Source organism: Falco cherrug, chromosome 15 (genome assembly GCF_023634085.1).
Source record: "Falco cherrug isolate bFalChe1 chromosome 15, bFalChe1.pri, whole genome shotgun sequence".
Classification (NCBI taxonomy): Eukaryota; Metazoa; Chordata; class Aves; order Falconiformes; family Falconidae; genus Falco; species Falco cherrug.
This window is the reverse complement of record NC_073711.1, coordinates 23628890-23770444: the sequence shown is the minus strand read 5'-3', so window position 1 is coordinate 23770444 and position 141555 is coordinate 23628890. Positions and strand designations below refer to the sequence as shown.

At 49.3% G+C, this 141555-nt stretch overlaps 3 protein-coding genes across 6 annotated transcripts in view; 2 read left to right on the top strand and 1 right to left on the bottom strand.

The window, feature by feature from the left end:
• The window catches only part of AR (androgen receptor), a 60537-nt gene extending 16733 nt beyond the window's left edge, over positions 1-43804 (top strand). The window contains exons 2-8 of the mRNA XM_055727831.1: positions 10778-10929; positions 19897-20013; positions 26713-27000; positions 34354-34498; positions 35334-35464; positions 35992-36149; positions 37132-43804. Of these exons, the coding sequence (XP_055583806.1) occupies positions 10778-10929; positions 19897-20013; positions 26713-27000; positions 34354-34498; positions 35334-35464; positions 35992-36149; positions 37132-37287 (1147 nt within the window). The 3' untranslated portion in view covers positions 37288-43804. The remainder of the gene's footprint in view (positions 1-10777; positions 10930-19896; positions 20014-26712; positions 27001-34353; positions 34499-35333; positions 35465-35991; positions 36150-37131) is intronic.
• Positions 43805-50436: 6632 nt separating this feature from the next.
• On the bottom strand, positions 50437-118579 carry OPHN1 (oligophrenin 1). Of its 3 annotated transcripts, none has more exons than XM_055727827.1 (24): positions 118280-118579; positions 97789-97884; positions 92584-92645; positions 89844-89915; positions 80944-81045; positions 79834-79944; positions 78993-79097; positions 77871-78000; positions 76436-76536; positions 74237-74328; positions 74032-74110; positions 72709-72742; positions 70899-70961; positions 69839-69913; positions 67695-67779; positions 67269-67327; positions 65654-65759; positions 63733-63892; positions 59692-59839; positions 58122-58427; positions 55650-55815; positions 54412-54462; positions 53577-53627; positions 50437-53149 (listed from the first exon to the last, which is right to left on the bottom strand). In XM_055727827.1, exons 1-23 carry the CDS (start codon positions 118431-118433, stop codon positions 53585-53587), a joined length of 2400 nt encoding a protein of 799 aa, XP_055583802.1. In that variant the 5' UTR covers positions 118434-118579; the 3' UTR covers positions 50437-53149; positions 53577-53584. The 3 variants fall into 3 exon arrangements, with proteins under 3 accessions (XP_055583802.1, XP_055583803.1, XP_055583805.1); XM_055727828.1 differs by having other exon boundaries at positions 58122-58424; XM_055727830.1 differs by lacking the exon at positions 54412-54462.
• Positions 118580-118822: 243 nt separating this feature from the next.
• On the top strand, positions 118823-127043 carry YIPF6 (Yip1 domain family member 6). Of its 2 annotated transcripts, none has more exons than XM_055727832.1 (7): positions 118823-119210; positions 120033-120161; positions 120705-120783; positions 121162-121204; positions 122214-122339; positions 122456-122613; positions 123198-127043. In XM_055727832.1, the coding sequence occupies exons 1-7, from the start codon at positions 118971-118973 to the stop codon at positions 123314-123316; spliced, it is 894 nt and encodes a 297-aa protein (XP_055583807.1). In that variant the 5' UTR covers positions 118823-118970; the 3' UTR covers positions 123317-127043. The 2 variants fall into 2 exon arrangements, with proteins under 2 accessions (XP_055583807.1, XP_055583808.1); XM_055727833.1 differs by having other exon boundaries at positions 119112-119210; positions 120033-120184.
• The last annotated feature ends 14512 nt before the right edge of the window (positions 127044-141555 follow it).

The following is a 141555-nucleotide window of genomic DNA, read 5'->3' as shown; positions in this document are numbered from 1 at the left end:
GAGGCCTAAAATCAGATGTAGCATCTGTGTTTTGGTTTGCAGGCGGGCTTAAAAGAGAACGATTCCTGGCTGCTTTTATTCTTGGCCTGCTTGGAGGAGCGAGGCAGAGGCAAGGCAGACAGGGTGCTGGGCTCGCCCATGATTGCAAAAAAAGCACCTCTGCTCACTCTGGACATCGCTGCCTGGCAAGGCCAGCATGTCTGCAGATCAGTGTCTGTGGTTATGGGGGTACCTCCCATGTGTGCAGGTCCCCTGGGATCAGCCGGTGGCTGCTGCTGCCTCTGCAGGGCTCTGCCCGCTATATTTCCCACGAAATGCTTTCAGCCCCCAGGATGACAGGCCGGGCTGTCCATGCCTTTTGTCACTACAGAGCATATGGGCATCAGGGCACTGCTTCGGGCTGGGTTGTGCTGAGCGTGCAGCCGGTTCATGCCAGCCCAGCTCACTGCTCACCGCTGGCAGCCCGGCCCCGCGGAGGTGCTGCAGTCCTGCTGCAGCTGGCACGGGTGGTGAGCTGTGGGCACGCCTGGCCTCACCGCAGCACCGGGAAGGCAATGCCATGGAGCAGGAGGACCTGGATGGACACTAGCTGGTTGCTGTATGGTGCTGATGTATTTGCTTCTGTGTTGCCTCTGTTTGATGAGATTGAGGCTGAGAGTGCCAAGAAGACCATAGTTATGTGAAACCTTCATTATAATTCACGTTTACTGTTTATGAAATGACTCAAAGCATGATCTGCTTTGAGGGCATGGCGAGAGGACATTGTTGCTTAAGTTGTGAAATCTCCTTTAGAAAACCAATGGTTTGCCAGCACAGCTGAAGAGAAATTTTACAGATACAGCTTTTACCCATTTCTAGACATAATAATGAGAATCATTTTTATTCCCCTGCAGCTGTGTCTTTGCAAAGGTTTGGTTTTGGTATAAACATGCCTAAAAATAAACCAATGCTGCCAGTAAGTTATGGGCCCAGCTGAAGTTCCTACCTAGGCCAGCCCGGCCCCCCACCCCACCCCTGGCCCCGGCAGGCTCTGGGCAGCTGCCCGCAGCTGTGCCGGGAGCTGGCACGGCTGGCAATGCACAGCCACTGCGGGCGATGCACCACCACGGGTGATGTACAGCCACCGCGGCGAGCCCCAGCATCTCGCGACGGCGAGAGGGGATCTGCGGGGCCAGGGGTGGGAGCCGGGGGTCGCTCCCTCAGCTGGCTGTTTCTCTTCCTTCCTCCCTTCCTCATCCGTCCCCAGGGTTGCTGTGCTTTGCTGGGAGGAGGAGGAAGGCTGCTGGCCAGAGGTGGGAGCGACCGAGGCTGCAGACCTGTGAAAGGTGGTGATGCCGCCTTTTGCTTTGCTGCCTGTGCTAGCAGGTCTGGCTGGTGCAGTGTGCCTCCTCGGTTGGGTGCCTCCAATCTAAGTGGTATTTGTGGTCTTCTCATTTTTCCATGCTGGATTCCTCCGTTGGCTGCCATCTGCCTGTTTTCAACTCATGCTTCATCCGATAGGGAAATAAAAATGCCTGATTTGTGGCACTGGTTTCCTTAGCAATAATTCCACTGCCAAATGAAGTGGGGAAGATACTATGTGTTTTAAATATCTGAGTCTGGAAATGATTCTTGATGTCCCCCAGCAGTCCAGCTGGGAGCCTTCCCGCTATGGAAGCTGTACAGCTGCTCTGAGCTCCGAGCGTGGCAGGGAGGGCTCCGGTCTGCTACCCCTCTGGGCACTGACATGTTCTTTGGTGGAGTAACTGGGGAGTGGGATTATCAGATGGGTTTCCAGGGGTTTCCACAGGAACCGAGGCAGATGCTGTCTCTGGCTGCAGAGTTGATGGGGCAGTTCATCACCTCTGAGAGGGATGCTGTTAAGGGCATGTTGCAAGTGAGGCAAAGCCTGGAGCCGCTTTCTCCTCACGGGAGGATGCGGAGGCCTGTGTTTACTGGGCTCTGAGACTCACAGGTGGCCAGTAAGGCATGGTGCTGGGTGGTTCATGGGTTTTTTTGGTGTCTCAGGGATTGGGCTCCCAGCAGAAATCAGCACCTCAGAACCAGGTATTCGCTGCGTTGCTAAACCAGCTCTGGAAAGTAGAGAAAATGCAGTGCATTCCACCAGCTGAGTTCTAGGGCTAGTCATTCAAAACTGAGAGCTACTTGGAGTTGAAAAAGCCAGGAAATGTGGGAGGTTTTCTTCCAGCCTGTATCGAGAACGAGGCATGGGATAGTGATACCCGACGGCTATTAAATCTTGGAGATCCCATAGGAAAGGGCCAGTCAGCAGTTTGCAGCTCAGAAATAAGCTCGGCTTCGCCTTAGTAGTTAATTGAATTGAAGTACAGTCTGCTTTGATAAATTTAGTTCTCATTTACCAGAAAAGCATTTTAAAAGGTTCACATATCTATTGAATTTATGGATCCATTTGAATGCAACTTGATACGTACCACAAATAAAATATTAATTCAGAATCTAATAAATAAGAAATGTGTCATACACCATTTTCTAAGTTATAGAATGCAAAAGTCACAACAAACTATCTAATTGCTTAAAAAAAATAAAAGTGTATTTGCTAAACAGGAGAAGGCTCTTGCTAATGAGAACTGTCACGTCCTCTGCAGAGGCATCAATGTGGCCATATTTAAAATTAACACATTCTGCACATTGCGAAGAGAAAATGTGAAAGTAGGAAACATTACGGAATGCATTCTTTAGGGGAAATCACTGCAAAAGACAGATGTAGAAGAGGTAAAAACTACTTATTTAAGTAGAGGGGTCCTTGCTGCCAAATTAAATTCTGATTACATTTGCAGTTCTGTATGATGTTGATTTAGATCAGTTCGCCTTGGTTTTATTTCTGCAGCACCCTACACGTCCTGTGGAGTTAGCTGAAGGTCCCGGGGAGGACCAGGAGGGAAGCCCCATTCAGCAGGCATCCTCCTCCTGGGCGCAGGTGATGGCGAGCCCCTCCAGTCCCTGCTAGAGGACAGCTGGGGGGTCAGCCCTAGGCTTGGAAAGAGACAGCGTGACTGGGGGTGACCCCCGGTGTGGGGCTTGAGGTGCTCGTGGTGCTCGAGGGCTGGCTGGTGGTTCTGTTCTGCTGGCAGCACCCAGAGGGACGTGGACCCCGAGGTTTCCCTGTCCATATTAGAAAGGCAGCGCCGGTGAGTGAGGCTGGCGGTGCTGGTCCCGCTGCGGGGGGGCAACTCCTTGCCGAGCGCAGTAAGCAGGCTGTGGGCATGCAGCACTGTCATGAGTCCCCCCACCCTGTCAGCACCATGTGCACCGGGGATACCTCAGGGGCCAGGCGGCCGGTTCACACGAGGTGCTTTGGCTGCGCCCCATCGCCAGGCACAGGTCTGTGCAGGCTGGCCACCCGGCCTTGGCAAGCTGCCCTGCGAGCGAGAAGAGAGGTCTTGGAGCAGGTATTGTCCTACAGAGGTTTTGTGAGCAGGAGCAGAGACTGCTTGTCGAGCTTATAAATGCAGTATGGGCATTAAGATCCACACGCCACAGAAACAAAAGCACCATTAACCTGCACGCGAAGGCATATACAGAGGGTGGCTGTGGTCTTCTGCCCCGCCGCCGATGGCCATGGTTGCGTGAGCCTGGCCAGCCCTGGGAGGGGACGGGCTCTCCGGCACTGTGAGCGCTGTGCCGGGCTGTTGAGGCGCGAGGAGCCGTGCTGCCAGCACACGTGGGCGGCCAGGGGTGGCCCAGGCCGGGGGCATTGGAGCTGGCTCAGGTGGGGAGACCTTCTGTTACATCTGGAGATCTGCACTTCAAATGACTTGTGAAAAGCCACCAGGGAACTTGCACATCTCTTCCTAAGTTTTTAGTAAGTACCGCTGTGCTTAGTTTTCAAAGAGGGAAAGCTAAATGTCTTCCTATATGAGCAGACTGTTAGTATGTCTTACTACAAGCCTGCGGTACCCTGCCAAGTACAGTAACAGCCAGGATGCTTTCTAGGGAACTGTACTCCCTCTCTGGCACAATGGCAGTGTCTCTCAGAGCATGGAATGTATAGATCAAGAATATCTCATTGTTTGTGATTTTCTTTATAGGTACATTTTGTCAGCAGAGGAGATCGATTCGAGAATGGAAGATTACAGTGTGGGTTAAACTAACTTAGAAAAATATTAGTCAGGACAGACTGTTTCCTCGGGAAATAAGCAGGGCTCTCAGTGCACCAAGGACACCAAGGTCTTGTCCTTGGAGACTCCAGGTGACTCACCAGGATGATACAGTGTACAGCACTGATGACCTCGGGGATGCTCGTCAGGGCTGCAGCCTGCTTCCATTGCTCCTGGTTTGCTTCTTGCCCTCTTGTGCCTCATAATCGGGTGGGTTCTCTCCTTAAGTAACCTTGGAATATGTGTAGGCTGTCTCTTTTTGTAGATACCTTCTCTGTCTGGGGAAATCAAGTGTTTCATCTTCTCTGAGCTGATGTGTTTAAGCTGCTCCCTGAGCTGGCTGACTGGAGGTCGGGTTTTGAGGCAGATGTTTTGGTCCCAGCACTGCGCCCAGGATAGGCAGCAGCCTGCCGCGGGGGCCACCTGCGTGATGCAGAGGCTGCAGGGTGGCTCTGCCCAGGCTTTGCATTTCAGGTAGAGCACACCTGCCTCATTTCACTCTTCTAACCTTGGTTTCTGCCTTGTTCTTAGGGATGACTGGAAGGTGGGAGCCAATGATGACCATTAAAATCAGGTGACACCCCAGTGGTCTGGGTTATTGACGGTGACCTCTGCCATCCGTCCTGGTAACGGACGGTGCAGTGGCTTGGCTGGCCAGGGAGGCTGTGGGGCTGTTCTGCGAGTGCTGGGGTGACGACACCCCCACGGGGTAACCGACGGCCAGGTTCCTGCAGCTCCAGGCTGGAGCAGCCTAATTGTGCAGCAGAGGAGAGCACAAGGAAAGAAAGCTGTGGGCTTGCCCCAGCCTCGGCTGGGAGAGGTGGGCTTCAGATGTGGCTGGGACCCAACGTGTGAAAAATAAACTGTGAAAGTAAGTAAATGGAGCATTTGAAAACAAAAAAGATAATTTAATTTGAGAGATTTGGGAATGGATTTGCGCAGCTGTGCTTGTTGAAGTTGTTTGTGCCCCTTGGGCTGGGAGGCAGCCTCTGAGCTGCTGCCCCCTCTGCTGCCTGCTGCTGTTTCTTGCTGCCTGCTGCTGTATCTGCTGGAGAGCCCCACGCTGCTGCTCCTGGGAGCTGTTGGTGGGAGAACCTTCTCCTGAGGGTGTGCTAGTTCTGCCTGCCCTCACTGCCAGGGATGTTTAGAAGACCCATTGTCATCTGCTAATGTTTATTTAAATCCAGTGCAAATCAAGTTCCCATATGGGTTTATCACAGGCATGTCCTAGTTGTTCACACCATGCACCGCACTCTGCTTTCGGAGCTGCTATCTTGTCTGTCTCCAGCCGTTACACATGAAAACAAGGCATGGTGGGTTTAGAAATTCAAGGCTATTTAGAAAAAAGGAAATAAATTCAGTGTACAAGGCTGCATGTTTATAGATTAAACTGCTTGAAGCATTTTAACAGATGGGGTGCTTTAAAGTTTCTCTGCAGGCCTTTTTGTCCGAATCAGCACAGCTTAGTGACTGTGGACTGAGGATTCGGTTCAGCTCTGGCTGAAGCCAGTGGCTGTGCAGGAGGACATGAGAGTTCTGACTGAAATGAACAGTCATGCTCATAGCTAAACATGGGTCTTGCACCTCAGTGTGAGTCACAGACCTTTGTCCAGGCACAAGCCCACACAGCTCCATTGATGGGAAGCCAGTTATTTTCAGTATTGTGTTTGAAAACATCAGGTACAGACGATGCCATTTTAAGGGCAACATTTACTGCTGATAACATCACGGTATCTCAGAAATGACAGTACTTGAAATGACTGGACAGGGTTCTGTGTCATCCAAGTTTGTGTGCAGATACTTATTCAGTTCATGGCTCAGCATCTTCTTGAGCACGATGGCCAGACAAGTTTTTAGATGCAGTGTTGTGAAGGTGCAAAACCACCAGCCACTTTCCCCAAAGGGCAAATGCACATGTATTTTGGTATGTGACCAAAAGCGCTCTGCTCCAGGATTCCAGCGGATGGCTGCATGGGACAAGGTGAGCTGGAGTGCATTGCAGCTGCTGTGGGTGGGCAGGCAAATCCCAGTCAGGGATTCTCCAAAGGCTGGTCCAGCTGAGTCCCCATGTTTGCAAACCCACCTCACTGTGCTCTAGCAGACATGTTTCTAGACAAGGCAACTAAATCGTGGAGCAGGTTCCAAGCCCGCTGGTGCAGACGCTGGCGGTGAGCAGTTCATGCAGGGAGCTGGTGCCACGAGGGGGTTGTGCTGTCAGGGCACAGGCACATCGAGAACAGTGCTGCAATGCTTCACTCCGGTCGGGTGGGTTCTGCTGCAACTGCTGGACTCATTTTAACATGGAAAATGTAGTCAAATTTAAGAGTGTGGGAGGTGGAAATTGTGTTCGTTCAGTTATGTCAGACTGATGGGAAACAGAGGGAATGTAAGGAATACGCATCGTGTTGTGTTAGGATGGTGAATTGCTTAACAAATGGATCCTCTAATGAGCAGGTAGGCATGGACTGCAGAAGCTATGCAGATAAAGCAGCAAACACACTTTTTTGTAGGCTGTTTTAGGAGTGGCAAGTTCTGCCTGGGGTCGGGTGGGGAGCTGTTGTGCCTTGGCTCCGTTTGGGTAGCGTGTGCTGTCTTTTGCTGAGATGGAAACTTTCTTTGTGGGCTGTGAGAAGTGGTTGACTTTTCTCTTAACCGAAATTGCCCTTGGTTTTCTGGGTGTGTTGTGAAATCTGAGCTGTTTGGTGAAATTAACTGTTGGCAAACAAGTGCTTGCATTGCAAAATTATATAGTTCCTGCTCTACAGAAATAAAGAAATGTGGCAGGAGCTCAGCATCCATTTCCTTAAAGAACCCTTCTGAAACGACAGTAGAATTCTTCCTATAGCTATAAGGGAGATACTGAGGTTGTTTTTTCTCCCCCCCTGAAAAGTGCCGTGCTCTTTTGTCAGCAGCCCTGACCTTGGCCTTCAAGCTGTGTGCCGGGGCTGGAATCTCTGCCCGACGTCAGTGCTGCAGCAGTTGTGTCTGCCCGCACCGCGCTATCTCCCTGCTTTGGGTATCTGAGCCAGGGTGGCACTTCCATGTACTGTGCAAACTGCGGCTGGGTATTCAGGAGCCCTCTGCTGTGTGCTTGGCCGTGTCAGACCTTGGTGTCCCCGTGGCTCGGTGAGGTGGGTGCAGTCAGTGGGTACCCACAGAGTGAGACCTCCCTCTGGGAGGGAAGCGCTGGAGCAGCGTTGTGAGCTGCTGCCAGGCCACCTGCCCAGCCCCTTGCATGGGGCACAGGAGCTGCAAGCGCTGCCGGTGGCTGGGACCCCTGTGCAGGTGGGCAGCTGGGGCTCTGCCCAGGAAGCTGCCAGTCCACGTGCCCCTGCAGCCTCTATGAGCCATTTTTTTGGCTTATTGCAGTGTTATTACCTATGTATTTTGAGAATGCCCTTAGAAGGTCTCTTGGAAACTGGAAAATAGATCGCTAAAGGTACCATTATCCCAGCTCACTCCGAGTTGCCCGTGTTTTAAGTGACATTTTTCTTACGGTTTTCCCTCTAAAAAGAAAAAAAGAAAAGGTAAATTGGCATCTTTTTAAAGTCAAGGAGCATAATCCTGAGCAAATCCTTCTGCTCTGTGGACAGTGGCTGCCAGTAGCGAAGGTGCAGGAGTGAGCTGGGAATGCTGTGGGTGCCACAGGGTGGGTGCCCCAGCTGCCGAGGCATCCATCTCCCAGCCTGACAGAGGGATGCTGGGGCTGGGTGCTTCCTGGTGCAAGCACCCGGGAGGAGCCTGCCTCACAGCCGGGATTAAGCTTCGGTGTCTGCCAGCTCCCTCTTGGTTTCCATCCATAAATGGGTGGCTGATGGGGGAGGTTGGCCGAGCACACAGGGAAAGCCTGAGCACCTCTGGGACGCTGTGCTCAGTATCCCGTGTAGGCAGGTGCACAGCTATAGGCACACTGCATACACCCCGGCACGGAGGTGTATTTGTACTTGCACAACTCCACTCATGCAGAAGCAACTATATAAAAAGCTGTTTAAAAAGCCACACAAGCCTTAATTGCTAACCTGTTTTGCAGCTTTAAATAATTAAGCCTCAAAAATACTCCCAAGGTCTTCTAGGGGTCCTGCTTCTGTCATTGCAACAGCTGCTACCATGAGAGTCACTTCTGCTCTTTTCATATCTGAAGTACATAGTGCAAAGCGTAGGGAAAGCACAGTGTGGAAGGCCTTATGGAAGAAGATAAATTAGCCCTTTTCAGATTTCTGATTGCACAGAGAGGAGAACAAAGGTAATGGGTTGACAAGGAGAGGTCTGGTCCTGCTGGAATCTAAAACATTGCTGGATACATCCAAAAAGCTTTTGTATCTTGTATGTGCTGCAGGTTATTTCTTAGTAGTGTCAGCTCTGCAGTAGCCCCTCACACTGAGTGCCAGGGCTCTGCAGCGTAAGGCGCTTGTGCAGCCGTGGCACGGGGGAGGCAGGGGTGTCCTGGGCCCTGCTGGGGACGGAACAGTGAGATCGTGCTGGGAGGATGGGCGGTATGCTGGGGAGGGTGAGACAGGGAGGTGTTTGTTGTATCAGGACTTAACTATGGCAGATACGTTGCAGCCGACTCCATCTCCTTCATTTAATCAGTAATTCAAGAAAAGCCTTGGAGATTGCCCAGCGAAGCTGCGGATGCCCCATCCCTGGGGGTGCTCAAGGCCAGGCTGGACGGGGCTGGGGGCAACCTGGGCTGGTGGGAGGTGTCCCTGCCCCTGGCAGGGGGTGGAGGTAGGTGATCTTTGGGGTCCCTTGCAACCCAAAGTGTTCTGTGATTCTACGATTCTGTGAAATTGAGATTGTTAGGGAAGGAGAGCTGAGCAGCATCTACAGATGAGTCGCTGATTATGATTGCTGCTGCTAAAAAGGTGTGAAATTACTCAAAATGTTTCTTGCCTTAAGAACAGAGGATAAAACTGCTGCTCCAGTTATTAACCTACAATTTAGGTAGGATCTGCATAGCTCTCATGAGGAATAGAAGATAGCAGCATTCTTGAAGGACAGAACTGACAGCAAGATTGGAATAGAGGGGAGAGCCTGGGGTTTGATCTCTTTTGCTGCATTTCATGCTTTACTCTCTAGGCGTGAGGGGCTTAGGAAAGACAGCCGTTCTTCAGCAAGGAGCCCTGGCCTGTCTGAAAGGCAAACGGCACCAGTGCTTTGGTAACAGAATTAGTCTTTGGCTGAAATTAAGCATCCCAGACAGTTGTTCATATAACAACAGCAACAGTGCCTTAAGTCCTGTCTGCACCAGAAAGTACTTTTCACCTAGGGTATGATTTAAATCAGTCAAGTTTTGATGGTTCCTCATCTGTTCTTGAGGAAACACTTTTTCTCATTTCAAACCTCTCTTTCCTCAGTTTAATTTTTGTCTCTTGGGAAGCAGAACAAAAGGGAATGGATAGTCTGGACTAAAGAAGCTACTCTTCCTACCAGAATTAAAATATCTGAGCAAAAGATGATAACCAGGCAGCTGCCCTTGTGATCCCTGTGCAGGATCTCCCTGTGTTTTGGGAAACAAGTAGTGAAGCAATTCAGGGAGAGGAGGTGAGAGAGGGGTGGGAGGGGTGGGGGGGAAATGGGGGACCGCGTGGGACTGGTGCCCCGGTGCCTGCTGCAGTCTCAGCCCGGCAAGCGCAGGGCAGCGGTGCTGTGCATTATAACTTACCCAAGAGATGGAAACCCCTATGGAAAAGCTGGTGATGAGCACAGACATCATGCGTATCTCTCCTTAAATAAACTTCTGTGCTGCCAGCTGCATCCATTTCGGTGTGTGAGATGTCCCCTTGCTTGTGTTGTACCCAGATGGGCAGAGCTGCCTGCGGACCTGCCACAGGCAGCAGTTTGGGGCAGAGGCACTGAGAAGCCAGATACAGTTCCCTTGGCCTGCGGTCTGTGTTGGTGTTTGACCCCTTTTACTACAAGGTGCAAGATTTCAGAAGATCACGTTATGGATTCTGGCTGCCAGGCTCTCCCAGAGCTGTTTTCTGTTTCAGTGGATTTTGGGTTTGTTCATACTGTGGGCCCAAATGGGGCTTTTCTGAGTGTGAAATTTTTTTCCAAGAAGTCCTGGCATCGTCACATTTACTTTTAATGTAATTTGATTTCTAAAAGCTCACTTGCAAGCATTCAAACAATACCAGAAACCCAAAGCAGGTCTAATTTTGACCAAAAAGTTGCGGTGACCTAGTGACTGTTAGAAGCTAATTGCTTCATCTGGTGTTCTGACAAAAAGCAAGTTCTAGCAAATAACTTAAAATGCTATTGCTCCCCCCACTGCCTAGGCATGCGTTGACTTGTGATTCTGATAAGCTCCTCTCCTGCTGCCATGCCTCTTGACAGAGCAGCTTCGCCATCGATCTGATCAACCCGGTGTGTGGGAAGGTGGGGCAGGAGGGAGGTGGCAGGATAGAGTACTGGCCAAGAGGAAAGGGTTTGGGCACATGGATGGAGGAAAGCATAAGGAATATGTGGTCAGAGAGTGGGGCTGGCTCTCGGGAGTGTCTCGGTGCTGTGGTTGATGTGGCTGGTTGGCACTACGCCAGCCCGATGCCCATGGGCAGTGCGGCACTGGTGGGTGACACCCTCCCCCGGGGTCCCGGCTCGTCCTAACCTCATATGCTGACCCTTTCCCCTTGTTCTCCTTCTGTTTCACGCTGCAGGTTGGAGACTGGCCGTGAACATGTCTTGCCCATTGACTATTACTTCCCACCTCAAAAGACTTGCCTGATCTGTGGAGATGAAGCATCTGGGTGCCATTATGGAGCCCTCACTTGTGGGAGCTGCAAAGTCTTCTTCAAACGGGCGGCTGAAGGTAATGTGTACAGAGAGGGAGGGAGTCACTCCCACTTCCCACGTGTTGGCTTTCGCTACCAAAGTAGCCTGAGAGGCAAATGCTCCTGACACAACTTCTCTCATCAGCAGAGTCATTAAATCCAAGTGCGGGAGGCTTTCGCAGTGGCACGGTGTGTTTCACTCCTGTGGAAAGGTTCGGCAGCCTTGCCCTGGGGAGCCTGCCCAGCCAAGGGGACTGAGGCAAGAGCAGTGGGGACACAGTGTGGTGGGTTTCTAAGGTCTTTGAAACTAGTGAAGGAGAAAAGTCAAGGATAAATTGATTTCTTTTTCCTGTGTTTGTCATTCCACATTACTGAATGCCCTCAAAAAGTAGCCAAACCAGGTTGCCAGAACACAATCCTTTTCAATGCTGGTTATCTTAGTGACCTAGTGAGACCCCACAGCAGTCAGTTCCTGCTTCTCCTGTGGACTCTCAAGGGTGCTTTAAGTTCCTATCAGCCCTCCTGCGATCTCAGACCCACAACTCCAAATTTAGGGATGGTTTTCCTCTCTTGCACCTCTTTCAAAGGATCACTTCTCTCAATACTTGCAAAACTGCAGAACCATCGTGTCCATCAGGAGCTGTGCTCTGACCTGGGTATCCTTGATGCTTCTCCCCAACCCCTGAGAAGGCATCTTCTCCTTCATGTCGAGCTCTGTAGTGCCAGGCTCTCCAGAGATAAGTGTGAGCCTAGATGTTCCCTCTCAACAGCAAGGTCTTTGCACCATCTTTCCTTGGTCATTAGCATGTAGAAGGACGTAGCCATGCCAGGAGTGAACTTGCCAGTACTGGTTCAGGGAAGAATCAGGGCTGTGCTGTAGAGGACAACAGTGCCCTGTAGCCATAATAGGCCAGTCAAATAATATAAATAGATAGTAAGTTGGGCATATTTTTCCCCAGTAAATATACAGGTATGTCTATTTGCTACACAGCAATTCTGTAAAGCCAGATGGATTGGCTTGTGCAGCCAGAGTAAATACCAGATGCTTGTTTAAGTCAGCAAGTTATTGTTGATTTATAGTGAATGGAGCTTTGGCGCTCTGTCAGATAAAGTGCTGATGAAATACCCTGTGTCAGCTGGTGAGCCCTGGGCGTCGCTTCTCCTCGCACACCTGGGTGGGCTCCATCCTGCCTGGCGGTGGGTGTGTGGACGGGGCTGTGAGATGCTCCCTGAGAGAGGGGAGGCAGCCTGGCTGCCTGCGCCGCTCTTGGTCATATGCTGTGGTGGTGGTCCCTCTCCTGATTGTGTTATGTCATTAATTTAAATGGTATGTTATGCCTCTTCTTAGTTTTTAAGCCTCCAGATATGGCAGAGGGTTAGAAGTGTTTGGCTGTGTTAGGATTGGGCAGGAGCAGCTCTTTGCCTTTCCCCTGGCCGAGCCCAAGGAGCGCAGTGGGTCTGCAGCGAGGAGCGGCAGCGTGTGGGGGGACCTGCTGCAGCGTGAGACTTTGTCTTATATTACCCTGAGGTACGTGGAGGTACATGGACAGAGTCTTTTCTTTGGGGAAGAAACAGTAAGTCAGACTCCTTAATAAACACTGAATGCAGGGTAGCGGTAGGTGAGGATTTCTGTCCTAACTCTTGGTGATTTTCCAGCCAGGCCTTTCCTTCTTAAAGTTGAGGAGTGATATTGAAAGCTGATATTTCAGTGTGTTCTCATGTTTTAAAGTCCACAAAGTACATCTCTGAAAACCTTAGGTCACCTTTGGAGACTTTTTACAACAAGTGATCAGAAATCTTCCCCAATGAGAAAAGGAACCTTTTCTTCTGCCTCTGTTACCTTCCCATTACTGGTGTAAACCAGCCGCCTCTGACGGGCAGGAGAAGGGATGCGCAGGGACCTGGAGAGCACCCACACCCATCACCTGGGAGGGAGTGGAGAGCAGCTAGACACATAGTTTTTCTTTTATCATATTCTTTGCCTAATATAATACTGAACTTATTTGGCAGTAATTCAGGGGTGTTTAAGAAGGTTTTATAGACATATGCTGCCTTCTAAGGGATTAGAAAGGGAAAAGTTTTTTTTTTTAAAAGTTATTACATTGATTCCTCTTCCCTTTTGAAACACACTGAGGGGTTCATGTGGTTTGCAGTAGAGCAGATCACTCCTGCTTTGATAAAATGTTTGACAGATTTGAGTTTTTTTGCAAGCTGAGGTCCAACCAGTTCATCCAGAAAGATGCTGGAAGAGTTAACAGAAAAGACAGAATATTTTCCTGCTCTCTTTCTGTCAGCTCTCTTGATTTGTAGACTCTCTCAAGATGTCCAGGTTATGTATAGGCCAGCTCTAAAATACACTCTGCAGATTCTTCTGCTCTGACATGGACTTCCTCACTTGCAAGACAGCCAGCCTCATTTTTCTAATCACACCTGGCATTTGTCTCCCTTTGTGTCACCCCACTCTGGTGTCCAAGTGCTGGGCTGGGGCTCACTGCCCCAGCGAGAAGTGCTGCTGTTCCTCTGCTGCCAGACACGCTCACAGCCTGTGAAGGAGGACTACTCCTCCTTCTAATTCCTCTTTCTCCTATGATAACAAAGATTTGGTAAACAAAAATTGCATCCACCTCAGCACGGGTTTTGTTTTTTCTTGACACAAGTAGGCACGGTGTCACTTCGCATCGTTAGGGTGGCTTGGATGAGTCAAAGACATTAGGGTTTGGTCCTCGTGGTGCCACACATCCCTGAAAAACAAAAATGCTTTAAACACGACATGCTTCCAAATCAATTGCCGGTCCAGGGGCTCCTGTTGTTCCATCCCATCCAGGAAGGGAGTAATTTTTGCATCATCTACATCCATCCCTGAAAAAATGGTAGCTCTTCCTTGTCCCTCCAGGACTGCATGAGATCCGATGGGCGCCCCGGGCCGTTCAGAGCTGCCTCTGTGTGCTGCACCACCTTAGGCTGTGCTCCTGATGGAACTGCCTTTAAATAACAGAGAGCTAAGCGAAAAAAATAACACAGTATTTGGCAAATTCCCCAGCGGTCTAACAGCTCTAACTGCAGTGCAAGTCTGTTCTGATTCCCTGTCAGTCACTACTGACGGGTCATTGTTCTATGCCCTGGCCTGCTGAAGATTAGCCTTGCATCCGCAAAATGTCTCCAGGCCAACTCAACAGTTTCTTGCCAGTTTTCAAGATGACAACTGGCTAAAAGTGAACTGTTTTCAAAGACCATCACCATGTCTTGAAATGCTTCCTTCTGCTTCTTGTGGCTGATCTAACAGTGTGCAAAAGAGTCGGGTCTGCAAAAGGCTTCTTGCGGTGTTGCAGCTCTGTGATGCAGCTCTCCCAGCCCTGCACCACAGTGCTTCTCTGTGGGGGACACGGGACATCGGTGCCTGCTTTGCTGGGTGCCCTGAGGGGTGGCAGTGCTCTGCGATGTGCCAGTAATTGCCAGCTGCTGGCTGCTTCAGCCTGCACTGGAGCCAGCTATCAGTCAGCGCATCGTCAGACATGCCATCGTTGGAGTCTGAAGCAGGCGACTTCAAACAGGCTCGGGAGTTAAAACATGATGGGTTTGTCTTGTTGCCAGAGTGCTGAGCAATTAAAACATTCTTGCTGGATTTAAGCATCTTTAAAATAAGGCCTTTTCAATTTGCACAGTCCTATAGCTGTTTGTTTTTAAGCTCATCGTTTAGCCTTGGCTTGCTCCAGGCTTCTTCTTGTATGGAGCTGTTACCTGCCTATGCTGTTAGTTCGCCATCTGTAGCTTCCGCACTTGTGTTTCTCTGCCTAGCTAATGTTTAAACTTGCAGACCATCATTTCTGATTCCCTGGAGAGCTTCCCCCTTGCTCTTCCCACAAAGCCAGCCAGCCTTCCCAGCAGTGCTGAAGCCTGTGCTGTGTCACGGCGGCTGGATGCTTTCCTTTTTTTTTTCCTTCAGTCTTCCAGTGAATACAGGTGACTATTAAGAAAGCACCTTTCCAAAGATAGTGTATTGCTAGTTGGCTCAGTGTTGGTTCCTGGGAGCTTCACAGCTGTGGCCTCTTTATTTCTAATTGGGGCATAGAGTGGGAGCTTCAGAGCGGAACCAGTGCCAAACCCGCAGGCTCAGCTCTCACCATAGCCCGGCTGGTGACAGCGATGGGGAGAAGAGTTTTTACAGAAGAGCACTAGAGACCCTGTGGTTCCATGAGACCCTGGGGGATTCGCTTTCTCAGAGAGCTTGGCCTTATCCCCCAGCTGTTAGAATTCGCTTTACGCCCTGAAATACAAGGATGTATTTCACAGGAGAAGAGAGAAGGATATCTCTCTTCCAAAAGGCATTTAATGGGTTTTCACATTCACAACTGTAAATCTTACTCCAGACTTTTGCATGGATTACTTTGCTTTCTGGAAGAGAAAGTGGCCACAGGATTTCGATTCAAGAACTTCTCTGGTTTGAGCAACTGATCTTTCTCCATAGATCTTGATTTTGAGTTTAGATTGGAGAACTGCTCTTCCCTCTGCTCCTGATGTTCACTGCAGTCCAGGTGATGAGCAGGAGGACCTGGTGATGGCAGAAGCATCTTTCTGCCTGGCGTGTAGTGGCACAGGAGAGAGCCCTAGCCAGCAGGGCTGTTCCCAGCAAGGGGGGAGGTGGCAAAGCAGCGTATTCCCAGTGTGCGGTGAAGGGACTTGCAGCCTGCAAGAGCCTCTGTTGCACAGACTGATCTCCTAGGGTTCCTGTGCTGGTCTGGCACAGCAGGGGGGTGCTGAGGACCTTCGTAACTTTGCTTCTCACCTATGTACGTGTCAAACAGTGTCTGGATCAGCAGGGAAGGAGCCGGGTCTTCCCTAGGCATACATCTGTGGTGTCATCAGCTGGCTAGTTACCCCTGAGGCTGACACCTTGCGAACGTCCCCACTGTGAAGGCATTTTGGGTGATGGGCTTTGCAAAGAGCAGGACCACCGGGTAAGGTAGGAGGGTATGTTTAAAGTTTAGACCTGTACTTACAGGTTTTCAAAGCAAGAGCCTCTGCTTTGGAGTAATATGAGAAAGCATCTCTATTGTTTGCAGGAAGGAAGAAGGAAAAGAATCATTTCAGTATTAATAAAGGAAGAACTAGTGCATTTATCTTTAAATAACGAAGAGCTGATTGCAAATGTCTCAGCTTGTTCTTAAATGAAGATAGTAGATTATCCTGACATTAAAACCAAGTTTCCATTTATGAGAAGTTCCTTAAGACAGATAGAACCTGTCTGTATCCCAGCCACCCTTACTCGTTCCCTGGTTTTTTACAGCCAGAGGTGTCATCTCCTCCGTGTGCCCATGATGTGCTTAGGTGACACAGCCATTCGTGTCCCTGGCAGGTGGTGCACGCTCCCAGCTGGGAGAGGAGGGGTGGTGAATGCTGCTGCGGACAGAGCAGAGGAGCTGCCGTTGCTGGTGTATCCACCAGGGATGCCTGATTCGGTGGTGTGTCGGTCTGTGCCAGAGGCAATGTGTATCCTGGCCGTCCTGGTTCTCCGTGGTCAGTGGAACCAGTGGAGGTGGTTCAGGGTGGTGGCCTTCGCTGGGGCAGTGGTATGGTGTGGCCCCTCTCCCAGGTGCTGGGTTGGTTTCACAAACCATATCCACAGCTGGGATACCTGTGATGAGGGTGCTGAGTTTCTCCAGTAATTAAAAGAGGAATCTCTGCATCCCTAGGAATTCAGACAAGATGGGCAAGCAGCTTATTTGCGTGCTGAGCAGAAGCAGACTCAGGAATAGCCATTGCGTGACTGTGTGTTTCCCTTTTTGTTAATGACTAACAGCTTAAAATAAACAGTACTAGACTGCATGTACAGTTAACAGAAAATTGGTTCCTGCCCCAAAGAGTTTATTTTGTGAACCAGGAAGCAGGCCTTGCTATTTCACCAAAACCACTGTAGCGTGTCAGTGGGGTGAGTTGTTGACTGCTGCTTAAAAGCTCGCATCCATCCGAGCCCATCGGCAGGGAGGTAAAGTTGTTGTAGACACTCTTCTAACGTGCCCGTTCTGTGCAGGTGGTCCGGGAGGGCTGGCACGTGCCGAGGCACCCTGCCCAGGCCCGGCTGGTGGGAGGGAGGTCAGTCCCTCTCTGTCCCTTCCCAGCAGAGCCAGAGGTGGAGGATGCTGCTGAAGAGTTGATGGGAAACGGCTGCCTCATGCAGCAAGGCTTGAACCCAGTTCCCAAATCTCACCTGTCTCCCTGCTCCCATCCTGCGGGTGCCCATGGGTGCCTGGGGGCATGGAGCAGGGTGGGGGGTGAGCCAGCGTGTTGGGACACTGCATGGAGCTCAGGGGAGAGGAGGGGGCTGGGCGGTGTTCCTCCTCTTGGCAGGGGAATTTAGATAGAGCCGTGCCTGACCCTGGAGCGTCCTTGTGGGGCTCGGGCAGCGACTGTGCTGCCTTCCCTTCCTAAAGTCATTCATGGGAAAGGCTTGACCTTTTAAAGGATTTTGAGCTATTGTTGTTGCAAAAATGCTGTAGTTTAGACTAGGGAGGCGAGATAGGGAAGGAGCAGGAGCCAAGGGGCGAGCCAGAGGGTTGTATGGATGCTCCTAGGGCAGCACTGCTTGTGGGCAGCCCGACAGCCTCAGCCAGGGACCAGTTTGGCTCTGTGGTCTGGGCTGGAGTGTTCCTGATAGTCCCAACCCCAGACATTTTATACTCGTGGTAGTTTCAATAGGCTCTGGAGCATCCCAGTGTCAGACATTGTCACAAGTCAGGAATCCTGCTGTGCAACTGGAGGGGAAGGAGAGCCAAGTCACCTTACAGCTCTCTGTGCCCATGCCCGAGAAAGGAGGGCGTCCATTCTTGTTTGATGTATGCACGTAAAGAGGTCAAGCGGAGAGAGTATGGCCTCAGCACTTGTTTCCCATAGCACAGAAATAGCTTCAAGTAACCCGGTTTCAGCTGAAGTAGTTTATTACTCATCCTCCTCAATGAACCATTGAAAGGGAAGGTGGTGCTTGTGTCCTCTGGGATTCGGTGTAACTGCTGCTCCTGAGGCTTGTGTAAGTGTCCTTAAGCTGGTAATGAGCAAGCGGCGGGAGGTGAGAAGAGGTCCTGATGAGAACAGTGTTAAAAGGATTTAGCAAGGTATCACATGCTGCAGGTAATGCACTCTTGCTCCATTATGTCTCCAGCCTTAACAGCAAAGGCATGGGGCTGGTGTAATGATCAGCTTTTAATGGGGATGGTTATAAGTTCACATATGGGGTATTTTTGCAGCCCTTTGGCATGGCCCTGTGCACGTGCAGAATGAGGAGGAGCTGATTATAAGCTGAGCCTTGTAATGGCTTTCCTGCGACCCCGTGGTGAGGGGCTGCAGGTGGGGTTTCACCGGGGTAGCAGTGGGACCTTTGGGGGCTCCTTCTTCCCAAGGGTGCGGGAGACAAAGCGGCTCTGCGGAGCTGGGAGGGTGGTGGGTAAGCAGCAGACAGTGCCAGCGAGGCCTGTGATACTGGGATACTAAACGTTTGCTGCTGTTCCTGATCCTGGTATCTTCAGAAGTTGTGGGGGGAGGGTGGGGCGGGCGGGGAGCCATTGTATCAATGCACCAAAATCGGTGCATCTCTTGTCAAAACTGGTACATTAAGAGTTAAGATTCAACCTTGTCCTATTAATGGATCTCTGGTGACTCCAAAGGGCTGTTCCTATAAGAATACAGGAAGCAAGGGCAGGTTGATGAATACAAGGTTAAGCTGGGTATAGGCTGTTTTCCCATGTAAGCTACTTAATGCAAAGTTTGTGAGGTGCCCAGCTCTGTTATTGACTGAGACTGGTTTAGCTTGGAATGGTATGAAGAACATCAGATAAATCCTTATCCAGTAAACGTGTTTAGACTTGACAAGAAAACAAGTGATGAGTCAGGAAGGAAAGCTACTTTTTGGCATGTCTAGAAAATGAGGCAGGAACACCACACCCCCCCCCCCCCCCCAAAAAAAAAAAAAAGAGCAGAAATCTGGGGCTCTAAGGGCTGTGCTCAAAATGAGCAGAAAGGTGAGTCTAATATGCCAGGTAACCTGACAGTAACTCACTCCTGAATTTTCTGCAAGCCCCTCTAGTCCCGCTGCTGCTCAAGGGCTGCCTCACTGGGAATCACTGGCTGGTCCCAGTTTCCTCCTGGCTGGCTGGGAGTGCAGCCTGGGGACAGGTGACTGGTGCGACCCTGGCACGGGACCAGGGCAGCAGAGCCTGTGGGCCAACAGCCCCCATGCAGGCAGCTCCCCAGCCCTGTCTGTAGCCTGCAGGCAGCAAACCCAGTTAGAGTTAATAGGTGGTACCAAAAATAATTCAGCCCCAAAAAATGCTGTAAAGAAAAGCACGGTTGTAGAGGGAAGGCCACTGTCTGGGGACTATATTTAGCAAACTGTAGGTGAATGCCGTGGCAGGAGAAGCAAACTGTATTTTGAAGGGGTTCTGGGAGAAAAACTGTTCTTCACAGCAAAAGGCAAGCAATAGATGTGTGACATTTAAAAAATGAGACCCAAACTATCCATACTTCGTTATTTAATTGCTGTTTATTGACTACCTCTGCTGTGCTGCAGGGTGCAGAGCGATGTTTCTCCTGGGAGATCGTGATGTAAAAGCCTGTGATGTGTGGGTGGAGAGGAGCAGCGCTGCCGGCGGGGAGGGCAGGTGGGGAAGGGGTGCCGAAGTATGGCAAAGCAGCAGTGCCCACGGCTGCCTTTCGGTAGCCAGCCCTCGTACAAAGCCTGTGTATCTGGCAATGAACCTCTCCTGTGGCAGCAGAGGAAGAGCGGTGCTGTTTTCCCAACAGATACCAACTTCCAACATAAATCTTCTTCTGGAGGGTGAACTGGGAAACCAGCACTGATATAGTTCTCTCTTCTCTTATTCTGCTCCTTTCTTCTCCTCCAGCGACGCTGGTGACCCTGGTGATACTGAGAAAGAAAATAACAAGTCCGTTTCTCCTTGTAGACCCAGTGTGATTGGTACCCACCACCCATCTGCCGTTTCCTCTGTTATTTGTAGGTAAACAGAAATACCTCTGTGCCAGCCGGAACGACTGCACCATCGACAAGTTCAGAAGGAAAAACTGCCCGTCATGCCGCCTGCGAAAGTGCTACGAGGCTGGGATGACACTCGGAGGTACTGCCTGAGCAGCGGGCTGCGCAGCCCGGCTGCTGCTGCAGATAACGAATGTACTCAGCATATTCATAACAGTTGGTAAATGGCTGAAAGAGTGAGGCTGATGGAGTGTAATGAGCTTCAGGAAACACTTGCAGGTTTCTAATACCAAAACTAATTTTCATTAAAGTTCTGTTTGACTTTCAGGAAACATTGTTTTTCCTTAGTTTAAAACCTTGTTAATCTGAAAAGATGTAAATGGCTGGGTAAAGTGGATTCTCGCTCACGCGGAAGCCTCTTTGAAGAGAGCACTCCCATCTTAGGATGATTTTTCCCAGGCAGAAAGGGGCATTTTTCTTCAAAAAACTGGAGGCCCCCCAGTATTTTCCTTTGCTGAACAGCAGTTGCTCCTGTCTCACTGGTAAAAGATCCTTGTTACAGTTTGTTTCAAAACCTGTAGCACTGCCAAAACCTGACAGAGCACCTGTATCCAAAATCTGATGTTTTCTGCTCAAAATCTAGACGCTACAAGGTGGATCACTGGGTGGCTCATCTTTGAGTTCATTTGATGTGAGGGTGAGGAAGAAAAATGGGGCTGATGGACCTGACTCATGATGAAAATGGGAGCCAGAGGTGATAGAGAAAGGAAAGCCTCAGGCACAGGGCAGAGGGAAGGGGGGAGCCCTGGCTAGTTATGATGTGCTGACATTTTAGTTTAAATATTTCTACCACTGCTGGGATGTGCAGTGCCTCCTGGAGCTGCTGGGCTGCAGGAACCTTGTCTTGAAGAACTTGCTACTGAAACGGTTCTGGTTGATTGCTTATCGAGGAGCAGTGGTTTTAATTTTATTTTTCTCCTGGATGGTTCTTAAAGCTCGGGTACCAACAGCTGGCAGGGCAGGAGCCTGCCTCTCCCCTCTGCTTCTGCAGCAGTGAGTGGTAAATCTGAGTGCAGGGGGTGGGGGGGAGTGATGCAAACGATGCTCAGCTCACTCCTTTCCTCCTGGTAGCAAGCAGAAAAACCAAATGTCCCAAAAGGTAATGCAATCCTAAAACCTCGTGATGTCAGCCCCCTGGGCTGGTTCTGATGGTGCTTCACTTACCCTGCCACCCTCAGGCGAACCGTCAGCAGACGGCAGGGTGCTGCCGCTGCAGTGCCTTGGGAGCAACGTGCATGGGCACGTGCCATGGCGCACCCCAGTTCGGGAGTGCCAGGGAGGTGCCAGAGCCACCTGATGCCACCAGGCAGGCAGTTTGCTTGCTGAGTTATCAGGCAGCTATCTCTGTCTCGGTTCCCTGGTATCTCCTTCACCCGTTCTACTCCCAACCTGGTCATCCAGCCCAGCTGGGAGGGAGCAAGGGCAGAGGAACCTGTCCCAGAGCCATGCCTGCCCAATGCCTGCTTGCAGGAGTCCCTGATGACAGTCATTTTTGTGGCCACTGGTAGCCATGGCTTCCCAGGGAAGCAGGGAGGCTCCTCCTTGTCTGCCTGGGACATCAGAACCGGGGTGCTGCCTGTGGTGTTGCTGGGCTCCTGAGCCAGGGAACCAGGACGAGGAGCCAGACCCAGCTCCCTGGTCCACAGCCAGCAGAAGGGCTTTGTAATACCATCCAAAACAAGCACGCTCTTATTCTTAAGCGCTTTTTTTCTGGTGAGGTTTCCTTAAGTAAGAGAAGAAATACATCAGTGTAACCTTCTTCTGCAGGACACACTGACAAAATTAATGCTAATACTGATAGCCACCCTCCTCCCTTTTATTTTTCTCAAGCTCTTTGGGTCACCCTGACCTGTTCTGCCTGGTCTGTTTTGCATTTGTTTTGAATGTCGGTTTAAAAGCAATTGTTGAAAAAACATGCACGCTATGAGTTTGTCCACAGTTATTTCTCCCACAGCAGAGAAGCAGAGCATTTGAAAACACTTCCAAGCTCCAAACAGTTGTTTTTAACTGCTTGTTAATTACCAGTCACTTTGAGGGTACAACAGAGCTGCCTGTCACCAGCAGACCTGCAGCTCTCAGTAGGTTTAATGGGAGGAGGAGGTGACACATTGAATACCTTATTTAGGGCTCTCTGCTTTGGCACAGAATGGCAATATGTCAAAGCACTTTGTTACTGATTGAGATCACTCTGACCTGCAAGCTGAAATCCATTAAACAGAATCTTCTCTCCCGATCAACACTGTAAAACCCAAGAGAAGAAAAAGGGAAGAAAAAAAAGTTATAATGCTGGTTTCATGTGCTCAGTTCTGCTGGTCCACTGTCCTGCCTCTCCCGCAGCACCAGTTCCTAGTGCAAGCGCAGGTGCCTGCAGGGCTGCACGGACTGTGCCAGCCCCTGTGCATGGGGAATGTGCTGCTGCACGGACTGTGCCAGCCCTCGTGCACACACGGGCACCCAGACCCCTCTGCCTTGCTCCTGCCTGGACCCTGCCCACCGCTCAGCCAGTGCAACTGCTGCTGCACTACAGAGCTCTGCATTTAGGGTGCCTCCCGGTTGTTTGCTGCCAGTGTGTTTTACATATATGTTTATATATGTTTTATATATATTTTATGTGCTTGTATATATATTTTTATTAAAATAATATGTATTATTTATATAATGGCATGCAAGGTGCCGTAGGCTGTTACCATTGTGAGAATCAAGCACCTGTGCCCTCGGCCGGGGCTGGCAGCCCGCCTGCGCTGCAGGAGGTCTCAACCAGCAGCTGTGCCGTACACCTTTAGCCTAACTGCTGAGTGTGGGTCCTGTCTTGGGGCAAAACCTCCCAAACATGTCAAATCCAGTTTGTTTCATTGATGACAGCGCTAGAAGACTACTGTAGTAACTGCTGATACCTTGTAAAAGCCCAAGGCATGAGGCATACCTGTATTTAGTCCTAATTCAGGTCCAGTTGCTGTGGTTGAAATAGAGTAAATATCCTATAAAAGCATTTGATACCGATGTAAGCATTTCCAGCGGTGGAGAATCTAATGTGTTTTTTTCCATGCAGTTGCAGTAGTTAATTATGTTCAGTGTTGTGATAGATGTACCTTATTTTTCATCTTGTCTGTCCTTGATTTCCAGCAACTGGATCTTTATTACAGCGTTGCTTGCTAGATTGAAAAACCTATCTTTATTGAATTTCTGTCCCCGCAGTGGGTATTTGTTGGCTGTGATTTAATAACCCTATGCCTTCTGCATAGTCATCTAGGTAAAATTCTTTATTTCCTTGCTCCAAGGTGTGTTGTCTGGTCCTTACTGTTCTTATGGCTGCTGCAGTTTGCCAACACCTGCGTCACATGGTGAGCATCTAATTGCAGTTTCCCAGTGTCAGCAGCATCAGTTCTTAAAGGCGGTGGCAAGATGCTCGCCAGGCTGGTGTTTCCCGTCCTTCACGTGGCACAGGATCCTGCTAGTCCTGTGGCCACCAAACCACGCGGCCAGCTCAGGGCTCTGTGTTCGTCTGTCAGCTTTGGGCCTGAGTTCAGGCTGCCGAGGAGTTCGACAGCCACTGAGCATCAGGCTCACTTGCTCAGTTGCTCCATATCTGCTTACAGAGATGGGCTTTGCTGTGGTAGATGGAGCTTATCAGCAGGCCTCAATTGCTCTGTTTGGTGATCATTCCTTAATGCTCGTTACTGTTCTCCCACCTCTGCATTGTCATACAGACTCTTTTAGTAGAAATGGTTAATTTTCTTTTTGGACTGAATGTAAACGTTCACTAGCAAAGGGCCGTGAACAACCCTCACAAGAAACGAACCTGTCTGATGTTTCAACATTTATAATTACTTTTGAGATATATCATCTCGGTGATTTAAGATCCTTCAGCTGTACTGCCTGATTTTATATTGTTTGAGTCTTTTTAATTCATGTGGGCCAGACTGACTCAGATCTCTTATTAAACATGTCTGCTATACCAGTACTATTATAATTATTAACTAAAATTATCATGCCAGAGAGGGTTGATAGCTTGACAGGGTCTGGTTTTGACAAGCCACAGGTTGATATTAATAAAAAAATTGAAGACAGGATATAAGTCAGTCCTGTTTCAGCTTCTCTGACATTCCGCCTGTAGCTGAAATGAGCGTGCGGTGCCCGGGGCTGGCAGGAGTTCTCTGTCACTGCAGTGCAAGAGCACTTTTCTTCCAGGTTCCCAGAACTTTCCTGAGTCCCAGCACTCGTGAAAAATCCCTGCTGGAGCCCAGAGCTCCTCGACCGGGTATGCCTGGCAGGAGGGTGGGTAGGTGTAAGTTGCTTAGAATATGTGTCACCTTGATAGTGGCTCTATGGCATGCTCCCTAGGGATTCTTGCACCGGTGAATATTGTATCATGATACCATATAATTGCGTCCTTTAAGCTTTTTTCCTGGTACATGGGATGTCTTCTCAGTTAGCCCCAAGCTGGACAGCAGAGGTGCTGCAGGTGGGATGCGGGGACGGTGCCACATTGGTGGAGGCTGCCGAGTGCTCTTGTCCCTGCCGAGAGCTGAGCTGGGCCACCACCTGTTCTCATCCCACCTGCTGGGCTTCATCCCACCTCGGTTTGGAGAAATACAGCATAGACTTCTGCCTAGCTTAGCTCCTCCTAGAATAAAATACAACAAGTGTCTTTAATTTGTATTTTTTTATTTCTGTTTTTGTTCCCAGTAACTGCTGAGTAGGATCTACCACCAAAAAAGGTTTTTGCCCAGATGACTGAGTATAAGCTCGTCGTTACCTCTGAAGCTTTTCTCCATCTAGTAACACCAGTATTTCAGTGATCTGTGGAACAACTGCTCCTGTAAAGCACAAATATAAGGCTCCTCTGATAAGAGCAGTTATCACCTGCCTTCACTGCTCTGACATGGAGGAGCATGGTTTACGCCTGCAGTCTCAGAGCCAATGTAGCTGGTTGCTTGCTCTCTTACTTCACTGAATATTTTTTAGTACTAGATAATTCAATTTTAAGAAAAATATTTAACGTTTAAGCCAAACTACACGCGTATTTTATACAGCGAGGGTTTGGCTCCACTCACGCATGGGACCTGATGGGCACGGGTTACTCATCTTTGGAAGATACAGTTCAGGTTTTAGTTCTTCTTTTAAGCCGGGGAGCTTTGCTTTCCCAGCAGCTCTCCCATCTCTAAAGGCCGAGAGCCCAGCGCAACCGTGAGACGTGGCTCCTGCCTCAGGCGGGGTCAGCCCCGCTGCCCCTGCCCCAGTTAACACCAGGGTGTTTGGAAATGGGGGTCAGCGCTGGGCGCTCCCCTCCCTGCCTGCTGGAAGCAAAAACCCCAGCGGCTGCCAGGGAGAGCGGTGCTAACGGGGTCAGAGAGGAGAGTGGTGGGTCCCTGCTGGGTCCTGGTGCTGCCTGTGACTTCTGGAGGGGTGGGAGAGGGGGCTGGGTGCCCTGGCTGCCCGCCGCCCCGGCAGGTGATGGCTGGGGTGTCGCACTGCGCTGCAGCCGTTTTCCTGTTGCGCTCTTTTGTTTTTATTGCTCTTTCCTCCTCCTTTTTTGCAGAGCAGCCCATCTTAATTGCTTGTATAGTATATCACCCAAAGTACATTACTTAAAGATCAGTGTTCTGAATTGATTTACAAAGCTGTACTTTAACTTGACATTTTTATGTTTTGCTGCTTATTTTTCTAATTACAGCTGAAAGGAAATTTGAGATAAGTATCATGTAATGAAGGAGCCAAAACCCCAAGGACAATCGGTTTGATGTTACTTTCTCTGCTTGAATTAAGCAACTGGCTTTTTTTCTCTCTAATTAAATAGGGGGGTTGGAGTCAGTGAGGGGTGAAAGCTGTTCCTGTCTGCAGTAGCCTGCCAACCTGTGTTGTGCTGAACATGTCATGCAGATATCAAATTAGGTGAACACTGACTCCCCAAGAATTCTGATCTCACGCATCTGAAGCTCCTGGTGTATCTTTCTAGCAGACGAGTGTCTGTAATTATGAGCCAGATGCACAGGAGAAGCACTTTGTCATGGTGACAGGGCACAAGGTGCTGCCTCCTTGCAGTCCCACCCCACAGGCTCACTTGGCTGAGGTTGCCCTTGAGGCTAGCTAGCAGACCGAGGCCACCCCTGCTCAGCCTTCTCCTTGTTGGTGGGCTAGCTGGGGAAACTCCAGGGAAACAGCCATGGAACTGCCTGCTAGCTCTTAAAATGTATTTTCCATTAATATGTTTGTAAGGCAGTGACCTGGCTGGGAGAGCTTGTTTATGCAAGTGTTGCAGGAGCCCCGGGCAGGGAGAAGGTTTTTATCTTGGTTACATCCCACTTCCACTCTGGCCCAGGATGGAACAGCCCCGCTTGAGCCTCCAAGTGCAATGGCTTTTTTCCCTGGAACCTGACCATCTACTGAGTTTGTGTGCTTGCCTTTTTAATTGTGTGTGAGTAGCTGTTTGGGTCGAGTCACCTCTTCTCTCTTTTCTCCGGTTCTTCCTCTGCGTTTCTCACTGGGAGTTAATGTGAGACTGGTCACAGCTGAGGATGTAAATGGTGCTTGTTCTTTTCCACGTAAGATTAATGAGCAAATGGATTTCCTTGTGCAGCATGTGCTTCCTTTCGTCCATACATGAGGTCTGTGATGCCGGTGCACTCTTTGGGCGGCATGCACTGAAGGAGTAGCTGCTGCTGGTCATTGTTTTTCCTTTCCTCGTAAATCTAAGTGGAGGCCAAGAAACCTTGAGGGTTTTTTTGTTTTTTTGTTTTTTTGTTTTTTTTAAGTCTCACACTAAAATGTGTCATTTCCACAGCCCGCAAGCTGAAGAAGCTGGGTAACCTGAAGACACAAGATGACATGGAGGCAGCCAGCTCATCCAGCCCCACAGAGGAGCAGGCTCCTGAGATGGTGATGACACGCATTGATGGGTATGAGTGCCAGCCCATCTTCCTCAACGTCCTGGAGGCCATTGAGCCTGGTGTGGTGTGTGCTGGCCATGACAACAGCCAGCCAGACTCCTTCTCCAACCTGCTGACCAGCCTGAATGAGCTCGGGGAGAGGCAGCTGGTCTACGTGGTCAAATGGGCAAAGGCCTTGCCAGGTGAGGAAGGAAACAAACAAAGCCCGTCCCTTCCTTGGCACGTTCCTACAGCACCCTTGTTTGCATCGCCGGGGGTGGGTTTGAAGGAGGTGGTCTGCAGCCCATGTCCCACCATCACACAGTTGCTTGGGGGAGCATCTTCCGGGGCACCTGTCTGTGTAATACCTTTGTAAAGCAGGCTGCGGCAGCATCAGGTTTTGCCTCCTTTGGGCAGCTGGTTGATGGGAGAGGTGACTAGGGGGTGACAAGGTACATCAAAACTTAAGGTTTGGGTTATGATAACACCTGGCACATGCTACCGTGTGGGCATGTGGCTGCTCCCACGCCGGAAGGGTGCAGGTTTGGGGTTCAGGGTCTTGCTCTCTTCCCACTCTCCCTGTGAGGATTCTGTTCCAATTCCAGGGCTGTGTCCGCCAGACCTGCAGAAGTCTTCTCTAAGGAAATATTAGCCCCGTCCCATAAGCTGCATGAAGTGGTGAAAAGGGTAAATTGCCCAGGTGAACCAGAAGTGTGCCACTTTGTGATGTGAAAGCGAGAGGGGGGAAACTGCTGAAAGGAGCTGAGGCTTGCGAGATGGGAGAAATCCTTCCTCCCCACTTCTATATTTCACAAGCCAATTAATTGTAAAATAGCAAAAGAGACATACAAAATCCCAAAGGGCTTTTTCCTGGCAGTCAGATTGCTCGTGTGACAGGCTGGTGGAATATATTTATGATGCATTCAGACTTGTGATATGGGAGTACATTAGGGTCAGGAAGTTTCCAAATGGTAATAATTAGCAGGTGCTGTAAATGAGAACATCCCGGTGATACATCGAATACACTCCTTGGTTCTGACCATAGAGGTTACCAGTCTGTAACGTGCTGCCTGTTGCATGTTGTAATCCTGCCAATGGAATGAATGAAATTACAGAAGACTGAGATCACCCTGGGTGCAGCGGGATGCAGTGCACCTCCGGCATCCCTGATGCTGGGGCACGGAGATGATGCCAAGCTGCCTGCCTCATCCTGGCCTTGTTCCACAGGAAATGCCACAGAAAAGAGGGATCCTACTCTTTGTGTGGGGTGTTATGACCAGAGGCAAAATAAGCTTGCTACTTGTCCTGGTTTTGGCTGGGATGGAGTTAATTTTCTTCCAAGTAGCTGGTGCAGTGCTGTGGTTTGGATTTAGTATGAGAATAATGTTGATAACACACTGATGTTTCAGTTGGTGCTAAATCATGCTTCCCCCAGGCCAAGGACTTTTCAGTTTCCTGTGCTCTGCCAGTGAGGAGGTGCACAGTGAGCCGGGAGGAAGCGGAGCCAGGACAGCTGGCCCGAACTAGCCAAAGGCATATTCCATACCATAGGACATCATGCTCGGTATATAAACTGGGGGGAGCTGGCTGGCTGCTGCCGATCACTGCTGGGGGACTGGTCAGTGCGGGGTGAGCAACTGTATTGTGCATCACTTGGGGTTTTTGCCTTGGGTTTTATTCCTCCATCTCCTTATCCTCTTCGTAACAATTACTGTTGATATTACTATTATTACTACCACTACTACTGCTACTACTTTATTTAAATTATTAAACTATTCTTATCTCAGCCCAGAGGTTTTACCTTTTTCCGATTCTCCTCCCCATCCCACCGCGGGGCAGGGGGGCAGTGGCTGTGTGGTGCTTAGTTGCTGGCTGGGGTTGAACCACGACACCACTATATACCAAAACCTGGTGATGAACTGCAGCCAGATGTTTGATGTTCCCAGAAATAGAGCAGTCCCCTGGAAGTAGATTGACTGGTGGCCCAGGAGGGCTGTTGGTCTGCATATGCTTAAATGCACAGTAGTCCATTCTGTTTCTTATATTCTCGAGTCAGAAAAGGTTCATCTAGCTTGTGAAACCAGGAACAAGTCCTGCTTACTCTTCCAGCTTATCTACATCAGACATCAAGATTTCTTTAGAAGAGTACAAGGAGACACCATCAAACCCGACCGGCAGTCCGGGGGCTGAGGTTGTAAAACTGCGGTAGGGCTAATGGAAAGGGAGAGTGCTTTGAAAAACATTTTTCATCGTAACCACCCCCTTATCAAAGGCTTTTACTCTCCTCTACTGCACCTGATCTCCGACCCCAGGCTGCATGGCAGCATGGCTTATGACAGCTGCTGCACCACTGCCTCCTGGTGCCGGTGCCCGCTGGGCCAGCATCTGGGCAAAATTAATTCTCATCTTACATCTGAGCGGTCATGGCTCTGGGCACTCACAATATAACCGCAACCCCCTCCACAGGCCAGGGCTCCCAGTGGGCACACTGTGGTGGGATGCTGCCTGGCTGCCCTCCCTGTCCTGCTGGTGCTGGCTGACCGTTAGCATCATTGTGCCCTGGGAGAGAGGCAAGGCCAGGGTTTTTTTTTCCCAGCTTTCTCCAGAAGTTCCCTGACATGTGCCAGTGCTGGAGGGCTCAACAGTAATAATCACAAATTTGCCACTCAGTCATTCTCCTGATGTTTTCCAGGGAAGGGATGAATAACTGCCGAACTGGTGCTGTTCTGGTGCTGCGGGCAGTGGCTGTGCTGCGGCAGGCACTGCTTTCCCTGCCTGCACCGTGGGCACTGCGCTTTTTGAGTAAACTTGCAGAATCCTACTCCATAGCCAGAGGTGATTTGCTATCTAGAATTTGTTTGAATTGTATTTTGGTGTTTTCAGTTCCCAGGTCTGTAGGTTGGCTTGGCAGCTTGGCACTGGGCAGGCTTCTGAGAGGGGTGAATATGTGCAGGGGTAGAAGTAATGGCAACAGAAGCCAGCAATTTAAAACAGTGGGATGCAGTTGTTTTCATCAAAACGGAAAGACCTTCATGTGGTCTGTTGGGAGGCTGTTTAATGAACGCTGTTGCTGGCGAGGTGCAACAGCAGACTGGAGGGCTTGATGGTCTGCTGCTGCATGGCAGCACAGCCTGCCTCAGCCGTGAGGAGGAGGAGGACTGCCCGTGGCTGAAGCCAGAGTGGCACACCTCATCAGGCACTCCTGGTACTGATCAGGCAAACCTGGCTCTGTCCCCTGCCCAGCCAGGCAGCCCAGCAGTGGGTGTCAGCTGCCTTATGGAAAGGCTGTGTGGTCCTCAGTAGATCCACGGGAAGGGTGGGAATGTTATCCCTGCTTCCTCTTTCTCCATTATAGAAGCTCATCTGGCACAAGCGTCAGCTTAACTAAGCATATGCAGCTCTGCAGGTCAGTTATGATAGCTATTGATGCAAAGATGCAAAGGTTTCCCTTTCCAGTGACAGCTGCCAGTGGGAGGAGGGGGAGCTTGCACCTGCAGCAGAGGTACCCCCTGTCTGATAATAGTGACAATAGATTAATATTGGTTAACAGGTGATTATTGACCTTGCATCCGGCACTGAACATCACCTGTATACCAAGCGTGGTCAATACGCAGTGAGCTGATGCTGCGCTTCTTCCCACCAGGATTCAGTGATACCCTGGGAGCCAGACTGCACCGGGCGGGAGCGTTTTGGCATCCTGCTTGCCTGCAGCGGCAACATCAGCCGCTGTCTAGTGGAGAAAATGTAATGTATGGCCCTTTGGGCCCTATGCAATTGAAATTCTGCATAGGAGAAGGTGGAATCAAACTGGTTTCCCTGGAAAGATAAAATATTCACAGCTTGCCAAAAGAGCTGCTGAAACACAGAATTAAAAAATCTAGTTAAATCCGTAAAATCATTCCACTTCAAGGTAAGTGGAAGGAGTTTGTATTTTCCCTTTTCCACATACATCAATTCAGTAAAGATTTAATTTAAAGCAGCACTGAGACGCATTAGTTTAAAGATCATTTTAACTGTCGGTACATGAACATCTTCAGCTCATTCCCGAAGCTGTTGGGACATCGGTCTGTGACAGCCCTGGTCTGTGGGTGCCGGGAAGGGCTGTGCGTAGCGCAGCAGTGGAAGGGCACGGGCAGCAGAAGGCTGTGGCCGGGCGGGCAGGTGAACACCCTTCGTGTTTTCTGCAGCTTGGTGCACGTGTGATGAGGTGAAATACTCCACCTGGTATTGTGGGAGGTGGAGGCATTTATTAGAGCTGTTGCAAAATCTGGGTGTACTTGCCATTAGTTGGGGCTTTATGGGTGTTCAGGCCACTGCTTGATTGTTTTTCCTGTTTCAAATACAGTGCCTTACAATGTAATTAAATCAACATATCTGTATAACTCACCCTTTAACTATAAAGGTGCAATGAATTGTGCATCTTTTTCCATTCTCTGGACAATAACATTTCCAGCTGTAAAACGAGTATTTCTTTATGTTAGGAATGTTACTTACAGTGACTTGTGAGGTGTTCAGCTGCTGATCTATTAGGAAGGTATCATTCTGGCATTGAGAGACAATATACAGAACTTACCTCCAAACTATGCTGCTTTACAATTATTCACAAGAAAAAGGTTATGCACTGACCTTTTTCAAGTCATCGGTAAATTTAATTTTACTTTTGCTATGATTTCTTTCTGTAGAAGGTGTCTTCATTTGGGTCTCTTCAAAATATGCCGGTACTAAAAATTCAACAATATATTGTAGTGTTAGGCTTGTATTAATTTTCTTCTACAGGTATTTTGGCCATACATCATCTAAGATGCCTGGAGCAGGGAGGCTTCAGGAAACGATAGGTATCTGGTTTCTGAAAATCAGGGTTGTTTCAAGGCATTTCAGCTCCGAAATGGGAAGCAGGGATTCCTTTTAGAGGTCAGGCACGGTGTTTCTAGAACTTGTTTTTGTGGACAAGCAGAAAGCAAACTTGAAGTCCTGTAACAACAAAACTGTTGTGTTCAAATGCCTTTCCTTAAACACTGATAAAGCTTGTGCAAATATTTTTTCTTTTAGTGAACATAATTACAAGGTAATGAACAACTGCAGCAAAGTCCCTCTTGCAGCAGAGATTGGGAGACACAGATCTTTCCCCAGACGGCTGGACAGCTGACCCTGGCTGTGCCGGGCTGGCAGCCCTGGGCGGGTGCTCAGAGGCTTCGGGGCTGGGTGCGCAGGCACGGGCAGTGCTTGGAGCATCACTGCAGGCAGGTGAGATGGGGAGGTGCTGCCAGGGACGCTGCTGGTGGCGCTGGCGCTTCCAGCGGCTTCAGCCTGTTGATGCTGAACCCAGCAAAAGAGGGAGGGACCGTTTGTGTGAATTAGGGTTAAATTTCACAGTTTGCTGTTCACTGGTATGTTTTCCATCTCCAAGTCACTTACAGAGTACAGGGTTCCTCTTCGGTGTGGGGATTTTAGGGGCCTTGCTCCCAGAATGGAGGCATGAGGGAAGCCAAATATCAGAGACCTCTGGTTTGCCCTCTTCCTCCCCCACCTCATCCTCCCCATCACGCCTTGGCTCACAGTTCATGTCTGGCCCTACAGCACCTCTTGGGCCCAGCTTCTCATTGGGAAGTTTCTGCACCTTTTCTGAAGACAGAGCACTGACTGTCATAGATACATTTGCATTCATAGGGTTTTCTTGCCTGCGTGGTTAAGAGCATCTTTCCTGGGAAGCTGCTCCGCCCTAGCAGTGGGTGTGTGTACTCGCCTCCCTGTGCCAGGCCTGCACTGAACCTTTTCCAGAGCTTCCTTCAAACTATGGAAGGAGTTTTGGCCATCAGTCTTCAGTTTGATTTGCTCTTTCCTTATCACTCTGTTTTTTAGTAGAGTGTTGTCTGCTAATTCCCTCAGAGGACAAGATACATTTTTCTAAAAAGAAAGGTTTTTTGTGGTGTGCAGTACTGTAATTAAATATGAAAATCTTAGACATGTCCTAGAGATGAGTATGGCTGATTGTATGAAGTCCTTGAGGTGCCCAGGTGCCTGGTTTGTGCTCGTGCGCTGTTCGGGGGTCCCGCTCTGGCTGCCAGAAGGTGGGTGTCCAGCCAGCGGTTGGGGTTTGGTGGGGCACTGCTCGTGTGCAGGCTTCAGTTCTTTGATCCGGTGACATGCAGGCTGAAAAAGGAGAATGTACAGATGTGCAGCAGGTTCAGTCAGCAATAAAACACCGTTTGTGCTCATTTGCAGTTGACAGCTTCCCAAGCAAAAGACAGATGCTTGCCTCAATGAGTTGTAATAATGCATAACTGCAGATGTTAGAATTGCTCTAATATTTGATTGAAGTAACATATGATTTTCTTGAAACCAGATTACATTTGACTACTTAACAAGTATCTGGAAAAACATACTGTGTTGGAGGTGATGTTCATGCATGTGTTGTAAACATGCCTCGGATTTGACTGTGAACCACCATCTGAGAATACTAATTTGAATTTAGTTGATACTTTGTTTAGCTTGAGATTCGGCAGAGGTTTTCATATTCATTTTCATAGTCATTGGGTGAATAAATACGTTGTGTGTTTGACAGAGAAACTAAAGCAGCCTGTGAACCATGCTATGAGGCGTCAGGGTTACTTGCTGGCTCTGAGCGTTATATGTTAAAATCCATTTACTTAAACTTGGTGAAGTCCTAACGGGTTGAAAATAATGGAAGTTTTTTGGCTTATGTCCTTGGGTGCCAGAATTGCACCAAAGGAGGTAATTGGTTTGGTGAGGGCTTGTTTCTGCCTCGGTGCCTGGAGAAGGCGAGCTGGTAGCTTTGTAAGTGCTGGGGCTCTGGCTGCGCTTCAGCTGGTCAGCGCAGAGCAGAGCGAGCGGAGCCGCCTCGACTCCGGGGGTCACTTACCTGTGACATTACTGTTGCGGATGGTGGCTGTGAATGGTTCACAGTGGAGGCTTCGGGGTGATGCAGTGGCTGCAGAGCAGATGCAGGGTGGGTCTTGGCATCTAATTAGTGCCAGAAATGAGGGCGGTGGCAGGGTGAGCCTGGTGCTGGGGAGTGGGACCTGCTCATCGCCTCCATTTGAATGTATGTGCTCAGGCACCGTAGGAGCTCACTGTCCCACCCTGCTGTGCCTTTTTTGTCCAGTCTGTTGCAGAATGATGCTTGTTCACCTCACGGGGTCTTGCAAAGCCTTCAAATACAATTTATGAAGATCTTTGAGACTCTTAGGGGGAAGACATCATTTATTACTGCTTGTCATTGCCTTCCTTTAAAATGGTTTTCTTCTTGTGTTTGTCACCTGGTCCTTATCCCCTCCTTGTGTCTGGGGATCCCCTTTCTCCCCTCCCAGTTGCAGTTTTGTGCTTCAGCTGTTTCTGATGGCCCAGCAGGGTGTGAACCCCTGGCTGCTGGCATCCCAGCTGCGTGCCTGCATCCTGGGGTGAGCTGAGGTTGGGCTGTGGACCGCTGTGTCCTAACAGGAGCGTGGCAGGAGAGCTGGAGTCTGCATGAAAACAGTCCTGGTAACTGCAGGAACCCAGTATTAATTTGTAACATCCCCCTCTCATTTTTTCAATAGGATTTCGCAACCTGCATGTGGATGACCAGATGTCAATAATACAGTACTCTTGGATGGGCCTTATGGTTTTTGCTATGGGTTGGAGATCTTTCACCAATGTCAATTCCAGGATGCTTTACTTCGCTCCAGATTTGGTCTTCAATGAGTAAGTGCAAAATAACAAGAACCTAATATTGTGCTTTTTCTGGGTCAGACTGTGAGAAATGAGAACCAGACAAGGAATTCGCTTGCATCATGAAATGGACAGCTTGAGTCATCATGCTTTCAGAGCTGACCAACAAAACATTGGAGGGCCCGGCTTTTCCTCTCTTAATTGCTCTGTGGTGATCTCCAGGAGCAGTAGGGACAGATGCAATGTCTCTCCTGGTCCTTCTTCTCTTTCCCTCAGCCTTGCCTTGGGTTTGACTTCCATCAGGGCACCAGCAGATGCTGGCTGTGAAGGGCTGGTCTGTACAGACCTGCCTTTTTTCTAAGGGAGAGTTCCCGTTTTCAGCTTCGTTGGTCAGCTGGAGTGAGCAAAACCAGAAACTTTTATTGTAGGTTCCTGATGAGTTCTCACTGATACACCATCAGCTTAGTGTTGGGGAGGGTCTGTTGATGCTGAGGTAGAAGAGCTTAAAAGCAAATAACTGAGCACAGCAGCAGGCAAAACCCAACCTCCTCTCCGAGCTCATGTTGTGCCCGTCATGGATAGCTACACGTGGTGAACCATTGCAGTTGTTTTCCAGGAAGGCAGAGGGTCGAACGAACCCTGCAGATCCCGGGTAGTCATCCCTTTCCAGATGAGAAGGGTTACACACGGGCATTTTGGAGAACATTCCCCTCCTGCATGCGGGCCTGTTGCTGCCAGCATCCCCCGAGACAGAGCTGGGGTTGTGGGCGCAGGGCTGTGCCTGGCTGGTTGGGCAGCGTGTCCTCCCACACGCACCGCGGGCAGCACTTTGGTGTCGGTGCCGTGCTCACGCGTCATGCCCTGGCAGGTACCGGATGCACAAATCCCGCATGTACAGCCAGTGTGTCAGGATGCGGCACCTCTCTCAGGAGTTCGGGTGGCTTCAGATCACACCCCAGGAGTTTCTCTGTATGAAGGCTCTACTCTTCTTCAGCATCAGTAAGTACTCACACCCTTTCCTCAACAGATCTCCTGTTGCTGTATCGCCCCAGAGATGTCTGGTGCTTTCCCTGGGCGTGTGCATGTAGTACCCAAGGGATGGTCTCCTCTCTGCTTCAACCTGAGCGGCGCAGAGGCAACGAGCTGCCAAGCATAAGGGTATCCCCACCCAGCCCCCCTGCAGCTAGCCCACCCCACCTCTGCACAGGGCAGCGTTTCTCCCGTGCAGCTCTCGCAGGAGGTTGCTCCCAGCCTAACTGCTGTCCTCATGGGGACCTCCGAGCATCAGCTGCTGAGCAGGACAGTACCGCTGCAGTTTGTTACATCAGCACTCTTTTTTTAACGAGTGCTAAACAAGGATCCTGGGGTTAGCAGGAGTCCAACAAGCCAGTCAGAGTGAGGGCTGTTGCAGAAGCAGACCTTTCCTCTTAGGTCTGCATTGACCACTTCTTCAGCCTTCCTCTTGATTTTTTATTCTCTGCACTCTCTGGGCTACTCCTACTGTTTCCTTCTCATCTTCCATCCAGTTCCAGTGGATGGTCTGAAGAACCAGAAGCTCTTTGATGAACTTCGAATGAATTACATTAAGGAACTCGACCGTATCATCGCTTGCAAGAGGAAGAACCCTACCTCCTGCTCTCGGCGATTTTACCAGCTCACCAAGGTCCTGGACTCCGTGCATCCTGTAAGAAAGGACAATGAAATGTCTTATTTATACACATATGAAATGATATAAGAAACTTTTTACAGTGAGAATGAGAACCTGCCCAGGGTCGTGGTAGTCCCCATCTCTGGAGGTTTTCCAGATATGATTGGACATGGCGCTAGGTGGCCTCGTTCAGGCTCCCTTTGCCAGGGAAGGTTGGACCGGGTGGCCTTTTGGGGTCCCTTCCAACCTGGGCTGTCTGATGATTCTGTGATTCTTTGTGCTTTGTTTTTTTAACTCTTGGCACACCTTTGCAGGGACACTGTTACAGTGTGCTCCCAGAATAAGTGAAAGAGAAAAGACTCTGCTGGGGGAGTGCAAATTATCTGTGTCTGTTGCTCCCTGCATTGACTACTCATGCTTGGGTTTATGGGCTTCTTTTAGCAATGAAAAGCTCTTTGTAGATGATATTTTTCCATCATCAGCCTAGCAGGACCGCTCAAAATCTCAGTTCCCCCAGTGAATCTTCTCCGATGACAGCAGTCAAGACAAGTTCTCTGTTTGTGACTTAACGTTGTACTGGTGAGACGTGAGCTAGACCATTCCTCTTGCCTGGGGCTCAGCTCCATGCCCATACAGTTATGTGTCTACAAGCAAAAAGTAATTCTTTGTAAGTGAAGTCAGCAGCATCTGTGCACAGTAAGATGTGTTTCTGTAGGAGTAAGAAAGTGCTTTTTTCGTACATCCCCATTTTTGTGGGACTCAGTAATGTCTGAGTGCAAAGGACCATGGCAAAAGACGCTATGTGCTCCCAGGCTGGGCAGTTCCTTTGCTCACCCTCGGGATGCAGACCCCCCATCTGATAGCTGCTAGCACAGCAGGGATGGCCAGAGAGCAGAGCAGATCCCAGTGCAGCAGGGTCCAGCCCTGACCTGCTGTGCCTGCTAACATCTGCTCGGTATCTTCCCAGAGAAATTGCTGACCAAGGACTTATGTGTAACAAACTTCCTTCCTTTCCCAGATTGCCAAGGATCTGCATCAGTTTACATTTGACCTTTTAATTAAGGCACATATGGTGAGCGTGGACTACCCTGAAATGATGGCCGAGATCATCTCTGTGCAGGTTCCCAAGATCCTGTCTGGAAAAGTGAAGCCTATCTACTTCCACGCACAGTGATCTGCTGGAGGGACCTCCCAGTCCTGCCGCCCCCATGCCAGCTGTCTCCTGCCCACTATTTCTGCACTTCTGTACTGCAGTGCCTTGGGGAATCCCCTACACAGAGGTGATGTGCCAAGAAGATGCACAGTAACAAGCGACTACCTGCTGGGATTCCTGAGATTTCTATTTTTCCTGAGGTACCTCTGAACTGAGCTGCCTGCTGTGGCTCCTGCCTGGATCTGGCTGGCTGTGCTGGGACAGGGGACTGTGGCACGGCGGCAGCAGCACCATGTCTACACTTTCTCATTTGTGTGTTTTCCACAGTGACTTTTAGTGGCCTGGGGCAATGGGAGATTGGGAGAAATGCCAGCAGTTGTTGGGTTTGGAGTTTTTTTTAAGAGAAGCAGATTGAACCTGTAAGTTTGGGTGTGGCTTACTTCACTAGCCTCCTTCATGACTTGGTTTGCATTTATGGTGCTGGGAAGCAGAGGGGCTAAAATATTGCAGTAGAGAAACAGAGAAGACCTGGGGGGATGAGATGAATTGGCAGAGCCTGATGAATTCCCAGGACTGCTGCAGGGTCAGAAGGGTGCCGTGCGCGCTGGCTCGCTGCGGACAGCACGCGGCTGTCATCTGTGGCACCACAGACCCGCCTGCCCAGCAGCATGGGTGAGTGTTCATACCAGCTGATGGGGTGGTTAGGGGTTGTCAGCAAAAGGGCTGGAGAGGATGACCCTCGGAAATCCCCAGAGATGGTGGATGGCTGCTGTTTTCCACCTGGGATGTTTTTCCTACGAATGGTCAAGCTGGATCTCGGTCTGCCCCACAGCCACCTGGGTGCTCAGCGATCACATTCCCATCCCGCAAGTGCCTGACGTCCTCAGACCACACGCTCTCCCTTCCTCCTGTGAAACCCCCTGCCCAGCCCCTCACCAGCTCTGCAGACCCTGGGTTTCCAGCTACACTACTTATTTTCCGTTTTTCCGAACTCTTCTTTCCAATGCCAGCAGATGAGCATCCCAGGAGCAAAGCAGTGGGGCTGGGCTCTGTGGGACCTGCAAGGCCACAGGACACCTGCGGTTAATCCTGTCCTTCGGGAGGTGGCTGTAGTAGCTGGCCGGTGCTGCCATGGCGCTTTGGGGGGCTGTAGGGGCAATGCCGAAGAGACCTTCTGCCCTTCTGAGCAGTGTATATGCTCCTGCTAATTGCTGTGGTTGATTAAAGCCCAGGGGGACGCTGTCCCCCGTGCACCAGCCCGTATGTGCCATCCCAGGCGCACCATCCCATGTGTGCCATCCTGTGTGCATTGTCCCACACGTGCCACCTGTCCCCAGCAGCTCTACGTGACATGATGGTGGCCAGGGCTGCAGCTCTGCCGTGAGGATGGATAAATGTGCCCTGGATAACAGGGGCACTCGGCCCACAGCCGGCAAACAGCAAAGGGTGATCGGTCTGCAGCTGCTGGTGACTCCCAGAAGCCAGGAACATCTGAGAGAAGCAGCTTGGTTTGTCAGGCGTAAGCGCACCTGACACCCGTATTTAGATTTCCTTGGTGGGTTCTGCTTCTCACAAAGTGGCCGAGCCTGCGTTCCCTGTGGTGTTTGGGTTCCCCCCCCTCCCGCACAGCTGTGAGTCCCCCAAAACTGCCCAGTCAGACCTGGCCGGGGGTGTCGGCAAGTGCAGCATGTACAGGCTCTGGCCAGGGTAACGCTTCCCATCGTGGGCTGCAATGCGGTCTGGCTTTACCGACACAGACATCTACAAGGGTTCCTCGTGCTGGCACAGGCAAAGAGTAAACCCTTGCCTTGCTGCACAGGGTTCGTTGGCAGGTGGCGGTTTTGCTGTTGTGGTACAGAGTGGAGCTTGTGGCAGAGCCACACCGGCAGCACTTTGGCCCTCCGGCACAGAGACACCACAGGCAAAAGCAAATGCTGGAGTCTGGAGAGATGAACTTAATCAGACACGTGCATCACATCGCGCTGTGATCCCCATGTGTAATACCAGCTGCTTGTGTTTTTCAGATGTCCTTAAAAGTAAGGGAATGAGGTTTAGGCCAATTGATCGCCCTGTACGTGTTGTGCAGAAAACAGTGCTAATGCTGCTGCTGCTTGCACCATTCACAAGCTGAGCATCACCGTCGGCTCTTCAGGCAAATGCCCTCATGGTACCTCTGGGTTCCTTGCAAATGCTCAGTAAAGCAAACAATTTTTCTGATACTTTTCAATCATGCAGTGGGATTTTCATTAAGGGAAGGGGCAGGGATAAAACCCAAAACTATTGAAAAGGAGGATTTTTCTTTACAGTTGTTTGTAATGGGTCTTCTTCCCTTGCTAGATATGGCACTGATCATGCTCTTCCTCCTGAAATCCCTTCATGTAGGTGGCAACAGAATCCATAGATAACCTTCCTGAATGCCAGCCAGCAGGGTGGTTTTCTCAGTAGCTTTTCTATTTCAGAGGGCTGCAAGCATTTTAGATGTTGCCATGATCTACTAATATTTGCAAATGAACCAGTAAAAGTACCCTGTTCATGCATTCCTCTCTTGAACATTTTCTGACTATTAGCCGAAGAGTACAGTGAACAGCCGGGTGGGCAATGCCCTGGTTGCTGTCATCAACAGGAGGATGTTTATGAGCAATCTGAATGGCTCCTTTGGAGAGCTTTGTATTTTGCACAAGCTTATGTTGGTAGAGTTTTCATTAGTTAATGAGAGTGGAGGTATCCTGCTGGGTACTTTTCTGCTGGTAGATTGGGAAGAAATCAAACTTAAAAGGGATTTGCATACACTGATTTGCTGGTGGAAGCATAGTGTGAATGAAAGATGGTTGAGAAGGGGATACCACTGTGTATCACCTGCCAGATGCATGCGGCTCAGGTGTGGGCAGCCTCTCTGGCCAGGTGAGCCTTTGGGAGGGAGCAGGAGCTCACGTGAAGTATCCCGTGCCGGTGGGCAGGGGGGCGGTGGGGCTGCCCTCCTCCACCAGTACCCCAGACCTCCTCTGTGCTCCAGTGGGGCACTGGAGTTATGTTCTCTGTCTCTTCAGCATCAGAGTAAACATCTGCAACTTTTTTTTATTCAAAAATTGAATTTTTGTGATATTACTAGAGGGGTGAGTGGAGAATGTGGGGAACCAGAATCAGTAGCACCTGTATGTGTATTTGCGGGGGGTGGGGGGTGGGCCTTTAACACTGTTTCCTTGATTATTTTCATGGGCTGCTGCAAGAACTGGGGAAAAAAGAGGCTTAAGAAATACCAAAGTCCACATCCTGCCATATATCTTTGCACTTTGTGTTTTCTTCTGCATTTTCTTGTCTGCTTTTGCTTTAAAAAAGTGGAGAATTTCACCATCTTCATGATCATGTAGAAGCTGTCCCTGTGGCTCATATCCCTCAGGGCAGCTGAGTCTAGGCAAAGGGACCCCTGTGGCATTGCTGGGTGGGGGGGACCCCCGTGGCATTGCTAGCAAGCGCAGCCAGGAAGCAGACCATGTCCGACTCCCCTTGGGTTTCACTGGCTCTGCTCCAGATTACCCGGGCAGCGTGGGGGCTTTTGTGCTGGCTCACTCTGGGTCACGGCTCAGGCCATCGGCTCCCACTGAAGGCCGCAGGTGGAAGATAAGGAATACGCAGATTGGTGTCAGCGTGGGAGCAGCATGGAAGGGTACCTCACGAGATAAAGGGTGTGAGGTGAGGTTGCCTTTAGTTAGTGCAGGAGAAACTCTTTCTCCATCCTGTGTAATGCCAGAAGTGAGCCAGAGGATGCAGTGCAGCTGCACACCTGGGCAGGCAGCGTTCCTGGACCGGTGACCACAGACCTTCACCCACCTTCACCCGGCAGTGCCTTGCCACCACCATCTGCAGCCAGCAGGGAGCAAAAGGAAGAGCTAGAGCAGCGGCTCTCTGCTCAGAGAGGGGGTGTGAATGTTTCTGGAGAGCCTGGCAGCATCTGAACACTGCTCCGGTAGAAGTCAAAAGGCCCTTTGTGTTGGAGGTGCGAAGGAGGTAAGCCACGAGCCTCGCACAGCGTGCCCGGCAAGGTAAACGGCAAGTGAGTCACCCTGCGGAGGGAAGGCGGGACCCCTCCGCCGCCTTTTGCACTTGTTGCTCTGGCCTGTGCGGTGCCGATGGGGTCATTGCCATGGTTCGTAGGGATGCTGAGGTGGTACCCGAGGTGTCGCTGCCTCCCAGAGAGCTGGCCTCCCTTGCGGAGTCACCTGCCGGCACAGGCTGCCTCCGCAGCTTCCTGCTATGTGCAGCTGTTGCTCCACTTACTGATCTCTCCCTAGGTTATTTCAGTGATATAATATATGTTAAACATATATATTTATAAAAAAAAAAAAAAAAAGGCATGCCCCATTTTATATTGCTGACGGTATCTATTTAATGTAATGCTCTAAGAGAGTTTCTTTTCTGATGGCACAGTGATTGCAACTATTCTTCAGGAGATGAGTCGGTATGTGCCAATATTAATGGAAGTTTTAATTTAATAATTTGTGGTGGTTAGGTACTGCCCAGTTTCCAATGGTCCAGCCATTCATCGCATGAATGGAGCATGTGCTGGCATAGTCTGGTGTCAGTATCTGCCACTCCAGCTTTCTTGTAGCTGATTCTGGTTAGACGGGGATGGTATTTGCACTTGGGGGACAATGGAGTGTCTTTTATTTCTGCCCTCTTTGGCTGCACAAAGTGTCCTTGCACTTTTGGGCAGAATCCTGGAATTACAGAGAGAAACCAGCTACCAAACTGTTTCAGAGTAGACTTTCAACAACCGGCTGAGTCGCGCTGTGCACTGTCACATCCTGGTGCCCGCCATGGAATGGCAGGTGACCCGCACACCAGCAGCTGTGCGAGATGCCAGGGGACTGGTGCCACACAGCTGGGGCCACATGCGTGGCCCTGGGCCAGTGACTGGCTGCTGGCTCTGGGCATAGCGGGGCAGCCCAGCTGCAGAGGGTGCTCCAGCCTGGCTGCAGTGGGACGTGTGGGGCTGGGGGAGCCGGTGCAGCCTGCCTGCACCCACCTATGCTCGCTCAGCTGCCCGCAGCAGCATGGAGGGGCTTCTGCTCGTTCCCCTTTAAAACAGCAGGGGAGCCTGCACTTGTGATTCAAAAAGTAAATATCTGCACCACATGTAAAACCACAGCAAATTTATGATAAGCTGCTCTCTGTGCCAGGTATTTTGTGTTCTGTGGCAATTTTATGCTGGTTTTATTTGTTAACATGTCTCTGTAATAAAAAGAGTTCTTTATATCGATATATTTTATTTTCTTGTAATAAGCCAAAAAGCTCATTGCTGGTGCCTTTTTGCCTGGGGAGTACTCCAGCCCACAGCTATAGTCATGGAAGTAGCAAAGCAGCATAATGTCTCTGCAATTGCTCGTTTCACCATAGCTAAGTCCCAAAGCAAACACTGCAGCGTTGCCAAAAGGAAAAGAACAAGTTGTCTGCAGAATGGGCAAAAAGACCTTCAGGTACAGTAACGTGGTGATGTCCCTAGGCCTGGTCCCAAGGTGAGGGCTAAGCTTCCAGCTCCCTGCATGTGACAGAAAAAGCCTTGTCCTGCCTCGGTGGGACTTCACTGCTGTGTTGCAAACCTTTATCCTATGCAAGATGTGCAGTGAGGTCAAAGCATACATGTATCATTTTATTACAGTTGCAATTCTATTATGGTTGCAATGCTGTAGTTTGTTTCAGTCACCTTTAAGAAATGGCAGTGTCACCCGTGTTAACAACACCTGAGGCCAGATTCTGTTTCTAGAGAAGGATGTTAGTTGGATTGTTGCCACTGCTGGGGTTTGGGTTGAGGTTTTTTTTAATGGGAACTGGATACATTGAATGAGGAGAATAGAGACCTACAATATTATGTCATCAAAACTGGAGAGCAGTAACATCTGCTGCCTTGGCCAGCGAGATGTGGTGGAGGATGCCCAGGAGATGACCGTGACTCAGAAGTCACCATACAGATCTGAAGGACTTTTATTTTCGTAACCAAAAAGAGGAGCCCATCTGGCATCTAGGAGAAAGACAAAACCAGCTACACTATGCTAGGGGAAATTAAAATACTCACTTTTGGACTGTTTCAGTCTGTACTTGGGTCCCATGCAAGCCCTCAACCTGTGCTGTGTCACAGGGCAGACCTTGACGCTTGGTGTTCAGCTCTTTTTGCAATCCTAAAATCTGTTGTTCTAAGTATATTAAAGGCAGAATCTTGTTTGTTGGAACACAGCTCTGTGTGTGTGTATTTGGCTTTTGTTTCAGTTATGTGCATGAAAAATGTTATCTGGTGTGATGAATATTAGCTCTTGAAGATGCCAGGAATAAGTGGGTCATTTTTCAGTGGACAAGGCTGTGTGGGGTCGTTCATAGGCTATTTTTCAGTCAGATATTGCTGTTAATCACATCTGAACTGTTAATTCATTGGCACATCAATTGACTAATCTTTTCATGTATGCCTCTTTGGGTCTTTTAAATTGAATTTCATTTGATTAATGTATTTCTCAAAGCAAGGAGCTAATAAAGGCCAGTGTCCTCCTCCTCTTGTTGTTCTGAGTATCTTTATGAGCAGTTGTAAATCCATTCTGCTGGAACTTCTTTATAAAATTGACCTATGCTCTCCAGGTAATAAAAAAAGACTGTTTATCAGCCCACTTTTTAGTTCAAGGCACAGATGTGAATACTGCACAGGGTCAAGATTTTATTCACTGTGAGAGAAACAAAAAAGCTTGGAAAAAAAGATAATACTCATCAGTCTACAAATAGCTGGCAATGTCTAGTGTATAATTGCACAGCAGCTGTACATGTACCAGTACCCTGCGAGCTGAAAGCACAGGATACTTAGCAATACAAAAAGCCTTGCCCATGTGGAATAGTGTCATGTTCTGTCATCTACAGAGAATCTTGTCCTGTCCCTCTATTTGAGTCACAGTTAAAAACGTGTTATTTTCAAAATTCACTCTTGGTCAACACTGAGAAATCCACCACCCTTCATGGGCTGTGGTGTGGTCTCAGACACCTGCCAGCCTCTTAGCCCCAGTGTCACCTGTCAAATTTTACTTGGCCACCAATGTCCCTAGGGACATCCCGGAGCTGCTGGTCCAACACAACATGGGGTGACAGACCCAGTCCTTCATGTGGCTGTGCAGCTCCCGGTCTTGCACTGCCCTCAGGCCTCTTAAACAGGCTGCAGCCCTGCGGCTCACGCAGCTCTTACCTGCACGGGAGTGGTATGGGAATCCGTCTGTGTGTCTGCGAGGGGCTGGGGCTGCCCAAAAGGGCAAATCCATTTCATCTGAATGAGTTTTGCTGTTACGCTCCAGCCACTTCTGCTGCACATTGTGCATCCATCCACCACAATGTTCACTGTGACTTACAAATCACAGACACCCCTGCCCCTCTCTAGCAGCACACGACCCCAGTGCCAGCTGGGCGCTGCTGCCATGCTGGAGCGGTGCTGGTGCTCATGCAGAGCTGCCTTGGAGTGCTCCAGAGCGGCCCTTGGAAAAGCCTCTGCTCTCCAGCTGAGCAGCACCAAGGTCAACAAAAGTCCACTTACCGTGGGAAAGAAGAAGGTGATCATGATGTGCAAGTCCAGGATAGGTTCGGCCAACATCTTACTTCGTATGTCCTTGCTCTCTGCCAAAAGCCAAGAGCACCTGGGTAAGACACGATCGGTGAATGCCTGGCAAGGACAGCTTCTGATAAGAACAACCATCTAATTAGTCAGCTCTCTGCCTCTGCTCTGAATTCAGAGCACAAGGTCTCCAGATTAAAGCTGCCAGTGTCACTTTGGTCTCTTCTGGGAAGCCCTTGTCCTTGCTCACAGACATACAAAACAAGGGCTCCAGGGCTCATTTGCCCCCTAACCGGGTCACAGAGCTGCCTGTGCCGCGCCGATTGCTGCCCCGTCGGCTCCGGTGGGCATTCACCATTCCCCAGGCAGAGGAAGAAGGCTGGGCCAGGGAGATGGGGTGGTGCAGGTGTGGGAGGGTGAGCGGAGAGCCCAGGGAACCAGGGCAGGCACTGCCTTGGCAGGGGATGTCTCAGGGTGACATAGAACCATTTAGGTTGGAAAAGACCTTTAAGATCAGACATGTTTCTACACAAACAGGTAGACACACAAGAACTTCTATGAAATCTCATGAACATGATGCAAAACCAGACACTCTTCCCCTCCTTGCTTACCACAGCACAGCCCCGTTCCCATCAGGCTGGCAGGGAGGTATGTGGCCAGTTGCACTGTCCTTGGCAAAGGTCTTGCTCTGGAGCAGAAACCCACCAACTTGAATTTCAAGAACGCAACACTTCCCAGCAGGGAGGAGGACTTGCTGGGAGGTCTGAGCGCTGCAGATCTCTACTTGACACTACCAGGTACATTTTTCTGTAGGTCTCTGTAGATTCCTGGCCCTAACCCTCCTGGCCCAGTGAGCAAACAGCCCCTGTCCCAGGCAGGCTGCTGGGTGCCCTTTCTGGACTTTCGTGATAACAAATGCAGTTTGGGACCTTTCCCTGAAAGTCTCCATCAGCCAAGTGAGCGGGGCAGCTCGGGGACATGGCAGCACATGGGGTGCAGCAGGCTGTGCCTGGCAGGGGGCCTGCTGGCTGCATGATGACCTCAAACAGCAAAAACCAAGTGAGGAATCAATTTTTTTTTTCTTTTTGGTTTTTTCCTCCTGACAACATCCTATGTCAAGCAGCCCTAAAATGGCTCCATGCTTTAAAGCAGTTTGCTTGCCTCTGTCCTTAGAATAGCCAGTGGGAAATTTTTAAAACAGAAAAATTGTTCCATTTCCTAAGACGATAATGAGCTGCTTTAAAGACAGATTTTGGCAGTGGTTTACCTCTCCAGGGGCCCTGGGAGCGCTGCGCGCTGACTTAGCTGCACCAGCTAACCCTTTCCCTGTATGCCTTCCAGCTGTGTCGGGGTCTGGGCTGCACTGGAATGGGCCGGCCGAGGGGGATGCTCTGCACCACATTATTTCAGGAGATGTGGTTGGACCCCAGCCAGCAGCACAGCCCAACCCCCTTCCAGCGGTGGGGACAACCCCATGCACTGCTTGGCCAGCATCCCCATAGGAGACCTGCCTACTGCCAAAGTGCCATGTCAGCGAGGGCTCCCTGCTCCTCCTCCAGATGTGGCCATGGTCTCCTGTCCCCGATGGCCCCCTGTCCCTGTTGGCCTGGGCAGCTCCTCTATCCCCCTCACCAAGCCAGGCTCAGCCCTGCAGCGGGCAAGCAATGTGGGTGCTGAGCCATGCTGGCAGGCAGCCTGGTGCCTGTGCACGCAGCCTGGGCCACACGCATGTCCTGCCTCTGCATTGCACTGCGGGTTCAGAATCTGGTCCTCCAACTGCCCGGTGACCGACAAGGTGTCTCACCCAGTCATAGAACAAAAACAGGACCAGAAGCCACCAGTACACAGCTTTCCATGGGTCCCAAACTGCCTGAGGACTATTTAAACAAAGCAATTACAGACAGTGGCCCAAGACTGCTGTCTGTGTAAACCCCGGTGGCAAGGGACCCCCAGCTGTGAGGAGCCCAGTGGGATGGCATGCCCGAGGCCACAGGGCCTGGCAATGAGCAAATTAATTGCTTACTATGAAGTCCTTTAAATCTAATTTAGTTTCACCAATTTGCATAACAAGTTTTTGCAGCTCCCTTCAGGACAGACTAATTAAAACTCCAGGCTTCACCTGGAGCCCATGCTCGCTGTCCCCATGCTGGTACCCGCAGCCCCAGGGCAGCCCCCGGCGAAGGTGGCGATGGGCTCTTGCCCAGCACAGCAGTTTGCCAGCCCAGGTCCCTGTGGGAGCACTGCTAAGGGGTTTAAGTGCAGGTTTTAACCGGAGAGCAGCTGACAGCTGGCAGGGGAGCAGGAGTGCAGCAGTAATAGCTGTCCATGCCAAGCCTTTGGTACAAGGCTTTGGTGGTGCTTTGGGGGTTTTTTTCACCATGTGCATACACACCAGTGTCACACCAAAATCATCCTTACCATCAGGAAAAGCGTAGCAATGCATAACAAGGCTGGCAGCACGTATCATCAGCACGCGTTGCTGAGCTGGGGCAAAGTCATCAAGTTTGCCCATGTAGCCATCCCTCTGACACGGAGATATGTCACATGCCTCACCCAGTTGCAGCAGCCTTCAGGCTGGCTGCTCTGGGGGGGACGCCTGTCCCCCAGCCCCCAGCCCCACCTTTATACCTGCCCTTTCTGCAGGGCAGCTCCTGACTGCCCCTGCAGCTCACCCATCCCTGCTCGGGGGGCAGCACGGAAGGAGCAGGGGATGCTTACATGTGACGTTAGGCCTCAGGAGATTCCTGCTGCAGCACCCATACGTGATGCACCGGGTGAGGAGCATCCAGTGCAGAGAAGGCGTTGCTGCTTCACTGGAGGGATGCTAGAGCCACCAGAACCTCGGATGTTCAGCGATGGGGGTTGCCTGTTTCTTGCCACTGCTGAAGTTTGCGTCTCGGCACATTTGGCACCTCCTGCCTCCCGCCTGACGAGCCAGCAGCAGCGTGCCCAGCTGGGAGAGGCGCCGGGAGCTGCTCTGCCCTCTGCCCGCGCCGGGCTCTGGCAGCTTGTGCAGCAGCCGCAGACCTCAGCGGGGTCATGGCGACTCATGTGCTCTTGACATGAGGAACATCAGCCAGCTCTGGGGTTTGCTCCTTACCCAAAATTGCTGCCACCTCCCACCACCACCAGTGGGTAGACGCCAAGGAGTGGGTGAGCAGGGCCCTGTGTGCCCCATGCCCTGTCCCTGCTGGAGCAGAGCGACCGCAGGGGCACAGTGCCGTGGCACAGAGCCAGCCAAGCCCACGGCTCCAGGGAGGAGGCAGGGTGCGCAGGATGCAGAGCCAAGGGTGACGGACCTGCAGCAGGAGGGCCGTCCTGGGGGGTGACACAATGTGGGGATGAAGGGAGGTGTTTCTCTAAGCCTCCATGGGAATGGCAACATTTTATGCACAATTTCAAGAATCTTCAGAATTTCTGCCATTTAGGAGCTTTCACAGACTCTGATTAGAGGCTGTGAAAGCACTTCTTTCATCAGCTTCTGAAAACCTAAGGAAAATAAAAAACATAGCAGCTTTTACAGAGTTCAGAGCCTCTCCTGATTTTTAAAGCAAATTGCAGGATTATTTTTTTTGTGAACCCACTCTCGATTTATGGATGTATAGGCTGAGTAATGCTGCTGACAGTTCCCAAGAAAACGTCTAGTGTAGAAAGCCGGTCCTAAATCAGAGCATTCATCTGGTTAATTGTGCAGCAAGTAGGGCCAGAGAGAATTATGGAGCTTAAAACTTAAGACTCTGATCTCGCAAGAAGGCCTGCGTGGGTGGATTCCTGTGCCTTTATGGGTCTGTGCGGCACATAAATTTAAGATGTCAGTGCTCCACTAAGTACATTTCAATTCAAAATTCAACATAGATGTGTCTACTGAAGTGTGCCTTTAACCTCTACAAATTCTTCCTTTGGAAAACCTTCACTGAGGCCCAACCTCAAGCTTTGAAATGCCTTGTTTTAGTATCTTTTCTCTGTATCAAAACCTACAAGGTTTTACTTACACTGGGAAATACTTTTCTTGCTCAGATTAAATAAAAACATCTTCCATAAGAAAGCAAACCACACACCTGTGGGTTGGGACACCAGAACTGACGGGATAGTGCCTCGGTGCTCATTCCAATTTGTAATCACCTAATACAAGGGCTAATGGGAAAACAGTTTCTTTCCCTGAAATGCTATTGTTTTGAAGGCACCCATCCCTGGAAAAATTACAGCCCCGAAAGGACCCATTTCAAAGAAACAAGGCACCCAGGAAAAAAACCCCCCAAAAAAGCCCTCAAGCTGCTGCTTCAGCTTGTGCTAGCTGGACATGGCAGCCCTGTGTCCATCCCAGGAGGGGATGCTCCTGGGCACAGGAGCTGGGTGGGACATGCCCCCAGTTGGTGCTTGGCATGGGATGGCATCTGTGGGGCTGTGCCCGCTGCACTGCAACGCTGCCGTTTGTTTTTTCCAGCTTTATCAAGGGTATTCTGATAGTTCAGGGTTTGAAGTATTTTGTGCTTAACGAGCAAGCCCGGAGACCGAGTGACTCTGGGTGAACCACGCAGTCAGATTTTCTGCCAGCCCCATGGTACACACGTGACAGCTGCAGCTGCAGCCCAATCCTTTGGGCGCAGGTTGGCACTGCAGCAGCAGTGAGACCTGGACAAGTTGCTCATGTGGTGATGGAAGGGCAGATGGGGACTGCTCCCAAGCCCTCTACCCCTGCACACTTTATCTAGCTTTTCCTTGCATCCCACACCACTCCCAGCCCCGCTCTTCACCTCCTGCTCCTGGCTGCAGCAGCGCCCTGAGCCTGCAGTCCTGGGAAGCAGTTCATAAAAACTCGCTGTCACCATTTCCCTCTCCAAATTCTTGCTGACAAACCTTCACCCCATCCTTCAGTACACCAAAGGTAACTTGGCAATAACAGCTCCAAATACTCCTGGGATGAAAATCAGGAGGTTTCTAATCTAGCAAATGCTAGTGCACAACGTCACGATGTCTGAGTTGAGAGACACAGGAAAACAGATGTAAGGAGGGCAAAAAGATGCTGGGTAGATGGAAAAAAGCCAGTGCTGTGTTTGCTGTAATCATAAATAAGTAGAAAGGTGTTTGTGCAGAAAGAGGCAGCTGAACAAGAATCAGGCAGTCGAAGTTAAAACCGAGAAAACATGTAAAAACCACATGCCACCAAAGGCGCCTCTGTGCCAGCCCGAACAAGGGGTGTGCGCAAACCCCCGCCCCGCGGTTGCACTGCCTGGCCAGGCGCAGGGAGGGTCGGCAGGAGCCGGTCACAGCAACCCTGCGGTCGCAGTGTCCCCATGGGGCAGGACACCATCCCCAGCACCGCAGCAGCCACAGCGGGGGAATGCACAGGAACATCTGACCTCGGCAGGACAGCTGCTCCCATCAGAAAAAGTAGAAACCTGGTTTTTGGGACTCCAAAACCAAGCTGGGGATGTGGTAGCAGACACCTCTGCATCCCATGGACACACAGCCATGCCATGCTGCATCCCTGGGGTGCTGGCTGGGCTCCTGCGCTGCCCGCGGGCCCCACGCAGCGGAGGATGGCTGCAGCCTGTGCCACACTTGGGCATCGTTTAAACAAGAAAAAACCAGCAGACTTTGACTCTTCTTTTCTTTTACTTCATGGAAACTTTACAAACATTTGAAATAATCTACACTTTTACATGACAAAACTGCTCCGATGGCTGATGTCTGGGGGCCCTGCCGCACTGCATGGGGCAAATCCCGTGCTCCCAGCAGTGTTGCTCCTGTGGCACTGGTAGCAGGGACTATGCCCCGCAGCCCTCCACCAGCATGACCAAACAACCTACTGCTGCCCCACCGCTGGTCCCCAGCATTCAGCTGCACTCATGGAAGGAGGAAAAATCAGCACAGACACACATATGACAAATGACTTTAAAAGGACACAATGAAATAAGTTTCTAATAAGCTGCTTCCCTCCATTGTTCACAATGTCAGACTTCAAACCAAACTCCCTCGGATTTCTTTCTTCCCATGGACCCCAGCCCTGTCCCATGGGCTCTGCGCCAGGCAGTGAACAAAAGGCTGACTGCACATGAGCAGAGTGGGGGACGCAACAGCCACCGTTTCCAACAGGATGGGTACTGTGGGTGTCAGTGCCATGCAGCGCCCACTTGCAGCGTGGGGGGTGCCACCACCAGAGCCACCTATGCCTGTGGTAGCCTGGGTGCTTCCCAAACCGACAGCTTCGAGGGGTCCTCAAAGCACAGCCCCGAGAGGGGAAAGCAGTTTTGGAAATGTTGGCCTTCTGTGGAGGAACCACTGGCCTGAAGCCTCTGGGACAGCCACCCCAAGTGACAAAGCCACCAAAGGGCAGGCTTGGGCACCAGTGCCTGCCTGCAGCAGAAGTCTGGGGGCTGACCATGCTGTAGGCAGGCAGCTCCACTGCTGGGCTGCTGGAGAGGCTTCCCCAGCAGCCACAGCCACTCTGGGCTGGTCAGAGCCCCTCTCACCTGCCTGCAGACTCGCTGGCTCACAGCTCTGTCTTACCTGCTCTCCTAGATACCTGATTATAAAAACACAATGCTCTCTGTTTCGGTGCTGCTCACACCTCCTGGCTGCTCACGAGAGGGTGCAGCAGAAAGGGCTCACTGTAGCTTTGAAAAGCCCTGAGATGCTGGTGTGTGTTATACAGTCTAGGAGTAGATATCACCGTTCTGTTTTTTCTGTTTTTAAAGTCACTTTATGTGCCACTGTTCAAAGCAGGAGTACAGGAACGAGCAGTTGGGGCACCACCAAAGCCCAAGGGAGCGGAAGCACCATTGATGTGACACGTCTGTGTCCAGCAAATGCAAAAATTACATTCAGCAATAAAGCAGACAGACACTAGGTGCACACATAAGGCAAGCGTCAGGAGACAGCACACGAAGGACCATGGCACATCCTGCCAGCAAACCTGCACCAGGCAGGACACAAAGTGCGCTCGAGAGGACAGAGCACCTGGGAAGCAGCTTATGGGGATGTTTGGCCACTGGTTTGGGAATGTTCCCAGCACCCAAAGAAAATAATTAAAAACAGGGAAGCCACCTTTGGGCTGGGAAGAGGAAGCAGGGAGGCCGTTCACTGCCTATTTACAAGTAAATGCTCCAGCTGAGGAGCTGAGCCTTGGTGTCAGCTGGAACCACCAATATGCCTCTACTGTTAAGAGGGGTACTAGGGGCAGTCCTGGCTGGGAGAAACCTTCCAGACCAAAGGGCATCATCTACACGGTCACTGCTGAGGAAAAAAGACTGGACATCTCTTGGACTGGAAATTAATATAACAAGCAAACAAGAAACGGAGTGTCTCTTAGAAAAATGGTGGGCTCTGACCCATACTGAGTGAGTTTCAGTTCCTTGCCACCTCTGGGCTGGCCCACCAGAATAACTCCAGGACAGAGACTTCTTGGTGGGCCTGTGGGAACTGGATCTGGTGGGAGAGGCTTACGTGGGAGGAGGAGGAGGAGGGCGAAGAAGAGCACCTGCCACCTCCTTCTCCCAGCTGTGCTCTCAGAGGCTGCTGACCTGGCCAGCACCCCCTGGAAAGCCAACCTGGAGGCAGGGGATGCAGCCCCACGCAGGCAAAGCCCCCTGGCACAGCCACGTCTGCCAGCACGGTTTCCCAAGACAGGGGCATGCTGACACCGGGGAGATGAAGAGATGTCCTGCAGAGCTAAGCATCATGGTCCCCCTGAATCCAGTCCTGCCTGCCTTAGCACATGCAGCATTTCCAGTAACACACTGCTCTCCTCCGCACTGAAAAAACACACTATAGCTTACTGAGTGAGGAAATTTAACATAAAGGAAGGAGCTTCTCATGGCAAGGGGGGCCAACCCAAACTTCAGTTGCTCTGCCCTTGCATCCAAGTATGGGAAGTCAGTCCCCTGCATTTTGACTCCAATGTCTGTCCAATGACCCCTGCCAAAGCGTATTTCCCAAAAAAATGAGCAGCTAAACAGCCACTCTTGTCTCCTGCTGTCCCTTCCACAGCCCGTCAGTGCTCACCCAGCCCTGCAAACACTGCCAGTCACCTGCAAGGGCACACACAAGCATCCTTCACAGTCTGTGCAGAGAGGAGTGGTGGAAGGGCTGGGAACAGTTCAACACACGTGGATAGGGTCTTCTCTCCATCGTTATCTCCCTCTCTTTCAATTTCTTGAGCCACTTACGACAGCATGCTCTGAAATTATCGTCCAGTAAGATAGCTGCTCTCCAGGGGCACTGGAACTGGAAAAGTCTTAGCTGTGACACATCTGTTTCACAAGCACAGAAAATCTCCTGGGTCTAGCTGGGCTGAGGTGCTTACAAAGTCTGGAAGAAGAAAACAAGCATGCTTTATGCAGCAATGTAAATGTATCAGCAATGGCAAAACCACAGCCAGAGCAAGCACTCTGTTTTTTTTAACATATGTTTACCCTGAGCACTGCAGCAAGGAGGCTCAGGAAGTGCAGAGCAGGCTGATTTACTACACCCTGCCATACTACACCCCCAACAAAAAGCACGGAGCAGGCTGATTTACTACACCCTGCCATACTACACCCCCAACAAAAAGCACGGACCACCTCCAGTTATTATCTTTCCTTTTGTGCAAGGGTCTCCTGCAGGAAGGACATTTGTCCTGATCTTTCTTTTGAGATTCCCATTGCCTCCACTGGACTCCCACCACTCTATAAATACTGAATTTGCATTATGTATTTGCTTTTGGTTTATTATTTGATTTATTGTTATGAACACATACCTTTAGCCTCAGCTCTCGTCACCTGGTATCCTGCCTTGTGGTGATGAAGAACTGTATATAAGGAAGTAGAAGAACACAGAAAAAAAATAATTGATGCGGTAAGGGAGCTCAGCCTCAGATCCATAAACCTAAATAGAGGGCTGAGTAAGAGTCAGGTCAGGGATACATTTTTTCAATGTAACAAGTGAACTTGCTGTCAGCACTAGCACACAACATTTACCAGACTTACATGCAAACCTGCTCACACTTTTGGCAGAGGTTGGTAATTTTTAAAAGCAGGAAGCTGAAGCTTATTAGAGCAGATATCACAAATGAAATCTGCTGCCACAAAGCACAATGCTTGCCATTCCAGCCTAGCCCGAAGGCTTCGATGCCCAATCCATCACACCGTACCTCTCTGTGGTGGAGCTATGCCTGCACATACATTGTGTGTAGGACCATCCACTCTCTCATCTTGCATCTCTGATCAGCTGCTGCGTTCTAACCTCAACTCTCCCATGATCTTATCTGTGCTCTTCGCAAAGGCTGGGAAGTAAGTACAACATGTACTACACTGCTTAGATCCACACATGATAAAAGGAATCCATAGGTATGCTTATTACCTAGTAGGATTTACATTTAACTTATTGAGTCTGTATCTGGATTCACATTTTACAATTTGTGCTTTTTGTTTAGTTCCAGTGTTCTAGCTGAGACCCATCTTCTGCCCACAAGTAGGAGGCAAGAAAGGTCAGGGCTGGGGATTCCTGAGCTGACTTGCTCTGCCTCAGAGGGAAGCACCCTGTGCAGCAAGGCTGCTTTTATTTACATGCCAGCTTCTCAGTGCCAGGCTTACTTGCTAGTTCTTCGGGAAGCTGTCTCAAAGAACTTTGTCCTAGAGGCCACCCTGCAAAGAGAACAAGAGAGGTCACTCCAGTTAACTGATAAAGCAATTTGCTAATGAGGTCACATCTGTTCCAGGGAAAAGAGCAGTAGCATTAGCAGACACCAAAGATGATAATATTTAATTGATGTCTTTTTTGCTGAGGCAGCAGCTGTGCTTCTCCTGCTGCCAGCTCCGTTCGCCTCTGCCTTCATACCACCCTGGCCAGGCAGCCCTTGATGGCTTTTGGCTAGACTGCTTATTTTCATGCTCTTGCTTATGATCCTACGTGCTGATTTATAAACCCACGTCTATCACTTTTTAGGGCCTCTCCTTCAGTTTTTGTGTGCCTCATAGCCAGCTTCAAACTGTCTTCTTAGAAAGAACAGTTCTAACAAGTGGTTCAGAAGAGCAAAGGCAAGGCCTGTTCCTGCCCTGCAGGTGCGGAGCTGAGCCTCACAACACCTTTCCCAGACTAAGAAGTGAACGTGCTGGACTTGGATCAGCCATGCAGCACAGCTTTATTGGGCGCTCTCTGTAGAAAGCAGGTGCAAAACTCGGGAGCTGCACCCAACCCACAGCAGGCGCTTTCCCAAGGAGTGCTGCCACCTTTTTTCATTTAATTCCCATTGAAGCCAACAGGGTGTCTGTCTCTTTAAAAGCTGAAAGAAATCTGATGATGAAACTGAACTCTATGCAATTTCCTTAAGAGAGGTCCAAGCTGGATCTTGTCCCTCCCTGAGAAGCATCTCATTAGAGAGGTGTGCTGACAGCCAGGCAGGGAAGGGCTCTCAAGCTCCGCTGACATGAGAAACAGCAGAGAAGGTGACGGGACAAAGCTCAGCCCCAGGGCTGCTCTTGAGAAGGGTCAGAGCTTTGATTTCCCTGTGTGTTTGCCTTTGCTGCAGCCATGCTCCCCCCCAGGCTGAGCCCTCTGCACAGGTTTACAATGCAATATTCAAACCCACGCTCGCACCAAAGTCAAAGGGGACATCCATGGGCTCCAGCCATTGTATGCCACTGGTGCTGGAAACCAACACAGTAATCCCCCTCTTCCTCTTCCAAAATTCCTGGTAGGTGACACCAGCTCCTACTCTGCCTCCCGGGCTGACCTCATCTCCCCGAACACTCCCCAAGCCCCAGGTGGCAGCTCCCTCAGGCTGAGCTGCCCACCCTGGGTACCGTGTGTCCGCCAAGGGCTGCTGACTTACATGGATGAAGGCGTCTCTTCTGCTGTTCCTGATATCAGATCTGGCCTCTGCTCCAGCCTCAGAGGGACAGGAGCCCTGCATGGTGGGTCTGGAGGTCTCATGGGGGGACGTGCTATCACGGGCTTATCGCCATGGGATCGTGGCTTAGGGACACCATCACACTCGCCTGCAACGATGAAGATTACAAAGACTGAGTACGAAGCTTTGGTAGAGGGCTAGATATTTATGCAAAGACATGAAACAAGTTAGCAGGCTTAGTTCTGTCTCTCTACCCCAACAGCCTCTCTCTGACAGTGGCCAATACCCAGAATTTAGGGAAAGAGTCCCAGGAAAAGGCAGCTCCCATGCTGCCTGCCCCAGAACAGCCCTCCTGGCACCAGAAAAAGGGGCTGGTGCTGGACCCTGTCATGACAAACTTAATGCAGTTGCTGATTGCAAAGATGATATTGCCTGGGAATAACAAGTTTTAAGCAAAACCTGTGCAGTGCCACTCTTCAAAAGCGAGAGGAACAGCACAAACTGATGATCCCTGCAGCCTGGGGCCGCTGCTTCTCTGAGCTTTTATCTCAGACAGTGGCACTATCTGTCCTCTCCTCCAGCTTTCTGCTCTGCTCGCAGGAGTTCTGCCTTGGCTGCTTTTCTTCCCCAAGATCTGGCCAATGTTGTTATTCACTTAACCCTTGAAGACCTTCAGGGGTTAAGTGAATAAGGAATCAGTGTCAGACCTTACCTGACACCCATGGCGACCCCAGACCTTCCCTCCAGCACCCAGACCTCCAGGGCACATTTCCATAAGTGATGTGATCTTGTCTGACCGTTTATATGGATCAAAATAATCTTAAGAGCAGGGTTCCTGCCCTTCTGATTTAGACATTTCCACTGCTAGAGAGTCCTCTTTCTCATCAGAAAGAAATCAAAGGTATTTTTTTGGTAAAATTATTAATTGCTGCAGCTACTTAACCATGGCTTTGTCAACTCCTTAGTTACTGAACCTTATTATAACCTGGCGCACCACCTCAAACACCAGTCCTTAACTGACTCTCTTCCACACCTGCATTTGTAAATTCTGATCCTAATTTTCCTCCTTGGTAAGCTCTATAACTTGATTTTCTGAGTAAAAGGCCGGCTTTCTTCAGCTTTTCAAAATTATCCCCAAACTGTGCACATTAAAAGCTCAACACAGTGTTCTAGCACTGCTTTGCCAGTATTAACACAGATGCAATGTAACTTTATTACTACTTCAGTGTTCTTCTACAATCTATGTTCAAGGATCAACACAACCAGTTTTATTATGCTGTCAGCACACTCTGTGTGATAATGCAAAACAATAAAACTCGGAAGCACTAAACACAATTGATGCATAAGCTAACTTTAAAAGCTTTTTTACTCTTCCAAAACCAGATTTCCACCTACCATTTATGTGACAAATTTAAATTAAGGAAGTAATGTCAGTTAGATGAATCTGACGTTTGTGCTACCCAGCTGGGCCCTTCTTCTTTCTCTCCATTGCACATGGGAGTAATTCGTCAAGAACACAGCCTAGATTTTATTTTCTAAATACAGGACTGTGAAGCTGTCAGAGGATGACAGCATCTGAAAATCACTAGAAAGTGCACAGGAATAGCTGGCAAATTGCAGAAAGCAATAAATCTTTTATTATTACCATTGTCCTGAGTCTTTTATAAAACTCAGCACCACATAACTGCTGTTACAGCAACGCGTACTGTCCTGCAAACAGCTCCCCAGCATTGTAGCTGAGAACGTCTACAGACACGCAGATACACAGACACCTACCTGCCTTCCTCCACTGAAATGGACAATGCCAGCTCAGATCTGGCCTCAAACTAGTTATTTCTCCCTGTTGTAAATCTTTGTATACAGCTTATTAGAAGACAAATAATTATAATTATTTAACACCAATGGATGAACCATTGAAACAAACGTTCCCAGTAAAGCCTTGGTAAGCCAGAAGCTGCATCACAGGGGCCTGACAGGTAAAACTTATCAACAATTAAAAATGTGAAAGTAACTTTTGCCATTTTCCTTGTCTCTGCTGAGGAGAGCACTGACAATCCAGAACTTACAGCTGACTAGACTGGGTACAAATTGCTTTGGGTTTAATGGTCCTTATGTTGCTACTCAAGCCTGAACTTTTTAAGTCCAGTGAGCTAGTCTGAGCTAGTCTGAGCATGGAAAGCCTGCTTCTCGTGACACTGGTGACATTTGCCTGGCTCAGCAGGGAAGGGCAGCACTGGTACCAGCACCAGGCTCTGCTGGCTGCTCTGAAGCTCCGCAGCAGCCGCAGCCCCAGTAAGCCATACCCTGAAGGTACCCACTGTCTGAAATAAAACAGGACAACTCAGGAAGCCAAGGCCTGATCAAACCCTCGGGCTGCAGTCCCGTGCCCACTTCACTCCTGCCTTGCTTCGGCTGGGATGCTAGCACAAGCCATGGCCCCAGGCACACACTCACCCTCTTTGCCATAGATCCCTGGCCGAGGAGCTGGTCTCTTGGCTTGGAGCGTGGTGTTCCGCAGGGCAGGGCTGGCCACCACCCCGTTGGCAGCCTTGCTGGGCGGCTTTGCGCCTCCATCCTGCAGCCTGGCCACCAGCTTCCCCACCTCTGCCTCAGCACGCATGGGGGCACGGCCCTCGGTGGGGGGACGCCCCGGCTCGTCCCCCCCGGGCCTCGGTGCAGGCAGGCGGCTGCGGTGCAGCGGCTTGGGGGCCTCTGTGCTGATGCTGATGCTGCCGTTGGGGGTCTGGGCATGCTGGTCTGCTGCAGAGCCAAGGGGAGAGAGAGCCATCAGGTTAGGAAGCAGTGTGGAGGTGCGGTGGTATCTGCCCGCAGCAGTGCCGAGCTCTCCCCTAGAGCTGCACAGCTCCTGCGGCACCAAGGGACAACCAAGTGTGTGGCAGATATCAACAGATCCTCACCCTGAGCAAAACACAAGTAATGCATGGCTCACACAGACACTGAGGAATAAAGAAAACTGAAAAAATGCCGAGTATCACAGAATATACTCATAGGTTTCTTTTAAGTTTCAAGTACTCTTGCTGTTGAGAAGTTGTGTACCATGCCTTTATATCCCTCCACAAATCATTTGTCTCATCTCTGTTGCTGTGCTACAGACCCAGGCACAGGATGCAGCGGCACTGCTCTGAACTGACTGCACCCTGCAGCCTTGGTGCAGTCAAATGTTTCTGCTCCCACTTCAGAGAAACATTTAAATGCAAGGCACCTCTAACTACATGAGGAGTCCTGTGATTTTAAAGAGCAATTTGAATCAATCATGTTTTGCCAGTGCCAAAAATTACACTTGTAGTATTATGCCTAAAACATTATCAAAGCTCTGATAGACTTTTCATCTCTTTGGTGATGATGTGATCTAGGGCACAGCTTGCAAAGACAATTAGAGCAAATCAGGTGCAGAGACAAACATGATTTTAAATTGATGTGCCCTTCAATATGATAAAAAGGGCCTTAGCATTTCCTTACAATCTACTTCAACAGCAGACTTGTACTAGGCGTAGAAAATACTATCATTGGGTCCTGAAAAAGTCCTTCAGTGTTCTTGCTCTGGATGTAAAATTGCCAGCAGCTAAGGCAGTCCTGCAGAGCCTCTTGGGACTGACATGGTCTGGCAGGACAAGACTCCAGCACCATGCAGCGACCCCCAGCCTGGCCATGTTTGCTCTCATCCCACCAACTCTGCTCCTCAGTTGCATTTGCATCACTTTGCGTTTTTGCCTCTGAAGCTACAAAACCTCTCCACTGGACTTCTCATATGCAAGAACCAGTCTTAGTTTAGCTAACTGAGAATGCTGCGAGTAACAGGAAAAGAAACAGTCTCTATGGAGTTTGAGTTGTGAGACAATGCAACCTGTTTGTGAGTACTTTTTTGCTTTCCTTTCTCACTGAACAACAGACCTCACGGCCTGGGAAGTGCAGTGCTGCTATTGTTTCTCCATTGCTCCTGGAAAGGTGTTAAAAGAAACAGGAGGGGTGAGAGTCAGGCAAGGCAGTAGTGAACTAGACTGACCTCCACTTTCTTCCACAGAAGCACCGAAGAAAACGGGTCTTTCCCTCAGAGGACGTTTGGAAATGGTGATGGGCTTGTGCCGCCGGGCAGCCACCCTGGGAGGAGGCACTGGGGGTGCAGTGGTGTCTTCTGGGGGGCCGGAGTAGATCTGTAGAGGCAGACATGTTTAGGTGACCCGGCTGACTAGAAGGGGCTGCTGCCTCACCTCCCACCGAAGGTCCAACCTCCAGCACAAAGGTGGCTGGTGGTCACCACCACCACATTCTCTGTGGCCCCCCAGGCTCCAGCAGCACACGGTTCAGAACGCCCCTGGGCCAGGCGCCGCAGCGGTGTGTTGGGCAGCCCTCCGAGGACAGCAAGCCACAGTCGCGCCCAAAGTCATCAGGTCCCTCGGCTCTGGGGAGGAGTTTGGCAGTTGAGCCATGCCAGGAGCAAAGACCCAGCTCTCGGCTGCTGGGGCTAGAAAGGGGCTGGAGCAGGGCTGATGCTTTAGTTACAGCTCTACAGCTGTGTCCCACCATGGGCTTTCCTACAGACAGGCTGACTGCTCTGCACCTTGCACACCCACTGCAGCACTCAAATAAATAACACAGCAAAATTACCAATACAGACAAAATGTACGGAAGCAAATTATCCTGGAGCAGACGAAGGAAGCTTTGAAGCTGACAGTTTCTGAGAAACATCAAGATTTCCACACCAGTGAGACGATACAATCTATTGAAAGCACCCAAACAAGCTACCACATTGTTTTAGATTTAACACTAAAAAAACCTTCAGCTCTTGGCTTGCAATGCAGTGTGGGGCACTACGAAAGTACCTTGCGTGAAATACTGGCATAAAACCAATGCTGCTAAGGAGTTTTATCTCCTTTTCTCACTGGTCACATGGCACCTATTTGGGTTTAATTTAGAGGCCCTTATTTATGTTAGTGCTTTTTTTAAGAGCTGAAAAAGAATTAAGCCTCTGGACAGTTTCTTGAACATTTGAAACACCACATTAAGGCCCCAAACCAACTGCTCTTGTGTTTCTCCCATGGATATTAACTGAATTTATATTAGGCTTTTAAAAAGCGAGTTCCTACAGATGGGGTAGCACAAGCTGCCGAGACCCGAGGCTGCACTTCCCATCCTGGGAGAACATAGAGCTGGTCCCTTCCCAGCTGCTGGCAGGAGATGGCTCAAGCCCAGAGGACAAGAGCCAGTGCCAGACTCACTGATGGGCAGGGTCATCGCTCCCTCACTGCATGCTTTGTTATGGAAGAACAATTTTACTGTGTCACCCAGGAAAAAATTAAAATCAAGAAATTTAACATTCGGATTTGATTAAGTACACAATTTTTGTAATTCAAACCAAAAGCTTATTCTCTCCTCTCCCAGCCAAAGAGCAGTTCTGGGATATCAAGATGGGGGATGAGACAGAAAAATATGCCTCCACTCTAACCTTTTTGATCCCCAAGACCAGGTAGTGTCTACCACGGTGAGGGTGGGCACCAGCAGCTGGGCTCCCCATACCTCCCTCCCCTGGGCAGTACAGGGGCAAGGTCAGACCTAAACTGCATCCATAGTCTGCCCAGGCTTCCACTCAGCAGGCTTGGTATAAATACCGTGGGCTGGTACTCAGGCTTTGCTCCTGATGTAGTCTGCCCTACTTGGCATGAAAAGAGGAGAAACAACAGATCCAGAGCAAAGACCCAGGTGAGTAACAAATCCCAATCTGGTCATTTCACTGCTTTTCTTGTACTATTTGGTGACACACCATGGCTGCTGATGTTTAATGCCAACAGGGGCTCTGCCCTTTGCATGGGCAGCATGTTTTCTCCACTCCAGAATACAAGGTCTGGTGCACTCTCCCTGCCTGGATTCAGAAGAATCTGCTATGACATCAATAGCTCGTGATTTAAAAGCAGAAGCTCATGTGTAATTAGAATAGCAAAGAATTACCTGCACCAGGACAAATTTTTTAGAAACATCAACCTCATCCCTACATACTGACAAGAATCTAACATTGCTTTTTAAAGAAAAAGAAGTGTTAAGTTCCCTATGGATGCTTATACAGGTACCACAAAATGCCATTTTCATGAGATGCTCTTCAACTCTGAAACCCATGCTAAAACCCACTGCAAACCACTCTTTTTAAGATGTGGGTGCAGCCTCTGCTTTGCTTCTGCCTTCTAAATGAAAATCCAAGTTAAACAACTTGAAAGTACATAGATATTGACAGACCCTCATTTTTAGAAGGTTTGTGCAGTGAAAAAGGCGTTTCCAGAATGAACAACTTTTAATTTAACCAGGACACTGAAATATAAGCTGTGGAAACAGTAATTATCCACAAAGAGTTCATATTGCACCATATAAACCACATCCCCCTCCTCCTCCAGATTCATTTAGTGTTTGCTCATGTGTGAGCTGAAGACACTTTCAGCTCTTGATGCTGAACTTACAAGCTCAATCTAATAAATCTTACTAACTTAACCTTATCGCTGAAGAAATTAAAAGAAGTAAAGATATCTGGCTTAATTAAAGATTTAATTTCAGGTCTTAGAGGCAGCAGTGTAAATAGTGTTGACTGCCTGCACTGCAGGCCGTACAAGAAGGGAGGACAGAGGCTCGTTCTAGAGCAAATTGTGCAAGGATCCCAGCACACAAACAATTCACTGTTTTCCTGTGGGAACTTAATAAAAGCGTTCAGAGACCTGCAAATAAAACAGGCTTGTGATTTTCATTACCTTCTGGTGTGGTTACTCAAAATTCTCTGAACTCTTTCATCCTGCTTCTGGTTTCGATCTTCAGCACCACAACCGACTCTGCCACCACCCATCTGGTCCCTGTTTGGTTGCTCTCACTCCACATCCACTTTTGCAAGAGCCTTGCTCTTTCAGCTTCAGCCTCCTCTTCCTTTCCTGAAAAGGGAGCTTCACTTCTGCATGTGTGCTGCCCTGTCTGCTGGGAGCGCTACCCCAACCTCCTCACAGCAGACAACATCCTTTAAAGGATGGCTTCAAACTTGCCCTACCTCTAAGACATAAGAGATCATTTGGCCACTTCATAATGTAAAGTATTATGAAAAGCTGAAGGACAAAACTCACTCCTTCAGACTTAGTGCTGTTACCAGGAAAGCAATCTGGTTCTTGGTACATTGATCTGAATGCAAACATTGTGCAAGTTTTTAAGTATTAACATACAGCTCTATAATCCTCCAGCCACCCTGAAAACCCTAAACAATTATATCAGATACCACAAGGAGAAAGTGCTAATACAGAAAAGAGCGGAATAATCTGCTTTCCATCAGGAGACAAAATGCCACACGACAAAAAGCTGTTGTCTACATGTGAATCTTCAGCACCTACCACAGCAAGACTAATCCAGGCCAGGCATTTAGGCAACACTCTCAGATAAAAATATTCAGAAAAAATCCCATGAAATGAAAATGCTTCTGGAGCCTGGCCAGGGTGCACTGCTCCAACACAACAGGCACTGGCCGCCTGCTGAAGTCTTCTCTGTCAGGTCCACCCCAGCTCCCCTCCCCAGGCCTGTCCAGGCCATCCCTACTCCTGGATCTGAGAAGATCATATGTACAGCTCAATTGCTGTCATCAACCTTTTAATACTTGTCTGCTTTGGGTTTGTTTCCCCCTGCATTAATAGTCGTACAGAGTCTCATCTTAGACTGTGCCCGTTGAAACCAGTTATGCTCTAGTCTAGCTACTGTCTTCAACAAAGGAAAGCATGAAGTCCTGCAATGTCTAGGCATATAGAATATATTTATTTTTCCCAGTAAAGACTCCTCTTATTTAAAAAGAAAAGCAAAAATCTCCTAGACCCAGGCTAAACTAGCTAAAGGCAACAGTGAGGAACATTATCTGCTACACTTTTTGTTTCCTTCTGAAACATTTCAGAACAGTGTATTATGTAAAAAAATACCAGTCCCCACGGGGGCTCCAGAAAAAGGAGCCAGAGCTCTCCATCGTTGCCACAGCAACAGTCTGCAGAAGCATGCTGGAGCTGTGTGGAGGCATGGGGAGGCTCGGGGCTGCCACCTGTACCTTCCCAAAGTGCTCGATGAGGATCTCAACTACTATGTTTTGGAACTTGATGTTCATCATCGCTGCCACAGTGTCCTCCTGCGCTCGCATGAGGGTAGGTCCAAATATCACTCCCATGTTAGACGGTGACATCAGATTCTCTCGGCTGTGCTCACATACGCTGTGGAGAGAAGGGAAAGTAGGATCAGGTTTTGGTTTGGTTTGGTTTTTTTCCAAACAGATATCTAATAAATAAAAAAAAGGATACAGTAACTATTAGTCATTCCATTTTCTTCATTTTGTTTCAGGAGAATTTGTTTCCCAACCCTACCAGAGACAAAGCATGTCTCTAGCTACGGCACTCACGTTTGGCTAGGACAACTCTTTGGGAGAGAAGATGCTGACAGCATTTTTATTTGAAACCTTCCCTCTCATAGCTCTCTTTTAACACTGCAATCAAAAGTCACCTGCACCAACACATACATCAAAATGGATTATTTAAATTGGAATATCCCATTTATCCAGAACTGACTTTTGGCTTTAATTTTTCCTCCCTCTGGAGGAAGACTGAACATAGGAAGCACACTTTGGAGGTTTTCAATAAATCTCTACACAGCATCTTCTTTCTTAAGGGACCACCGTTTTCAGAGAACAGAGCTCTCCCTGTCCAGCAGCCTTCAACCTCTGCAAGAACGAGCAAGTCTGTGGAGCAGCACCAATTTTTGACTGAAGTACTAACCACCTAGGTGAGCACTACCTCTTTCCAAAACTGGACCAAGAGGAGAGAGACTCTGATGCTGACATGTAATGAATTCTGCGTTTGTTCTGTAGCTCTGGTGTTAAAGAGGGTTTTGTCAACATGAAGGCCAGAGGGAACAGAATTTTAAGTATAAACACTTTAAGGAATAAACACAGTGACTGCAAGTACAGCATTGGCTTCATTGGATTGCATGCCAGACACTCTCAGCTCTGCCACTTACGCAGAAAGGTTTCTAAAAAACCACATAAACATGTTCACGAGAGGCTGAAACCGGACTGCAGGCAGGATGCCCCGGCCAGCCCTCCTCACCCCAAAGAAAGGTCATGACACCGAGGGCCAAGCACTCGCCTTCAAGTGTCAGGGTGTGACAATCCCAGCTCAGCCCTGCTTATTTCTGCAACAGTCCAGTTTTGAAAATGACTTCTCCAAGGGTCCAAAGCAAGCCCTGGTCTTCCCTGACCTGCACACAGATTGCTCCCTTGCTTTTGAGCTTCAGCATAGCTTGTCACAAGCCGCTGTCCCTGCTGCGCCTGTGCTCCTCCCCGAGGTGGAGAGGGCAGAGCTTTCACACTGAGCCTTCACATTTGCCGTGACAAGGAGGCAGGAAAACACCCATTTCCCAATGCAGTGCTGCTGCCATTATCATCAAGTAACAGACTTTTTCAGTGGCTCAGTGGCAGAAGCACATGGAAGCAGCACTGCTCAGTGCCACTAAGCATCCACTGCCAACACACTTGTACGAAAGCAGACTGACATGCTTAAGCCTTCAGGCTGCTCTGAGGGCTCAGGACACTGAATCGATACAGCTGGAGACAAAACCAAAGCACACTTCATATTCAGCCCATGTGCACAGGTCCTACAGCTGTTCCCAACTGCCAGACAATGTTGTCATGAATTGGAGTGAGAGGTGACAATTTATAGCTCTGCTGCCAGAGGTATTCTAATTTTAAAATTATTTCCTGCCTGGTGTGTGTCAGAAGGGGATGAAAGTGGCAATTAGAAAAAGAAGCATCATTTAATGCAGTGGGTAGCAAGGAGAAGCATACCATTTGTGCATTCCAGATGTAAACCCCTAAGGGGACTTGGTGGATACAATTTTGCAAATCTACCAGAAAAAGAGGCTTGTTCTTCTGATTCCATTATTCCACTTACTTTGGCTTTAGAGAAAAAAAGTCTGCTTACTTGACAAGGTGTTGTATGAGGAGCTCTAACATCTCTCTGTTCTTGTCAGGTAGTTTATAGACCAGTGCATGAATGGCTCCCAGCCTGTAATCCAGGTTCTCAGATTCTGGAAAGAAGTAACACAAATAAAAGTTTTTGCCCACCGCTTTCGAAGTAAATACGTAAGAGAAAGATAAAAGCCAAAGAAAATCTGTGGGAGCTGTTCCTTCTGTAACGTAGGGCTGTCTGGCCAAACCCCACAATGGGAAGCAGAGGAAAATGAGATTACATAGCAACAGGGCAATCATTGTCAGAAACAAAATGAAGCGGAAAGAAGAAGAAATGAATCTTGAAAGGGAGCTCAGGGTCACATTCTGCCTCTGAGCATGGCTGGGGAAACAGGCTGGGCATGGCCGAGTACTCCCCTTTGCACCCTTGCCCTGCACACCAGCACACCTGGGGAACGCATGGCCTCTCTGCTGGGTATCTTATCAGCCCAGATAGCTGTAACACCAAACAACACAGGAAAGTGTCCTGCAGGGAAAAAACCTGACCCAAAGAGGTCACTTTTAGAAGCATAAATAATCAAGAACCAATAAAATACTCTGCATGAAAAGAATAATGTGAGAGCTTGGTAGCTGGGAAGCTTACTGGTGCAAGTTCCTGAGGAAGGGTAGGAAAGGGATTATGGTTTTGCACATACCCCAGCCATCATTGGTTTAACCAGTTCTGAAACTAATAAATCTTGGGCTGGAGCACAACCAGCGGGTGGTAGAAAAATTTCCTTTCCAAGAAAGAATAGGTGCTGTTAATTCTCCAAAAGTCTGAACCGAAGAGAGGCAGGCACTCTCCTACCCTTCTGTTGACTTCAAGGAGGTGTGGGGGTGTGAATTATGGTTTAATCCAAAGTGTTTCTGAGTGTGCCATAAATTTCCAAATGCCAGTACTCTCAGGCTGAGGGAAAGGATCGGCTGCCTGTATCCCTTGTCTCCATCTCAGCAATGCTTGCTCTCCACATGCTCTGAGGATGTAGCCAGTTCAGAATTATCATGGCTTATTTGAAATGGTCTTAACAGGACAGCCAACGACTGGACAGTTTAGCACAGGCGAGGTGCTGTCAGCATACCCATGTTACCTGGCTAACCTCTGTCAATACTGGCTGTAGCTCAGTTCCAAGAGCTGCAGCAGAAAAATGTCTTTCATGTACTGGTAGACACTTCGGATTCAACATCCCAGGACAAATTTCATGACCTATAGGGAGCACCTATCTATCTGCTTGTCAACAGCACATCCCATTCCCTCACAGGTTTTAAAATAAATACATTAATACTGTCAAGAAACAATTCTTCTGGGCCACTTGTGCTGACTTCAGGTTAGCTGACATCCCCTGGCTCTCTCCAAGAGCGTGAAAACCTGTTAAGAGGGAAGAGAACTGAAAAAGCAAAGGAAAGAAGGGAAGGAATACCACCACCCTTGCACGATCAAGCACTCAGAAGACAGGGTCACTCTTTCCACCCGGAGAATAAGGCCGGGCACCCCAGTGTCAGGCTGGCAGAGCTCTGTCAAGTGATTCTGAGGTACCCTGGCTGGGGAAGGCAGGGCTCGGGGCCGTGAACAGGGCAGCTGTGGGACTTACTGGCAGCCAGGACCAATTCTTTGTGGAGCTTGTATGTCATGACGGGTTCAGACAGGTTCCTGCAATAACCAGAAAGAAAACTGAGCTCTGGCTGGGCAGCGCAACCCACTTGCAACTGATCTCGAAAGACCAACAGACAAACCAGCTTGCCCTCCAGCACCACTGTTTCCCAGGGGCATCTCCCTCCCACCGCAGTCAGTATTATTTGAACAGCTTTCTCCATAGGATGTGGGGTTTCTGCAACAGGCTTATTTCTTGTAAGTTTTAAAAATTTTTTAAAATTCCATTCCTCTCCCCAAAGCCTTTGTCACTTCTTTGCCCCTTCCAACAGCCAGATGTTAACAACTGGCAGTTCACCCTGCTTTTCACTAGATCAAGCCTCAAGCTCCTTTGCCCACTCGGGGCTGGTGTGACCTGCAGTGCTACCTGAGATAAAACTTCAGTGAGCTGGTAATTGTCTTGATGTCCCAATCACCGCTTTGGAGATCCACATCCCCTGGACATTTTGGATCTGGAAGAAGAACAAAATGGCTTTAGAAGAAGGTCCATTTTGAGGCTGTTAATAAATAGCATGCTCTCAGGCAGGGTATCCTCTGGGGACAAACAAAGCTATAGCAGTGCACGAAGAAAGCTGCTGATTCTCGCAGTTGGGGAAAGCACAACAACAGTACCAGTGTCAGTATTTTGGAAGGCTGAGGAGCAATGCTAACTAGGGACAAAGGAAGAAGCAGAAGGTAAAATTTAAGCAGTGGTGAAAAGTTAGTGAGGACTTACTCTGTAGTTTGTTTTTTCCAGCGCAGCCAAGGCTGGCAGAAACGACACATTTCAACAGATCCAAGACAAGCTTTCTGATATCCAAAGTAATCTAAATGTCTATCTCCAATCCCTCCTTCACAGCTGCTCCCCTGAAAGCTGTTCTGGAAACATTCCCTCTCACTGCATGGAGAGAAGGGAGCTCAGAGGTGGAGGCACAACACCACAGAAGTACACTTTGCTCCTGCCTACTCTCACTAACCACCACATCATTTCTGTGGTACGATGAAGTAAAGGACATGGCTGAAGGATGGGGAGCAGCTGTACCAAAGAAATAAACGGCATGATTTGTTTTGAAAAATAAATAGGATTAGAGAGACAAAAAAATACTAAAAAAAAATAATCTATCTCCTAACTGAATTTTAGGATGAAATCCTTCTGCAGCAGTTATTTCTGTGTTGTTGGACTTTCCATCCTGAGTTCATACACGGTGGGGTGGCAAGTGGTCAACCAGACCAACGCATATAAATAAAACGAAAAGCCACTCACTGGCAGGGTAGTTCTGTGGTTTCATCATCTGAACAACTCACAGGGAGGGTGAGAATCAAGAAGCACTAAAAACTTAGGCTACGTAATGAGTCATCAGGCAAATGTAACCAGATAGCTGCCTCAAGTTGCAGCTCCATGGGAACTGGTGCAGCTATGTCAGCACAAACCAGCCGTTTTAATAAACAGTAACAGAAGTAAAAGCAATAGTAAACAATAGTAAAAAATAAAGTAAAAGCCTTTGAATATATTAATATCAAATGCCTGTGCAGGGGGCTGGTGCCAGCCTGAGGCACCCAGCTATTAACATTAATGTACTTTCTGCCCCGTGCTCCAGCCCCGTGGGCAGGGACAGTGAAGGGCCATGGGCATGCAGGAGGCCGACCCCTGGGGCTCACCTATAAGGCTGGCAGCCTGCCCTGGCCCACACGTGCCACCAGGCAGGGGCACAATGGCCTCGGCCAGGTCCCAGCCTGGGAGCGCCTGTCCCAGCCCGGAGCACACTGCTGAGCCCCATAGCCTGCTGCAGGGAATTAACCATTTCGAATGCAAAGACTACCCACCAATTTACATGCTTGCATTAAACACAAGGATTCAGTGCACAGACAGGCTTACAGCAGAAATTCATACATTGACTTGCTAACGTATACATTGCATACGGTGAGGTATCCCAGTCCTTCTCGGTGAAAACAAATCAAGGTAAAGGCCTCCCTGTAGAGGTTGCCTTCCCAGCTCTCCTCCATATCCCACAGAGGAAGAGGGTCCCCCCCTGTGCTGGCCTGCGGGGCCTGGTGTAGGGGGTGGCCGTGCAGGGCCATGGCACCTCCCCAGGAACAGCATAAGCCAGGCGAGTTCCCTGGCAGCAGCGCCGCAGGAGGGGCTGCCAGCAGTGGGGGAGGGGGCGAGGTCTCCCTCTCCTAGGCTGACATCCTGCTTCCCAGCCCTGTGACAGGAATGTGTGACTCCAAAATGCCTGAATATTTTTAGCATACGATGGGAGAAGGCTCTATACCACTGCTCTAGGGTCACTGCTTTCCTGCTGCTCACTTAAAATGCAGGTTGCACCACCAACGAACAGATGCAGTTTGAAGGGAGAGGCACTAGAACGGGTTGCAGAAAAAAGCCGAGAAAAGATGGGGAAGATGTGCCATGAGGCGGGGGCCACAGGGACCAAAAACCATGCTGGATGTTGCTCACTGTGAAACCCAATCCTCTCTCTCTGAAACAATACAAAAGCAGGACAATAGTTGCATGAAATAATTAATTCTTACCAAAAAAGGCATTCAGCAATTTCTGCACCTGAATATTGCTGCCAACAGTCCGGTAGACGCCCTCCGTAGTAATTCCTGCGCAGGAGAAAACCAAAGAGCCTTAGCCAAGGGTCTGCCCAGCTGGTGGGAAGTCCACAAGCCCCATCTAGTGGAACTCGTCCCCAGCTGCTGGGGTGCTGGCTCAGCAGAACCGCTTACGCCCCAGGATCCCCCGACCACTGCCTCCCCTGGAGCTCCACTCACCCACGGTGGCCACGGCCACCCGCACAGCCCCGGGGTACTTTGCTGGGACCGTGTCACAGCCAGGTGAGCACAGCCGACGCATGGAATACATGCTGGAGCTGGCAAGCCCTCCCTGCCTAAATATAGCGCTTCTGAAGAGTGCTGCTTTCACATGAATTTGTTCAAATTGTCACAGAAGGCAAACATATTTAAGCAGATTCTTTGAAAATATTAGCCAATTTTAGCAAAGGCAGAACTGTGTATTTGCCCAGCTCTGTGAGGAGGGTCCCAGCTGCCCTGTGTCTCCCCAGTTCAGTGGGGCTTGGCTGGCCACATGCCCCAGAGTTCTGGTAATGAAACCAGCCACCTTTCCCTGTGGCAGCCTGGGGATCCAGCTGTTCTGGAGCCATTTACCTCCGCCCTCGCTGGTGTTTCATGAAAGACCAGAGGGTGAACTACCACCCACCAGCCTGCTCCTGTCCTGCTGCTTTAAACAAAATGGGTCTGAATGACTCTGTACCCCAGTTAACCCCTGCCTGTCCCCCCAGTATAAAGAGACTTCCAGATCTGTTCTCCTGGCTTACGAGTTTTTTCAGAGCCAAAGATGAGAACTCAATTAATGCAAAAGCATAAAGGTGAAAATTCAATCCTAACTGAATTTGGTATAACAACATTCCAGACTGCACACGGTTTCTGCTCTTCTGACATGCATCCTTCAGTTAAAAGCCTCATTTCATTGACTAACACTACCGTACTGCAGAAATTACAACATAATTCAAGTCCACGGGAAGCAACACCAGGACGGTGGCACCTATTGATGTCCGGATGAGCACCTTACCTTTTGTTTCCACTGCGTTGATGCACTTCCGTACAAACTTGAAGCCAACCTCATTCAGCTCCACTGTTTCAAACAAGGAAAGCAGTGTTAGCTGCCTGAGCACCAGCACACAGCTCCCTGTGGAAAACTGCTGGGAAAGGCCCATACCCAGACCCTGCTTGGCAGACAATGCTGCAGTGCCCCACCACGCAGACAGGTTCACATGTGTGTCCACATTGTGCACATCCCTCCAGGACAACACAGGCACTCTTTAAATCCTGACAAAAAATTACTGGTTCCATATGTTCTTCATCTTCCTTTGAATCTGTTTTGAGTCACAGCATTGCTTCCTACACCCTTTCTGCTTTTAATAATAAAAGTATAAATCAGAGTCCTGCCACATGTGAATTTGTGTTTGATAAAGAATTGATTATCCATTTCCAGAGCACTGCAAAATACGCATCATATCTTCCTCTGTGTGTGATCTCCCACATCACAGGATCATCTAATTTCTGCTTATCTACTTGACTAGATTAAAAAGGAAAAACAATACGACTTGATATGCTGAGTAAAGCAGAACACAGGTTTTTGTTCCAGCCAATTAACCACAGACTATCTTTGTTCCTGTCTGGCAGGCACCATGAAGCAGGTAGAAAGTCAGGATTTTTTTCTATACACATATTTCAGCTTCTGCAATCACACTACTACCAAGCCATAATATGAAATTTCTTTTTGTTCAGTGTAAAAATTTATATTTAATTTCTCATAAATGACCACGATGTTGTTGCTTTGGAACTTTTTGGATTTGGGTTATCTGGGGGGAGCAGGGGTGTTTGGTTTTTTGGTTATCTTTCTAATGTAAAACATTTTACTGGAAAAAAAGCAGCCACTGGACACATCTGGACCAACTCCAGTCACAGCACAGGCCCTGTGGGTGAATCCTATGAAATCTCTGTATTTTCAGCAAGTATTTTTCAATGATTCTAAGCAAAAGAATTGCTGTTGCAACAGCAATGAAAAGCTCAGATGTATCTTAGCTCTAACATAGGAATGACTAAGACACCCTTAAGCACAGTTCCACTCAGTACTTAATACTGAGTAGCATGATATGACTTGAAGTCTTTCTAGCTCTAATTATTAAAAATAGAGTGTATTTACTTTTGTGAAACACTGAGGTACATTCTTTCCAAGCATCTCACACAAACACAGTTGAACAACAGGTTTCATGCTTATGCCTCTGATGATGCTACCTCTATGCTCATTAAAGTCAGCTAATTAAAGAGCTGATAAAACTAAGCTGTAAGATACAGAATGCAAGTTTTCACCGAGCTAGTGAAGCCCCAGAGCTTTCTATGGCAGCACACTCAGCACTGCAGTGCACGCTCAGCCTGACCTGTACAGGTACGGGTAACACCCTGCTTGTGAAAGGGGAGACATGGAATGAGGCAGTGGGATGGGAGCTCCAGGGAACTCAATACCACCTCTATTTTCCTATTATAATCTTTGCTAAGGGAAATTTCCTCAAAATCTCTCACTGATCTTTTTTCCCCTGTTATTTTGGGGTTTAGAGGAGCAAACTGAACTCCACATCCTGCTAGTTCCGGCCAAATAGAAACTGCACGTTGCAATCTACAACTTTTACCATTTGCAACCCATTCTTATCTGGCCTCAGTATCAGACACTGTGATGAAAAGAAGTTACACTGCTGACATGGAGGGAATACACAGCCTATTCAGCAGAAACCCAGGAGAAGTGTATCTGCAAGGAAAAACACTGCCTGACCTCCAGACAGCTTCGACAGCTCTGAGGAACAGCAACAGAAATGACTCACTTTCTTCCTGTTTGGTGATGGGACTGTGGTAGATCTGAAAAAGGCAGGGGGGAATGGAGGAGGAAGAAACAAAAACAATGCAATGAGATTCAATGTCTATTTTCAAAAGAAAATGCAGCACCCCATAAATCACTCAAAGCCAATCACAAACAGTAAGACAATGTTCCAAACAAACATAATTTTATAGTTAAGCAAGATACCATTATCTACATAATAAATAAGTTTTTGCTGACTTCCTACATTTCACTGTAGCACCTATTTCCAGGAAAGAGTTCTCCCAAAAACTGAACAGGAAACTTCATTTGTCCTTTAGATGCCCTGTAAAAACAGCAGCTGGGCAGTCTGGCACGCAGGGGTCATGGCTTTTTTGTTCGTTTGCTTGCTTTTTAAAAATTCAAGTGTCAAGAGATTCCTTCATCCCATACAAAAATAATTTGTATTTTTTTGTTAATAATAAACAGTGGTACTACTATTGACAGAAAATCAAAACCCCTTCATACTTAATATCACGCAAACCGAAGGAGCCCCAGACATCCCCTAAATGACTGGCTGCCCAGTACGAGCACACTGACCCTCCACATTATCCCACGTCCTTTCCTGTTTAAACAGGTAGGGAAAAAGTCCTGCGAAAGGTGCCAATGTCCCATCTCCCTGCTCTCATGTCCCACCTCTGCATCAGCGGCCACACAGCTCTAAGCTACTCCATCCAGCGAGCGCACTCATTGCCAACCCTCCTCACCAAGGCCACTGAGGGAAAGGCAGCTCTCCAAAGACAAGGGGAGCTGCCAGGAATGGGGTTTCCCACACTGCACATCACACTGTCCATTTAAAGGAAATTTGGTAAAATGCAGGAGTCTGTGCTTTGCTTAGACTGAAGGAAGAAAACACCCACAGGCACATAAAGGCAGGCAAACTCGGGTGCAGGACAGCCACTTTCACTTTTCCAAATGCCGCTCAGAGCAGGGACGGACACAAAATCACCTGCTGCACATTGGAGAGCGAGGTGTGAGCAGCAGAAATATGGAGTGTTCCACACTCAGCAAGGCCACAGCTGTCTGGCACAACTAGGGAACACACCAGAACTTTGAAGAAGGAAAAGCAAAATCCCCATTACAAGCTGTGCTGTGAGCAGAACGCCATGAAGCCCCATTTCAGCTGTGCAGTGGCTGCACTGATGCCTGAATTACAGGTAAGCCACAGCACTGAAGCCGAAGCTGTGAAAAGGAGCCTGGCAGTGGCCGTGTCACTGCTCTTCTCCAGGACCCGCCGGCAGAGGACACTGCTCGGCACTAGACGCACGGCTGGGCAGCAGCTCCAACTCACCGGCTCCTTCCCGTCCATGGCTTCCATCCACAGCCTCCGATTGGCCTCCGAGAGTGCTTGCAGTGTGATGGTCCCAGACCTGTGCAGAGTTCACCCAGCGACAGGCAGGAAAATGAAACAGAAGTTGTTTTTAATAAACAGCAAAAAGCGATTTCATCCAGGTTCACAGGGTTTGGAGATCATTTGAATACACTAAGCATCTCACCTTTCATTAGTTTCAATATCAAAACAAAACCTCTTGTCTATAGAGTCAGTTTTCCTCCTTACACAGGATTTCAGTGTCAGGTCTAAGGTGCCCTAGGAGAGAAAGTGAAAGCCAGGGTTAGAGGAAGGAAACACAGGAGAAGATTTCAGGTTTCTCAGCAGCCTTAGGCTGCAGCCCAGCATGGCACTGCCCACAGAGCACCAGGCTCCCGGCGGGTGCGCTGCTGATCTGATAGCATTGGTAACCAGGAGCACAGACGGTCCTTCCCACCATCAGGGAGCACAGATGGTCCTTCCCACCATCAGTAAAGACAGAGATCAACGGTTTTGTGAGCCAGGCTTCCCCTCAGTCACAAAATGTTCTAGACTTCATGGCACTATCCTGCAAACAAGTGCTAAATATCCCAGCAACAAACAATATGCCTCCACAGAGCAGGGATGCAGCTATATACAAACTCATGAGGCAGTTGCTTGGTCTTTCACGCCAGGATCATGCTTATCTGCTATCTGACACAGTTGGGTCCTAATTTTTATCAGGGTTGACCAGCACTATCAATTACCCACAGCATTCATGGTCCAAACAGCTTTACACAAAACTTGTAGAAAAGGAACATGAACTGACCAAATGTACAGGTGTGCTCTGAAGAGGCCAGCACTGTGAGGCTGAGCTCTGGCCCTTTGCATTCATGCCGCGATACTCCACAGCAGAGTCAATTTGTAACATGACCATGAGATCTCCACAACTTTGTAGGAACTCTGAAGAGACACTCAGGACACCTTACAACCAACCAGACCCCAGGGTTGGGCATGCAAGCCTGGAACGCACTAACCACCCTGACCATCACCACTGATGCAAGACCTCTGACAGAGACAGATCAAGCAGACCCAGGACAGCCTTCTCCAAGATTACATCTGGCTTACACACCATGATGAGTATCTCTTGACTGTGTTTTGTGCTGGTTGGTTGGGGTTTCTGAGAGCACTGATTGTAATCATGGATTTGCAGTTGCGTGGCCAGCTATGACCCAAAGGTACAGACTACCAGACTGCAAGAATTTGGGAAGGGGACTAATTTACATTTTTACGACTTCTACCAGCATTAACTGGCCTTACTAGACATGTCTATGGCATAGATGAAAATAGATCTCTCCAGTCAATAGTTTGGACATTTCTTTGCCAAGGTCTCTGCCAAGAGCTTCCAAATAATATATTTTATTTTATTGCTGCAGCGTGCAGAGGGCTGCCAAAGAACAGACCATGAGATCACGAACTGGAGAACAGCACGCCTGACTGGGAAGTCCCTGTGGGACGTCACTCCATGTCAGAGGAGGGTGGGTGGACTCAGCTGGATGAACTTGCTGTACTCTATCATCCACGCTGGCATCCTACCCCTCCTCTGTCACACTAAGAAACTGCAGGGAACTCCTAGACACACTGGTGAGAACCAAAGCACTTTGTGAAAGCAGCAGCTCCCCAGATCATTGCCTTGTGGCAGTTTAGAGCTGCAACGGCTGGCCTCAACTCCGTTTCTAACACCAGTCCCACCCACATATACCCAGTTCTGAGAACAGAAATCAAAATCACAAACCAGTGACTGTGTGAACATGCAGAGAAATACTGCTTTTGGAAGAGCTCATCTAATAACTTGAGTAATTCAAGTACTTGCCAGAGGGCTATGTGCAAACAAGGCTGCAGGTTCACTGCCCATTTGCATGGATAAATATCAAAATTAGCTTGTCTAGAATGGCAGAAATTTCACACTAGACAAACCTGCAAGTCACCACTGTCTGAATAATGCTCACGTTACATGAACATGCATCTCCACTGCCAAATCCTGCAGGACTTCTATTCATTTGGGAGAGAGGGAGGTGAAACTTCTATTCACAGAAGTGCTTCTTTGAGGTCACACCAAAACAACTGCCTGTGCGGCCAGGCGGGGGGGGACATGAAGCCCACCCCTCTACCCCGTGGCCTGAGGCCCTTCCACAGCTGCTTCCTCAGGACTCGGCCCACTACCAGCACATCTTGAAAAACAGCGCTGCTGGACAACTTCTGCCAACAACGGGACTGACCTCTACTGCCCTGGACATGGCACTTGTATGTCTATTTGCTTACGGAAAGAGATGACGTGGGCAGATTGAAGGTGAGACCTGATGGCTGGGTCAATGTTTGCAGACATCTTTCCAAGAAACCAACTCACTTGCTTAGCTCCAGGCTTCTGGTCAATGGGTGTCATCCGTAAGGTTTTTGCCTCTTTTTCGTACTGGCAGTAATATTTCACCCAGGAGATGCCCAGCGCCCCTGCAGGAACACACGGGAAGCTGGAGTCAGAGACTGTGCATTAGTTGGATGCGGTTGGCAAGGCATGGCTGGCATTTCCCACGTCTGCACTTCTCTGGGGACAGACGGACACTGCCAACCCCACAGGGACACCTCCCTCGCCATCGTCTCCACTGGCAAGAGCCAGGAGGAGCCAGAGGGGCAGGAGGAGGAGAGGAACACAGGGCAGCAACTGCCTCCAGCACCCTCCCACAGTGCTGCTGGTGAAAGGGCATTTGTGGGACTCTGGTCTCAAGCCAAGATCGTTTGGCCAAGTCCAGCCAAGACCTACACTGGCAGGATCCTACGTGTCTGGAATGCTTGTTTCACACAGAAGCCACTATTTTTTCCTGTTGATGAAAACTTGGTAGTAAAGACAACAGCACCTTTAAAACACTCTAAAGTTCCTACTTCTATCACACTAGATTTATTGTCACTTTTTTTTGTTCTCTTACCTGAACCCCTTTATATGAAATATTTTAACTGTTGTTTTTTCTCTGATTTGTTTCTAAGTTGCAGCTGTCAGGAGGAACAGCTTTCTTCATACTCAATTTATAGGGGAAACATAGAGGCAGCAATCAGTTATCAGAATGCAGGAACATGCAGCATTTGTGGTCTAAAATTACTGTCTATGTGTTTTAAAAGCAAGATAAACATACATACAAATGTATGTATAAATACATTTGTATATATAATCTAAAAATTAATTGCTCACAAAGTTGTTTGTAGGCTCAGAGGCCACAGCTCTGCACACAGGCTTTTGTTCCGAGTGTTCATGCCTGCATGACCACGGAAAGCTATAGCAAGTACCTGTAGAAGACTGAATTTGATTTGATTCTGCACAGAATCACAGGTTTTGCTCTCAGCAGCTTAACTCTCAGTGCCGGTTAACACTTCAGCTGTGCTCAGATGCCCTCGGAGATGCTGCGAGAGGGAAACTGGGCAGGACACCAGATTAGTTATGATAAAATGCAGCCACGGTGCAATCTGCCAGAGCTCTGGTCTCTCCAGCACTACAATGGAGCAATAAATCTCATCTAATTTGAGTGCAGGGCAATTAGCTCTTTGCTTACATGGCTCATGTAACCCAGAGAAAGCTCTGTGCCACCGCTGGGAAAGCTGGCAGCTAAAGGTGCCGGTGATTCCCCGGGCACTGGCAGGCGGTGACACCCCATGCAGCACAGACCACAGTGCCACTGCAGCTAAAGCTGGCTTGGGCATGGGAGCTGAGTGCAGCCCATGCAGTGGGGCTGTGAGCAGGGCAGCCCAGGCTTACATGTTCTTTAACACATTCAGGTGCATATAAAAGCCATTACATTTCTCCTGAGTGTACAGATAGCCCTCAATGGTTGGCTGCCCAGGTAGCTTGCAGGTTAGGGGGGCTTCCTTCATCCTCTTCTTCAGGTCTTCCAGCTCCTCTCGTGTGCTGGAAAAATGATTCCTTGTCTGTTAAAAGAAAACAAAAGGAAGCACATTTGAACATGAGTGAAGAGCGAGCTTCAGGTATTCCTAGTCAAATTTTAAGTGCTCTGGCACAAATGAGTCAATTCGCAATGTACAAAATGCAGAAGCCACTCCACAAATTCACATGAAAACTTCAGCTAGAAGAACAACTGGACTCTTAAAGATGCTTGAATAGACAAGGTTTAACATGCCATGCATGGAATTTATGTTGAGGAGTCATGACTTGGGAGGACACTTGTTCTTTAGTAAAAGGAACTTAGCACATTTTAAGGGTAGGTGGAGCAGAAGGAAGCACCTGAACTCCTCTTCACACCATTGTTTAGGTAATGGGTGTATTCTCCTACAAAACTTCCTCAAAAGATCATGCTACACTGCTTGGCATGAAATAATTTTTAAAGAGTCACGCCAACACAGGGTACAAAATCAAGGCATTTTTATGGAACAACACTTAGTTAGACAAATTAACAAGCCAGCAGCAAACTCAGCTTGGCACAGATTTATGGCTGTTGTTTCATGGTAATGAGGGCCAGCCATGAAACTCTGAGGATAAATGAAACAGGACACAGATATTTTACACCATGAGTATACTTAGCCCGCAGAGGAGCTTACCAAAGCATGAAGTAAGCCGATACCATTAAGATCAAGATTGGAGGCCTTTTTAAAAGACATGTACAATTTTGATCTCACGAAGTTGGAAGAAATTCTCAGGCTTGTTTATGCACATGGTTAAATGATACAATTGCAATAGCCCCTTCTAGACATAGAAAACCACTGTAACAGCACCTGCAGATTCTCTTGTGCAGGAGAGGAGAAAATACATGGGAACTGAGGAGGAAATAACTTTATCTGCACCTCCCACAATGCAAACATGGACATTCTGTTTTGCATGGAAAAGCCTTGCCACCAGAGGCGTTTAAATACAAATAAGAATAGAAGTCACATGCAAAAAATACTTCAGCTGGGCAGGAACTCACATTCTGCAGGCTGAGCTGAAGCTGCTGTTTATAAGGGAGGAAATCCTGTGTGAGCTCAACTGTCAGGTTGTTATAAGTAAAGAGGCTGTGGAGAAAAGCCAGCACCTGAAAAGGAGAGAAAGAACACAGATCAAACTTCTCTTCTATATTTCTAATCAGAGGAAAGATAGACAGAAAGCAAGGTTTCAGAAATCACATATACAGAAATATTTTTTTCCCCTCACACTTTTGGAGCGACACCAAGTCTTAGTATGACTTATCCACCGCAATGTCCCTAAAGCCCAGGTCTGCCTCCCACGCATCTGTCTCAATAAAACACACCCGAAATCCAAGACCCTGCTGGGAGAACAAGAGCAGATCTGCAGATTGCTTGTCCGCAAGACCTACATGATCCCACACTTAACTGTGTCTGGCGCCAGGGCAGAGCCACCCACCCAGGGCAGGGTCCCTGTACACAGCCATGAGTGGGTACCACTGCAGCCTGTGCCACGACAGGTAAGCAGACCAGATGACAACTCCTTCCCTCTGAAAAGAGCTAACACTTACCAAGCACAAGGTGTCCAAGATAATTCATAACAAGACCTCTAGCTACCTACAGCGTCCAGCCTGTTCCTCAGGACTGACAGATATGAGAAACTAGTCTGTGGCTTCACGGTGCTCCAGCAAACACCACTATGGCTGTTAAGGTGCAGCAATCCACGTGTGCAAGGTTAACTCCTGCTCCATCAGAAGACTCCCCAGGACTGAATCCAACGTGGTAACTCATCCCTTCCTGTGACTGTCAGCAACTCAGCATATCTAAGCATCAAACACAAGGCCTGAAAGAAAAGGAAGCTCCTACCGGTTCAACAATACTGAATTTCTTGCTTTCTTGTACTTCCTGGATCTGGTACACATACTCAAGGGAGGACTCAAAGAAATTGTGTCTCTCTTTGTCAACCTGAAGGTCAGCCTGGAAGAAAGAGGGAGAGGTGAAAAAAGAAAATACATCACATCTAGCCTGACAATATTTGACTAGCATTTTTCCATCAGCCCACAAATAGTTCTGTCCTCACTTAAGAAACAGCCTGCCAAAGGGGTCCAGCCCAGTTTTTTAACACTTTGCACAGAACCAGAAGACTGGAACATTGGCCATTCTTCTCAGGTCTGCCCTTTCCTGGCTCCCTTTCATTTATGGATCCAGAACCTTACTCCAGTCTGCAAGGACAAGGCTTTCCTGAAGCATATTTTTTATTTTAGCATAAGCTCCTTCTTCACCTGTAGCCCTGCATGGATGAGGACAAGGCCACTGGCAATTCCAGAGCTGCAGCACCAGGTTGGACAATGTGGCACGCTGTGTTACCACAGCTTACACAAACTTTGCCTTGCAAAGATGCTTGTAGGTTGATCTCACAACTGGTTTGACAGATTTGATTTGATTCAGCTACTCTGATGTGGACTGGAATGGCTGCTGGGGCTTTCCTTTCTTATTGCAACATGCTTGGCAGCAGCATCAGCTGGAAAGGGCACCCCCCCCACCCCCTGCCTGCTGCTCACCGCCACCGGGCCTGCTGCCACAGCTACCCCTGCAAACACCAGGAGCTAGGCAGGAAACTATGCAGGCAAAAAGAGTAATAACCAGTTACTTCTCGGCCAGATCAGTTTCCCAAGCCAGGTGAAAGGGTTGCCAATCCCCAGCTGTGCCAGTATAACTGGTCACTGCCCTGTACTACAAGGGCAAGAACAAGGAAAGACAATGCATAAAGCCACTACACTACTATTCAACACACTAAGGAGAACTACAGTCTTGAATTCCCTGGTCTTATTCAGAGAATCTAGGCTTTAGGTAGATTTAATTGCTTATCAATTTCAACTGGTTACTGAAAGGGATGATTTCCCCCACTTTTGTAAGATCTAGAGCAGCTGGTGGTGTTGCTTCTGGACCCAGCTCTGAAGAACACTCCATACATACCTCCTGCAATTGGGATTCCTTCTTTTTGGAAGACAAATGCAAATGGCGATCCAGCATAGAATAAAACTTCTCACCATCTTTTTCAAACTTTTTCTTCCTTTCCTGTAGATGCCAGAGTTGAAGAAGAACCAGCTAATGGCATTTTCCAGATAAGAACATGCAACAATACCAAGATATTTTGTGCAATGCGGTATTCCCATGGAAAAGTTCTGGTCGACCCAACCAGAACAGGATATCCCTTTCCGTTTGCTTTGCTTTCACAGTTCGTTGCCATCATTGGATTTCGTTATGCCTCAAGACCAAACTTTGGCAATATTTCGTGGCACAATCACTTGACATATTGTCATGTTAGCACTGTAGCAAAAGACCCACTGATGGGGTATTGCTCCCTCCCATGCCCCGCACCCCGCCCAAGCTCTTCAATGTCAAGTAAACTTGAGACATACTAATACATCAAAGACCTATTCACCATTTGCTCAGGTGCACATAGTTCAGAAACAACTGGGAAAATAATGTCAGAGACACATCTGGGATAAGAAAAGATCTGTTATGAGTTTGGCAATTCTCCGTTTTGAAGCTTTTATCATGTGCTTCTGAAAAGTACCAGAACGAAAGCAGATGACTGGAAGGGTAATATGTGGGAGGGAAGTCATCATCTTTTTATTAGCAGAGGTGGAAAGAGAGATCATGAACCTTGCAGTCAAAACACACAAGTTTTACTGCATAGCGCCCAGCCCAAATCCAGCGCAGGGGAATGCTGCCTCAAACACAGCTGTTTTACAATACACAAGGTAGAGCCTTCACCTCTTGGAGGTCCCCTGCAGACAGTCTGGTTCTTACTGACCACTTGTACAACTCAAAGGTGCCTACCACAGGCATGTAAACATGATTTGTTAAGAAAACAAACTTTGTGCAGGAACTACTATAACAAAAAGAGCTGTTTGCACTGGCAAACCTGAAAGGGTAGATGTCTACAACAAGAGCAAAAAAAGACATTTAAGAACAAAACCCAGAGAGAATGCAGGGAGGAGCCGAGCTGAGGACCACGCTGTATGCTTTGCCTTACAATGACTGTGAAACCACAGAGGCAATCAAGAAACAACCATGAGTAGATGCCAGGTTGACAAATACCCACATCAGATGATAATGGAGCCATTAGTGATTGCAGAGAGGCAGTTAAATTGCTATAATAAGGAAATTCCAGCCCTGTAACAGCCTCAATGCCAGGTCCAAGCAGCTGAGAACTAGTGTATCCATACTACAGGGTATGTATAGGATGCCCAAATCCCCTGCCCAGCTTTTGAAAGCTCAAGAAAGTGGAAAGCAGAGTTAGTTCCAGGCTCCTGTGGAATTAATGGCATCTTTCAACAATTATGTCCCGAAAGCCCTGACATCCTGTTTCCTTGCCCCCAATCAGAAATCCAAGAATAAACAAACACCAACGCCACCACAAAACAGAGCAGATGGACTCTGCCAGACTGGTGGATATTAGTTATATTCCTCACAAATTCAGTAGTGACTGCAAAGTTTGAAGCTGCATTTCCTACATAAAATCCTTTCTCTTTCTTTAGTTGCTTCACCTGCCATGAAGTTCTGCGTCCCCATTCCACTTACACAGACTACTTGGTCTGTCTAGCAGGATGTCCTACACAGCAGGATGTCTGGGGTCTCCCAAAACCAGTACTTTGGTCCAGCATGGTTAGCCCCTGCCTATTCATCTGCTTGCTTCTCAGCCCCTTGCTCACAGCAGCTACTACTGTATTGCCCCTGGAAGCAGAAAGGTTATTTTCTGGTGGGTGCACACAGGGAGACTCACAGCTAAGCCAGATCTCCTGGCAATACCTATCTCAGCCTTTGCTGAAGCTCCAGCTTGCCATCAGCACCCAGGCTCATGTTGGTGGACACTGGTTACTTGGAGGCACCTCAGCCAAAGGGCAGACAAGCATTCCTGCCAGCTGCCTTCCTATGAAAATGATTTCTCACCCAACAAGAGAGTCCAGTTTCTCTAATCCTTACACAATGCTATTGTGAAAGCACAATTAATAAGGAAAAACATAGAGGCACCAACTCCATCACCCCTGTTTATATTTAACTGTCTGGAGTAGGGCACACTTAGATCAGCAAACCCCTTACCCCAGTAATTACACCTACTGCCTTACAGAGACCCTGTAATTACAAGCTTCTTTAAGGGAAATGTATCTTCTGGTATCATCCTCTGTAGTATCAGCGATATTGTAACTCTGTGTTAGCAAATTCATGCCTCAGAATAAAAAGAGATCCATATCAAATGCAGAGAAGCAGAGAGTCTTCCAAGGGTAAAACCCAATTTAAGCAGCACTGCAGCTGCGGAGCCAATGCCAGGAAGGACTGTCAAAAACAAAACACCACCCTCGTGACGAACACCCCTGGTAAATAAATCCAAATCCAGAGAAGCAGAAGTGTTTGTGAAGCAGCAGTTACCATGCCTGTAAGGTCACACATCTGGATTGTCTGTCTGTGCCATTCATTAGATGCCTAATGCATCCAGGAACCTAGGCTTGTTTTCATTTCTGTAACAAGGAGTCACCAAACCCCAAGGCCACAGATATGCAGTGTAACACAGCTGCACCAACAGCACCAGCGGCTGACACAGCACTGTGGGTCTGCAGCTCACACCTCTCCTGCTGCCGGCTTCCTGCATCTCGGAGAGGATGGCTACACTGGCTGCAGGTCCTGAAATCCCCTGGTGATGGAAAGCTAGCTCTGAACCCCACCAACAAGACCTCAACTATGCAGAGGTGGTCTCTCAACACAGCAAGGGATGGTGCCAGTCCTGCTCCTGCACTTGAGATGCTGCTCCAGGCATCCTTCCTGCCATGATGCTAACAAGTGGCACGTGTAGGGCCACTCAGCCATCCCCACCCTGGTAGAGTGGCCATGAGGCAGCCACACTCCAGCCCAGAGCAGGGACCAACCTCTCCTGCCCTCCACCATCCATTCTCTGGCTGGGCAGCTGCTCATCTGCCCCAGGAGCTGCAGGAAAGCATGGGAGCAGCTGCCCACCGGAGCCTCGTGCTGCCACAGCCAGGCACAGCAGATGCTGCAGGCAGCAGAGCAGTGCCAGGCAGGGCAGGGGAACGCAGCAGCCTGAGAGCGCATGGCTCCCGTGCAAGATGAGATCTCATGCCCAGGAGAGGTGATGTTACTGTGGGTGTCCATGGTGTCTGAGCAGACAGCCACAGGACCATGAACCCACAGGAGATCACGAGCTATGGGTGGCCGCAGCACCCATGCAGACAGACACAAGAACATGAGCCTGCACGAGCTGCAGGAAGACCACAAACCAGGGCCCACACAGCAGCTCTGCCACCAGCTTGCATGGGCAGCACCCTGTGGGAAGACATGGCCAGTCCTGTGGCAGAGGGTCATCTCTGCAGTGGAAAAGAGAAGTGAAAAGGAAGAAAAAGCCTAGGGGAGCAATGGAAGAGCTTTTTCTGCAGCAGGAGCTCAGAGGCCAGACAGCAACTCCTTCAGGGAGCATCTCCTCCTCTGCTAGCACCTGTGGGTAGGCAGGGGCAGGCAGCTGTGCTGGGGGTGGGGAGCACCAAGCTCTTCCCAGGGACCGAGGGCATCAGGAACAGTGTCTGAGATGGACACCAGTGTGCAGAGCATGGCTTGCTCCTGCAGGAAAACTGCTGCCATGCAGAAAGAAGCACAGAGCAGAATGTCATTTTTGGCCACTAAAAGGGGGTTTGCCAATCATTTCCCACTCTGGCTAATTAACATATAACTGAGAAGCAGAAGGATGAACTACAAATCCCTCCTGAATTGTCAAGCCAAGGCTTCTAACAGCTTGTTGGCTGCTGAACAGAGCTAGCCAAGACAAAATACAACACAGAAAAACCACCCAGACTGAAGCACAATCTGGAAACATGACTACAAATTAGTTCCTCATGAATATTCAGCAAAGGACAGCATTACCTTCCCATTAAGATTTGCCAAGCCCAAGAAGCCACCCAACTTTCATTTATTTGCTCATCAAGAGAAAACGAGCCATTTGCACCTGAATGCAGGCAGAGTTGTGCAGCAGTGAACGAGGGTGCTCTTCAAAAGCTTCGCTCTCTAAGCTTCAGCAGATACTGCTTTAACCAGAAATGAGCAGGAGTCCTCCGAAAAGCACAGGCTGCCCAGTCCGGCAGTCAATCCACCAGCAGCTTTGGCTAGCTCTGCGTGTTTGAGGTCCTGGCCTGTACACCAGCCGCTGCTGCCAGGAGCAGGGCAAAGCTGGAGCCCCTTGGCTGCTGCTCAGTGCCAGCCTGAGTGAGAGATGGAGCAGCTGAGGACTAGAGGGGAAAGGGGAAAATGGACTTGCCAAAACTCTCTCTTAACCATTAGTTGCTAATTAGGATCCTCTGAAATTCCCATCCAAGAAGAGGCAGAGCGAGCTGCAAGTAAGAAGCCCAGTTCAAGTGGCTACTTCTCTTCTTCTTAAAGAAGAACAACCCAAAAATCAACAAAACTCTTTGCCTGCTGGGAGCCTCTGCCTCCAAACACACCTGCAGAGGTTCAGGTGGGGGATCAGCACCCAGCAGGACATGAACAGGAGATGGGTGCGCAGTCAGTGTTGGGTGCTCCTGGGGTCCCCCCTGGCCACCCCTGCCCACATGTCCTTGTTCCTGTTGCCTCCTCAGAGCAAAGCTGCAATGTGGCTCTGAGCAGAGCCTGGAAAACACCACAAGTTGAAATATTAAATGTAATTATTAAATATAAAATGTAAATATTAAATGAATGTACTCCTGCTGCATTTTCTACCTCAGTTTGCCCTGTTTTGAGGAAGGGAACAATAATCCTGCTGAAATCACAGCAGAGCTACCACACTCACAACATGGATGCCCAGTAATGAACACAGTGATGTGTTAACCATCACTCATTAAAGAAGACAGCACTGAATAAATTCAAACCCCAAATCAGTTTGGGGAAATCACAAGCTGTTGCTGGAAAGCACCTAACAGGATGAGATGGGCGGTAGGCTCTGCTTCAGCTTGCAGCCTCATCTGGCAAGTGGCAGAGGGAAGAAATGGAGAAAAGAGAAATATGTTCATATGGAAACAAACACTTCATGCCTGAGTTTAACTAATTTTTATGATGCATCAGCACTTAATACAAAAAAAAGATAATTTCTGAGAAGTAAAATGCTGTTGAGGGTTGTAGGAAGAGCATTTCTATAAAACCACACTAATTTAACCTGGTCTTTTTCCCTCATCCACCATGTTCTCTCAAATGCTCCTGTGATCTTGCTTCCACCAAGATTAAAGCAAGTAGGACTTGCTGTCCTTCCTTTCTTTTAAAATTATTATTAATGAAACAACAGAATTAACTAAGTGCTTTAGGAATACATGTTATCTCCTATGTAAGAACTTTTTGAAAAACACTGGATTTATTCAGCATCCCAGAGCATAGTAAACATTCCTCCTGCAACTTACAATAAGTCAAACAATTTTTTCCCCTCTGACTTTTTTTGGTTTGCTTTGTGTTTTCATTTTTGTTTTGGGTTTTATTGTTGTTTTTTTTTAAAAAAAAAAAAGCTTTCTCTATTCAAATCCTCCTAAACTTATGGACCGCAGCAAGGATCTCAACAGAAGTACCCCAACCCTAGAACAGAGCTTGCCTACATGTGAGCTGAAAGCCAAGGGCTTTGCCAGGGGCTGCCGGCAGGGTGGGAGGGACAGGCACCGTCTGTGTGCGGGGCCCCTGCGGCAGCATCCAAGCTCAGCCCCACCACGCCAAGGGGATCTGTCTTGCAAGAAGGTGAGGAGGGGCTTTCCTTGGGCTGCTGCAGAGCTGCATCTGCTGCAAAACACATGCATCACTGCCACACAGCTCTGTAGATCAAAAGGAATGTGCACTAAATAACACCATACTCGTCTGGGGCTTCGGGTCACCACCAGTCCTACCATCCTGCCTCCCACTCCCGTTTGTAGTGAGCACACCCCTGTAATTACCCCTCCTTCCCTTGCTAAACAAGGACTCCATCACCACACAAGCTACCCCTCTCGTTTTCAAACCTCACAGTCAGGCACGGCTTCACCAGGCACGCCTGGGACCCAGACAGCTTCTGCCAAACAGAGATGGCATGTGGCACAGAATCCACTGAGTTCATAGCCTGTGTGGACCGAGCACAGTCTAGCCTCGTGAATATGAGCTAATGTGAAATGAAAACTTAGACCACCCCAGGCGCTCTCCCTTAATAATGCCTGCACCTCCCTGATACGATCCATGCGCTTCCCAGTGCTCACTGCAGCGTTGATCACGCTGGTTCTTTCACATGCTCACCAAATGAATGCTGCACCCCCAGCCATGAAGTCTTACCGTCTCTTTAGACTTCGAGCAAAGTAAGGGGCCAGGGGCCAGGCTGAGAAACAGGTCAGCTCAGGGGAATCCTGGATCCTCTGCTTTTATTCTTGATGCCTACACATACAAACTTCTACCAACAAGTCACGGGAAGAGCAATGAACCCATGGGTCTGTGCCTAACAGTGGAAGGCAGCTGGAGGGGGGCAGCTGCAGCAGGTCCTAGTGACACCCGGGGGCTCCCCTATGTGGGAACACACCATCTGACCAAGGAGACTCCATTCAACCCCAGGAAAATGGGTTAATGCAGACTCAGATGTCTTAGTCAGACTGACTGGCTGCTCTCCAGCCACAGTCCTCACAAAGACCCAATTCAAAGGCTCTTCCTATCTGGTTTCAGCATCTTGAAAAGAGAACAGAAAACATCTCACAGAAGGCAGCTCTGCCAAAATAAGGGAAATGAAGCAGAGGGCACAAATTCTCTGTGTCATGTCTCTGGTCTGCTCCACAGCCTGGCCCCAGCCTCTCTCCCCCTGGTGTAAATCAGGAAGGATCTACTCGGGTGATGCCAGTCAGTGGAGGCGCAGCAGAAATGGAGGGGGGTGCCTTGCTGACAGAGCACCATTGTGAGGAGTCCTCATTTGTATTTCATGCCTTCTGCTGCGGGATGTGAATGACCCGGAGGAGTTCTGCAGGCTGGCAAGTGAAGGAAGGCTTTGTGCCTGAGGCGATGCCCAGAGGATGCAGCCCAGCGGGACCTGCGCCAGTGGTGTAGTGCGGGCTCCTGTCAGGAAATCATCAGAGGTGAGGGCAAGGGTCTGGAGCACACTGCGGCTTGCTCTGAAACTTGCACCCACTCAAGGCTGCAGGATGACATCAGAGGAAGTGTTACCTCCCCGTGCATCCCCTTGGGCACACCTGTGGTGGGGTGCAAAGTGCTCCCCAGCAAGCTCCTGTGTGTGAGCACTTCTGCTGAACTGTGGCAGAGCCCTCTTCTCAGTGAGGTGCCCCTGACACCTTTGCAGTTCACGTTCCTCATAAGAAACAAAAACCAGAGCCAAACCACCAAGACTCCAAGCCAACAGCAAGGAGTCCCTATCCTCCACCACCTTTAACTGCTTCTGAAGAGCATCCTGCCACAGTCACTGCCCAACGCCTCGACCCTGCCCCATGAGCAGGGAACAAGGAAGGGCTGTAAGCTGCCAGGTGAATCCATGTCAGTGCTCAGAGCCCCTCCGGCACTACAGCACCAACCATGCTGAGACACATGCCTGCCAGCCAGGCACCGGCCAGCTCTGGAGCAGGAGGCAGGGTACACAACCTGCGGGGTGGGAGGCAGCATGGCTCTGGGAGCAGAGGCTCCAGCTGTAGACAAAGTAATCCTTACACACCTCAAGGGCTAACCATGAAGAAAACAGCCTGAAGGCTACTTTAATACTGTCATCTTAACATTTGCAGACTGTTGCCCTCTTGACTTAAGTGTTCCATAAACACAGAGGGGAAAATAAGCTTGACCTTGTCCCCATGACTCCTTCCCCGTGACTCTTTTCTAAATATGTGCTGGCCCTACCGTTAATGCAGACAGATCAATGAGGAGGGCGTTTCTTGTCAGCCCTGGGCACATCCCCATGCTTGTAATTCAGAGGCCTGCTGCAAAACCCACCAGCACAGGCAGCTTCACCAGCACCAGACCAACGGCTGCCGCCTTTGCCACGCTGCTGCTGTGGCTTCTCAGAGAGGTGTTCTACACACACAGTTGTACAGGAGGATTCTGAAGGGCAGGATGGTGACCAAGTATCTTTTCTCAAATCCTGTATTTATTAAACGTCAAAGACTCCAGATGGGCTGGGCTGAATCCAAGCCCCAAGTGTTCTCCAAAACATCTCCATTTCTGAGCTGGTTCAGAGCCAGCCCCATTTCAAGCTGCTGCCGAGTAATGTGGAACCTGGACTTCTTGATAGCAGACAAGGGGAAAATAATCTTTTCTGCTCATTATGTGCAGGATTTGCTTTTTATAGTTTGTTTCTTTAAAAGTTTGGTCCATCTGAAAGACTCATTAGATGCTTTATGTAAATATTTCATAACAAAAGCCCTATGACTATAACAAAGTTCTGACTGCCAGCCTCTGCTGCTCTCTCCCCCTCCTGCTCTAACATACGCTTATCTGAAGAAAGTAACTTATTCTCAATAGCACTGAATGAACAAAGGGAAAAGAGAGAAAGCAGCAAGGAGTATACCCTGATCACCGGTCGAAGCAAGCACTCCTTGTTCAGGATGGAGACAGTGCTGGAATTAGGCCAGAAGAGAACCCAAAGAATTCAGGAAAAGGTTTTGGAGCCTCTTATGATTGAAAAATCAGACTAAAAGTCGCAGCATGGACTATCTCGTGCCAGCAGCCAAAAGCCAGTATTAAATGGGGAAGTTTCTGAGAGCATGAAGTCAAAATATGGTACAATTGTCTACTTTTTAAAAACAACAACAAAAAAGCCAAATCCAGGAGAAAAAACTGAATTTAAACATAGCAATAGAAATCAAATCTGTTTAAATTCAAAACAAACAAGCAAGCCTTACCTTGGTGAACCCTATTTGCTCCTTCCGAAAGTTTTCCAAAGGTTTGATCAGCAAATCACTAGCGTTCTGTACCTACAGAGCAAAGAAAGAAAGAGTTTTATTACAAGACACAGATTAATTTCCTCCTAAAGAGAGGCTGATCAGGGCCAGAAGCCAAGAACTCTTAGATTTTAATGTCTCTGACTGCAAACCTGTTCTCTGTCTATAGGTGAAGTCACTTAATCCATCCGTACCCACTTTTCCCCATCTATAATACACAGAAAACCCCAATCATGGCACACAAGGCTTTGGGGGACATCCTGTAGATGACAGACAGGTTTCCCCCACACTGTCACCTTCCCTGCATGGCAAGCCATTGCCCTTTGCCTGAAATGCTGTGTTACCCCCATCAACCCCCTGCCAGAGCAGCAGCCCTCTGGGACACTGGTCCCCTCACAGTCCTATCTATGCCAAGGCAGCTTTTGTCCCTGCCAGCTTCTCCAGCTTCAGAATAAAGCTAGGATGGACCCTCACAGGCCTGCAACGCCCAGCCCAGCCATGTGGTGTGTCGCTGGCACACTGGAGCAAGCGCCTGGTGAAGCACGGTGTGCGTGGCCCCTGTGCCACAGCTCAGGCAGGACGATGCTGTCAGTGACAGCACCTGCCCCCTACCCCATTTTAAAAGAACCACTGTCCGTATCACACATGTGAAGGACTGAGAGAACTGATGTTCAAAGTACACTGGCTGCTGGGTGAGCCCTCTCCAGAAGCAGCCCCAGGAGGCAAGGCTGTTTGTTTATCTCTCCACGAAGCACAAACCAGAACCAAATATATTCTCAAAGCACACTGCAGATGACTACTTACTTGTCAGCTCAGCTGGGTCCCTGCCTGCAGCGAGCTGTCCTGCCTGTTCTGACAGGAGGGAAGGAAGCAGAGGAGACATGCTGCTGCAGCTGCCTGCCCTTGGCTGCTGCTGCCAGCTCCTCTGCTCCAGACAACCTGTCATACTCCCTCCTGCCACCAAGGCACACCACTGCACTAGCCCTGCTTTCCACAACAGCATCTGCCCTTGTCTTTAATGTGAAGCTGTGATGGGTAAGATTCTGGAGGCAAGATGTGCTCAGTTGCTAGCATCTCCCAGTGACCACAGCAGATGCTCATACTGGTGAGTACACTGTCAGAAAGTGGCTGCTGCAGTCCTGAAATGAGCCGTTTTCCAATGCTAAAAAATCCGTAAGAGCTCAGCAAGACCGTGACGGGCAGGAGCTGCTTCTCAGAGAAGGTGTGATGAAGGCCGCAAGCTCACACGAGCAGAAGGCAGGGCTGCAGCAGGCTGGGGCTGGCTGCCCACCATGGCTTTCTCATGGTCTGGCGTTTCTCACCACAAACAGCACTGAGCTTGATGGCTCTAACAACATGTCTCTCAAATAAATGATGAGCTTTCCTTCTCCTGAGATCCAGCCAAGAAGACGAATGACAGCAGGTTATCTGTCATGGCAAAAGAATAACAATGACAGCTAGGGAAAAAGGAAAGCCAGCGCGTGTCTCTTCCAGTCCTGTCAGATGTCTGAAAGATGCTTTTCCTGGGACATATTCTGTGCTCCCTCTCCATGAATCCACAAGCAAATGCACCCCAGTTTGTATCACTGGCTCCAACTCCACCTTGACACAGGGAAATGACTTGCAGTCTCTTCCCATCCCCACTTCTACTGCAACAAGCTCTCTCCCATGCTCCAGAGAAGGGGATACAACACTACACTGCCACAGCTGTTTAGGTAATTTAAAGCTGATGAACACGGTGACAATGAAATCTCCTGAGTGAGCTACTGTAAAGAACTGGTCCTACAAGTGGAGGGGGAAAAAAAAATATCTTTAGAAAAGTTGGAGAGCATCCATGATCCCCGAAACAATTCCTTCGACCCACTTATCCACTGCCAAAGGAGCCATTGTACCTGGGATGTAACTAATAAAGAAATACCCTAATGATTTCGTCCAGCCTCTTACCAGTTTCATCCTGTTCCCTGATTGCCTGTGGACCTGCAGAGCGGCTGGTGGCATCCCACTGGCACAGCCACCCCTGCGGCACTGGCCAAGCCAGCAGCCTGGCACGAGCTCTCATTGCTGCACGAGGCAGAGGGAAGCAGAGCCAAGCAGCACATTCCTGGCATGCTGTAAAAGCTCTCTACCAAACCTAACCTTCGTGTATTTCCTGGAATTAGGAGTGAAACGGGAAGCCAACACTTGCTGTGGAGGGGCAGAGAGCACAATGCAGCAAGGGACTGAAGGCAGCATGTCGCCCAACCAGAGCTGTGCTGGCAAGAGCAGGGGCACGGGGGGACCAGCGTGCTTGCACCTGGCAAAAATGATGCTCAAAACACATCACGCTTCTTATTCTTTAACACTTTGTTTCATCACAAAACCAGCTTGTTACCAGCTCAAACACACCTGGCTCTGCAGAGCAACCTGCTGCAGATGGCAGGATCCTGGGACTGCATGTCTTCCTGGCATGCAGGAGAGGTTTTGGACACTGAGTGGGACAACCTCTTGCCCTCCCTGCCCAGCACCTCCCCTTTGCTGCTCAGGGCCCATGGCCATGGCACTGTGAACCAGTTGTGGTTCAAAGCACAACACTTCCAGTGCTCCCAGCTTCCCTCTGATGGGAAATGTCACACCAACGTATGTGGTGCCATTTGGCCGTGATTTAGGATTTAAACATTGTGACGAGGCAGTAATTACCAGAGCACATTTCAGATCATCTTACCATCATGGACCTCTCCAGCTCTACCTCATGGAGCAGCTCTGCAAACTCCTTAAAGGACTCAGCTGTAAAGAAAAGAAGAGGCTGGTCAGTGGAGCCGTGATGTGGCACTGGAGCACAGGACACACGTTAGGGTACCCAAATCTGGCTGTCCCCCAGAATCACCAACTAAAGGCTTGCCAAAAAATGGAGAAGAGGTGGCCCCTTTTCGCAGAAACTGAGTGAGGCAAGGACATCGGTGAAGGTTGGCCATGAGGAGTACTGATTTATGCACTGGGGAGGTGGGCCTCCCGGCTGGAGCAACGAGGGAGCCAGCGCCCTGGGAAGGGAAGACAATGTTAATTATCTGTCATTAGGCACTATGCTACAAAGCTGGTAAGGCAGGCAGCAGGGAAGGGGCAAACAGAGGAAAGGGCAGCCTGGGGCAGCAGGGACCGCAACACGACAGGCTCTGCCACAGCGGAGGACTGTGGGCAGGATGGGGCTGCCTGGATGGCTGCCGGCAGTGCCAGAACAGGCCCGGCACCTCTGCCCAAGCTGGAAGAGCTGCAGGTGCTTGCTAGGACCAAGACAAATCTGTCAAATGAAAACAGCCCAGAATGACAAAGATTACATTCAGCTACAAGAAGCACAAAGTCCATGTACCTACAAAGGAGTGGCAGCAGGTGTAGAAATGGTTATAGACATTGACATCACTCCCTAAAACGTTAAAAATTAAACAAAAATATCTCATTGATCACCACTTCTTAGAGTCCAACTACAGCAAAAATAACATGAAACCTGTCCTTTAACAAACTGAAACAACAACGTTTATTTAGCCTGGGAGGAAAAAAAAGACAAGGTAGGAGTGGTGGGGTCTCCCCATGTCACCGAAATCTCGGAATGAAGAACTTATCAACACCAATGTGATATAGATAAGCAGACTCTTCTTTATTGACGGCCGGGTATGAGAGCGAGTCTCCTCACGATCAACGCACACCAAGCTTCAGAATCATACACCATATACAGAACTTATTCATACATATTCATTAAATATTCATGCATAATCATAATATTTCCCAAAAATCATTAACACACCCTCCTCCTATATGCGATTCTGTGCAGTAAAGGTTAGAAAAGTCTAGAAATGGGTCTGGAGTACGATTTGGGTAGGTGGTATATGAGTCGGTGGTCGCGATCTCCCCCTGCCGGAATTACCTTTTACTAAAGTTCACGGTTTCTTGGCAGGTAACTACAAGCTGTTCTAGTCGACTCTCCCCAGTTCCCATTAATTCTATATTCTGACATTTCAATACACTTTCTACATACAGAAGACTAGTCAAATACAAAGAAATCTGTAAAATCCCAAATTTGTTACCTAAGTTTTAAACAATGATTCTAGCCCATTCTTCTGGCCTTGGTACAGGACTGTACAAAGGATTTCATAGCAGCTTTTACTGTGCAACTACAAGTTTCATCAAAATATATTTCTTATCCCTCTATACTTCTATTAAAAATGATTTTATAAAATCAAATAAAGTCAATTAATTCTAACTTACTAGCAAATCTGTAACACCCACACCAAGGACTATCACCAGGAGGGAACACTCAGTCCTTGTCTCTGCCCATCACAGGAGAACACAGGAAGGGGCTGAATTTGTGGCAGAGGAGAAAACCTCTCTCACCAGAAGAGCACTGAAATGAGAAGCACTACAGAAGTCTTGGTTCTCCAGAAGGCTGTAAGACAAGGCTGGGCAAGCGTCTGCCTACACATACAGTGTGGCTGTGTGCTGAATGCCTGTGGGGAATAACCTAATTGCCGCACCAAACCTAGGAGCTACCTGGGAGCTGGCTCACAAAGGTTCCCACAGTGCCACTCACCACCTTTGTGCAGTGGGAGCCGCACCCTACTTGGCTCGAAGCTGGGGACCGGTCCAGTGAGCTTCATAAGCACCCTTGCTCTGCCCTGTGTTAAGTACAAAATGGCTTTGTAAAACCTACAGGAGTTCTTAGGCTTGCAGTTCAGACCCTGCACTGGCTGTGAAGCACACGGAAGCACTTCAAAACTGGTAAGCAATTTAAAGACTGTCTGAGAATGAACCAAAGAACCTCAGAAGCACCTGGCTGACATCACAGCTCTTGAGCAGGATGGCATCCAGAGCTCCAGCATGCCTGGCTTGGCAGGGATAACACATGAAGGAACAAATCAGGCTTATAGTGAGGCATGTACAGTAATAGCTCATACCACAGATAGGGGAAGAGGATGCATTTGTGCTCCACCTGCAAGCTGAGGGCCCTCTCCCCTCATCCACAGCTGGCACCTTAGGAGGAATACCTGTCCTTCTGCTAAAAAACAGCTGTAATGCTGCTGCGCAGCCAGCGAGTACAAACTTCCAGCATTAAGAGGTTTCACTCTGCAGTTGCTGAGACAGACACAGAAAGGAAAAACCACAGCCTCGTGACACAGTGCCTCAGCTGGCATCATCAAAACATAACCTTCTTGATGAGTCAGTAATTTCTGAGTTCTCTATCAGAGCAAGAGCTTCAAAGCCCAGCACATGCGATGTCCTAATAGTTCATTACATTTGACCAAAGGGCTGACATGCTGACTTTCACTGTGGTTACTCAGGACAATGTAAAACCTGAAGTGTGTGCAGACACCAGGAGCCCAAGCCAGGAAAGGAATTATGACAGGGAGAAAAAGAATCCTGCCCTGAACTTACAGCGAAAATGTCAGTGCCTAAAATTTGCACTAGATGGGTTTTGATTGGTTTTTTTTTGCTGTACAGGAAGAGCCCATGCACACATTTCCTGTCTGTAGTCACAGAGCAACCCACTGGATTTGTCCTTGCACCACAAACATGTGGCTCAGGCTACACCCTGCTGCCAGGCCAGCAGTGTCCAAGAGCACTGGGGTGGACCCATGCTACTGGCCTGGGTCAGCACTTGCAAACCCTTGCAGAACAGAGCAGGGAGGCTGTCTGCAACCACTGCCTGCCAAGCCACACCTGGGAACCACCTGGGAGTGACTCAGCTGGCCCAGGCCAGAAGCATGCCAGGAACATCAGCTGCTTACAACCAGAAGATTTCTGGTTCCCATGCCTGGGAGGGACAGAACATGCCATCCGATTTCATTGCTCCGTTCATCTCTGAAGGAGCTGCTGATTTGGGTCCCACACAGGTGTCTAAAGGAGGGACCGCAGCCACTGTGTAAGGTGGGTGCGTCTGTAACTATTAACATCTCTGGGGGAAAGCGCTGCTCACAACTGACGACATCAATCCAGTGTCTGTCATGACCCACACTTGCAGTGTTCAAAGACATCACCTGACATGCAGAGGTGTCAGCCTGCCCTCTGCCTACATAAAAAGAAAGAAGTGTACCACCAGTTATATTTACAGATCAAACACCTTCCCTGAAGTATGATAAGAAGTGCTTTTGAATGTTTTGCTTCTTTCCCATATCCTGCACATCAAACAAGCTCCTATGCTCCCACACAAGTCTCTGGAACCCTTGCAGGAGACAGAAGCTGCTATGGAGATGTCAACACCCTGCTACTGTTGCAGGAATAAGAGAGCCTTGCAAAGCGGCTCAGCCCCAGCAGACACTGCAGGGTTTGGTGTGGGAGGAGGAACACAGCACAGGTTTTTTCACAGGGGAAACCAGGGACCAATCCTTGATGAGGCAAAGCAAATATTCCCCAACAAAAACAGAAGTAGAGAAACACAGTTTCACCACAGTGTTTTACATTTGCTGTGATCTCTTCTTGCTCTCCTCTGCCTGCAATCCCCCTATTATCCTCTGCCACTTCCAGCAGTCTTCCTTGCCTGACGAGTGCCACGGCCCCACCACACTGTCTCACTGCACCGGGCTCTGCTCCCCTCCCACAGCCAGGCAGTGCAAGAGCATGGGATGTCGAGCTTTGTCCCTTCTAGCCAGGAGAAGGGATGCTCCTTTCCTTGGGCAGCTGTTTGCTTCAGATCCCTCTGCTCCCAGAAGGAGCTTTTAAAAGGCAATGTTTTCCCCTCCCTTATTCAGATGCATTCAGAAACTCAGCACTTCTCTTGACATTAGATTTGGAGGCTGACTCATTTCCAGCGGGCTTCACCTAGAGACTTTCCATAAAGGAAACCAGATATTGAAGGGCAAGCTACAATCTGCTTTAAATTGCTTTAAATAAAACCCAGAGAACAGGCTTTACTTCCTTCCCCTTTCAATGATGGCCGAGAGACCTGACATCAGCAATATCACACTTGCAGTTGCTCTTCAACAACAGACTGACAAAAGCACTTTTTTTAGGTGTTCTTTTTCCTATGTTCTGCCCCCAGGAGCAGCCTGGCTAACGCCCTGTGCCCCCCACCATGGGCAGCCCCATTCCCTCAGGTTCCCCCAGGGTTTTGTCCCATGGGCCAGGGTCAGACCCTCAGGGCTGTTGTCTCTCCTGCCAGTTGCCCTGCTGCCGCCACCACTGCAGCACCCACATCCCTGCCCTGGCCATGCAACAGCACTAGCTAAGCCAAGAGCAGGGTTGATTTGAAAAGCACTGGGTTTAGGACACTTAGGCCATTCAGCTTAGCTCCCTGAGTGCAGCTAGCAGCTGTGTAACCTGCACAGTTGCACCAGGCTGGCAGGGATGTAAAACGGCTTTAGCATTGCTAATCCCGAAACAGATTAGTTTTGGGAAGTAGTACAATGCTCATGCCACAGGCTCCCCTGCTGCAGAGACTGGTGATTATTTTCCACACAACACCACATCCAGCCATTCATTTTTCCCAGCAGTTTGCAGCCTCGTCCCTTTTTCAGGGCACCACGGGGCAGCTTTGTTTTTGTAAGGCGCTTTCAGCAGAGAGCGAAGGTAGCTTTAGGAGCAGCACCCACCTGGATGGGGAGCTGTGACCAATGCTCAGTGCCACATGAGCTCCCACTCCATCTGCAGCACTGGGAAGTGGGACTTGCTGGGATGCCAGCATCGTGTTGACATCCTCCCCAGTGCCTGGCAGCACAGAGCAAGGCTGGAGCTATGGAAAACCTCCACAAATTATCCGCTGAACTGGGAATGTGAAACTCTACCCATGAAAGTACAACTTTGTAAAATATGCAATGGAATAGCTGACTAGCATCTGAGGAACCCGGCTCCTGATGCTGTTTAACAACCATCAGCACAGGCAAACACCTAAAGAAGGAATAGACTTTCTCAATTACTGAAAGTTTGGATGAAAAAGAAGACTTACCAATATTAATCTCATCATCCGTTAGTGTGTCACCAATAAAGTCGAACTGAAATGACTGCAAAGTCTGGGAGAATTTCTGTACTGCCGATGAGTAACCTGGAAAAGAATAGAGCAGTAAGACTGTATATTTTTGCAATTGTTACACAGAAGCAGCAAGTCTTAGAAATTTAGCCTAAATGGAACAAAACCATAGTGAGGCTGTTAGAAAAATCCATATGCATTATGAATTTAAGCACTTCAGAAGAGGTTGCAATGTTAATATCCGTTAGAGGCTGCAGAGAGCATTTGTTTTGTTTTCTTTTTCTTTCTCAGTGTTGTTGAAAATGCTTCTGCAATACTAATGATGCACCAAATCATACAAACAGCCGACCAATAGCCTCACGTCCTGCTACGTACAAAAAGAGACACTGACACGATTCCTCTGCAGGAAAACATGCAGCTTCACATGCAGCATTCACCAGCCCTGCAGGAACGTTTCCAGAGAAGTAGATATCCCCGGTGCCACACATGCATCTGCACAGCTCCTCAGAGCACAGAGGCTGTCAGACAGGCTTGTCACTGTTCAGAGTAAATTTTTTCATTATACGGGAGGAGAATCTGTAGACTCAGAAGATAAACGTGGGGAAGAAGACAGGATTCAAAATAACTGCTCCTCTTTAGGGGGTCACAGACACAAGCAGGCCCTTGGGGGGCTCAAGCTATGCTCGTCAGAGAATCTGCAGATGGCCCAGGGACCTGCTCCTGTCTCGCTGGTGAAGAAACGCTCACTCTTGAAGCAAAGACACTTCCTGATGGCGGTTGTAGCTCAGCCCAAATTATTTTTGGACTTCCCACAGAATTTTCTAGCCAAAAGGATCCTTTGTGTCTTTGTGCCCTGTGCGGCTGCTTCACAGCTTCATTAGTGGCTTCGTTGTTGTGAAGGCGTCTGCTGACATTGGCAGAGGAGCTGCCGCTGGGACGGGGCAGTGACAATGCAGCAGACCCCAGTGCCAAAATCACCCATATGGTGACAGCTGCAACAGCCACAGGTAACACTTCACTGCACAAGAAACCAAGTCCTTTTCCCACTGGCAGAGCACAAGAGGGAGATGCAATGTATTTGATAGTCTCACACCAACCACATCTTCCTGCACAGTTACGTGCTTTTTGGGGGCGTTAAGTCTTTCTCCAACAGCAAATACCTGAGATACAAACAGAAGGAGGCTGAACTTGCTTAACCTTAGGGAATAGAGTGTAGACAATAAAACAAAAGTAAAGGAATAATTTTATACTTTGATTTGCATTGCTATTTTCCCTAATTTTGGACTACAGCTATAGGCACAGTCCCAGGCTGGATTCCTTTGGGGGGATCCACTGGAGACAGCACTTTCTGAAATTCAGGAAACTGCAAAAGTGTAGCAGACATCACAGCACAGGCATTAACGTGCAACCAGCTCACAGTCCCCTGCTTTGCCAAACCAGGGGAAAGATTGCTGCAACAGAGCAACTCTGTGCACATGGGTGCTTTTTTTTAATTTGTCTGTTTGTCTAAAAAAATTAAGACACGCACCATCATTTTCGGCATCAGTTGTTAAAATCTAGGCGGAAAGTAATGGCCAAAAATGAGATCTGAATTAGTGAGGAACTGTGTCTGCACAGTACAGCCTACCCCCCTGCATTTCTAGCCTGAGAAAAATGGTGATTCTGGGTATATTTTTGTTAATTCTTTTCCGTTGCAGACTCAGTGACAGAAGAACTTATGACCATGGTGGCAAACATGGAGTTTTCCAAAACACTGCTACGGAGGGGAAAGAAGAATTGGACAACACTGAACTGGGCATTGGGGAAAAAAATCAAGTGGCCTGTGCAGGATCCCGACAGGTCCCCAGACTGCTCTGCTTCCCCTGTCCCTAGGTCAGGAGCACTCGAGGGCCCCTGAGCAAGCATGGCATGCGGGAACAGCCAGGTCCCTGGCCTGGGGAGAAGCACAGCCTCAGAGTGCACAGTCCCCGTTTTCCCCTCAAAAGCCTCGTTCAGCAGTTTCCTCTGATGGGTCAGACCTTTGTTCCTGAATGGGCAGATTCAGGCCTGAATGTCGCTATTTACCCACAGCTGCTGGGGGGCTGAGAGTGTGTAAATGGGTGAACTCCAGCACAGAATGATGTCATTGACTTGATGGAAAACCTCAGCAAATAATTCGCTCTCAGTCCCCTCAGCATTCGCTTCAGGCTTGGCCAGAGGCTCTCATTCGGCTGTCGCTCAGGGGAATCTGTTCATCCCTCTGCAAACCCTCATCATCTTCCCTGGATGCTGCTGATGGCCCCCATCTAGCCCCTCCTCGCTCCTTGGCTACGTTGATTAGTGGGTGAACTTCAATCACTCCATTTGAACACCCACCGAACCCAGCGCCAAGTCCCTGAGCAGCACGTCCAAAAGCCAGCGGTACCCGAGGCTCATCGCATCCCACCCTCCCACACCCCCAGCCAGCATCTGTCTGTCCCCTCCATGTGTGCTGGCTGCGGGGGTGGTGAGGAGGCACCAGCCAGCTCTGGCTGTGTACATCCCTGTGAGCCAGGAGCATGGCTGCACACACAAATCCCACTCACAGCGCCTGGCAGGGACAGAGGGTTTGCACGCACCGTTTTTCCGTCGTGTGTGTCAGCACAGCATTTAGCCCCAGCATCAGAGAAATGGTCCTTGGCAAGCTGCTTGCCTTTTGCTTTTATAGTAACAGGGAGTAGGGCAAAGGTTTGAAAAATCCAAACACAATCTATTTTAACCAGAAAAAAAGAAACAGTATAGCTGATTTAAGGTACATTTTCCTTTGAAAATTTTGACTGGCCAGAAAGTTTATCTGCTAATTGTCTAGCAGAAGGAAATCCAAGTGGACATGCTATAAGCCACATCTCACATTAGCTACATAGTGGGGAAAAAAAAAATAATAATGAGCGCCCCTTAATTACTCCAGTGCTGTTTGGGTTTGCCTGGGACAAGGAATTCTTATTTCGGGGAGCCATACTCATCCCCACCTTCAGCAGTCGGATATAGGAAACCCCAGCTGCCAGCAGCGATCATGTGCATTCCACCCTGCTGCGCTGCCCAGAGCTAATGGTGGCTGAAGGTGGATGGCCATCCCTGCTGTCCCACACCGAGGTGACAGCCACCAAGGCCATCCCTGGGGTGGCCAGGGAAGCCACCTGGCACTGTGCAGACCCCACCACAGAAAAAAAAAAACCTGTGGAAGATGTAGGGTTAGGAAAGGAGAGGACAAGCCAGAGGGAGAGCCAGTGCTGCGAACGCCTGGCGTGGCTCCTGCGGAGCGCTTAATGGAAACCAGACTCCTACAGACCAACGTGACTCGTCCCTGTACACGTACAGAGTCTTGGCTGAACACCAGCTTCTAACAAATCCTATATATATACATACATGCAGGACAGGCAGCATCAGATACTGCTACGGTATTATGGGTGGTGTTATAATGATGGGGTGTTTATTGGGAAATTAATGTAGGGACCACTCTGGCAGCTGACCCCGCCACAGTGGTGCAGCTGGCAGCAGCTGCCGAGGGAACACAAGATGCTGACGCCAGGGTCTGTGTCCCTGCAGGGCCCAGCAGCCAGGACAGCACGAGGGCCTGGTGCAGAGCATCGCCACATGCTGCTCAGAGACACTCATCAAGAAACTGCCCCTTCCCTCGGTGGCACTTGGCCTGCGTCACGGTGACACCAGGGGATGGGCCAGGACAGTGGTGGCTGGGGAGAAAGGGATGAGCCATGGCCACAGGAAAGCAGTGTGACAGCTGGAAGGGGCCACCAAGGTCAGCAGCTGGAGCTGGGCAGGAAGAGATCAGCTGTGTGGAAAAACAGGGCTAAATCTCCACACTGGGACAGATAAGCCCTTATTCTCCCTTGTTTTAACAGCCACTCAGAAATCTTTTCCCTCCCAATACAAACACATGGCTGTAAAATGCCCCCTACTTTGCACACCCAAAGCCTGGCAGGAGGGAGAGGGTCCGGGCTGGAGAGAGGCAGCTGCAGGGTTGCCCCGCTCACACAGCACCAGGAATGCATGTGCAGAGCCAGACTGTCACTGAAGGAATAACACTGTGCTTCCAAGGCAGGGATATCACCTCAAACGGCATGCAAAGCCTCAGCACTGCCCGGCAGCCCTAAAGGACCCTGCCTGCTCTTGGTACAGCTCAGCCTGTTTCTGTGGAAATGCACCAAAATGAATTTGACCAGGAATCCTCTAGGACTCTTCTTCCTTACAGCATTCATTAAGCAATGCCAACTTTCACAATTTGCAGTTACAATAATTTACTCTTCTAGTAAAAATAAACTCCCATCTCTCTGCACAGAATAACCCCAGCCAAGCTGTGCCTGGCAGGAGGGAGGGAAGGAGTGCCAGCTACAGCCACGCTAGTCTTAGGAGGTACACAAAGAACTTTTTGGTTGTATTTATGTATATATAAACACACCTCTAGAGACTGCAGCTATTGAGGATGTGCCCCACAGACTGCTCATGAGAACTCCTGCTAGGTTTTTGCTTTCAACCTTTCACAGCAACCATCAGTAACCAAAGACCACAAACAAAAAAATGTTGCTATCTTTGCAAAAGCCACAGGCCTCTGAAAAACCACTGATTACAACCAGAAGCCCTAAACCAGGTTGTGGTTCCGCTTCCCCCCCAAACACCAATGCTTAGAATTTAAAACAGAAGAAAACCATTGCCACAGGACAGATCCCACAAGGGGCTGCAGCCCCACACACCACCTCATGCTGCCATGGGGACAAACGGACACAGCTGGAGAATGAGGCACGGTGGTGCTGCTTGAAGGTGTGCGATGTTCAAGATGTCACAGATGCACATCTTTAGTTAGCTTTACACTCCTCAGAGAAGGGCCCCACTTCTCCAAGTTTCTGTCTGTGTGATTGCAATGGTCCTTTCTTGCCAAGAGAGGAAACCGCATCCCTGAGTACGTGGAAATAGAAGTACCAGTGACAACACACTGGTGACAGTGATGGGGACTACCAGGATCTCTGTGCACCAGAAAATGGGGGCCACGCTTGGACTGTCTCATTTAGAACCAGAGGGACAAATGTGATGTTGGATGCAAGAGAGATGCAGAGGGAGCAGCGTGATTTTTAGAAATAAACTAAAAAAAAAAAACACAGCAAAAAACCTCCTCCTGTGTGGAAGAGCGGTTGCAGAGTATACACTTCACACCTGCCAGGACCAGCCTGCCAGTACCCTCACACAGGTTATTCATACCTAAATATCCCCTTGCTGACCCAGTTACAGTACATTTGTTAGCTGTGCAGCAGTTGGTAGAGCGAGCACCAGCTCTACTTCTCCCCAGGAAACAGCCAGGCGAGAACTGCTGCTCCTCCAGGAGCTCAGGGGCCAAATGGGCAGCAGGTTCAGCAGGCCTTTGTCTACTCCTCAGTCACATATTGCTCCCTGTGTATCGCACTGCAAATTAAGGAGAAAAAAATAAAACACAATATCCCACACCTCATCACCATAGCAATCATTGGCCAGTGACATTTCTAGAGCAAATGCAGTCCTTAATTTAACTGGATTCCAAATGAGGGCAGATACAGCGAGGCATGAACAGCTGAATGATGGGGCTACAGCATCCCTGTTTCATCCCCGGGAAGGGGATGGGATGCCCTTGCCTACACTGGAAGGTGAGAAGCAGCTTTAACTAGTCTCCCTGCCTGCACTAATGCAGAGGCAGTTAGGGGGAGAGCAGCCAGCAGAGATCATCGTGGGGGAACAAGCCACTCCTAAGCTTCTGTACCTGCACAAACACCCAGCCATAGTGCAAAGGTGCCCTGCATGGAGCAACTTAAAACAGCTTCAACAATCCCTAAGGAAAATCCAAAACTATTTTGAGCTATGGCAATGAAAATAAACAGACCAAATGTAAGGAGAAGCTCCATTTTTGTATTTTGCTTTCTTCTTCTCAAGCTTGAAAACAGAAATATCAAAACCAGCCGCACACATTTTTTTCTTTCAAATAAGCAAACAAAAGACAATAAAAGTTCATTCTGTACTTAAATAAGAGTATTTTAAGCCAAAGACAAATTTTAGGGTTAGGATCTGAGCTCTGGAAATTCATTTTTTTCAGGGAAATGTTGCAAGACTCTGATGCACAGCAGCTGAGGATGCACCTAAATTGCTTCCCATTGCTTAGTCACTACAGAACATTTTCTACTTCCTTGTGGAGAGCTGTGCAATGGCACGTGCAGAACATGAGAAATATCATTTTTCCTCCAGTGTGCAAAAGAAAGGGCTATGATCCCTGAAGGGAAAAGAATGTGCCCACTGTTACCAGCCCCCACTGATGAATTTCCCAGGGAGTTGCATCATGAAGGAGACAAAGTATATCCACACTGCCACCCTGGAGATAGGGTTCTGGATGCGGTACCCGACCCACCACTTCCAGAGGATTCTCTGTACTTGCAGCAAAGCTTTATGAGCTGACACACAAACTGTTTGGCCAAGGGGCCATATTCTCTCTGAGCTCTTGTATTTATGCATCGTATGCTAACCGCATGAAGTCCCCAAACATTGTCCCACCAAAATACCTTGACTCTGAAATACATGAAGCTGCCCTGACTGAGCCCAGATGTGCCATTAGGAACGTGAGTAATGAGTCCTGACTCACAGAACACTCCTAAATTCTCTACAGCTGCTCAAACACAAAAACATGTTGATTTTTTTCAGATGAGGGAAAAAAAGAATCTTCCGGTCAGCCTTCTAGGTAGTCCCAAATCTACACAAGCATCTTGGGAGGAAAACAGCACTCCTGTTGCTCCATAAACGAGAGATGCTTACCATTAGGTAATTAAAAAATGTCTCAGTACAGCATAGATGATGCTCTGCATTAACCCGTGGCAAGTTGTTTGCAAGTGCCCTTGAAGGCTTTCTGGATGCTGTGGGGATTCATAAATACTGATATATTTTACAAAAGTCATTCTTCATACACTGATATGGGGTTTCCACTTGCCAGAAGTAAATGGCTAGCATGAACTTCTAAAAATAACTTGCTATATTTAGCTGTACTTTACAAATCTCTTGCAAAGGAATTTACTGAATGTCTAATACTTCTGTTATATATTTACATTTCTAATCAGTCCTTTATTGACAGTCTTTTACAAAATGCCTCATCTTTTACTATCTCAGTCGATCTAGCACAGGCTCCAGGGAAAAGACCAGGGCTATATAGTTCAAGTACAAATGCATTTTTCAGTAACTCTTCCTGCTGAGTGGCCTGTTGCTTTGCAAGCTGGTTATCTGCCCTCTGTGCCATTACCTGAACTCACACATCACCAGCCCACTTTCCCCCCTACCTTGTTTCTGTTTCCTGTCCTAAACCTTTTTTTATTCTCATAAATTATCTTCCTTGCCCAGGCAACCTTGTCATAAGTGCACAAACTTGCTCGAAAGGCTTATTTTCTTTATTTACTAAAGAATAAAAAAAAAAGGAAAAAAAAGACCAACATAGCAATTCTTCACATTTATCACATATGTAATATATTTGTCATGCTTGCCTTATCCCCCTTACTGACTCATGGAAACCTGCTATACTGTACCTGTATTGCTTTAGAAAAGCTGGCAAGCTTTATTATGCTAGACTGAAGATCAAGGAAGTTGAGGTTTTTCTGGCTGCCGTGAGCAGAAGGAGACTGTGGCTCTCCTCACCAACCGCTTCAGAAGTTAGGCAACTTATCAGCTCAAACCAACCAAAACAAAAAGGAAGCAAGCAAGGCTGGATGGACAACATTTTGGGGTATATTGGCTTGTTTTGGAGAAAACTGGAAGAGAGTGATGCGAGTTACAGCTTCTGAGGAGAACGATGCACTCTTCCCCTACCTCTGATTAAGGGAACGTTGATTGTCCAGCATAATTAGTGATCAATGCCATTGATCAGGAAAACAAGCATGCAGCAAAGCCACATTTTAAAGCAAAGACAAGGAACGCACCGTTCTTTCTCTCAGCGATTATCACTGGCTTGTACTAGTTTCCTGCAGAGTGGCACTTGAAGCCATATTTTTAATGTTTTTATAAAGGACAGTGTACAGATTAAGTTTTTATGATTTTTGCTTCTGAAATATCAGGATAGCCACGATCTTAAGTCCCTGTGAAGTGCAGGACCCTTTGCCACAGCCTCCTCCCTGGCCAAGCCAGGCAGGGGCAGCATAGGCATTGGTACCCATGCCCTCCCCGCAAACTGCAACACGACAGAATTACCACTGGCATCAGTGCTTCACTTAATGCTCCTCACAATGAGTGAGTGGTAAAACCACAATTTAAACGCCTGAAGTTCTCAAAGGACAGTTTTTCACCTCTGGCCTATTTCTGGCCTTTCAAACCGATCTCGTAGCCCTGCAAAGCTGGCGAAGTTCCTTCAGCAAAACTGGAAAAAGACATGAGGCAGACAGCCCAGAACACGTGGCTAACTGAAATGGAAGTTAAAAAAAGATTAGCAGCCTCAGAAATCAGCAAAAGTGTTGAAATGTGCATTAAGAAATAATACAGCTATAATTTCTCTCAATCATATATGTCGTGACATCCAACCAGTATCAGAGGGGAAATGACGAAGTTTTCTCCATAAATTTTAACCCCAGGTTTACAGACAAGTTGCCTTCAAGAAGAGCTCCCACCACCCCAAAAGACCAAAGGGGTTGGCAAACACTCCTCTGCTGGCGGTGTGGCTGCAGTCAGCCCGTCTCTTACGTTATTTCACTCCAAACTCTCACAATACGAATTTCTTCGTTCACAATTCAGCTCCTGGCAAAGCCTGACCATTTAGAAAACTATTATTTTTTGTATTCCAGTTAAGGTGATGCAGAGGAAAACGCATTTCACAATTTCCAACCTGATCACAGCAACCAAGGGTGCCAAGAAGCGACACCTGCGAGCAGTGTGCTTGGCACAGCTCTGGACCGGGGTGATGCAGACTACAGTCGAGCTGGTGCCAGCGTTCCTGTGCTGGGGTGGCCAGCAGCTCCTCAACCCATTATGAGAGGGCTCCAAGGGCAGCAGCACATGGCTGCTTTCTTTGAACTTCAAATGCAGAGGCTGCTATATGCCTGCCCCCAGCAGCAGAGCACGCCGAGACTGCTGGTGGTGCAGGGATGGTGGTGTCAGGTGAGCCATGGCTGCGGCGCTGGGCATCAGTGCAGGGGCTGGGGCTGTAATTCAAACAGGCAGCCAGAGTAGGGTGAGGCTCGCAGGTGACCGTCTGCTGCACCTACTTATATCACCATCCCATGGAGGCTAGCTTTTCTACCAGCCTTCCCCAGTCCTGGGGACAAGGCTTAGCCATGTTGAACAAAGGACAGACTCTGAAAAATAAAGGAACCGAAAAGTTGAGCCATGGAAAGCAAATTAATTTTCTCCTCCCTCAGGACAAGCGAGCTGTCAACGAGGGGCTGAGCAGCCCACTTCCCTGGGGAGCAGGAGAACCTCGTGCAAAGCAGCTGGTCAGCAAGGACAGGGCAGAGCTGCACAAATCCTTGCAGCACTTCAGGCCACGCGGAGCTCCCCAGCTCTGAGAGCAGCCGAGCAAACTTTTGGCACGGCTGCTTTGGCGTAAGCGGCAGAAGAGGCTGTGCTCCAAGAGCCACAGCTCCCTGCTGTACAAGCCGTACGAACACAGGGAAAACAAACACGAAAACAACAGACTCTTATCCGGGGCAGAGCATTAGCAATCCCCACAGAGATATCTTATGATCTGCAGAGCCATCAGATGCATCTCATTTCAGCTTCCCAGCAGCCACCCTTCCCAGGCAGGGGCAAGGCAAGTGAAAACCAAGTGCTTTTGCAGGCGGCTTCAGCGAGCGAGTGGAGCCAGCAGTTTGCTCCCCCAGCACGCAATGATTTCAGAGTTTCCTTCGATAAGGGTGCAGAGAAGGGCAGGCAGGAGGCCAGATGAGTCACACACGGTGCAAGGGGAAGACTCACAAGCAGCTTACAAGCTCAGTGCGGGGAGGAATGCACATCCCTCCTGCTTCAGGGCCAGGAGCTGCTGCCAGTGTGGATGAGGCCATCAGCCAGCACCACCTGGGAGCCCCTCAGGCACCTTCAACCTGACAGGCAGCCCAAACTCACTCACACTGCTGAGCACCGTTAGGTGGGCTTCGCTGAGAGATAGCCCACCTCTGCCAGCCTCACATCCCATGAGGACTTAGGGGTCCAGCTCTGAGTCCACCACAGAGGGTCCCCTGATGCCCTGCAGGTCCCCAGTTCATCATTTGATGGCACAGGAACAGGCTGTGTCCCTTGTTCTCAATTTTCACAGCTACGAGGTTTAGTAAGATTAATAAAATTATTCTTGCTTTAAAAATACCTAGCTTCATAATCAGTCTTGGCTGGAGTAACAGCATAAAAAAAGGAGAGAGAACAAACTGCAAACAGCAACCTAAATTCTAGGCCTACATGTATAAACTTTATCTCAGGCTATTCAGCTACTCTTATCATCATTTGAACAACTCGTGACTGCACATTCACCTGCATGGAAAATTTGGTGACAAAAAAAGGACACCAGCAACAAAGGCAGCATCTGAATGCACCCCAGAAGGGAAAAGCCAGCATGACCTGGGGATCACTGCTCCTGAAGGAGGAGCTCAACAAACAGTGGTCAGGACTCTGCAAGGCAAAGCACAAGCCAATGTGGAAAAGTCCATCAGCACCAAAACAAAAATTAGAAGTTTCCAAAAGCTTTTTTCTTCATACATGTCAGACACTCAAATAAAAGGTTCACACCTTTGAAACATTAATTTAATGCTTAGTAAGAAAAATAACTGCTGCCTGCTGAATTTCATCAGCAGTTTCAAAGCAGCTTTCATTTCGGCGTGTTCAATGTCTGTAAAATAGCACTGCTTTGTGTGCAGGAAAGAAGTCTGCCCTTTTTTCCCATAAACCTCACAGTTCTTCAAACTGCACAGAAACTCTGTACTTCTGATAGCCAATGCTGAAGGGTAGCAACCCTGTCAGAGAAGGTACCACTTTGGCAGTGTATGGCACTGCAGCCCGGCATCCACGGCATGCTCTTGCCCCTTTTTCCCCTTGGGGAAGGGGCCTCTTGGCACTTCAGCTCCTCCTTGCAGACAGCAGCTGCAGCCAGGCAGCCAGCCATCGGTGCTGGAGCCATGTTCTCTAGGCAGGTATAATACAGCACAGGGCCAAGGAGCCACATGGCCAGGACTGTGACACAGGGAGGCTTCTGGCTGCACATCATGGCACAAACTAGTGGGGATGCTGAAGCCGCTACACAAAGCTGAGATGACACACAGCAGGACAGTGAACGCAGGACGCCACATCTGTAGTTACCAGTGTGCTACCAACAGAATTAATAAATAAAATATTACAAAAATTTCTGAAGAAAAAAGCCAGAAAAGCTGAGTCCTCACATAGTGACTCAAGAGGAAACTCTTTGGTCAGCAGCAGTGCTGCTGTGAGCCCGTGGGCTGTCAGACACATTACAAAACATGGATAACACCCACATCCTCCCAGGGAAGGAGCCAGGAAAGGCAACAGAAGATGAATGAAAAGCTCTCTTCATCTCTCATGCATGACAGAAGAAAAAAATATACTCAAACATGTGAAAACAACTTAACCTCTTGCCCTGGCCTTTTGTGCCGATGTATACAGGCAAGTTCCCAGAAGGTGTATTGTGGCACTGATCGGGCTGAAAAAAGCCTTCACAAAATACTGCACATTGGTTTGTTTTAAACTGGCCCAGGGCTGGGCCACAGCCCATTCACCAGCCCCTGAGCTGGCAGAGAGAGAGCTGACGCATGGTGCTGCTGCAGCGGGGACTGGCAAGGGGCAGGAAGTGACCCCAGCCAATATTCATGCCTACTCTGAATACCCCTCGTGCAGGTGACAAGGACACGGATGGAGCAGCTGTAACCAGCAGAAGCCAGCAGTCCCAGGGGGAGGCTGGGGACCAGAGCCAGCAGAGGCAGGGAGGGGAGCGAAGCCTTTGCACCCATGGAGCCCAGCACCACACAGCTCACACGGGAGCCATCACCATGCAGCCACCTGCCCTGCCACCAAGCCCAATGCATCAGCCACACAGCAAAGCAAACATGACAGTGTCCATGTGCAGGGCAAGCAAGTTGCTCCAGCCTGGAGCATGTCAAGCCCTGAAACAAGGGGTAAGATACACCCTGCAACTGGAGTAGGGAGATACTGTGCACGCTCCTCGTTTTTCTGGCCTGCATCTGAAGATACAGCTTTGACGGCTGTGGGGAGGGTTGCCTTTTTGGAAGGGTTTTTTGCTCCCTTTTTTTTTTTTGCTATTGTTTTTTTAGTTTCTGGTTAAAGCATGTCTGGTTTAGATTTGCACCAACTTGGGGCCCTAGATTCTGTGCACATGGCCTACAGCCCAGGAAAATGAGCTGCTTCATCATCTGCTGGCTGCAAAAAGATTCCCTCTTCCTACCTGTCCTGAGGATACCCACAGAGCACAGATGCTCACCAGGGAGAGCAGCACTGGTCGCACATGAGCTGAAGTCCACTGCATTGAGATACAGACACAGAAACTTTTTTTTTGCAAGTTGAGCATCGCTTCAGAGCTGCTGCAGGGGACAGGGAATTTGAACTGCCACTCCACTCAAAGGCAGAGGTATAGGCCCACAGAGGAAAAAGAAGGCAATGTGTTTTTTTTCAGTGGAAGTCATCACATTTGATGAATATTGTTATGAACATCCTATTAGGTTATGAAGCCAGAGTACTTCCAGTAAGTAGCACTTCTGTAAATGGTATTGTGTGTTACCAGTACTGCAGAACACTGTGGTCTGCCCCACATACAGGTACACACACACACAGAGTTTATCTACTAAAGGCCTCCAAAAGTCTCTGTGTAAACAGCTTCCAGGTATTCCTACTATCACCTTTGCTATAAGATGGTGCAAACCACAGACCCCAGTGCTGTAGCACAGTGATACTTAGGAGCACATAGGTCTCCAAATCCTCAAGACATTTTCATTCTCTTATTGCATACTTCTTTTCCAGAGAAAGGTTTCTGGCTAGTTCCTGGCTAAAACTGCATGGCCTTGATGTCTTTAACTCATTGAGTGTAACTGGTCTAGGTGGTATCTAGGTCCACACAACACCACTCTAAAGCAATTGATTGTTTTAAGCTGATGTCTGCAAACAACTACAGCTGAAAATTTAGGAGAAAATTTAAAAAGTTATCAGCACTAACTGGAGCCCTTACTGAATGAAACCCACCGTGTTGGGTGATGGGAGAAAACCAGCAAGGAGCGAACAAATACAAGAGAATACATTATTGGCAGAGGGGAGCGATATATTTTCCAGCAAGTCATTTTTCCCCTGCTAAAGTCCAGAAATGGCTTAACACTTGCTGCTATAGCGTAATGTGCTCTGGGAGAAAGGCGGAAGGTGTCCCTGCAGCAGTGAGCCATCCCCCTCTGGAAAGTCAGTCCAAGGCAGCTCCTCCCAGTGCCACCAGCATGGGTGGAAAACCAGTTCCACAGTAAAACAAAAGGCTCCAGTGACACTACAGGGGGAGACCATGAGGGGACAACCAAGAGATCTGCATTTCTGCTCTGCAATGTTTTCCCCAATGTCCCTCATCTGGAAGGTGACTGATGAGGCAGCAAGGCTGATACCTGGCTGAACTCAGCCCCACTCCAGGTAGAAGCGTTCAGTTGCTTGCTGTCTGCAGCTCCAGGCTGAGGTTCCCCCTAAGCTGGTGTAATGATGAACACCATCTCCAAATGCAGGGACAGCAGATTGGCCAAGCTAATGAGGCCACCAAGACCTTGTTCAGCTGATTATACCCAGCCAGGGCCAAGTCTTTGTACTGAGAGCCATGCCTACTGGTACAGGGTCTGATCCTGGAACCATTCAAGTCAAGGCTCAGGTACTGACTGTTGTGATACAACTGGAAGAAAAAGGACAGACCAAATCTGAAGAAGTTGGAACTGTTCTGCATTACCAACATGGGCACATGAGCAGCCTCTTCATAATCACCTAGCCAGTGGCCTCAGAAAAACTGCTTACATGAGTCTTGTTCGGACACCAGATTTCTCTAGTTATACTGGGCAGTTTAATGAGTGGCTTTCCATGAGACAGAAGGCCTCGGTGCATCCACATGGATGATTTCTATGCACATCTTCATTAATGTGCCATATGCTGGCTCCCAAATAAGCTGCCTTTGTGGGACAGGATATTTTTCACGCAGACATCTTGATGCCAAGCTCTGCCGGGAGTGCAGAGCTAATGTTTGCCTGGCAAACTGCAACCCTTCCTGAGCCAGCACATGGACACTGGTGGGACAGACACATTCCTCTTCCCCCTTCTCCAGAGGAGCCTTAGGCTTGTTCAGACATAGGCAAAAACCAGTATCTGCCTGTAACACACTGTAGTAATAGATTCAAGCCTTTGTCTCTATAGACTTTACATGAACCTGCACATGGGGTTCCTGTAGGAACCAGGCAGACAGGCCACTCCATGGCAGCTTTAATCTCATTAAAATACTGCATTCTGTTGACACTCTGCCTTCTACACTCCAGAGCATTAAATCCTCAAACACCACCTCCAACAACAGCACAGGAACTTGTTGAGAACAGGTCTTCCACAGTGAGGACTGCAGAGTCCCTCAAGCAGACAAGCAAGTTCCCACACACAGTGCTGCCAGTACCAGACGTGCAGGGAAGAGGATAATGGTGGACCCTTCCCTGAGTCTCCTATTCAATCCCAGTCTTGGGGAAAAGCCCACCCAGACCCTTTTGTTACAGACTGCCATGTGCTTTGCAGGCATAGGTGCCTCTACACATTCCTTTATAAGGTTATCCTCCCAGGATAAAACACTTGCATTGCCTGGGGAGGACAATTAACTGACATGCAAAGTCAGAGGCAATCTTCAAAACTTTATGCAGTACAGAAATCAGGTTCAAAACCATGCATGCAACATTTGCATGAGAACTCAAAGCTCTTCCAGCTTCAAAGGACAGCTTACACCATTGCAGCATTTGTACGTTAATAAAAAGAGCCTCAACCTGACATTTCTTAAACTCAGTTTGATACATAATTACAAGAAAAGATCAAAGACCAGGGGGAAATAGATGGTTTTGCATGACCACACACAGCAGAGCACAGCTAGCAGGAAAGATTCTGGAAAACCCAACAACATACTGAGCCACAGAAAGAAAATGCTGTGAAGAGCCATTCTTCCAACAACTATGGTGCTACACAGTCACCTACTTCTGACATCCTTGCTTGTGGCCTCAAGCATGCAGCTGGCAGCAAATCTTGTCTGTGATCTGGTGCTGGCCACTACAGCACGGGCCGCGAGCTCTGCCACACAAACAAGCTGTTGCTGGGGCTGAATCCCCAGTGCCCACACGGGGCCCTGGCCAGCCTGAGGGGATAGGTGCCAGGCCAAGGGGACTGAGGCCAGCCCTGCACGCTCCGAGCAAGGCAGACCTTGCAGTTTCCATGGGGGCCAGCTAGAAGTACTGGTCTTGGCTTTCAAAGGCGAGCGAAGCAGCCCCAGAGCAGCCCTGGCCTCGGGAGTGCCAAGAAAGCGTGCCACAGGCCAAGCGCCAGCCGCCCCCCCAGCGCCGGGAGGAAGGCTAACCAAGGCTGACCCCCCAGCCCGGGCCAGGCCACAGCGAGCTCCGGCACGGCCAGCACAACGTATGGGACCAGCATCGTCACTTGGCACTGCCAGAGACTCTGCATACTCCTGGCACAAGAAAGAAGGGATGCAGCCAACTTTACAACAAAAATAACTCACATTTCTGTCTCAGAGTAACTTATTTGCTATCATGGCCTTTCACACCCAAGATTATTACAAATGAACAGTATTTTTCTCTGCTTTAGTCAGTTTAATTTCTCATTTGGCACAACCTTCCACTTAGTAATGTTAGTGTCCCATGTATAGTCAGTTCTCAAGGGTTTGTCTGTCAGCAAGAGGAAAAAAAATGCCACACTTACAGGCCGCAAACGTGTGACTGTAATTGCACAGGGACCCACACCAGAACATGGGGAGCTGCACAGCACTTGGGAGGGCTTTACCCATGGTACTTTATTTATTTCAGCTGGTAACACGTCAGAGTTGGGTGGGTGGGGTGGAACCGATTTCTCTTAAGCCCTTGAAAGGCAAGAGGAGTTTAAAGCACCAAAGTGCACCCCTCACCTGGGTAACAGCCCCCCACTTCAGACAAAGCCCTTGAGCACTACCTGCTATGCAGAAGGGGAAACAGAGGCATGCAGCAGACCAAGGGGAGCTGAAGTCCCCCTCACTGCTTCCTCCCTCTGCAGAGCCGGCCAGCGCTACTACCACCATGAGCACACACCCTTCTGCTCATGTGGGCTTGGGGCAGTAGGGGAGGCCCTTTCTGCAGCCCTCAGACAAGCCTCCTCTGACACACGTGCTTTGGAGCAGCACAAGCCATGGCCGCTACTATGAGTCCTCCTTCAGCCCACTCCCCACCCTGAGCTAACCTGTGCAGGAGCTGCTCCTGACTCTGCCCCACTGCAAACCAAACAGAGGCAGGGCTTTCCAGGGATGGTTTCTAGTGCTGGACCCTGAACAGCTGCGCCGGGCAGAGTACTCCCTCCGGCTTCTCCTTGCAGAAGAGCCAGAGGCGGGGAAGCCCTGCTGCCTGGGAAAGCACTTACCCTTGTGGCTCCAGCCTCTCCCTGGGATGGGGAAGGGAAGGGAAGTTCAGCTTTTCATTAGAAACATGAAGGGAAGCTGAAGTCAGCAGACTCCTGCAGAGGAAGGGCAGCTCAGAAGGAGATTAATTTCTTCTCCAAAGCCCACGTCCCCTCACCATGGGTCCTGCTGCCCTTGTCTCCCCATCTGGGATCTTAGCAGGAGTGGCAGTTTTGGCTCAGCAGCCAGCAGAAGCAATGCTCCCAAGCTGTGTCAACAGATTTGACTCTCTGGCATGGACAACCCCCAGCAGATCTCCATGTCATGGCACCTCCCGCATTTGGAAGGGGGGACTTGCTTTTCCTCCTCTCCAGACTAGCAGGTGGGCACCCATGAGCTGGGTCCCCCTGAGCCTTCACTCATCTTCCCGAGAGTGCTGGGCACCTGCACACCACGTGGTGCCACACATGGGAATCACTTCATCCAGATCAACAGGAATTTTCCTCTGAGAAGGGTCTGGGGTTGCAGTAAGCCTTGAGAGAGCTGGGAATAAACACCAAGAAACAAGACTGGAGTAAAGATGTGGCTGCCTCAAAACTCCTCCCTGCAGCACACCGCAGCCAGGTCACCCTCATGATGATTCACCACTCGCCATCACTGACCATCGGCACAGATGGGACGGAGCGGAAGGGTTTAAAACTGTGAAATGTAAGGGAGTACATGCATTTGTAAAACAAGCAATCCATTTAATTAAAACAGCACACCCAACCACTAGACATATACCACTGGAAGCATTTAATATTACAAATTTATAATTCCATGCTACTTGAATGACTTGTTTAAAAAATCTGCACTCAAGTTCACATATTAATTCACAAACACAATTACAGTGAATGAATCTACCAGTAAAAGGGCTACAAAAAACTTAAAAAGACATCCAGAAATCTCAAATAGAAGTCACTGAAATAGCACTTATGGATGCCTATCTTCCGCTGCTGACATAACAAAGTGATACCAAGTGGGTTTTTTCTTTTTTAGTCTGTAGAGACTCTGCTAGAACACTCCCAATATTTTACCACCCAGCAGGTAGGCTGAGACATCCTTAACTGGTCAGACACTTTCAACAAGAACACTGCCAGCAACCAAGAAAAGAACAATACACATGCTACTCGTATCACAGACAACTCAAAACCACCTGGCTCCCCCAGCACATGAACTGAAGGTCCTGCAGAACTCCACATAAAGTCATGCTCACTTTTTTCCCTATTACTTGGCAAATGGAAGATAAAAGACAACTTTGAGCATTCTCAGACTTTTAAGACTGTGTTTACAGATCACGTAATCCCAGCAGATCCTATTTTCCTGCAAGGGGGAACTACACTGCTCTTCTTGGTAGCCTGCACGAGCATTGCTGCGCTTGCATAATTCACGCGGATGCATGTGTTTGTATCCGGACAGACTGTGCTGCACACGAGTCTTTTGTTCAGCAGTTTCCATCACCATGTCAGACTGAAGAGCCCGCCAGCTGGAGACAGCAGGTGTTTGACATTTCTACAAGTCTAAGCAAAATGGGGGACTGATTTGCTTTAAATCTTATGTTGGAGTTTATTCATTAATTAATCAGCAAACACGCAGGCAACATCTAATTCTGTAATGTCACCAGAGGTCTGTATTCTGTGCAGTGAGTCAACACCTTGAAACAGTTTGGCACCAAGAGGGTGCCTCACCCATTAAAAGGGTAAGGCAGAGGGACCTCTGGACAGATTTCAGACAGGTGCAGTCAGAACAATCATCATAATTAACCCTCTATCCTTGACAAAGAGATCTCACTCTCTCTCCTGGTGAGACTATCATCATCTTTGCTTCCCAGCTGCCCAGGGACACATCCATCCCACAGCACTGCCAAGGGGCAGAAAGAAAATCTTCAGCCACCACTGTCACTGACTGGCAAGTGGGATAAACCAGCCATCAGCCCAAGCTGTTTGGGCAATGGACAGCAAGTAGCCCCAAATTCCTATCCACAGTTCCAGACAGGCAGAATTCAGAGAGGAAGGCCTAGAATTTTTTTAAAGTTAGCTGTCAGCTAAATGGGAGGGAGTGAATCCCCCCCAGGAGCCGATAGAAGCCCAGGCAGGTATTGGCCCCAGCACCCTCCCCAGCTGTGCGTGTCCAGCCACCTGCTTGGCTAGCCCATCCCTCTGCCTGCGGTTCAGCTGCACTCCTATAAAAGAAAACAGCACAAAAACACCCCCACAGCATTTCAGGCAAGAAATTTCAGGTTTCCTCAGTTCTGGGGTGTACTGCCTCAGAGTACACACTCAGTGCTGCCTGGATGTACTCAGTTTCCTTCTACTTCTTCCCTTCCTCCTTGACCAGCCTCACTGGGATGGGTTTGCTGACCTAGCGAAACACCCTCGCATCCATACTCTGAGTGCAGCATTAGGGTTTACAAACATTAAAAATGGAAACAGTTTTGACCAAAGTGATGAAGAAAAAGCAAAGTATTTATGTTAACAAGCAGGCTTATTAAAATCCCTTTGGTTTTCATTTTGGGGGTTGGTTTTTTTCTTCCCTGGACTAAGCAGAGATTTGGGGGTTGGTTTTTTAGTACGTTTTAGGGTCTTCCAGCCCTGTGATGTTTGCTGTTTCAGTCATACTAGCTTTTGTCTTTGCTGTTTTCCAGATGGGTAAACACAGACTATTCCCGCCATTGCCTTAATAACAAGGAAGCTCTGGATTATTCTTAAAAGGGCAGTAGCTAAACCTATTAATACCAACTAACAACAAACCAGCTAGCAAGAAAAGCAGTGTATGATCACAGTCTGTCCTGCTGATTTTTTTGTTTGCTTTCACTTCACCTGATGCAAGCGCAACCTTTGTAGCTGCTGCGGTGTCATACATTTTTTGCCATATTTTAATGAACATTTATAAAAGCAAAGAAGATGTAAGAAATGACACAGAGAAAGCATATTTACAGCTCTTGGATGAAAAAAAATTTCTAAGCCCACGGACAAGGCGGTTTCAGAGGACGCAACCTGGTCCAGGTATTTTGATAGTCTCAGTACTTCTGAACAAGTGACTCCCTTAAAGGCAACACCCAAATCGACATTAAATTGAAAAAATTCCCGGTATTATTAAAAAGGAATGAAACACCCACAACAAAAGGAGGACTACTGAGTGTTTCTGGATGGAGCCCTCTCATTCTCACAGCAGGCCATCCGAGGGAAGCAGGGCTGGGGGACAAGGGGACCCATGCTGGCCCAGGGCACACTCCACCCCTTCTTTGGTGAAGAAAAATAACCAAGCACCTTCCCCCAAATAGGAGAATATTCTCCTCATAGTAAGGCGCTGCCTGGAGAGCTCGGCCGGGTGCCTGGGAGAGCTTAACCGGCAGGCAGCCGGTGCCCTGCAAGGCCGGCGGTGGCGCCCAGCTGGCCCGGGTGGCCGAATCCGACCTGTCCCCACGCAGGACCAGCACCGGACCGGCAACCCACGCGTGGCCGCTGGCAGTTTGCTGCCCGTGGCCAGCCAGTCACCCCAGCGCGATGCCAGCGACGAAGGCAGCTGCCGAGCGCCGAGGTGCGGGGCCACACGCCTCCGCGGGAGCCAAGGCGAAGGTGGGCTCCCAAAACCACGTCCGCAGGGTGATGGTCAAGAAGGAGAAACCCCGCTCAGCCCGGGCAGAGGGGCGCTGGCTGCTCCTCTGCGCCCGGGGCAGCCCCGGGGAGGCCCCATCCCCAGACCACCGACCGGCACATCGCAGCACCGGCGCATCGGGGCAGGGCGCGGCCCTCGGCCCCCGCCCGCTGCCCCAAGCCCGCAGGCCGCCGGGACCCCGGCCCGCCCCGCTGCTGCCCCACTCACCCCGTATGGCGGCGATGAGCGCGTTGCCGTCCTTGATCACCTCCTTGATGAACTTATTGGTCCGCTCCAGCTCCTGCTCGTAGCACTTCAGCCGCTCTCGGAAGTCCGGGCTGTCCAGGTAGCAGTCGCTGAACTCCAGCGGCGGGTGCCCCATGGCTCTGCGCCGGCCGCTCCTCCCGCCGCTGGCACCCCCGGCACCGCCGCGCTGCGGGGCGGGCGCGGCTACACCGCCCTCCCTCCGCCCCGGGAGCCCCGCGCCGCGGCCATGCCGCCGCCCCGGCGGGCACCGCCCCCGGCCCTGCCCCGGGAGGCTCGGGCGGGCGGGGCCTACACCCCCCGCCGCCGGCCGGCCTGCCTGTGCCGGGCTGCGCAGCTGTGGGCCGGGCCAGGCCGGGCCGCTGGGCTGAGGCGACCCCCGCCCCACCCGACCCCCGCTTCCGGCCGCCGTGCCGCTGCCGGGACTTGTAGTTCGGGTCCGTCCCGCCGCGGTGCCCGGCCGGGTCCGTACAGGCCCCTCACCGAGCCCTGAGGGGGCCGCGGCGCCTCCGGGCCCGGCCCCGCGCTGCTGCGGGAGGGTGTTTCATTTCGGCTAGGCCCGCCGCGCCCGCGCCACCGGCCGGCCGGGGCATGGGGCAGGCCGGGGGTACGGGCCGGAGCGGGCCGGGGCTGGCCGGGCCGGGGGAGGCCGCGGATGGGCCCCGGGGGCTGCAGTCCGGGTCACCGCTCCGGGCCGGACCGGCGGCATGCGGCAAGGGCGCCCCCTTGCTGGCGGGGCGGAGCGGGGGGGCAGCCCCCGCTCGCGTTGCCATGGACGCCCTGGCGGTGCGTGACGCGGCAGCCGTCGCCGCGCGTAGTGATGACGTATTTCGGCCACGTCGCCCGAGTAGCCAACATGGCGGCGGCGGAGGGCAGCAGTGCCGGGGGGCCGTTGGTGAGCGTGGCGGTGGGAGTGGGCGGGTTGTTTCCGGCCCCTCCTGGCCAGCTCTGGGGGGCTGCAGTACTCGGCGGCGGGGTCGGGGCCGCGGCATGCCCGGGCCTTGCCTTTGCCGGCCAGCAGAGGGCCCAGCCGCGCCACGGGAGCCCCGGCCGCCGGGGTAGGCCGCCGTACGTGGTCTCGTGTGTGGGGCGGCGGGGGTCGCGGTGGCCGCCGGTTCGCATGGAGGACAGGGAGCGGGAGCCGCCGGCCTGCTGCCCACCGCCCTGCCTGCCCCAGGGTTTGCTGTGGAGCTGGTCGGGCTGTTCTCTGCATCCAGCCCTGGGAACAAGAGCACTTTAACTTTTTGCTTGGGTGGAGGAAAACTGTTTGGTCAATACTTGGCTTTTAACAGCCTTGGCTTTGTGCTTGGCCTGTAGATGTCTGTACGGTTTCTTCTGAGTTGCTTCCCCATGGAGTCCATGAACGGCAGTGTATTTGCGTGCGTTGGTGTGGCTGTATAGCTGTCGGGCATTACGCTACTTGAAAAACACAAGCAAACTTTTTACTTCCTTTAGTTATCTACTATAAATAGAAGATAGAAAGCAGGTTACTGGGAGTTACTGAAGAAACACTTTGCTTGGACGTGCCTACTCATGTCTTTAGATTGTGAGCTGTTTAAATCGGGCAAACAATGGCTGGCCTCTGTTGTTGACCATGTTATTAACTGTTGAATTCAGAGCAGCTGTTTTGATCTGAAACCCAGCTGAAAAACATTTGCGGTGAATATGAGCTGGTTTGTCCTTCTTTTTTTTCTAAAGGTTTAAAAAAAACATTTAGTTTGCAGGTCTTGCAGATGTGTCAATATCTGAAGATATTCCAGTGGAAGGGGAAATTACTGTTCCTGTTGGATCTCACTCTCCTGATGAAGACTACTCCACACTGGATGAGCCTGTTAGGGATACTATTGTGAGTCTGTGCCTCTGTCTATGGTAAAACACATGTTTTTCTGATAGCTTTGGCCAACTGCAAAAACTTTATTTTTGCAGAGCTGTCCTTGTATGTCACTGTAACTCGGGGGGGGGGGGTGGGGTGTATTTATTTATTTATTTTTACAACTAGCCATGTAAAATTAGTTCTTCTGGGTTAAAAAATACCTGAATTGTAGCCCAAAAATTTATTTGTGATCTCAAAATCTTTGCAAGGGCAGAGGCCTCAGATGGAGCCCAATAGAAAACTCTCCTGACTAATGGGATTTTTCATTACTTTTTTCTTCCTAGAAGACCAAACAAATAATTATTCTTAATTAGTTGTTATTAAAGGATAAAATATTGTGGTTGTTAAGGAATGTCGATAAAGTAGGCATTGTTTGCAAAGAATGCTGCGGAAATTTTTGAGTTGGATTCTGTCTTGATTTACCATCAATATTCCTTTACTTCTGTCTTTCTGCTTTCAGTTGTGAAGTGTAATTTTTATGAAGGGATAAATTAAAGTGTTACTTCTTTATTTCAGATGAGAGATCTGAAGGCTGTTGGGAAAAAATTTGTCCATGTCATGTATCCAAAGAAGAGTAGTGCACTTCTCAGAGACTGTATGTATAAGAAGATTTTCAAGGTCTTCAAAGGATGTTTTGCCAATCTGTCCCATGTTCTTTCTGTTGTTGTTGCGTGCTGAATAACAAACATGAAAAATCAGTATTACCAAAGCTCTTTAAAAGTGGAACATATCAGAATATGTAGAACAGTTAGATTTAAGTAGTTGAAGGCTTTTGAATAAATTGTATTCTAGAAAATGGTGTAAGGTGCTGTTGTGGTTAAACCACAGCGGATGCTAGATAAGCAGTTTATAAGGAAGTGTAATATGGAAAGTGATACATCGGAGCTGGAAAAGGTGCTTTATTGTTTGCAGGAAAATGAAACTCAGCATCATGCTATGATACTTATGATTTTATTTTTTCCTTTGGTAACAGGGGATCTTTGGGGCCCTTTGGTGCTTTGTGTCTCGCTTGCACTGTAAGTACTTACAGTGGGTGGATTTGGGTTTTTATAGTCTTTTGTACTAGAGAAATGAGAAACTCAAAACTTATGATTATGCATGTTGAGATTAAGTTCATCTGATCCTTCTCTGACCTTCAGCAAACACTGCTTGTTTAGATTACGTTGTAGAATGTTTGTGACACTTCAAGCCCATCAGGACCACCCATCTTTGAATTTAGGATTTAAGGAACTTCTCAGAGTTCCCTGTCTTAAGAATGATTTTACTGGGAGGCATCCCGATGCACCTTGTCCTTGATTCTCATGTGTTTGGCCAACTTTGACCCTAACCTGCAGGCCAAAAGCTTTGTCTAAGAGCTGCAGTGTATGTGGAAAAGCAATGGAAAAAGAGAGGCTGTTGTTCATAGACAGGAGATGATGGTGGCTCCCAGGAGTTTCTGGTGCTCCACTGGAGCATATGTGTGCAGATCTGCCTGGGATAGGATGGGAATGTTGTTGAGATCTGTCAGCTAACTGAGGCACACAGAGATATAGAAACCGTTCAGTAAAATGATGGTAAAGCTTTAGCAGTAGTAGATAATGTAATTTGAATATTCAAATCAATGCATGCCCACTTCTCCAGGCTTTGTGTTGCTTATATCCTGTAGTTACTATAAGCTTTCTTTAAGGCATATGTGTTCTATCATGCACTACACTGTCTACTTTGAGCAGTTACTAAACTTTTGGTACTTTAACGTTCACCTTTTAGTCTGTTGTCTATGGTTTTACTCTCCTCTGTATGCTTATTCAGTTCTCAAAATAAGTAAACAAATGGACTGAAATGCCCTCAGTTGAGCCACAACCATTTTCCTTTCCTATACAAAATTGAGGATACTACTAAAAAACAAGAAAACGGATGAAAAATTATTGGTCTGCAGCCTAACTGGGGATCAGTGTTTCAGGCTCCTATTCTGTCTTCTGCTCCAAGTCTATGAAAACCCAGTCATCAATTGCAAATGATGCTCACTTTATCTGTTACCTGCAACAGGATGCTTCAGGGTGGATCAGCAGATAGTAAAGACGATGGAGGACCCCAGTTTGCTGAAGTCTTTGTCATAATCTGGTTTGGTGCAGTTGTCATCACACTAAACTCAAAGCTTCTTGGAGGAACTATGTGAGTCCTGATTTATTTAGTAGCAGTTAAAGTGCTCCTGTGCATGGGGTTTCTGCAGTGCTTTGATTTGACTTTCTCCCTCCCCGCCCCCCCCCATTTCTGTCTCCCCTTTCCAGATCCTTTTTTCAGAGCCTGTGTGTTCTGGGTTACTGTGTCCTGCCTCTGACAGTAGCAATGCTGGTGTGCAGGCTGGTACTGCTGGCGGGTTCTGGGACTGTCAGCTTCATTATACGTCTTATCGTAGTAGTAGCTATGTTTGGTTGGTCAACGTTAGGTGAGTACCTTTTTGCATTGTAACACTGTTGTGCCTGCTGAGTAGCATGATGCTTAAGGAGGTAGATCTGTGTGCATTCTGTTGGGTAAACCAATGGATATTGTAGTTCAAGGTGTTTCCTAGGCTGCTAAAGTATTGTAGAAACAGTTCTTCCAATCTTTGTGTTGGCAGAGCTTCAGCCTCTGCTTCTGTTGATTTTTGTGGTCATATGCAAATAGCCTTTGGCAGAAGGATGATAATTTAATATTAAACCCTATGTGAGGCTACTGGGTATTTTATTCTGTGATCCATGTTACAAATACTACTAGAAAAAGCTACTTTCATACAGATGCATTTGCATTATTTCTCCTGTTCTTAATCTGCAAGTCTGACTCTTGTTACAGAACATTATTCAGCATTTGTCATTCTATGTGATAAAGTTGTGATTGGTACTGATAGGTCATTGGTATTGAGCAATGGATTACTCTGTTTTCTCTTTCAACATAATTGTAATGCAGATCCTAATTCAAAATTAACATCTGCAGGGGATCTTGGACTTTTAGTTCTGTGCTGCTTGCATTTCAAGTATTTTTCTTTTTCACCAGCATCTACAGCTTTCCTGGCAGACAGTCAGCCTCCAAACCGCAAAGCTCTTGTTGTGTACCCCATCTTCCTCTTCTACTTTGTTATCAGCTGGATGATTCTCACCTTTACACCTCAGTGATCTCCAAACAGAAGAGACTGTGTAACATGGACTGGAGTTTTTTCGTGAATGCTGCAGTTAATCATTGGCTTTATCTCTTTCTAATTTATATAGAGAGATATTGTACAAAGGCAGGTTATGGGATAAAGCCAGAGAACTGCAAAAATTGGTTGTTTGTGTGTCCCTCTTCTTGAAAGATACAAAGGGCCAGCTGCTGAGGGTTTTTTTATTTAGCTGTGCTCTTTAGTTGTGTTAAATAAAAAATGCCCACTGTGACAGGGATTATTCCACCTGAGGAATAGAGTGGGAGATGGTGGAATTTCAAGACATTGAGTAGATGAAGATGAAGTTATAGGATCGCACGACTTGGCAGAATTCTTGCTCGTGCTTGGATTCTCACTGAAGAGGAACATGCCTTATGAAATAATAGAACTTCATTGCTGTTCTGTGTTGGGTAGGAAAGGAATGTTTTTAACTCCTTTTTCATTCACTTACTGAGTGGTGAAATGTATATAAAATGCATTGTAGGGCTGTGAGCTTTCACTCTGAAACTAGATTTCAGCAAAAAATAAGTTGGGTCCATTTTGCAGTTACTTGGAGCTGGGTGGAAGGGAGCTGCCTTTGCTCATATTCATGTATTGTGTATTTTTTTCATCCCCCTTCGTACGTCAAGAAAGTGTTTCAGCCAAATGCCTTCAACACCATAGTTACACTAATTTATATTTCTTGTAAGAGGGAGTGTGTTTGTGTTGGATGGTTAGAAATCTTTTTGTGTGACCATAGATTAGAGAGTTAAAAGTCCTAGAGAAACAGTCAAAACTGGTTTACAACAGGGACTTAGATGTCAGTCTGCATTTTGAGAATGGGAAATTGTCTGGAGAGTACCAAGTAAAGTGTGTGTGTATGTATATAATGTTTAAAAAAAAAAAAAAATTGTTTGTGTGAAGTAAGTTAAGGTTTTGATAGGTAGGTTGTTTGGTTGCTAAATATCACACCAGGACTTCTGCCCGAAAGGTTAAAATTGGGTTGGAGGAAGAAAACTAAAATGATGATGAAGGTGGTGGTTGCTGTGAAGTAGGATATGAATTCCAGTCTTAACTGCTTGTATGTGACTTTTCATTTGGTTGTTTACATGGACAGTGTTTCAACTTAAATGTGTACATATTGTTTCTTTGTACTTATAATGAGATGTGAGAAACTTTTCTATAGGTTTTTGGGTTTTGTGGGTTTTTTTGGTCTCTTATTAATACTTTTTTATAAAAAGGGGAGAGGCTTTCTTCTCTAGTTCTCTGTAGGTGCGCTTGTGTACCTTGCCTGGTGAACCATATACAGGTGTACAAGTGTGTCATTTATGTTTCGGCATAGGGATTGATACTTGGAGAATTGCTTTTTGAAAACTGTACAGAAATTATTTATGTTGTTCATTATTCTCATTAAGCAATCTAAGGGGAGAGCTCTGAAGCATCCAGGGGTGAAAAAGCTGCTGTTAAAATGTCACTTTTCCTGAAAACAAGCACCATATTCTTTTTTCCTGCAGTCATGCAGATAGACCTGAAATTGATGTACATGGGTCCTGCTGAGGTGTAAATATGCCTAATATATATTTATATATCAGTGCAGTTTCTGTTATAAACACTGTAAGTATTTGATAGTTGGGATGAAAATTTCTATAATATGCAGATTAAAAGTACACTTTTACATTTCTGGGAGTGTGGAGAAAAGGGAAGGAAAAATCAGTTGCTCTCGGCAGGCCTCCAGCTTCGCTGCAGATCAGTCATTACCAGCAGGACTGTGTGAAGCTGGTGGCTGTTCTTGCTGCCTTCCTTACACCTCTGTCCATAACTGTTCCAAGTTGCTGCACAGGGAGCTTTGGTGTTTCCTAGACATGGGTATACAATGGAAATGGGGAATTTTTTAACTTCCATTAAACCATTACTGGTATGGAATGTGGTTTTTTTTCTTTTCAGGTGCAGTTTTCCATTAATTTAAACATTAGTTTAGCTTTATGAAGATGAAAAGAAATATTGAAGGGAAGTGGATAGTGAAGCTGTTGATGGCTACAGTGGGATTCTTTGAGCCAGATCTTTCTTTCCTGCAAGAATTTAACCATACTTTTAGAGAAATCCTTGGAATTCTATTTCTGTAGTGTCTTGTGGCTCAAGCTGATAATGTTATTCCACTTATCTATCAAATAAATTTAATTGAACCAGTATGTTTTTGAAAAGACATAAAATTAATTTCAAGAGGAATTAAAATCCAAGCTTTCTCCTTGATTGTTTTTGACTTTGTCAGTCCCATGATGGTTTGTTTTTTCTGTATCATTGCTCTTGGCTTATACAAGAGAGAAGAAAATTATTTTTATATTAACTAGATTTACTGCTCAGCTGGTTACCAAGGTTTTTAGTTGAGAGGTGGTTTTCATCTGAAAAAACAGAGCAGAAATATACTGGTTATGTGGTGAAGGTGTGGTTGTTTGGTTTTGTTCGGCTTTTGACTCATGGCAATCCCTTAGTGTGGAAACCATCATCTTCTACAGCTGTAAAATCTTTAAGTGAGTTTGTATCACTAAATATGTAACTTGCCATAAGGTTTTAGCTGGCTAGATGCAGGTAGGAAATTAGATTTTTCTGAGCTTTCATGTGTCCAGTTGAATGAGGTTACATGTCTTGCATATGGTGGATTTTTAATCATTGTTGCCATTAATATCCTCAGCCAGGAATTCGAGTTGCTGTAGCTCGTTGCCAGGTTCTCCTTTGCCTCTCTCAGCTTTCTGTCGTGTAAGATCTGCCCGATACCAAATGCTTAAAAGCATGCAGTGTATCTTGCAAAAATAATTTCCCCACCACAATGTTATAATTGTTTCTGGAAGATCTTCACTAAGAGTGGCTTGGCCTTTCAACTTGGAAGATGATAATCTGTTGGAAAAGGTAGCCTTTTTTTATAAGTAGAATATAATTGCTTAGAAAGGCAGAGAGCACAAGCAATGAGCACCAGTGGAAGTGAGCATTAGGCTTATTGATTGATGATTAACTGTTTAATGTGACTTCAAAAAATTAAGAAGCAAAATCTGGAATTTGTTTCTCAGCCAAACTGTGATGTTCTGTAGAGCCACTGCTTTTATTGAATCCGCTTGCCCCTTAGCAAACTGGTGGTTCCCAAAGCAAACTAGATATGGGCACATTACAGCACGATTGAAAAATTTCAGATTTAGGCAAGAAAAATACATCAAGCTTATTTGATACTTGCAGACTGCCTAAAATTAATGTGGATGATAGTCCTTTGAAACAATGGTATTACACGAGAGTGCTGAGCGTGCCTGTTCATTGAATGGTAGTTCATCTTGTTCAGCTGGTTGTATAGCACGTTCCTCCAAAAATGCATGCAGGTAAGTAATCCTTGTAAACACAACATATTTTTAATTTGTTCTGAAAATGTATGTGATAAACTCAGTTGTCGTGCTTTCCAAGGGGAAATGGCCTCTTCTTGTTTAAAGCCAGCTGAGGGAAGGATAGCAAGGACAAAAGCAGATGTCTTGCCTTTAATGAAGTGTTTTAACTTTCCTGTAGAGAAAGCAGATGATTTTTCTGATGCATAAACCAGGCTTTCTTTCCTACTAAGACTTTCTTAATACTGTTTATCAGCTGAAGTTGTATGTGTTTAAATCTGAATTTACTTTTGATCTATTTAATACCAATGAAAAGGAAATTTACTTGTTTTAACTTTGTAAATTAAAACACACTGAAAGGCATGTGGGCAATCTCATGTGTGGATTAAAAGTACTGTGCACGCTGTGCTTGTGGCAGGTACTGCCCGGGGCTGGCTACAGGGCTGGGAGGCAGCACCTTTGGCTGGCAGAGCCTCTTGTGAAGCACGGAGGCAGTCCAAAGGGATCCTGCCAGTACTTCGACAAAGAAAGGCATTTTATACAGCATGGGAGTTTGGAGGAAACTAAAAGAAGGGCAGTAAACCAGCTGAATTCTCTACTCCTGTGCCTATGGAATGCTTTTAAACATTTGATTTGTGTGCCTGCATCAGTGAGTTAATAGATGTCAGTAGAAGTGCCAGGGTGAGGTATAAACCTTTTTTCCCTCTGCTAGGAGAGCTTCACAGCTCTTGCAGATATATGTATTTGATGTTCTTGTGTTCTGACGAGTTGTGCTAATGTCTTGTTGGAGCAAGGACCGGAGTGAGCGTTTGGGCGTTCAGTCTGTGTATGCTGGGCCCTGGTCCTGCACAGGGCAGTGCTGTAGGGGATCGGCGCCCCTGTGTCCTATGAGGGGAAAAAAAATCCCCGAAGTTCTCGTTACAGGCCCACAAGAGACATGCCAAAGTGCCAGTAACACTCGGGTTCTGCAAGGACAAGACACCAGAGGGGAGCTGTGTATTGGTAACAGCAGGAGGGCACAGCCCCCCAGGTCCCTGGCCGGACGACACAAGCGTGCTGTACCCCAGAGCAGGACACGTCAGAGTCAGAGACACGTGCCACAACCCTTCAAAGCTGAGCCAAGACATCAGTTGGCTTGTGCTCAGACCTTGCCTGTGCTCCCATCTGGTGGCAGGCTCTGCTAAGGAGAATGACAGCCCTGAAATCGGTATTCATGCCAGACACCCCCCTCTCGTTGCCTGCAGCATCAGAGAAGGAAGGTCTCTGTAACCACTTAATTGACACAAGTCTGCCCAGGCAATGCTTACCGAGGCTCGGTGTGCCATGATGAAAATGTGAGGGGACTAAATAAGCTGTGGCTACAGAGGCAGCGCAAAGCTGGCAGGAAGGTGGCCTAATCAATAAATTGCAATTAAACCCCATCTCTCAGCAGGTCGAGGGAGGTGATCCTCCCCCTCTGTCTGCCCTCGTGAGGCCGCATCTGGAGCCCTGTGTCCGGTTCTGGGCTCCCCAGTTCAAGAGACGGGACTACTGGAGAGGGTCCAGCAGAGGGCTACAAAGATGATGGGACTGTAGCATCTCCCTTATGAGGAAAGGCTGACAGAGCTGGGACTGTTCAGCTGAGAGAGGAGAGGGCTGAGAGGGGTCTTATCAATGTCTACAGGTATATTAGGGGTGAGCGTCAGGAGGATGGGGCCAAGCTCTTTTCAGTGGTGCCCAGTGACAGGACAAGGGGTGACAGGCACAAACTGCAACACTGGGAGTTCTAGCTGAATATGAGGGGGAAAAATACTTTGGAGGGTGACAGAGTCCTGGAACAGGCTGCACAGAGAGGCTGTGGAGTCTCCTTCCCGGGAGATATTCACAGCCTGCCTGGACACGATCCTGTGCAGCCTGCTCTAGGAGAGCCTGCTGTAGCAGGGGGATGGACTAGATGGTCTCTGGAGGTGCCTTCCCACCCTGACCAGCCTGTGGTTGTGACAGGCACTGGAATTTCAGGCAATCGCCTGAAGTATGCCCATGCTCTTGCACTGTGCGGTGGGGTGGCAGCGGTGACCCCCTGCAGCAGCCAGGCACCTTGGCTGGGCAGCCGTCCCTCGGAGGCCGTGGCAGCAGGGGCACAGCCAGCCCAGCTCTGGGCTCTCCGTTGTGTGGCTGGAGGAGCCCAAAATGTCCCAGCAGGCACGAGAGGGCGGCAGGGCCTTGCAGTCCCTTAGAACCTGGCTTTTTCTCTCTCGTGGCTGGCTTTTTTTTGTTCCCTCCCCTTGGCTTTTTCTGTTCCATCCGAGGCGGTCCAGGGTGCAGCAGCCTGCTTTTCCCTGTCCCGTTTAGCAGGAACACCTCATGGGCAGCCCCAGTGGGGTGAGTGCTGAGCTTCCAGCCTCAGCCCTGATGGGTGCATGGGGAGACGTGCGGACGCAGTGTTTTGCAATCTGTTTAGCTCTGCTCTTGGAAGCAAAATTGCTGCACCTGAAAGAACTGGTCTGAGACCACCCTGGTTTGTCAGCAGTTTGCATGTTGCCCATGGCTGATGCTTCTTGGGCAGGTGGGTTGTTGCTTCCTCCTTGATCGGCTGTGTGACCTTTCCTGTCATTGCTGCAAGGGGAGGATGCTTAGCAAAAGGAAGCGTGTAACTTAACCATGAATGCAGACTGACTAGTAGTGAAGGACTTAAAAATACTAAGATTTTACCAGTGGCTATAGTGATGGGTTTTCTGTGGGTTCTGGTTTTATTCTGTGGAAGCTTTGTATATCATTAGCATTGGTCAAAATTAACTGTTTTTGCAGGATTGCTGTATGACTTTGCTCTTTAATGTAATCTTTAAGAATTGTAAGTAATTTAAAGGCAGAAAATCCTGACTGTTCTGAAAACATCTCTTCAGTCCATCAAGTAATCTGAAACATTGCTTTCAGTCGCCCACGTTCCTTTTCCAGCCCTCCAGCTGCGAGGGACCCACCTTCGCTTTCTCACACCCAGAGGTGCCAGCGTGAGAGGGACCTGCCCTCCTCCCCTGCCATGGGGGTATGGGTGCACTGCCCACCTCCCTCCTCATGCACAAACTGCAGCAGAAGGGGAAACTGAGGCAGCCTGAGCCCCTGGACTGCCCAGCTTGGCCAGGGAAGGGTGAGCCCACCTGCAGGGTGCTGCACAGCTGGGCTGCTCTGGGGAGGGGGAGACCCCAGCTTTGCTGTAGGGAAGGGAGGACCCTCCACCAGCAAAAGGCACTTGATGCTCCTGGGCCAAGCGAGACTGGGAACATGTCATCTCCCCTGCCTTGGCAGCCACCACCGGGTGGTAGGGTCTGGGCAGTGCGGGGTGGCCAGTGAAGTCCCTTAGCAGAGGCTCTGGGGTACTTTCTGCACCCCCAGAAGCTGAAGGCTGTGGTTTTACCAACACATCCTTGAGGATTTCTTTCCTTTGTTTTGTTGTGGGTTTTTTTCCTCTCCAATTAATGTGTGCAAATGTTCAGAAATGCAGATTCACAGCCCAGAAATGAGGGCTGGTTGGTTTTTGTTTAGTTTTCCTCCCCAGAGAGACAGGCCCTGGCTCTCAGACAGAGCCAGATCACAACCTGGGGAGGCTGCACTGGGAACCCTCCCGTGGGAAGGCAGCGGGGCTGGCGGAGCCGGCACAGCTGAAATCCCCTCTGGGAGAGACAGTGGCTGGTGCTGGGGGTCTGTGCTGCCTGCGGGTGGGTTCGTGGTGAGGAAGGGGAGCTGCAGCCCATCTGCAGGCAGGAGTGTGGATTTTTGTGTGGCAGCAGCTGGTGCAGGCAGCCCTGAGCCATGGCAGGGATGCTCCACAGGAGAGTGGCTCTGGCCCTCCTGCGTGCTGCAGGGAACCAGTGCCAGAAATGCAGCTCTTCTGCTCCAAAGGTGTTCCTGGGTGCAGCTCAGTGATACCCTTTGTTTGGATAAAGCTCCGATTTAGCATTTCCCCCCCCCCGCCCCAAAGCTCATCTTTTAAGATTAATATTCTGTGTGCTGGATTGTATGTTTGGCAAATGAATGGTGAAGGTAACAGTCAAGGGAAGGACTTTCCCAGTAAAATCAGGGAATAACTCATCCAGTGAACCTGTTGGCTGCTGGCACAGCGAACCCGTGATTCCTGACCTTTGGCTTTGGCAGTTGACTGATGCAGTGGCTGCAGGGGCTGCAAGTCAAGCCGGAGACTACTAAATCTTTGCATCGTTCGCGCTCAGACCAGAGGTGAGGCTGTGTGCCGGGAGTGTGCATGCAGAGGTTTTGCTCTTTGGGGTGCTCGCTTCCCCGGGGAGCACTGCAGGGTGAGCCTTTCTGCCGGCAGCAAGGGGAGCTGGATGGGGCATGCTGCACGGAGCAAAGCAGGTATATCGGCAGAGACGTCAGAGAGAACATTGCTGAAGGCACGGTGTGGCAGGGAGCTTGTATGTGCGGGGCTCCTGGCATTGGCAGATGTAAGAGTCGCTGTGCTGCTCTGCTGTCACCTTGTCCAGGGGGCAATGCCTGTGCTGCGCGGGGGCTTGGCATGTGTGTGGCAGTGGATGGGTTCCTGAGAGACAGGAGTAAAGATTTGCTCTAGGTTTTGTTCTCAATCCTAGTGAGATCAGAAAGCTATTAAAAAAATGTGCTTGCTGATGTGGGAAGGATAGTTTTGTTAATTCCACCTCGGTTATTTCACTTGAACCTTGTCACCCTCTGCCTGCGTTTCAGAGTTCAAAGCCATTCACTCACACTGGGGAGCGAACAGGGATGGTTTTGTTCAGTGTGTTACAGCCTCCCTGTGCCTGGCATCTCAGCATATCTGGCTCTCTAAGCCTTCTGTGTCTGATACACTGCTGTTTGTGCTTAGGCAGAAGTGAGGGAGCTGAATGTCTATAGGAGCCCTGGGGACAGTGAGGCAGATGCGGGCAGCAGCCGGGCAGACTCCTGCCACACTGATGCTCCGTTCTCACTGCGGCATTGGTGGCAGGATGAGCTCTCCCAGCGCTGCTGCCATGCCCATGTGGGAGGAGATGGAGTGGTTGCCATCCATCTCAGTTGAGCTCCTCCTGCATGTGCAGAAGGCATGACCCAGAGGGAGCACCTCCAGTGCTGCACTGGCTTGAAAGAAGCCTTGAGGCAGCACCCAGGTGAAACATGTCTCAATGACACCCCTCCAAACCCCTTCTCTTCTCCCGGCACTGTGTTGCTTGCAGTGGGAAGAGCACTATGTGAAACACAAGCTCCCTCTGAAAGGGTAAAAGGGGTTCTTTATTTTGAGAGAGAACTGAAGAATACAGCACAAAGTGGGGGGGGGGGAAGGCTGAGCGGTGGTCCCATAGATAGCATCTTCTGCAGGAGGTTGGTCAGTGGGATGACACAGGGAACTGCTACAGAAGGGACAGCTCTTGATAGTTACTGTCCTTCCAACGTGTACAAAGTATTTTAAAGCACCTGTTGACCTGACTGAAAGTAGAAGCAACTCCAGTCCTGCCACACGCCAGGCTGGGCTTTCTGGTTGTCTTTCCCATGCAAAACAACTCTGTTCTATTTCTTTTGTACCTGAAGCTATGTAAAGCCTTTGGACGGTGTGCTGATGTCAGGGCTCCTCTTCTGCCACCAAAGTGGCTGCTGGAGCACTGTGTGGTTCTGCCCAGCCTCAGCCTTGTTTCACCTTTGCTCCTGCACAGGTTCATCATCGGGCAGGAGCGCGTCTTCCTCCAATGTGGCTCTGGTAAGAGGTGTCTGCTCCTGTGCAGAGTCAAGTGCTTACAGCCACAGCCAAGCAGGCAGGATAGCTGCTGTAGCCCTGCCTTGCCCTTCCCTTATGTATGGTAACAAGGTAATATTTCTCTGGTTTTCCAAAGGAAACAGCATGTCTGCTGCTCTGCCCTGTGTCGGGTCTGTTGTACCGGGCACCAGGATCAGTGTGGCACTCGGTTGCTTTGTTTGCATGGGTATGGTGGCCTTTGGATGAGCCACCCTTGGACTGACTCAACTGTCTCCAGAAGAGCAATTTCCAAAACCAGGCTCAGCCTTTCTAGCACCTGGCACTTTTTCCTGCCATTGAAATAAGCGTATGTATATGTGCATGTGTACATATGCTCTCCTTCATTCTTTCCTTAAGCAAGACAGGTGCTTCAAAAGAATATCTACAGGGTGATGAGATTAAAAACTAACAGATCTCTACCTAGAGCTGCTGCTTCTCCACCTGCTGATGGGCGCCAGGCTATGGTCCCTTGCACAGTCCCGGGGGTCCCTACAAGCTGCTTAAGCCCACACCGGCTGAAGCTTAACATACGCCTCTGTGCTTCTCCTGCCACCACCAATGCTGCCTGATGCAAGGTGGGACTCTGTGATGAGGTCATAGATTTCTACAAGAAAATGGCGAAGGGTATATCCTGGAGCTCAGCAAGAACTGTTGGATTTCACTTGGATTGTGTTCTCTGGTTCTTTTCAAGTCTTGTTCTGGTGTTTTGTATTGCTGTCTTAGAATCATAAACAGATGGTGCAATTATTTATACCATGCACTTATTTAAAACCTGTCTCTCCCCATAATTCACTCCGCTCTTAGCAAAAAAAAACCCCCACGTGTCCAAGAGCTGGCAGGGCGTTGCTGCCTCTTTCTGTCCCAGGGCTTCTGAACTCATCACAGCAGCAGCGACAGAAGCCCAAGACAGTCCCCGCACATGGTGTGGGGACAGCCTGCTCTGGCACGTGTCCCGCAGCCGTGATGTGTCCTGAGCAAATGGGTGCTCAGATGGGGACCGGGGCGGGTGTGGAGAGAGGGCAGAGACTGCTGACTCCTAGGAGGCGGCTTAGGCTCAACAGCCTCAAGGCATCTTTGTAATTTTGGAAAGGAAAGGTGATTTCACTCCGTTGTGCTTTCTGAAGGGACTTGTAACCTGACTGTGAAATTTGGCCTTGGATGTTTCAAGGCTGGTGGGTTTGAACCCACGGTACAAGCCCCTGCTGCCGTGGCCCCAGGCTGGCTGTGCAGGCTGCGGGGCCTGGCTTTCTGCTGGAGCAGTGCGGCTGGTTCAGCCTCTGAGCAGTCAGGACAGAGATCCTGCTTGTTTAACCTTCACTTTTCCTCTTCTACCTCATGATTCACTTTGGAGTGGTGAACCAGAGCACATCACTCCAGCTCAGCCCTTCGGCCCAGGGCCGAGGGCAGGATGCTCTGACTGGGATGAGCCTGCCAGCCCTTGCAGCCGCAGGAAGAAAAGAATTTGCTGTCAAATAATAATGCTTTTGTGTGCGTGAGGGTTTGCATAAAGGGTTTTTGAGTTTTTCTGGCATCTCCAAAGAAGGTTAGCAGCAGTGCACTGCTACTATCCAGCCCTGGAAATACCCCTGGGGCTGCGGTGCGGTGGGCATGGGGGGATGGGCGCTTGCTGTCCCCAGACAAGAAGTGCCTCTCCTTATTCATGCAGTCAGTGGCTGAAAGAAAGGGCATCATTGTGGCAGCGATTTTGAAAGGGTGGCAAGAGAATCTGTGCCTGATGCTGATTTGTTTTAAATGTCTTCATGCTCCTGAACCAGGAAGAGTGCTGTGCATTTGGCATGCTGCTGCCACCTGCTCACACTTGCTCCTTCTGTCCTGGGTCCCCTCTTAGCTTTTGTGTGCTCTTCTGCCAGGGTGCCTGCAAGATTGACCCGGCTCTGGCAGGGTTTGACTGCAACCGCCACAGCAAACCTGGGGTTTCAAGAACAACGCAGGAGCATATTCTGGCTGTGCTGGGCTTTGCATCTTAGCAAGGAGGCTTTCTTGGCCAGGCAGTGGGTTGGGCATAGCCCTTGGCCTGTGGTGGCAATCCTCCGGAGAGCCTGGAGTGCTAAGTGTGGGAGCAGAGCCCAGTACGCCAAACTGGATGCAGGCTGCCTTGCAGGAACCTGTGGGTCCTGTCACCTTTGTGCTCCCACCTGCTCTGGGGATGCACACCCTGATGCTTGGAGCCATGAGGGAATTTGACTTCTTGTTCCCATGAGCAGAACCACCGTGTCCCTGGCACGGTGCTCTGCACAAGAAGCGGTGCTGGACAGTTTGCCTCTGAATTTGGGTGTGGAAAACTCAGTACAGGAATGGTCCAGCCCTGTATTGTATGTGAATTTGTCATGCAGGGTTAAACTTGCAAAGACATGCCCTCGCTTGTGGGGAGCAGGGCACTGCACCTGACAGAGATTCCTCTGTTTTATTAATTAATCCCAAACTTCGGCCAGAATTAGGGCTGGGATCTTCCCAACAGCTGTTGCTAGAACTGTGTGCAAAAATAAACGAGTAGGTCAAATGTAGTTTATTAAATGGCATTTAATTGTGCAAGCCTGAAAGACAGATGTGCCTCTGTTGCCTGTAATATTTTTTTTTTATCTGCTGAGCATGCTGGTTGTCGCAGGCAGGTAGCGGGGCACCGGTAGGAGTGTGTCCCTCTCAGCCAGCTGCCAGCTCTGTGTGTGTGCGCATGTGTGTGGGTGCCCCTGGTGTGATGCTAGCCCTCCTCGTGCTGCTCTTGGCCAGCCCTGCTGCAGGGCACAGTTTGGCTTTAGCAAGAGGGGGATTAATCTGCTTTTTCTGCCCTGTGGTGCGGGTGCTTGGGACTGTCGCTCTCCATCCAGCCCCTGGGACGGTCAGACCCTGCCCCAGGGCTTGGGCTGTCCTCTAGCTGTTAATAGCTCGTCCCTTTGCTTTCCTATACGTTTGCTGTAGGAGCCTCCCTGCTCTTGCTAATAATAAGAGATGCTCGCAATTCCTTGTGCTTGGCTGGCGCCTGCCTTCTGGGGCAGAGGATTAATGTCCCAGCCAGGCTCTACTAGCTCAGTAATATTCCTGTGGGAAAGGAAGGCTGCCTTGTGAACATTCTGTTTATGCCACTCTTTCATACATTAAAAATGCAGCCTCTTTTATGCGTCTCTTTATCTTCAAGATGCCTGTATGAAAACTACAGCATAGCAGCAGGTTTTTGCTGGAGTTCTGTCTTGTGTGGGAATCTTTGTAGACTTTTCCCAGACACTTTACTCTTGGGTGTTTGAATATAAATAGAGTTAAGATTGGTTAGGTATACAGGTCTCAAAAGCCAATTTCCTTTTGTATCACTTAGGTCTATTTGTAATTTGTGTAACTTGTCTATAGTACCTCAAAAACATGACCATATCGGTTATGCTCTTTTAAATGCATCTGACTAGCACGTTTCCCCCATATTGATTGCAAGCCCTGGGTGCTGCAGGATAATGACCTTAAAGCAGTCTGCTTCAAATACAGACAGACTGAGGAATGACCTGAGTTTCTGTGCTGAGCTGGTGGATTTGGAAGTGATAATGTAATGGCTGAGGTCAAGCATCCCCATGGAAAGTAGCTGCCACAGGTGGATGAAGAAGGGGGAGTGGGAGGAGGGATGGAGCCAGGCGTGCGGATCCTTCGCGATGCCCTGGCTTGGCACGTTCCTCTGGTCACCCACCACAGCCGCATCCCTGGCTGGGGCTGCACAGAGTGCAGCAGAGCCCTGTCCTAGGCCAGGGCTGCCGGTCGCCGAACTGTGCTGCCCACAGGTTATGTCTGCTTCACCCCAGGGTCAGGGAGAGTATTTTTCATTGATGCTGCCATTGTCCTCACCCGCAGCCTAGGGGGGTGGCAGTGGGGGGTCCTGGGGAGCCCTGGGGTGCAGCAGCTAGCCTCAGGGAGAGAGGGCACTCTGCTTCTGGTGAAAGCCAGGATGCTAATTAACAAGGCTAATGTTTTTCTGTTAACAGAATTTAATGGTGCAAACCTTCTGTTGTTGAAGTCTCCAAGCTTTCTGGCTGACAGCTGTAGACTTACAGATCTGTAGAAGTCTCAGTGAATCCGGGCAGGAGTACACCCCAGCTTGTGCAACAGAAACTCCACAAAAACATCATTGACTAATTTTTTTGGTGAGGTCACCTCCTATTTAGTGAAATTGGGGGAATTTTGCAAGTCTGTGAGGACTAGTCATCCAAAAAATTTGTTTGACTTTTGTGTGTATATTGGATAAATCAGGATTTATATGATTTATATATGTTCACTGGTATTTACAAACCAGACCATCTTTTGTGGGGAAATGCACTGATTCAGCCTTCGCGAGGACCTTTGAGGGGACTGGGGAGGACAGGGAGCTTCCTGCAGCTGTGGATAAGGCAAGGGGCCCTCGGGTTGTCTACAGCAGTCTGGTGTGCATCTGGGTTAAGGAAAAATGTAATTGCTGTTAGAGAGTGAAGCATCAGCAGGATGCGAGTCCCATAAGTGCTGAGGGAGGGTGATATCCCGCTCCTGTCTCAGCCTTCGAGAACGGACTTGCTGGGGGGATGCCATGGGACCAGCTGGCTGCATTATCGCCGTGGGATGGGGCGAGGATTTGGGGATTTATGCCTTCAACCCCAGAAGGGTTACAGGGGTGCTGCCCTGCTCACCTCAGTGTTTCCTTTTGCCATAGGAGCTGGCAAGTGGGGATTAAGTAATTGCCTAATTGTCTGTCAGAGAGAGATGCTTTCCAGCTGGGCTGGCTCTGCGGTGCAGCCTGCAGCAACGTGGGGCATCCCCACAGCCCAGCTCCTGCCCTCGTCCTCCTCGTAGGCAGCGCCCATCCCTGGCACATCCCACCCACAGTCCAGAGCCCTGCTGTGCCTCCCGGCAGGATCCATGGCCAAGCACACTTCAGCCACCATGTTGGCTCGCTGACGGGGTGCCAAACCTGCCCAAAGGCAGTGGTGCGGTGCGCCCAGGCGGGAGCAGAGCCAGCCGCGTGCCCCTGCGCCCTGTGCCCTGCTCCAGCCCTGCACAGGGGTGCACATGCAGTGGTGGCAGCACAAGGAACAGGTTGGTTTGCTGGGTGAGTGGCGTGTGCTCCACGGGCAAAGGCCAGGGCATTTCCCCTTGTCCTGGTCACAGCACCAGCCCAGGTGGTACATTCATAGCCTGTCTGTCGCTCCTCAAAGTAGAAGCAGCAACTGCCCTGCTGGCAATAACTCTCCTTTATTGTTAAATGGCCTCTTTGTGTGTCAAGGCTGATCATGTTGGATGGAGATCTTTCATAATCAAGCCTGCGTTGGTCAAAACTGTTCCTGTACTGATCCCGTCCCACGGCATCGCTCCTGGCGCTGCCCGCCACCTCCCAGGGCAGTACTCTCTGGCAAGCGGCGCTGACGTGCTGCCCAGGGCGGGTGGGTGGCAGAGCCATGGCTCCCTGCCTGCCCAGGGACGTTTGGCAATGCCTGGTTGAGCAGCAAAGGCCAGGAGCCCCATTATGAGTGACAAAATTAGGTACCTATTCCAAGAGATGACATCTGTTTGAATGGTTTGTTTTCACAATCAAAACCAAACAGTTTAGACTCTCATCTGTTAAAAAAAATAATACACAGATTTGAACAGTTTTCTCATGTTCCTGAATGCACTGTTGGAGACTGGAGCACACACGCTGAGATTATTTTTAATGAGGAACTTTTTAAGGGAAAAGCAGTGGTGGCAGGCAGGCAGGGAGCTCTCTGCAGCATGGGGCAGCCGTGGGACAGCAGGCACAGGAGGATGTCTTCTGCTGCTCTTTGATGTTCACGTGTCTTGGCAGGCTTCTTGTGGTCCAGCCACCGTGGTGCCTGATGCATCTTTAATACCAGGGCACCCATCTTGGCAGGGACCCCTGGCCTCTTGGGCTGGAGCCGAGGTCTGTGCTAGGGCTGGCATCTGAGCCCCAGCCGTGTATGCTGGATCTCCCCAGCACAGCCCCTGCAGCCCCTCACCCAGGGCCACAGCAGGGCTGGTCCAGTGCAGGAGGGGTCAGCCCTGTCCTCACAAAGGCACAGTCCCTGCAGCCACCCTGGTGATGTTTCCCATGGGCAGCAGGTTTTAAGTCTTCTCCATCTCATATTCTCTGGCCACGCACACAGTGTCACAGCCCCAGTCCAGCGCTGCCAGCCCTGCCCCAGCATCACCCGCCCAGCAATTCAGCATTATTAAAAGAAAAGGGTTACTGTTCCCGCTATGCTAATAGGGCAAACGCCTGCTCTGCAGTAGCTGCTCCCTTCCCGACCTCAGGGAAATGCCTGCATACAGCGGCAAGTGGAAAATCACTGCATGTTAATGGCTCAATGGGGCTGCTTGCTGCTCGGCGCAGCTTGCCCCCTGCTCACACCTCTTCAGATGCCCCACAGTTTCCAGCAGAAGTGGAGCCAGCCCTCGGAAACAGTACCAGCAGTGATGGTGGCTTCTCTTGCCGGCGAGGAAGCTGCCTGGCAGGCTGCAGCCTTTAGCTGTTATTAACGCTAATTGTTATTAATGCTGCGCCTGGTGCTGTTGAGCAGCAGTCATGACAGCAATAGCTCATCAATGGGACAGGAATAGCTGCTGGCCGCAGGGCTGTTCAGAGGTGACATGGGATCCTCTGGGGGATGAGCTGTTGTGAGAAAAGGCTGTACCTGTTCTACAAAATACTGGTCCTGTCCTGTGACTTACAGAGAAAGCAAGGTGTTTGTCACAGTGCTGGGTCTCTTTGGTGAGCATCCTGGTGTCTGTCCCAGCTCTGGGCACTGTGGGCAGTGGATGGGGCAGGGCTGGCATTCACCATGTGGAAAACTCCTAGTGAGTGTGTAGAGTTCTCCTTAGAATCAGCCTTTTAAAACAAACTCAAGTATAAAATGGGTTTTCATGTAAGTCTGAAGGTGACAGTGATACATACATATATATACATATAAAATTAATAGAAATTGCTTTTCTTTTGCTTGTAGATGCCTGTGGAGCTGGTACATTAGAAATATTGGGAAGAGACAAATGCAGCAGTGGAGTCTGTGTCCTGGCATCTCTTGGCAGAAATACACACTTGGTGTGTACAGGCTTCAGCCACTTCACAGTGGATCCAGTCCCCAGGACCTATTCTTACCTCAGCTGGTATCCTCGTGTGCTGAAAGAGGGATCCTAGATTTAAAATTACTTGAATGCTTTTGGGATGACTGGATAGGAAGAAGCTATGCAAGTATGCAGAAGCCTCTGTGGTTTGTCTCCCAGGCCCTGGGAAGGAGACAGCTTTCTTCTATTTGCACTAATTTAGGGCTTTTTGCTTTTGGAGGAAGTGGAAGAAGGACTTCATGCTGCCAGACCAAGCAGTGAAGTGAGGTGCTGGTGGGGTCATTTCTCCAGGAGTGCCTTTCTGGTGGGCTGGTGTAGTTATGGTTAAATCTGTGGGGCTGCCCCACTTTCTGCAAGGACTTTCCTGGTTTTGGCAGGGTAGAGCCATCTTCGTCGGTCAGTCGTGATTCCCTTGGGGATGGCTATTCGACACCTGACTGCTACTGGCACAGGCAGTTGCCTGTCCTGCCCCCGAAGCAGAGCGCAGTGCTGACAGGTGAGCCCCTGGTGGGAAGAGGAGCCCAGCGGGGCGCAGCCCAGCAGTGCCGCTGTCCCTGCAGGGACGGTGCCTCCTGTGACAGCTCTCTTCAGCCCCAGCTCTGGCAGAGATGGAAAGGAAGGAGTGTGTCTCCTGCACCAAAACCACACTGAGGGCAGGAGGTCTAGGTACCTGCTGGCTCATGCACACGCATGTGCCCCTGCCCGCTTGCTGGTCTGGCCGGGTGTTCTGCAGGGGATGCCTTTCTGAGGAGAAAGCCAGTAAGAAGTATAGAGAAGTCTTCCCAGGTCACCTGGAGTGATGATGGCAGCGAGGGACTTTTGCAGGAGACTGTAGTGGTGATGCCTTTCGGTGGCCCTGCCGCAGTGGCAGGTCCCCTGGCAGCTTCAGCACTATGGCAGCGGTACCCAGAAAGCTGAATGGGACCTCTGGAAATGGGCACTTGTCCCAGCTGCCTTGTTCCACTGCCGGCAACTATTTGCAAGTCCTTGGAATAAAAACTGTGTCCCGTGAGGCAGCAGTGAGTGAGTTATGGAAGGTGCCTTTAACTCCTGTGTGTACCTTCCTATGGGTAAAACACTTGTAGGAAAGGTGACCGCAGGCAAGCGTGCCGTAGAGGTGAGACTGACTTCCCAGCCCCAGGTGTTTAAAGGAGGAGAAAAGAGGCCGACACACAAAGCTTACGCTGTGCTGCGGTGCCCCCAGCCCCGCTGTGCTGGCCCAGTAATGCCAGGGACACAGCAGAGGAGCCGCAGCCAATGCCAAGCCCGGGAGTGGTGCCAAAACCCGCTGAGAAATGAGCAAGGGGGAGATGGAAGGAGGCAGCTGGGGCTGGGGCTGACACCGCCTGTGTGCTGCTGCCGGGGCCATGCCAATGCCACCAGGGCAGCACTGCAGATCCAGGCGGGCCTGGGGATGCTACATGGGTGGCAGTGCCCTGTGCCATCTTCTCCAGGCTGCTGTGTCATTGTGTTCCATGCTCATGTCCTTGCCTTATCTTCCTGCTCCTGCTTCCCATGAGCTGTGACTGTGCCCTCTGCTTTGTTGAGGAGAGCACCAGCAAGACTGGCACCGATCCTGCTGGAGCAGAGGTTTGGGGTGCAAGCACACTCCTTTGGCCCAGCAGTGGTGGTGGCCAGGAGGAGCTGTTGCACCCGTGGGACGTCCTGTGCTTGCGCTGCTACCGACCCATGTCCCACCAGCCACAGCTCACTCATGCTTGGTTTGCTCTCTGCTCCTCTCCCTGCCGGTCCTGTCTTCCTTGGCACTGGTGACAGGCAGGAAAAAGCAGCAGAGGTGGCCCCAGGATGGGCAGCAGCTGTCTGCAGAGGTTCTGGTCCTGCTTTGGGGGGGCCCAGCATCACATCCTGCTCTGCCCTCACTGACATTTGGCAGCAGGCTCAGCTGCTGCATGCACCAGTTGCTGGGGTATTGCGCTACAAATGGCACCTTGTCCGGGGGGAGAAGCCACCACGCTCCTGCATGCCAGCACATGCTACCCACCTGCGATCAGCATGCATGGACCCAGGGCTGTGCACGGGCAGGATTGGCCCCTGGGACGCATGGAG

What these genes read in the sequence shown, in the direction of transcription:
- OPHN1 (XM_055727827.1), bottom strand. Translation starts at nt 118,433, where the DNA reads ATGGGGCACCCGCCGCTGGAGTTCAGCGACTGCTACCTGGACAGCCCG. An exon ending in AGCAAATAGGGTTCACCAAG is followed by an intron (nt 81,046 to 89,843) that starts GTAAGGCTTGCT and finishes TGGCATCTACAG; the next exon opens with GAAAGGAAGAAAAAGTTTGA. An exon ending in CTCATACAACACCTTGTCAA is followed by an intron (nt 63,893 to 65,653) that starts GTAAGCAGACTT and finishes TTCTCTCCACAG; the next exon opens with CGTATGTGAGCACAGCCGAG.
- YIPF6 (XM_055727832.1), top strand. Translation starts at nt 118,971, where the DNA reads ATGGGCCCCGGGGGCTGCAGTCCGGGTCACCGCTCCGGGCCGGACCGG. An exon ending in GCAGTGCCGGGGGGCCGTTG is followed by an intron (nt 119,211 to 120,032) that starts GTGAGCGTGGCG and finishes AAAAACATTTAG; the next exon opens with TTTGCAGGTCTTGCAGATGT. An exon ending in AAGCTTCTTGGAGGAACTAT is followed by an intron (nt 122,340 to 122,455) that starts GTGAGTCCTGAT and finishes TCCCCTTTCCAG; the next exon opens with ATCCTTTTTTCAGAGCCTGT.